This window comes from Sphaerodactylus townsendi, linkage group LG07 (genome assembly GCF_021028975.2).
Source record: "Sphaerodactylus townsendi isolate TG3544 linkage group LG07, MPM_Stown_v2.3, whole genome shotgun sequence".
Taxonomy (NCBI): Eukaryota; Metazoa; Chordata; class Lepidosauria; order Squamata; family Sphaerodactylidae; genus Sphaerodactylus; species Sphaerodactylus townsendi.
Genome location: NC_059431.1, coordinates 76474082 through 76618260, shown reverse-complemented (window position 1 = coordinate 76618260; position 144179 = coordinate 76474082). Strand labels below are relative to the sequence as shown.

The following is a 144179-nucleotide window of genomic DNA, read 5'->3' as shown; positions in this document are numbered from 1 at the left end:
GCACATCTTCCATTACCACCTTCAACATGGTGAGAGGTCCATTCGGGGATTTACCCTAGGGATTTATTTTGACACTTTAACTTTTATAAACTTCTGCTTTGTGCCTTATTTTTTTTTCAAGCCAATGAAGTTTATATTGATAGAGGTGTCGCATCACATTCTCACATCTTTACTGAATAGTAGTTGATGAGAAAGAAATTTATACTTGTGAAAATGAAATACAATTAAAGTACTCAGATCCAGGATAATAGAACCAGATTATCTGATTCTTTCTCATCACTAATTTTTCATGCCATATCTGTTTTAACATGTATTTATTTCCAGAGCCAGAGGCCTTAGCCTTTCTTTTTCCTTTCCTCCACTTACCATTTGGGGAAGGACTGCCACACACCTTTCTGGAGCTAGTGCAGCCATGTACCAGTGTCTATCTCATGCCGCCAGTGAAACAGGCAAAAGCAGCAGAATACAGGTGAGCAGCTGGGTGCTGTGTAGCTTCACAGCACCCGACCTGGAAGATGCCACTTGTCTTTAGGCCTGCTGGTGCAAAAAGCTGAGCTGGTATGACTGGGGATATTATGGGTTTGAGTTGGGCAGTTGGCTTCCACTGCCCACCAAGCCTCTATGAGCAGCCGGAGCTGCTGGCAGAAATATGCTTTTTTGGGTGGGGGACAGTAATTTCTGTATTCCCCTATGGGGGATTACTGGCAGTAGTTTGGGTTTTTTTCTTTTTGGGCTTCCAGAAAAGCAGGGAAGCTTTTTGGAGGGGGCAGGATGGCACCAAAGTGGCACCGTCCCTGCCCACCGTCCCTGCCACCGTCCCTGCCCACCCATCCTGCCCACCAGGATTGGGCTGTTAGCCTCTCCCTCAATCATCACAGGTAGGATGGACACACTGCTTATTATTCTTAGCCATAGAAATGTTGTGTCCAGATATGCCAGTTAGGACAACCAAGTCCAGTGGAAACATCAGCAAACACTTCTTATTGGCCAACATTCTTGTCAAGCAGATATTTTATTAGTTAATATGTACATACATATTTGTAGTGTATAATTGGAATTTTAGAACTTGAGCTGAACAATTCGTAGAGTTCTTCATGCTGCAATTCTAAAACCTGTTTCCAGGCTGAGTTTTCTATCATCATGTCAGGTAAAGCACATTGCAGAGGGGACTGTATGGTGTGTGCGTGCGTGCGTGCGTGCATCAGGAGTGTTCCTGTGATAGAGTACTTTAGCAATAGTGATTCAGTACTTTAGCAAGTATAGCAATATACTTGTTTCTTGTGCTGCTCTGTTAAATGTCCCAGGCCATATGACAGAAAAGCAAGACATGTTTTCTTTCCTTTCAAGCATTCTTCCATTTCTCAGGGAAGCCAATGCTGGTGTGGGCAGCAGGGGTGGACTAGAAAGTTCAAATGGCCCAAGAAGAGTAAGCCAGACTGAGTTGCCCATGCAGTTTGGCAAGCCCGTGCAGTATGGCAATCCTAGCATTGATAAACAGCATGGATTATTACAGTGTACTTGGATAAGAAGTAATCACTGAGACGACAAGGGTCAGCTTAGTCACTTCTTCATCCTACACCATGACCCATAGGAGGAAGCAACAGAAGTGTCAACATCCATTCCTGATGCTGGTGACCAGGTCTGAATTGATCAGCCCCAACCGTGCTGGCAAAAGTCTTAGGCTTGGCCCTGTTTGCTGCTGCTTGCCAGCAGAATACAAAGAGCAACTCTGGATTGAATCTGCTTAGTGAGGTTCTTTCTCTAGCAAAAAGATTCTTCCTGTGTTGGAAGTAGACTCCTTGCTTAGCAAAAAGGACTTATTGGCTTCAAGTCAATGAAAAGTAGTTCTGAAATAAGAGATTCAAGGAACATGGTCCATAAAGTATTGTAGACAGAAAAAGTCTTACTATTTAATTAGAGACTTTGTAAGTACATTAATAATAAGAGAATCTGTGATAATCTGGACGCCTCAGGTAAATGCCTACAATTAATTTTCTAGATATGTTGAAAGAGCTGCATATAAATTACCTGCAAGAAACAAAGAAGTCTCAAAAATAAATACATTTATAACTAACACATTTATAATAAATACATATTTTTCTTTCCTACTATATATTAATTTAGGCCATCCTTATTTGCCAATGACTAGACAAGTTTTATACCATTTTATGATTTAAAACAGTTTAATTTCATTTTTTCTCCACTTGGGTGGACCTGGGAATAAAAAATCTATCAAATATTTCGTAGAGCTAATGTTTATGTTTGTTTTTATTTCATCTCTGGCCTGCATCATCCTGAAAAGCTTGCATACCCTTGGTGTTTTTATTCTTTGCTTCATAAAGAGTAGCACATTTGTTCTTTAGAAAATAATTTAAAATCTTGACAGCAAAATAACAACTACTCTTATTATGCAACATTCCTGCTTGGTAATTACAATGCTTCTGTGTATATTCTTAGTACTACACAGTTCTTCTGTGTATACTTTTAGGTAATTACATGCATTATGTATTCTTTTTAAACTTGCACTTTATTACAGACTTGCCATGTTCGCATCTTATTTTACTTTATTTTATTTTTCAGCATACTATTTCAACAGTTTATAAAAAGCTACAATCTGATTCCTTTGAGGGCTTAGAAATGTAAATATATGCCAAGAATATGAAGTCGGCACCTAGTTTATATAGCTATAAGAGAGATCACTATTTAATCTTATGAATAATTTACTAAATTAAGCAGTTGTAATTATCATCTTTTGTAGCTTTCCTTGTCCCAGTCAAGCATGTTATAAGTACTGAGATCTAATTAAAGTTTTTTTTTAATCTCACCAGTTATTTTGTTTCAGCTTTAAGAGATGCTTCAAGGGGAATAGATCAGTGAGAATAAAACATAGATTCTGGGAATTCCTTATGATGATCCCTCATTATTTTATAAATAAGACCTCAGTATCTATAGCTGTGAGCCACAGTACTATTTTATCTTCTTTTCAATATTTATTCACAGGAATTTGTTTCTTAATTTGGATTGTAGTTTCAAGAACTGATTTAATCATATGGTTAAGGGCAGACCTCTCTGAAGTATCATAAGAACAACTATGTGACTTTGGGCTGTGCAGATTCTAGGTTCATTCCTTGGTAAAAGGTACTCAGAGACTAACTTCATTGGTGCACATTCTTTTCCTTACCTCAGTCTGTAATTTCCCATATGCGGATTTTTGTTCCCAATTCTATATCAAAATATAGCCTGTAAGCTCTCAGGATAATGATTTACCTGTTTCCTTATCTCTCTGTCATGAATCAAGCATTACACAAAAATACAGAAACAGAAAAATAACAGAAAATAGACAAGATTTCTACAATCTGAGATGTAGTCCTGGACCAGACTCAAGGCTGAAAACTGGTGATTCAAGGATGATACATTCCCTTGTATTGGTGGCAAAGGATGGCAGACATCTCTCATTTCACAAGGGCACAGAAACTCAGTACTGGTTAGCTAAGGGGGCGCTTTTCCTTGGCCCTGTAACTATTCCCAGAAGGTGAAGGATGCCCGTTATCTTCACTTTTTTTTGGCAAACCTACTGAGGAAGATTTTAAACTTAAGCAGAATAAAAGGTTTATTTAAAGAGAGGAGATGGGAAAGGGCTGCTGGATTGTTCTGGCTACTGGATTGTACACACTGGGTCCTATCAGGCTTCGTACAATACTCAGTACCTTTACACAGCCCTCACAGTTAGAAAACCTCAAAACTAAAATCACTGTCTTGAGAAAAATAAAGCAAAAACCAATACCCCAGTCTAATCGGTCTTAGGGATTATCCTTCTCTGGAAGAGCTATCCTTCTTTGATTATATCTATGGACACTCAGGGCCCCTCAATAACCCCACCACCAGTACATTCAGTCTGTGCATTGTTTGCTTTCCACACACAGCATACAGGACTGTCACTGGTAGAGTAGTAAAGATATTCACACTCTCCTCAGAGATGTTGTGTTTATGTAGCAAAGGCAGATAAGCTGTACACACAGGGAACCTCAACATCCCAAAAGCCCCTCAGATTGCTTTTCACAGGGAGATATCCTCCTTCTCTTGACATCAAATACTTCACCCAATTAGAGGAGAGGGTAACCATAGCCAATCAAGTGGCACCACTGTTCCTAGACTTCTATGCCTCACTCTGAAAGTAAACAATGCTTCCTGTAACAGACCCACACTTTTAAATTACCCTTTCCTCTGCAGTCTGAGTCTTAGTTCTGGACCAGCCTCAAGGAAAGACTGGTGATGCAAGGAGGGTGTACTCCTTTGTATTGGTGGCAAAGGATGGCAGACATTTCATTTCAAAGGGACACAGAAGCACAGCACTGGTTATGCTAACCACCAAGAGTGGTTGAGGTTGGGTAGAATAATAGGGAATTATCTGGGAGCAATGGTATTTGGCTGCAGGGAGTACAGAAACAAAGGAGAGAGTGTGCTGACACCACAGAATTATTTGTTCAGTGGACCAAGTTCATAATTTCCCAATTTTGCCCTTTTACTACTTCATGCAGCACTGACCTCACAACACCTCTAGGGGACCCACCCCTTGCCAGTATTGTCTCTGCCAACTGGTGGTCATGCTAAAGAACAGTGGCATACTGCTAATGTAGTAGGGCGCACACAGTTTCATCACGTGATGAAATGGAGTATGCCGTAGCTGCACTCCACCAAGCCCCGCCCCCTCCCAGCCTTTTTGCAGGCCGGCTTCTGCCCTCCCCAGGCTCTGGGGAGGGTAGAGGCCGGCCTGCAGAGAGACCAGGAGAGGGGCACAGTGGCGCACTCCAGCCCAGGAGCCGGCCTGCCACCGTGGCACCCATCCGAGTCGCCCCCAAGCTCCCCTCCCCCATCCTCTCTGCTGGCTTCTGTAAGTGAGGCACGGAGGGGGGTGCGGGTCCATGTGTGTCAGTACAGAAGCAAAACAGTTGTTTCAGATCACAGGAGAAAGTGCAGGGATAAAGCGTACAATTTCAATTCAGCACAGCAATTCTAAGTATTGCCTCCAGTCTCTTGCTCCCATAGCAATATAACTGGAAGTCTTCCAGAAAGGCCAAAAGAGAAGGCAGCTGATATCACTTTTACAGTGGGCAAATTTTCTTCTCTTAATTTTTTTCCCTACCCAGTCTGGCAACTAGTGGTGATTAGGGACATGCCAGCAAGTGAGAAGGGAGTGCCAGCAAGTGATAGCATGATGTCACTTCCACAGAAAGCAGCACAATGAAAATATATTTCCTGACCAGGAGCTGCTGCAGCTACCTCACCAGCCAGAGCTGGTGAAAAGCTCTTCTGTCCATCTCTGTCACAGGACCTGCATCAGTAACACAAGAGGAGTATGCCATACTCCATTTCATCACTTCCTCTCCACCTGGTACTATCCTGTACCAGGTGATACCTCCTGTACCCATGGACTCATAAAACAAACTCATTCTAGACAACTTTCAGTGTTAAAACTGGGAGGTAATATTTTGTGGTGGTTTTGGATGTAACCTTGAATGCTTCATAGTGTTGTCCTGGGAACTGCAGCTCAGCCCCTTAGCCTTTGACCTCTAGTGTCCTACAAGGTTTTATGCTTTCTGACATCCCTGTGAAGCTGTAGGGAGAGGGCATCCAGAAATCTGGGCTGAGTTGCTGTCAATATGTGAATGATACTCAGCTCAATTGTATGCTTCCAGCAGATCCCAGGGATCCCAGTGGAAACTGAACAGCTGTCTGGTGGAGGTTTTGGGATGGATGAGGGGTGACAAGCTGAAACTTACATGGAGGTGCTACTGGTGGGCAAATGTTCTGTTCTGGGAATGGGGGTATCTGCTCTGGAAGAGATTGCACTCACCCTAATAAAGCAGGCTCAGAGCTTGTGGATGCTTCTTAACCCTGGACTTACTGATGCAGGTTCTTGTAGGTCAGTGATGGTGAACCTATGGCACAGGTGCCAGAGGTGGCACTCAGAGCCCTTTCTGTGGGCACACACAGAGTTCATCATGTGCGGGGGGAAATCGCCCCCCCCCCCACACACACACATCTAGGCTGGCCTGGGCCTCTGGGCTCGATTATTAGCATTAAACCTAAGACCTAGTTTTGGGGAAGAAGTATAGGTAACCCTGTTAAGTGCTGTTAAACCCCACTGATTTTCATGCAAAGAACTAAAGCGTGATCCTTTACCTGGGAGTAAGCTCAGTGGCTGGCAATGTAGCTTGCTTCTGAGTAAACCCTCCTAGAGTCGTGATTCACCCATTCGAAGAGTTGCATGGTTGCTTCAAAGCAAAGCCAACAACTACCACCAAGCTTGCTCCTGAGTAACACACGCCTCAGAGCCAACCATTTTTTCTAAACTAAAACCTCAGTATTCAGGTTAAATTGCTGTGTTGGCACTTTGTGATAAATAAGTGGGTTTTGGGTTGCAGTTTGGGCACTAGGTCTCAAAAAGGTTCGCCATCACTGTTGTAGGTGATGCCCGGCTTGCTAGGGACTTTGGCATGCTGGTAGAGAACTGCTTGTTGCTTTCCCCCTCTGCAGAATGTCAGTAGGATACTGGTCAGCAGTACATATGTGAATTATAAACTAGATGTATTAAAGTTAAATTATATGTACAGCAAGATTCTTAAGATAGTCTAAAGTAGAGCAGCTTCTAAAGTCCCTTCTGCACATGCAAAATAATGCACTTTCAATGCACTTTGCAGCTGTGCTGAACAGCAAAATCCACTTGCAAGAAATTGTGAAAGTGGATTGACAGTGCATTATTCTGCATGTGCGGAAGGGGCCTAAGCTTAGTCTTGGTAGCCAAGACTAAACTAATTAGTTCTTCTTCTCAGGAAACCATAGAGAAGCACATTCTATTTAGACAGCTACAAAGGACGTAAAAGGAATGCAAGTGGAATATGCTAGAAATGTCATACTGCTTTACCTATCTCCCATTAATAATGATGGGTGAAAAGTTTCCCACCGGTCTAGAGGGTTTTTTTTTTTAAAGTCCTCTGGGCAGTGCTTCCATATCACCTGCAGTTTGAAAAAAGCATGTTTTGTTCATGATAAAATACCTCCTTGAATTTCCAAGTGTAAGTTTTCATGGCCTGTAAAAGGCTAAGCATTTTCTGATAAATTCCAGCATTTCTATTCGAAGTAATCAATCCAAGAAATCCTTGTATTCAGAAGGGCATCCAGAGATCTGGGCTGCCTCAAGGCAAATAGCACGCCTTGTGCTAATATTATTTTATCATCTGATATATTATGGATGGAATATGTATGAATTAGAAATAGTATTTCATTTAGTTCTCATGAAAGAGTGTCAATTTGAGCTGATGATTATGTAGCATTCATTATTTATAGCAACTATGGATAGGGTTACCTTGGAGTGCAACAATAAATGGAATTTTCACATCAAAAACTGAAATACTTGTGGATTTGGTAAAACTTTAAATAACTGCATAAATAATACAGTGCAATTTTATTTTATTTCTCACTTATTTCATAAGGTTGATGTTATACCAGCTGCTACATTGAGAGTGGTGAAGTGGTTAAGAGCAGAGGCGTAGCTAGGCCAAACTGCGCCCAATGCGCAGTCTATATTTTCCACCCCCATGGCCTCCCGTGGCGCCCCCGCTTTCCCCCTTCTCACACTTAGTTCCTTTCCTTTTCCTAGAATTTTTTCAGGTTGAAAAAAAAAAGGCCTATTCACAGTTCAGGCTTTAAAATGCCCTGATGGGAACTATACTTCCCAGGAGACCTTGTGAGCCCTAAGGTCTTCTGGGAACTGTAGTTCCTCAGGGCATTTTTTGCCTGTACTGTGAACAGGCCTTTTTTTCAGCCTGAAAAAGTTCTAGGAAAAGGAAATGAACTAAGGTAAGTGTGGGAAGGGGGTGGGGGTGGGGGCGCCACAAGGGGGCACCACGGGGGGTGATTTTTTGCCCCCCCAGGCATGCGCCTGGTGTATGGTGCACCCCTGACCCCTTGTAGCTACGCCACTGGTTAAGACCAGGTGGACTCTAAACTGGAGAACTGGGTTTAATTTCCCATTCCTCCACATGAGAAGCAGACTCTTATCTGGTGAACCACATTTGTTTCCCCTCTCCTACGTTCCTGCTGGATGACCTTGGGCTAGTCACAGTTCTTTCAGAACGCTCTCAGCCCCACCTACCTTACCAGGTGTCTGTTTTGGGGAGAGAAAGGGAAAGGAGTTTGTAAGCCACCTTGAATCTCCTTACAGGAGAGACAGGCAGGGTATGAATTCAAACTCTTCTTCTTCTACATGCAAAAAGATTTATTTATTTATTTATTTGTATTTTTAGCCCACCCTATAGCTGAGATAAAAATTATAAAATACTGATAACCTAAAAACAAATGCAATATATAACAATATACCAATAAAACCTATTTAAAAACCATAAAACCTATTAAAACCTATTAAAACATATAAACTCTCTGCCTTTCCCAACCATTTCTGGGCCTTTTATTTCAAGTCTATTCTGTTCCCGGAACATTCCCATTCTAAAGTCAAGTCTCCTCATATCAACTCAAAATTATTCTCTTCTTCCTACATCTATCTCCTCTCCAGTAACAATAGATCTACCATCAGGCCCTTTCCATTCTATATAATGGAAAATTACTAGTCTCCAGAGTCAAGAAGAGTTCCTGGTTCTCTAAGCTACTATATAGGCTGTGGTTTCCCAGTCATCTCTGCTGATATTAAAATTGAACCTGACAATTGGGCATTGGGGTTACAGAAGAGAAAAGGAGGCAGAATTCTACCACTTCCGCATTCTATGTATGACCACGCTGCTACCTATTCCTTGTTTATTACACAGTGTTCAAAACAACTCCAGGGCTGGCTCCTTACTATAGCTTCTTCTATAGCCTCCATCCTACAAGTCTTCTGCCCATGCAGGTCTTCTGCCCATGCGGGTCCCATGACTCTAAGCATAACTATTTTGATGGTCACCAGTAGAAAGGCTGGTAAGATCCAAATCCATTCCTTGATCCTGGCTAGTATTTCAGACTCTTTCAGACTGCCCTCCTGTTAATCCACTACAGAGTTTATACTGGTTTAAAAAATCAAAAAGGAAGTTCTGGAAATTGGTCAAGTTTATTAATCCTATAATACTATACACTCTGCTTTCTCTTCAGATCAATTAATAACATTTGCATTTATTTAAAACTGCTGGCTCCTGGTTTTTATGCAGTCTTCTTGATACAACCCACTAGTTTTCATACAACCTCCTTTTCTGCCATATTTTTGTTCTTTTATACATCTAAAGTAGTGCCAGGTTTTTGCTTTTAGAAAAAATAGCGAACTTCTAGATACAGTAAGGGGAAAAGGGGAAAGAATAATGGGGAAAATGGAAGTACTGTGGATGAAAACAGATAAGAAGCAAGGGAAGACATTGGGCCACTCCCCACTTACCTCGTCTGAGTGCAACCCCACAGCAACCCCTTGTAGAAAAGCCTCCGTGGCTTTTGACCATGGAGACATTTGTTCCCCACTCATTTTCCATTCAGGAAATAGCGCGGGGTTCCACATCAAGAGTCAAAGAGGCAATCGAGCGTTCTGATTGGCTGGCACGCGTGTGCGTCATTTACACGTGGGAGTTGCAGCCAGCTGAAGGCGGGGCTCCATTTTGATTGGCTGACCCAAAAAGTTGGTTTGGATAAGCTGAACGCATTGTTTTGAGACGTCTGCACATGCTGACGTCACTACCCATTGCAAATTGCTTGGGCAGAAAAACGAAAGTAAAAATCGGTTTCGGTTTACACCGCCGACAACCCTGTGCTCAGCGGCACTTTGCCAAGCTGCAAAACCGTGGAGCTCAAGCAAAAAAGAGCAAAAAAGAGCAATGTTGGCACTCTTGTTGTGCACACGTCTCAATTTCTGAGCACTTTCTGACGGGGACACCCTCCCTAAACAAAATGGCGGTTCCTGTTTCCTGATTGGCTGGAAGCTGCACGTCAGAGCGAATCAGCCTCGCATAAACAGCCAAGGTTCCCCACCCCCCACCCCCCCGCGGCACCCACGGGGTTTTTGAAAATGTTGCTCTTTGCAGAGGACCTAATTTGCCACGCGACAAGGAGGTGGGAGAGCGGCAAATTAAGGGCAGCTGCGCAGTGGGCGCTGGTGATGTGGGGAACGTCCATCCTCCTCGTGTCTTTTACAGAGGTGACCCCGCGGTTTATGGTGAGTGGGGAGTGGCCCATTTAATCCTCACCTCCACAACGAAAGCTCTACTGACTTATTTGTATGCAAATATATGCAGTTCCCTTTTCATTTAACAACTCTAGCTCATTTCTGATTCAGTGTACCTTGTTAACATCTGTCTTTGAAATTTTCTTGGAGAGTATAAACATTTTGAGCAATTTCTGACCTATTTCTTCCATAAATTTTAATGATAAGATTGGAGGAAAAGTAAAGCAGAAAATGTATGATCAGTTTGCACATTGTTTTCAGTCCAGTTGCTGTACAAATGAGAGGATCATTTAAGTAAGCATGACAGCTAAAAAGAAAGCAACCAGAAGTTCAAGGAAGGAATGCATCCTGAACGATGCTCTGTGGTCAAGACATTTTAAAAGCAACTAATATTGCCTGCAACATGTGCCTAGACTAGACTAACAGGCAACAAAAAAAAGTCAGCTCCAAATACCTTTTACAAAACCACTGCTAAGCACATTCAAGAAAGTTGCTCCAATCCTACTGACAGCGTAAAAAAGGGTTTCAGTATATGGGTCTGTGCCATATTACATTGGTTGACAATTCTAGCTTGGGAAATTCCTGGAGATTTAGGGGAGGTGCTTGGGGAGAGTGATATTTAGGAAAGGGAGGAAGCTTAAGTGCCATGAGAGAGCTTTCAACTAACTCACAGCAAGCCAACCTGAAAGCCCAGATCTCGAAATGAACCCTGCAAACCACTCATAATGCAATGATCCTCATCAACCAGGCTAGGCGGAGCCAGAGGTGGAATAATACTTGCATCAAGGCACAAAAGTCCATGATTTGCCTTTTCCTGTTCATCTCCAAAAATGACTCCCATGGTTAGTGGCCCACAAACCTCCATTGTGAGTGTGGGATGCTTCCATGACCTTGTCCTTATGGCACAACTTGGGCTATCAGTGACTGGTGTTGCTGACAGAGACAGTGCACTTTTCATGGATACAGATCAATGGGGGAATTTGGGGCATCAAAACAAAAGCTGTTCCCAAGTGTCTGGCAAAAATACCTTTGATATGGGTAATTCCCCAAGATGTTTGGGAGATGATTCCAGCAGAAGCTGAGTTGCTGAGTTCCAGCAGAAGCTGAGTCCAGCAGAAGCTGCTTCAAACAACAGAAAAGTCTCAATGGTACTGAGAACCTATGGGTTGCCTGGCTGAAGGAACTTTCCCAGCTTAGGAGCCAGAGGTTAGTTGCCCCAGAGGGAGACACTTGTCAGGTAGGGATTGCCTGACTTACTGACTCCACAGGATATCATCTGGGTTCCCAAAGCAACCAATGATTGATCAGAGGTGTAGCAGCAGAAAATGGTGCCTGGAGCAAGACCAGAGTTTTCTGCACCCCTTCCTCCCATGTAGCCCAGGGCAAGACTTGATTTTTCTGCCCCTCTGCCCCTTCCATGCCCCCCTGGCTGGCCTCCCTGTCAACTGTGGGGCCATAAAGCATTCATCACCTTCCAGCCACCGCTCCAGCAGCTGCCACCAGCTTCCCTGGCAGCTCGCCTCACCTTCTCTCCTGGTGCGTGTGATTGCGTGCTCCAGGCCGGGAAAACTTCCTTTGGCAAAATCTGACAAGGGCTATGGAGCAGAGCCCAAGCAAGCAAGCTCAAAGGCAGCCAGGAGCCCTGCCTACCGGCACACGTTACAGCTCAGCCCAGCCTGATGCAGTCAGTTGGAGGGGAGGCTGGATGCTGGCTCCGGCCACAGGACTGCTGCACCTCATCTTCCCAATGAGCAAGAGAGGCCCCACCAACAGAGGCACCAGGCCCATCACCACAATTGGGGGGAAGTTTGCGCGAGACTCCATCGCATCTCTATGCTCTCCGCCTAGGAAGGATTTGTGCCCATTTGCTCACGGTGGCCAGAAGCAGGATGGGGAGATGAAGAGGCCTCAGAGGCAGGACCAGCCAGGGCAGCATGAGTGTCCCAGGTGCGGATGATGCTTCTTTTCTCTACATCGAGCCTGTTGTGATTGCACATGAGGAGAGGGGCTGTAGAACTCCCTGGAACTGCTCATGCCACTCCTGCTTGGCACTCCAAACCCTGCGGTTGCATCTGAGGGGTGTGGCTATGTGGGGGAAAATTTTCTGCCTCCTTATGACCAAATGGCCTACACCTGGGGATGTGTGACCCCACATGTCCCTGTGGCTGGTACGCCACTGTGCTTGATCCATTTGAAGGTGGGGGTGCAACTCTGATTTCAAATGGAATCTTTGGCCCTTTCCACGCAATCAAAATAAAATGTTTTGAGACAGGAAATATAACATTTCCTCTGAAGAGTTCTGCATAGTTTTTCGTCCAAAATGTTTTTTCCCAGCCTCAAAACATTTTATATGCATCCTCTATTTTAGTGATTTTTTTGTGAAAATGTTTTCAAAACATTTTCACTGTTGTGCATTTTCACTTGTTGCGTGTTCACTTTAAAATGTTTCCTACAACTATCAGCAGTCCCTGGATTTCTTTTGGTGCGTTTTTTAGCTCAATCAGTCATCTTGCCTGTTAACTTTTGCCATTTAAAATTTTTTTGGAAGATGATATTTTCAAAGCTATGAAGGATCGCAGCATGAGGCTTTGAAGCACTGAAGCTACAAATCGACAGACATTAAAATAAGATGGGAGAATCACAAAATAGCAGCCAGAAGCATTTTCGAGGGGGTGACTGCTGACAAACAGGGAGGATTGAAAACATTTTGCTAACATTTTAAGTGACTTGTGCTGAAATGGCCATAGTCTCATACTTTGGTGGCTCCCAAAAGAGAAAAAAAAGGCCATGCATTTAATTGGTCATTAATCTCAGGAAATAGGTTTGACTGAGTTCAAGAAACACAGAGGTAAATAATGACCACTTACGCAAAGGGGCAAAGCTAAAATCCTTCTGAGGCCCATCCACATGACCTGTATGTGATCCTCAACTCACAATGTAGTCCCCCACCCAGAGAAAGCTGCATGGTTCCCAATCCAGTAGATGATGCTGTGCCCAGAGACCCACACTGTGTTGCATTGCTCTACATGAGATGTTATAGACCTATCCAGATTGGGGGTGGATGTAGCTCCTGTAAGCAGAGAACCTCCAGTATCAAACGGCCTGTATCTATCTATCTATCTATCTATCTATCTATCTATCTATCTATCTATCTATCTATCTATCTATCTATCTATCTATCTATCTATCTATCTATCTATCTATCTATCTATCTATCTATCTATCTATCTATCTATCTATCTATCTATCTATCTATCTATCTATCTATCTATCTATCTATCTATCTATCTATCTATCTATCTATCTATCTATCTATCTATCTATCTATCTATCTATCTATCTATCTTCAAATTTATATACCGCCCCTTCCCCTAAGGCAGGGGTAGGGAACCTGCGGCTCTCCAGATGTTCAGGAACTACAATTCCCATCAGCCCCTACCAGCATGGCCAATTGGCCATGCTGACAGAGGCTGATGGGAATTGTAGTTCCTGAACATCTGGAGAGCCGCAGGTTCCCTATCCCTGCCCTAAGGGCTCTGGGCAGTGAACATCAGAATAAATAACAATATGTGAAACAATTATAAACAATAAATAAATAACATGGGCTCCTTAAGCCATAACATTAAAACCATAAAATACAGCATTAATATAAACTTCTCAGCGTCCGACAGTAAAACTTCCAATAAAACCCTCCCAACGAGGGGGGAAATGGTGGGTCACGTTGTAACTATGGTCCCAGAATGTAAGAGGACCAAGACAAAGAGGGGCGCACTCAGCAACCAGCCTCCCCAAAAGCCCGGTGGAACAACTTAGTCTTGCAGGCCCTGCGGAACTCACCAAGATCCCACAAGGCCCGGACAAATGGAGGAAGAGTGTTCCACCAGGCAGGGGCCAGGGCCGTAAAGGCCCTGGCCCGAGTGGAGGCCCGCTGCATCATTGAGGGGCCAGGGACCACCAGCAAGTTGACCAAAGAAAGTCCTGTCTCAGTTGTCATCATGGCAATCTTGATATTAAAAGAATGCAAAACTTCGTTCTTTTGGCAGATACTCAGAGCAATGATGCCAACCTGCATGATACTGGCAAATTAGGACTTTGTAAGGAAGGCCCCATCTGCATGGATGAACAAAGGATCAGGACCAGAGGACCTAATGACCAGGGACTTGGCAGTGCAGCAGACAGGGCAAGGCTGTCCTGCTGGGGCAGCCTGAAGTATAACCTAGGACCCTGCTGGTCTGTCTTAAAGCTATGCAATATCAAGTAACACTCAGAACCCTCTATATAGATATCTTGCTGCCTGGAGTAGTCATTTCAGGAAGCCAAGAGAAATGCATGTAGCAGAAGCTTCTGAAAAAGCCCAATATGAAGGCCACACAAAATAGGGAGACCCCATAGGTAGAGGAAAGCTACTGTAGGAGCCCCTTGAGCACCCTATGGTGATGGGCTTCCAGGCATCTGTAACTGGGGGAGTGACCTTCTTCAAGCCCTTAATCGTCCTCCATGCAACAAAAGAATTGTAAGAGTTGGCAAACTGGAAGGCCCTGTAGTAAAACACGATTGCTGACAGGTGGATGGGCCCCAGCAGCAGCCCAAATAATGAGGGGAGGGGCAGATCAGAAATAAACCTCCACACTCTAGGTACGCCTGGAGCTTTGCTTCTCCCAGGCTGGTGAGGAGAGCAGATATGCTTCCACTAAACACTTAGAATTGACAATTGTTCTGTGTAGCCAAAAAAAATCAAATTTTTTACTGAATTTGTTTTTTACTGCAAGCAGAAAGGTGAGTCATGACCAACCACATTGTAAGTTTTTTAAAAAGTAACACACCTGAATAGCCTCTTTGTATCAAAATTAAAATAATTATCTCTGAATATATTTCTTCATAAAAATAGATGGTTTGAAAGCTGTTTATGAATTTGACAAAGAATGGTGCTTTTTCCAGCCACTGTTGGTCACAGAACTGTGGTGTAACCAGATACAGTGCAGTACAAAAATTGCATAAAACAGGGATGCTAATATCCTATTTTCTAGTCAGCTATTACAGTTACAAAATTCTTGCTTTTTTGATTTCAGAACTACCCTGTAATACAAAACTATTTCCACTGGCTTGCTGTTTTGAATATATTCTTTTGAACACACACAGTAGAAGAAGACTAAAGTATGCTATTTCTTTATTTAAAAAAATCTGCTGCATCTAAGCCATCATAGGTGCTGTGCTTTAGATCTAGAAAGATATCATTTCCCTAGGTTGTAATGCCACTCTGTGGTCATTTAGTCCTATAATTCAGCAAATGTTTACTATTAATTACCACCAAACCATACTGCTGCAAGCAGTAGATTAAAATGTCAGGATCATTCAGTTTAAGAGCCATGCCTTAGGGCCAAAGTAGACTTGATGGAAGAAGGAGGGTATTCAGGTGTTTGCCCATTCTTGTGCAAAATGTCTGAGGCAAGCAGGGGTCTTTTGTTCTGCCTTGCTCTTCTCCTTTGCTGAAATATTTTCCCAATCCAATTCTAATCAGAGTTTAGCTAAGCAGGAAGAAAACCACTTAAAGCAACACAGACAGGTGAGGTAAGGAGAGACATGGGACAGTCTTTCTCTCTCCACACCTGGGTACTGCATTTTCTCCTTGGGAAAAAATTAAATCCCATTTACGTATGGATGGGTAAGCAGGTGAATTGGGTCCTCATGTCAGGCTTAACTTGTCCTTTAGCTGAAAGTAGATTAAGGTTGGGTTATTAAAAATTCTACCACTTTTTGAAATACTGACGATGATCCAACCCTGGAAAACGTGTTCAGAATTATGCTGCCTTAGTTGCATTTAATTAGCTCACAAAAATACAAAATAAAATCTTTAGAGAGGGAAAAAACCTTTCCACAGTTCTTTGGAATAGAATGAACCATTGTGGAAATATGCAATGTATTCGACAGCCCCAGACAGTGACATAGGTATAGATTTTTATGGGGGTGGGGCCACACCCCCACCCACCCCTGGGGTGTGGCCACACCTCCCCAAGCCCCACCCCCGGCCTCAGTGCTTATAAAAGCAGCTCTCCAAGGCCAGGGATGGCAGACTCCCCCGTCTTGCCCCGCCCCGCCCCGCCCTCCCACTAGCTGGACTCGTAGCCAGTAGTCCCTTCTGCCCTCCCCTCTGTGCAGAGGCATAGCTAGGGAAAATGGAGCCTGGTGCAAAATTTGAGTTTTGCGCTTGCCCCCCCTCCATGGGCAGCCAATGTGATGCTGGAATCCACCCCCAAACAGCATCACTTTCAATGGTGTTTAGACTAGGGAGCCCAGATCCTCCTTTTAAATCCACCTTAAAGGGAGAATCTGGGGTCCCCAGTTAAAATAACATTGACAGTGATAATGTTTTGGGGTGGATTATCCCCCACCCTGAAACAACATCACTTTCAACATTTAAACTGGGGACATCAGATTCTCCCCTTTAAATCCGTGCTGAAGGGGGTGGATTTAAAAGGAGAATCTGGGGAAATTTGAGGAGTGTCTGCTGTCAGGGGTGCAATTGTTAAGCTAGCAGCACCAAACTTTCAGGGTATCTTTAGGAGACTCCCCTGATGATACCACCCAGGTTTTGTGAAGTTTGGTTCAGGGAGTCCAAAGTTATGGACCCTCAAATGTGTAGCCTACATCTTCTATTAGCTTCCATTGGAAACAATGCGGGATGGGGCACCCTCTTTGGGAGTCCGTAACTTTGGACCCTCTGAACCAAATCTCACCAAACATGGGTGATATTATCAGGAGAATCTCCCAACAAATCCCTGAAATTTTAGTGCTGCTAGCCTAAAAACTGCACCCCCTGCAGGCCAAAAACCAAAAACCCACTAAAAATAGAAAAAACCCACAAACGGGGGGTGGAGCTTCGCACGTGCAATGGGGGGTTTGAACCTGAGAACTCCCCCCTTACCTGCATCCTTAGCCCCAGAGCAGAAGACAGTATTCATGAGGTTATATGGGACAAGTCCGGGTGGATCATTGTCTGAGACTGTGAGACCCAGACAAGAATTGGCACATTTTTCTTTCCAAGGCTGTTTTCTGCACACTATGTTTTTTTCTTCCATATCTCAGCCCCAATAATCTTTTAGTCAAGATTTCTCTACCAACTAAAGCACATAAGATGGAGAGGGTATGAAACAAGAACTTTTCCTGTTCTAAAATAACTCTGATTAACTTACTGTGCCCAGCTGCTGAATCCCCTGATGTCCATGAAAAAGCCTTTATGTTTTTAGTTATCAGTGCTTGCCTTTCCCAATTCCAATTTGAGACTGTTTCATAAATGGGAAGCTATTTTTCTGATGACATATAAAGAATTACTTTAACCTCTAAGAAGCACTGTTTTTGCTAGGCTGTAATATAAAGTTAGTGATATAAACAAAATAAATTAGTGAATTGTTAATATGACTCATAGCACTCACAGACTTCAAATAATTATTTATCATAGATAGTAGTGATCAGGGACTCAAGCAAAAGCCAAGGAGAAATTGTTTCTATACTGCTTCTGAGTAACACTGGAGAGCTAGATGATACAAACTTTATATCATCTTTGTTGAAGAAATCTACCATTTACATTCATTCATTCTGAACTCAATAAGGGATTTTTCAAATCTAATTTATGCTAGAATCTCTAACGGATATATGACATAATTGTTAAAAAAAATCATTCAAAATAATTCAAAATATTTTTAAGTCCACCAATAATTCATCAAGAAAGAAAGCCAATGATGATATGACTAAGAAAAACCTCTCTAGAGATAGTTTATTCTAACATTTGTTATTCTTATTGTTTTCAATTTATGAAAACATCCTGGAACAATTCAGTGTTCCTTGCCTTAACAAGCTATTCTCTTACTGGCTACATCTTATTTGACGTTTAAATACTATGAATTGCTGAAGAGGTGATCAAAGAACTAGAAAGAATAGTAGCAAAAGAGTACCTAAATATTCTACAGTTGTCTGTATTAATAAATTTAAATAGAGGGTGTAAATACCAATATAGATTCCAAAGTTTATTGGAGGAAATGTTAACAGTAGAGGTTTTTTAAAAATCTGTTATATTGAAGCCAACAGCACTTTCCATTTTCTACATGAAATTTCAACATAAAACATATTTGTACTGACAAAGTAAGATTATCACAAACTTTTACCCAAAAGCACAAGGACAAGAAGTTTCCACACTATAAGACTATATTATACTATATATGGAAATGGAAAAGAAATGGAAAAGAAAAAGAGCATCAAACCTTGAAGACAAATTCCAGAGGACTTAATTGCCCTGAATATGTAGCAAATTATACTCCCAGATTTATAACTGAACTAAACTAAATGTCAAAAAGGCATACAATATCTTCCAGTTGCATTAAATCCAATAATCTGAACAATCAAACGAGTGTGATTTCTTTTATCACTGTTTAAAAGTTTCCCAAGCAAATAGTTTCTAAAATTCTTTTGCAATCCTTCCGTGAGAGAACTCCCACCAATAATGAAGTCTCTTATTGGTTCATAACTATATAACTAAATATATATCACGCTAACTAACTTTCACAGTGGTTGGTAAATTTGAAACACTGGAATAACGGCTAACAAATAAGAACATTCTAACTGCAACAAACTGACTCCAGAATTGTACTGTTATGTCAGGTTTTAAACTTACCTCTTTCCTCTAATGTTCAGAAAACCTACCTTTTCCTAAAATTGTTAATGTAAAATGAAATAAAGTGGCAGGGTCAAGCTAGGCAAAAAGGTAACTTCAGTATAACTTTTTGGTATTTGTCTGGTTATTGTAATCAATGAATGTTTTTCCTACTGAAAAAAGTTTATATTAGTTAACAACATTCCCAGAAGCAGCTTTACTTATGCAACCTGAATATTTCAAAATAAAGCCTTTATAGTGCAATCTTAAACTGAGCTGTAGCCTTCTAAGCCCATTATCGCCAATAAACATAGAAAGGTGCAGTTCTGCAGTATGATCCTACCAAAACTATTTTTTTTAAAAAAATCCAATTAATTTCAAGTTTAAACTTTTAAAGTACATGCTAAACTTTAAATGTCTTTAAAATCATTAGATGCAAAAATTGATCATCTTTGACTTGATCATGGCATTGCCTTTTATAACAGACCTATGCAATAAATATAGACTTTCATCATAAATTTAAATAATTCTGGGGAAAAGTTCCCATAAATCAAGACTTCGCTTACTATTATCCAACAAGTCATGTTTTGTTTCAAGAGGAGTTGGATTATATTGTTTCAAAAATAATACACTATGTAACTGAAATGCAGTTGCACAGTGATACCATATACACAGTGTAATTCTATGCAGACTTAGTCCAGGGTAAATCCATTCATTTCAACTGATAAGACTGGAGTAACCCAGAAAGGATTGCACTGTTACAGTGAAATTTTAAGAAGACTTACTCCAGTCTCAGCACTTTGAAATGAATGGGCTTAGACTGGAGTAAATCCAATCTAAATCCATTCATTTCAATGTGCTTAGGCTGGAGTAACTCTCCTTAGGATTCCAGTATTGGTCTCTAAGCAGCTAAATTTACATTTCCTGATAATATTTATTTGCTGGAAGATTGTTCAGAAATTGATCAATTACTAACTTTTGGTGGTGAATATAAGGTGATCAAGTTTTTGTTAGTAAACAAATTACCAGAAAATACACTTAGCAAAGCACCTTAAAATATATTTTGTCTATTATTTTAAAATAATAATTTTAAACTATTTTAAGCATATTATTGCATGGCTTTTTAAAAGTATATCATATTCCATGATGGTGTAACAACGATAGCATCAAAACTGAAAAGAATCCTTGTTAAATATTCAAGCTCCTTCCATTTCAATTGACTTATTTTCCCAATCTAAATTACTTAATCCAAGCACTAATTGTGCTTCATTATTATGACCTACAGACATGTCATGGCACCAGCATCTTTGCAAACTCACAAACATGTTACATCAGCTTTGCAAACAGTATTTTAATTCACATTTTAGGTGTAACAATGTGCAAATGTTCAAATTTTCTCTATCAGATGTAGATTCTCTATCCAATGAACAGCTCCTGTGGAAGTGTTGAAAAGCTGTATACAGAACTGATTAAGGGCCCAGAAACCCTGGATCTGACAATTCTCTCTCTTTCTAAAAAAAAAGTAAATTCAAGACTCACCAAATTGGCTGGTTTGTTCTTCATTGGGACTAACAAGTTTTATTCAGCAGTTCAACCAGTATGGGTCCACTTGTCTGTTCTTCATTGTGTGAAGTCTACAGACAGGAAAAGTACAGGCTAAGACAGCAGATCTTGCTGCAGTGGTGCAGATGACAGGACTGGGGAATGCTTTCAGACTTCTGGTGTGTTGCTTCTGCCACAGGTTGAAATGATTGGCTTTGGCTGATCCTCTCTCTTGTGACATTGCAGCCTATGGAGCTTCAGGTGTGGAAATGAAGACTAATCACCCTGTGCCTTAAGCTGACTCCGACAGTAAAACCCCAGTGTTTTGTCAACTGTGGAGATAATCAGTTCATGGGGAGGAGGAAAATAGTACCATCTGTCACCTGAAGTAAAAAGATCAATTTCCTTTATTTGGGTGCTTATATTATCTTTCAGTCTAGGTGATAATTATCCTGGCTGACTTTTTAAGTGTTCTGTGAACTACACCAATGATTAATAATGGCATGAAATGCTTTCTGACACAAGAATTCATTGGGTCTGAGTCTATTTATAGATAAAGCAGCTGTTGATTGAACTTTGTTGGATTCATCAGGCAATTCCCCCAGTGCATTGCTGTGCAGTTTTCCCCTCCCAATAGAACAAGTAATTACTTGAAATTAAAGTGAAATATTTTGGCACTTGGAAAAAATGTCAACATATAATAAAACAGTATGCTTCACCTATTTCTGTTACAGGTGATTAATACAGAAAAGGACCAGCTCTGTTAATTTTAGTCCAGACCCGTGGAGGCAATGCTTTCTGACATCAAAGCAAGACTCTTGGGATATCTCTGAGTAAACCCAGCAGTCTTTTTTTTACTATTTCTACTAGGATATAAATCAACCAGTTAAATTCATCCCTTTTCTCATGAAAGACAAACTTTTCACTTGGAAGGAAGAAACAAAATTTCTCTCTAAATGGTTGAAGAGGGGAGACCGAAGATATAATCTAATAGACTTTTATTTCTATCAAGTATAAAGTGGCTCATTTAAAGTGATCAGATGAAAGGACCCTTTGGCCCTGGACAAAGTCACGTGTTTACTATCCATTAAGGGTATTTCGCAGTAGAATTAGTAGCCATTTATGCACTTGAGGTTGCTTTTTCACTGAGTGTGCACTCCCTTTGGGTTGAATTCTTGATTACACACATGTTTTCCCCTCTTTGGAACTCAACCCACTCTCAGATCAGACAGTCTCCACAGTTTTCAACTGCTCACAAAGTGCAACTTTTCCTGCCCCTTTTTGGAGAAAGGGAAGGGAATTAACGTGTGTTTTGCTTTCTTTGCTTTGTTTTGCTCCTCCCCATCTTCTCCTGCCTGCACAACAGCAGTTTCTCCTACTCTTTCCATCACCACTTCAAAAGGATCGAAAGGGCTGTTTATATAATTTCCATGCTGAAGGTCTATTACAGGAGCAATAGACCCTTGACATTGACTTCATATTTACATTGCCTAGTAGTGGCTTAATGCTAGATCAAAGATGCCACACACAAAAAAGGTGGCCAGCAACCGGTCCAGATGGTTGTTGGACAGAAAGAACAAGAAGGGGAGAGGAGAAAAATTGCAGCTGAGTTAGGGATACTTCACAGCAAAAAAATCTCTATCTAAACAAAAAAATGGGGAAAATTCACTGTAAATCAAACAATCATAAGGGAAGTAAGTACATACATAAATGGCCAATTTGTTACACAGAATGCAGAAATATCTCTTCTCTTTGAATGCTATTTTGTACAAACAATAAAACAATGAACCCTTTACTCATGCTTCTAGTGCTCCTGCATACTGTACACTCTCACACAACTTGTTTGTGCTTTCTTTGTTCTACAGGGAGATGTGCAGCCTCCTTCTGAAAATGCTAGTGAAAGATGTGCAAAATGAGGAATCATGATTCATGTATGATTCATGTTTTGCTGTTCCCTGTTGAATTTTGAAGCTTTTCCCTGCCTTAGTATGAGAAGGCAGAGAATCCCCATTTCTGTGATGAATGTGCAGCACAGGCTACAGGGCTATTAAGCTCCATGCATAAATGTGTACATTAATGGGAAGGGCAGTTCCAGTGCAATCCTAATGAAGCCAATGGGCTTAAAAGGACGTAACTCTGCTTAGGAGTGCATTGTTAGGGTATAACAAAAGGCCTGAAAGCTACTAAGGATCAATGGGCATGTAGCCGATGTGGCAATAGCCAGGTGGAAGGTACTGCAAGAGGGAATGCTTGTGGCAAATATCAGACTAATTGTAGGACTGTTTGGGTGCCTCTATGGCCATTTCCCCACTGAGAAATTAAAACCGGATACAACCAGAAACACCATCTTTTAATCGCTGTTTCTCCCTCCCTACTGCAGCATTTGTCTAGTGAAGACCTCGATATCTATCGTGGTTTCAAGCAATGCAGCACTCCCCACGAACGCATGATCTGCTAAGCGGCTTTGTTCTTCCTTGTCCTGTTTGGCTGTTGTGTTGTGTTGGGATTTTTTTAACCTTTTTTTTTTGCCCAGCTATGTCACTATGTAGATGGAATTCCCCACCTATGCGGGGACCAGCTTTCTTCTGAATGGCTATTGTGTTGGAGCAGGAACTATAGATGTTTTTCGTACACAGCTATGTTTATGCGCGGCTCCGACATTTTCTAAACTCTTTACCCACGCAGCTTCATTGGCACAAAAGTCTAATTTCTGTTTACAATTTGCAGTTGGCACACAAGTCAAAACACGTTTCAACATAGCTGCCACCAGCGCGAAACCAAAAGAAGGGCTGCACGCACTTCATGCACAGCCCACTGCGCTCTGATTGGCTGGAAGGCTCCACGACACTTGCTACAGCAGGAAAATAAATCTAGATTCTGTCCCCTGAACCTCCCCACTGATCCGGCTTCAGCATGTGTTTTTTTTTAAGTGCACTTTCATGCAGGTTTTTTAAAAAAACATGTGATAAGGGGGACAGGGAGTGCCAGAACCGGGATGAATCCATGTTTGGCAGTTAAGTAGTGGGGAGTTCTTGTTGAAACCTTGATACTTTGCATGAGTATTATGCAATTATTTGTCCGTGGGGAATCAACCTATATTTCAGTCATCTCTGCATAGTTTGATACCTGTGGATCCACTTGAGGTTCCTTAAGGTTCCTTAACTAGAATACAGGACTGGGGCAGTGCTACATCTAATTTCTTCTCTTAGGCTGGCAGCAGCATGCACACATTTTGCTGTATTAACTTATAGCATCACTAATGGTAAGTGGTAAATAGTATTGTAATCCCCAGTGTCTTCCATCAGTATTATGAACTGTCTTGGGAAATTTTTATTGAAAGGGCAGGTTGATTTTTTTCCAAACAAATGTTCCTAAAATTAATAGCAGTTAACACACCATCTGCTGCTGCTTTATCTGAGGTTCTCTCCCAGTCAACAGATTTATATTTCCTGCATTTGAGTATAACTTTTCATGTATTGTGGGCATCTTTTGCTATTTTTCCCCCAAACCTTGCTTTTACTGATAGTGAATCACTCTATGGACTAAAAGAAAAATTAGAAACATGAATTTATTTACTTTGTAGATACATAGTGCTCTGCTAAACGGGCCTTTTCACAATCCTATTCAGATCTAATCAATGGGGTTGAGTTCAATGAAAGTGTTTTTAGGATTACAGTGATAGCCTTTTCCAAGCTCTTTGCAGATCAAATAGTGATAGACAACAAGGAAGATTCAGGGAAAGAGTGCAGTGCATGCTGCATGGTTCAGACACAATAACATCGAAAAGGGACTTGTATTTTCATTGATTAAGAAGGGTGTTGGAGGGAAATGCTGCTAAAGACTTTGATTCATTACCTCTTGCTTTTATGACCCAGTGCTTGCAGCAGCTTGCAGTTCAGAGGAACTCAAAATGTAGCTAGTGTTCTTGGCTTTGTGGCTTTTACTTTTGAACTGACACTGTTTCAAACAACTTAACTTATTGAATCAGAGCCTTCTGAATCCCTGCCCCCCACCCCCCATTCCTTCTCTTCTTGAGCTCAGTGACATAATTATTTACTTCCATTTTTGCGGCAAACAGTATTTGGTGATTTTATCCAAACTGCCAGGCTATAGTTCATGTTTTTCCCTCAATCCAGTATTTCAGAAACTGGTTTAATTCCGATTTAGAATCCTGGGTTGCAGCAACAGGACAAACCAGCTTGGTTGTTGTGAGAAACAATAACTTGTTGTAAAAGAAGCTGATATAATTAATTATCTCATCCTGTACAAGGTAAGCCAAATTTGGTAAGCAGAAGCTTTCAAAGGCTTGTTCATTGTAGCAGCAAACCAGTCTTCACACATTTCCTCAACTCCTATTTATTTTATTTATTTAAAACATTAATTAGCAGGAACTTATTTATTTAAAACATTAATTAGCAGGAACTTATAATATAAATGACAACAAAAAAGAACAAAAGTCCCTGCTTTTATACTAATCCAGAGCACCTGAGAGCCTGCGTGGTGTAGTGATTAAGAATAGCAGACGCTAATCTGGAAAATTCTCCCAGAAAGCTCTTAGACCTAACCATGGCTCATTCCGCACATGCAAAATAATGCACTTTCAAGCTGCTTTCACAACTGTTTTTGCCATTCCGCACAGCTTCAAAGAGCCCTGAAAGCAGCTTGAAAGTGCGTTATTCTGCGTGTGCGGAATGAGCCCATGTGACTATTGTTGGGGAGGGGGGAAGCAATTGTAAGTTGCTTTGAGACTCCTTGATGTAAAGAAAAGCAGGATATTAAAACTCTTCTTCTGCCTTGTCAGGATTAAGTTTCGGTTTATTCACCCTCATTTAGTCAATTACTAACTTCAAGCACTAGTCCAGAACATCAATAGTATTCATGGAATTAAGGAGAAAAGAAAGACAGAGCTTAGTATCCCCATCATGTTAGTAATACCACAGCCCAAAACTCCTAATGATCTCTCCCAGTGGCTTAATGTAGATATTAAATAGCATAGGGGATAAGATCAAACTCTGCGGAACATCACAGGCCAAAGGAATCCTCTAACACTGATTCCCTATACTAATATGGTTCTTTTTAGAACAGGTGTGTACTGTCGCTGACATGGAATTGGCTCTAATAGGAGCTCTGCTCCGTATTTGGTCAGCCTCGCTTCAAGTTTTCAGCCAGCAACACTTTAGTCATTGTTCATCCTGTTTGACTTAAGGGCAGCCCAGGCCATTTCCCTATTCCAGAGAACAGTCAGGACCACAACAGAATTGCCAGCAGCTGAGGTGGGGAAATTCTCAAGTGCAGACATGTGACAGATTGTGACTATACTGCATCATTCTTCAGAAGAACTTACACCAGAGTTATCAGCCTTTTGAGCCTGTAGGCACCTTTGGAATTCCAACCCAGGATAGTGAGCACTGCTAAAAAATGGTTGCCACAGCAGAAGGAGGTAAACACAAAATGACAGTCATAAGAGGTAGAGCCACACACAGAGAGGAAGTCCATGTGCAGGATAAGATGGGAAATTTTAAAAAACTGAGGAGGGGCAAGAGAAAACAAAACAAACACTGATGTAGCAGCTGCCATTGAAACTTATTTTAATCTACATAGCAATCAAATCTTCAGTGGCAAAACAGAAGCCCTGCTTGGCAAGACACCCACCCATTTTCTAAGAATACTCTGTGGGCATCAAGAAAAGTGTTGACAGCCACTATGGCACTCATAGGGACCATGTTGGAGACCCCCTGCCCTATGTCTGTGATAAACTATCATGTTTTAAATCAGTATTGCATCCATATAATTTCAGTTAACCAATGTAAGCAGTCCAAATGTGTGGGGTTTTTTTAGTGTGGATTTCCAGATGAAGACTGTGGGTGAACTCTAACCAGGTATATCTAAAAGTATACATTGATTAGCATGATCAGAAGTACATGCAGACTTCTTCTTTCTGTTGCCCCAAGAGGAACTTGACTGCAGTATTTTTTCATTGCTTTTAGAGCTAAATTAAACATGTGTTGGTTGGTTTGCCTGCACAAGCCAGATAATTTTTTTCGTACTCTAATTGATCATTGGCTCTAACAGACTAGGTTGCAGACAGAGAGGAGGCAAAAGAAAATGCATCAGGAATATCAGCTAACAAATAAATTGGCTCATATAATTATTCTAATGTTGATTAATTCTATTCACACAGTTCATCATGGAAGCAATAATAAGAAAATATGTAAATGGACACACCATTTTCAGCATCAAAAAGATGCAGTAGCCTATAATGTTCATTGCAGAAAACAAATGGTACAAGCACAGATTTTGGCACTTTTGTTTGAAATGAAGGGTCAGAGTAAGCCTGTTTTCTTGGTTCCTAAATTGTTTGGGCTTTTTATTGTCATAATTATTTTCAATCGTAATCCTTTTGAGTTTGAAACATATGTGACAAATGATTATCTTGTTTGAAAAGAAGTGCTGTGGCAATGATAATCATGGCTGCATCTGTGCTGGCTGATCAAGTGTCTGTGTGTGATGGGCTGGTAACCTCCCAGTTAGACTATTGGAATGAGCTCTATGTGGGGCTGCATGTGAAGATGGTCTGGAAGCTAGATCTGGTACAGAATGTGGCAGCTTGACTGCTAGCAGACATCTCAGGATTCTGTACTGAAGGAACTGTACTGTACTGTACTGGCTCCCTATTTACTACTGTGTCCAAAGCAAACTGCTGCGGCTGACATACAAAGCCCAACATGGTCTGGGCCATAAATATCTGAAGGTACGCCTCCTCCCATATAGACCTGCCTGGGTACTAAGGTGGGGGGGGGGGGCTTGCTGGCAGTTCCATCACCTTCCAAGATTTGGGGGTGGGGGCTTCCCAGAGGGCATTCTCTGTGGTGACCCCGGTGCTTCAGAACACTCTCCCCCTGCCCAAGAACTCTGCAAGAGTTTAGGCACCTGGCCAAGGCCACCTTCTGTAATGGGACATATGGGCGATCTCTCCTGGGTGGTGCTTCCCCCCTCCTTCCATTTGGTGTCTGCTGTCACCATGCCCCAGCCCCATTTTTGAAATGTGTTGCTCATGAATGTTTAGGAGGGTTAGGATGGGTGATGGGAACTGTTTTTGAAGTAGTTTTATGATGGTTTTAAGGTGTTTTTATGTGTTTTATTGTACCGTGGCCAGAGACTTTGTTGATGGGCAGGAAATAAGTATACAGAAAAAAGTAAGTAAGTAAGTAAATACTCCTGCGCAAATAGAAATGCTGGTGGCACAGGAAGTGAATTATGCTGTTACTAAAGAAAAGCACATGTGAACACAAGAATAGAATCCAAGTCGCTATTTCAGTCAAAGACTACCACAGAAAAAATGCAACAAAAAGAAAATCAGTTCTAATTTACCATATACACAATCACAATAAAAAATTTAAAAGACAAGTTTAAAAATCCCTGCCCAGAGCAGAAATTCTAATTCCATCTGTAAAATAAAAATAGTCATCGTCCCGATCACAAGCTCAGTGAATGGAGGAGATAATGTTTCAACATCACTGGCTGAATCCAGAGGTCACAATAATCTGTGTTTTGTTTAATAATTCCTGTTAGTCTCCTGGATGAAAGTAACAAATCCTAAATTTATGCATAACCCCTGGTTTGTCTGCTTCTTGCTTCATTACAGCTTTCCCACAGGATTGACATCCTCTCTATTTTTATGGACTTTTTAACAAAGTGGTTTGCGAATTCAGATGTCTCAACAAACCACAATTAGTATAAACTGTTATTAAGAAACCTAGTTAATTGGACAGTCTGCATACAGCTATCCTATCTAAATGGTATTTTGTCAAACTAGAAGAGAAACACCACAATTTCTCACAATGTCTGTACCATTTGAGTGATACAACATTTCCAATACCACTGCGGCACTGAGGGTCTTGTACTTCTTTATGAATAAAAAGATCAAAACATGCTTGCCATCACATGCAAAAAAAAAACCCCAAATAAAAATAATAATAATTTGCAAAAATAAAACAAACCATAATATTGCATAATATTGTAAGAACACATAGTTTGGATATTTTCCATCTGACATCAAAATAATTTAGTTATTCATGAAGTTTTGAGAGCTTTTAAAATTTTCAAGAAAGCTCTATGAAACAAATTTTAATGAAATCTCAAATAACATCTATGCTATCACCAAGACAATTAAAATATATGGAAGTAGAAGTACAGTTGCTATAGTAATGTAGATCTAGAGGACTGTGTTTTGATAGCACACATATGGGATTGCAGTATAGGAAGGAAATTACGTAGAATTGTTTTCCATGGACAGCAGGGCCAGCTCACACAACTATCTCAAATGAGCAAGAATATCACAGATTGGTAACCAGTTGGACGTGGGTGGTGGAGCAAGAGGTGGTAGAAATAGAGTAGACAGGACAAAGAAAAACAGGAAAACATGGGAACAGTTAGGCTATACAACTACTTCACTGACTATCTGAATATTTTTGAAAACATAAAAAGACTGTGAATTGTATTGGATAGTTTAAGTTCTTTGGAGATGGTATTGCTACCCAATCTTGCCATCATTAGCCACTATTTCTTATTTATAAAGTCACTGTTCCTCACGAATGTTCTGCCATGCTTTACTTCTTGTGACTCACTTAAAGAATCATCTGTTAGGTGAAGAATGTGTTGGAAACAGATGCCACATCATGGCTAATTGAAAACTGAAGGGAAACAGCCACCAGTAACTCAACCTCACAGTTAAACCAGGAATATCAGGAAATCTAGAGAGTGAAAGAGTGCTACCCATCTTTTTCTACTATACTTTTCACCCATGTGATAAAGTGTGGTTGAATATACAAGCATATATCCATACATATAGGGATTTTGGGTTCCTACTGCACAGGAGAACACAAGAGTTGTCTGTCAAAATGGATCTTTTTTTCCACCTGCTGCATGGAGCTCTTGTCGGTTTCACAGTGCCACCCCCATTTGTGCTGTAGGAGATTCTCCATGGGGATTCTCCACAGAGGTTTCCTCTACTTACGGCATATCTATTTGCTATTTATCTGTCAGAAGTAGAAGGATACAGTTTGTTTAGCTTACTGATTCTGTGCATGTGTTGTGTTCCCTTTTTGTTTGTTTCGAAGGGGCAGTCTGCGAAGCTATGGCAAAACAAGTATGCACATATTATAACTTCTCTAGTTGCAAGCAAAGGAGAATCTCCTGCAGCACATAGTATGGCAGGCACGAGTGGCAGAAATGAAAGGGAGAGGTTTGGGTGGGAGAAAAAAAGTGTTTCCTGCCTGCTGGCAGAGGCGTAGCTGGGCCAAACTGTGCCCAGTGTGCAGTCTATTTTTCCGACCCCCCCCCATGGCCCCCATGCAGCACCCTGCCCACCCACGGTGCCCCCCCCTTTCCCCCTTCCGACACTTACCTTAGTTCCCTTCCTTTTCCTAGAACTTTTTCAGGCTGAAAAAAAGGCCTATTCACAGTTCAGGCTAAAAAACGGCCTGAGGGAACTATACTTCCCAGGAGACCTTGTGAGCCCCAAGGTCTCCTGGGAACTCTAGTTTCTCAGGCCATTTTTAGCCTGTACTCTGAACAGGCCTTTTTTTTCAGCCTGTAAAAGTTCTAGGAAAAGGAAAGGAACTAAGGTAAGTGTGGGAAGGGGGGAAGGGGGCGCCACAAGGGGGCGCCATCGGGGTGCCACAGGGGGGAGGGGGAGAGGGAGGGGCCTGGGAAGGGAGAGGAATTGGGGGGGTTGCGCCTCCCACGTGACCCAGAACCATGCACCCGGTGTGTGGCGCACCCCCCGTTCCCTGTTAGCCCCGCCTCTGCCTGCTGGCATTTGTTCAGTATGCCAAGGTGTAATATTTGTTATAGTGACATTTGTTCAGTAAGCAGGAATCATTCTCAACCCAGGTTGGAGGGGGAAAGATCACTGTAGTGATTTTTAAAAAGGGGGGGGGGGTTAAAGGAACATAACAGGCTTGGGGAACATAACAGTTTTGGGGAAGAGAGCTGGTCAAAGTTCTTCCCCAAGCATTTTTTATAAAGTCCGAAAGAAGTTAAAGTTGTGATGTGCGGAATCCACCTCCATGTTAACTATATAGTATTCTCCAGGCCTTATGGAATAATGGGAAGGTGAAGAAAAACTCATTCATACATTCACATTCATCACTTGACTCTAGCATTGATATGATTTGCAAGGGGAAATCAGCTTTCCCAGGTTAAATAGCATAACTACTTTCTGATCATTTCACATCACCTCCAGAACAATGTTTTTCAAAAGAGCTTTCTCTCACATCCCTCTACAAATCACAACATGATCATAAACCAAATGATATCTGAACTCACAAATTCTGTGTATGTTTTTATAACATCAGACACAACCTCACTGTAATCTAAAGAGCTCAGAATTGATCAGAAAATAACTACATTGTGGCTGCAATCCTTAACACACTTCCTACTAAGTTGTAAATCTCATCTATCACATTGAGATTTACTTCTGAGTATACATGCTTAGGATTGAACTGTAACAGCTCTGTCTAGTCTAAAGCCAGGCTGTTTAGTTAAAAAAGAGGAAGCAGCAGCAAAGCTACCCACATAAGTGTGGTTCCAAATTGTCAAGACTGGGCATCATGCAAATGTGACTCTTGACATTAAGCAGTCACCCTACAAGATACATTAACATGCTGTGAATATTCCCAGCAGTGGGTCAAATCCTCCATGGTAACGCTCTTCAGGGAGCTTTGGAAACTATTTAATTATTAAAATGAATAATTCCTACCAACACATTTAATTGGGAAATATTACATGTTTAAATGAGCTCTAATGGAACAGCTCAGAGAATCTAACAATGTAATAGAGTATGCTGTTTGAAGTGGATTTTCACAATTTCTTGGCCAATAACATCATGCATTATTTATCTTTTCCCTTTTTCACTTTATCCAAGAGATTGTATGAAGATGGAATCTGTGGAACCTAAGGGATGCAAATGCAAATCGGAGAATAACCCCCTGGGAGCCTGAACCAAAACGCCTCCTTAGTTCACATCTCTCCCTTCCTGTCCCCTCCCACCAATCTTTCAAGGAAATGATTCACTGAATTTATTTCTGCAATAAAAAGTAAACTCACACTTTCTTCTCAACTGGTGGGAGAGCTGTTCCGAAAGACCAATGGAAGTGGCCTATGAACTCATGAAAGCTGCTGAGTGTAATGCTTAGCAGAGAGCAATAAATACTGCAAATATACAGGATATTGTTAGCCAGGCAAAATGAATAATAACTGGGAGGAGTGAATATAATAGACAGAGTAACAATGTAGGGATAGAAATGTGACCTTTATATAGAATGGGGGAAACATTACTTTTATTTACTGTACCCTTTATGCAAACATGAGTTTCCATAGAATCGTACAATAACTACACATTTGCAAGATGATCCTGTATTTGGAATTCATACCAAAATATGCCTGCCTACAGGAAACAACCCAGCAAAATCTTATATATTTGCACTTGAAACCTTCAGTTGATATTAACAGAGCCCCTATCCAAGTAGTACCTGGAACGAGGCATCTTTCCACTTTAGTCGGCTAAATGGTAATGACTGTCAGTATAATTGCATGTATCTTTGGAAAAGACAATATAAACAAATAAATGCATTTCCACAAGTATCTTGATTATACATTGGCAAGTTTAAAAGTTTATGTGTGTTATTTTTCAATCTATTAAAACCGCCAGACAACCATTTCAGGCAGTGATCCCTGATTTTGCTGCCTGGCATCTGGCATATACAGGACTGACTGACTGCCTTGGTTCATTCAAAAGGCATGCACACCTGTTCTAAAAAGAACCATATTGGTATGAGCTGGACTGGCCTAAGATAAGGCAACTTGCTTTTATACCATCTCTTGTGCCAGTTCTAAAAAGTTATGTTTGTTGCTCTCAAATCACTGCATCATCTTTGTTTGGACATGATTTTGGATATGTGACTGTAAGAGTAGGGCCCACAGGCATATTCTTTATCCCTTTCTGATCTATTAAGCAAAGGGGGGTGTTCTCAAAGAGATCTCAGACTGAGAGGAAAGAGCCTTGTTTTCACCAGAAGCTAGGAGGCCTGGGCCCTTTCCCCACTTACCGTTTGCTGCTCGCTACTCTCCCCAAATAGCGCGTGGTCCAGCGGCGCTCCCCACGAGTCTGGGAGGTGACAACGCAGCCGCCCCGACTCTGCGCTCTCACGTCCCCTCGGCACGCGTCATTTCTGACGCTGAAGAAACGGCACCTTCTGATGGGGCAGTGGGGAACATGACCCCGTGGCGGAAATTGCTCACGCTGAGAGTAGCGTGCTGCAAACCGTAAGTGGAAAAAGCCCCCTGGTGTGGGTGGAAAACAAGAGGGAAGCTGATCTCACAGGGACACTCCTAAGACCACTGTGCTACACTAATACAATAATTCCAACCCTATCAAGTCTTTTTTTAATATCTGAGACCCACCTCCAGGAGGTTGGCAGGGGTGGAGCCCCGCCCCCAGGCAGGGTGGGCACCCGGAGACAATTTGTATCCAGGCACCATTTACCCCTGGTATGCCTCTGCCCTGCACTATGGAATGCTTTCCTACTAAAGGCCTGCTAAGTGCCAACTCTCTTGGAGTTTGGGCTCCTGGCAAAGACCTCTTCAACTGGGCTTTTTGCTGCTCCCCCCTACTGGGAGGGGGGACTCAAGGTTTCCTGTACATGCCTCCCTTTTTTGGAGTGATTGGGGTGGGAGTTTTAGAGTTTAGATTGTTTGATGGTTTTAGGATTGGTTTTTATTGTATGAGATTTTATTATGACTTTTATTGTAACTGCTCTGAGATTGTGGTAAAGGGCTGGGAATAAATATAATAATAAAGAAATAGTCTAACAATGTTTATTTGTTTGTTTGTTTGTTCGTTCATTTGGCGAACTTATACCGCACCTTATACAGAGCTCTCAGGGCAGCTTACAGAATTGAAAGTTACAGTTAAAACAACATCACATATCATAAAACAATCATTAAAACACCATGAAACATTTCCAAAATATTACCCATCATCTCCCATACCTTCCTACACCCCTGACTGTCAGACTCCAGAGGGGGTCAAAGGCCAAAAGTTTGGGTGAAGAGGAAAGTCTTTGCCAGATGCTGAAACATATAAAGATCTGGCAAATTTCCACAGGGAGACTGCTCTACAGTCTAGGCCAGCCATGGAGAAAGCCCTCCCGCATACTCTCTCCCACCACACCTCAGTGGGGGAAGGGACCACCAGTGCTTAGGCAGGTTCCTATGGGCACAGGAGCATTTTCAGATAGATGGGACCGAAGCTATTTAGGCTTTAAACATCACAATCAAGATCTTGAATGGGGCCCAGTAGCAAATAGGGAGCCAGTGCAGCTCTTTCAAGACTGGTGCTGTGTGCTTGGCAAGGTTGTCATTAAGCTTTGCCTGTAATTAAAGAACCATCTTTAGGATGTTACCCTTAAGAATGGTCTTGATGATGTATTTATGAACACGACCACACTACTGGATTCTGTTGCATTGCAGTGTCAATGTTTACTTGCTGCAATTTCGAGATTTCCAGTTAAATGCCATCATGGGAAATCAAATGCTCAACTAAATGGCCCTTTGGCCTGCATTCAGGAAGGTTGCTTTTGAATACCGAGGAGCACAAAAGGAGGGAGTGAGCAGAGGTGGTTCAAAAAAGGAACTGGCCAGCAGCGGGCAATTCACAAATGGAAAGAAGAGCACTCCTTTTAAAGGGTAGTGGCTGAGGCTCAGTGGAAGAGCCTGTGCTTTGCATGAAGAAACTCACGTTTAGCCTCCAACATGTGCAGTTGTGGATATCAGGCAGTAGGTGATGTGAAATACTTCTACCCAAGACCATGGAAAACTGTTGACAGTCTGACTAGACAACACTGATCTTGATGGAACAATGGGCTGATTCTGTATAAGGCAGTTTCTGTGTTCATGTGTGTAAGCATATTATTTAACAACCATATATATTTAATAGCAGCCACTAGGCAGCAGTACAATAACATCTGAACTCAGTAGGTTTCCTATGACATCATTTAACCAATAGGAAAATTAGAAAGAAGCTCTCCTTTCTTTGCTATTCTTTGCTATACTGATTTTTAACAGTTTTGTGATTATCTGCTACCTCAAGATCATGACCGAAATCTAATAATTTCAGAGAAACAGAGTTTCTGGACCAAAGTTGTCAGTAGGGTTGCAATATGGTTTCAGCAAAAATATGGACATACTTGGTAAAAACATTTTGACCAAATGTGTGTGTGCATTTGTGGTTTTGTGTATACACACACTGTATACTTGTTAACAAAGAAAAATACTGTGTTTCTTTGATAGAGGCTTATATGTGGGAATGAGACATTGAAGCTTTTAATGGAGGTAAATGATCCTACTATGCCTCTGCTAAACAGACATTTTACCCAGGCAGTTAGCAACTCTAACTAGGATATCTAAGCAAAACTCTTATATATATTTCTCCTACCTATTTCTTTTCCTTCCATCCCAGTTTCTCCCATTCCTATCTCTCTGTTAATAAACTTAAATTCTGTTTGTTTGAACATACTTCTATATTATTTTGAACATACTTTTATATTATTTTGTGCATTGAGAAGGGATTTGCAAAAACAGTTAAAATAACAGGCCTCTTCTACCTTCTGAGAGTAATATAATTTTTGCGCACACTTAATGTCATACTATATGTTGCCTTTTCATGTGTGTCTTGGCTAGTAGTCAGAGACCTGGCTCTTTATTTTTTAACTATCTGTTCTACATGCATTTTAGTTCATGCTTTGTGTTTAGGATAGTATTTCATTTTAAAATTTGTTTGGTCAGTCTGTATTGACACAGTGTCATGATCAGATGATGTTGCTTGATGGGAAATGTACGCAACAATAATATTGTAATGAGTTCACTGCCCCAAGACACCACTCGTAAAAGCGGCCTAGGTGCAGAGCAAGCGGGCACACACCTAAAGCTCTTTGGGAGATCCTAACAAGCTTATTCTAACTGCCACATCTAATGGAATGTTGATAGCTCTGTGAGGTGATTTTACTTTTCCCTCCAAAAACTGATTGCTGTCATCAGGCTGGATTGGGCACTCTCAAATAAAGATGGAAAGTTTATTTACAGATTTACAAGAACATAAGTTACAGAGATAGTTAAGCTTTTCATTTTCTTTGGCAGGAATACTTTGATAAACCTTTTAGTTGTTTCAGACCGTTCTTTGACTCAGTATTAAGAAAACTTTCTTCAACTAAACTTCTTTCTTAGACCTAGACAAATACTTAAATCTCTAACTTCTTACACTAAAGGAAAGGCAGACTGGGCTTCACAGAGCAGGCTCTGGGTTATCACACTTGGAACCTGGAACCTACTCCTGACTCTGTTTATTAAATAACACACAACCTCAGAGACTTCATTGTCCTGTATCTAAAGATAGAAGGTTCATTTCTGACTGTCATAGCTACTATAGACCTATCATCTATTCATTTATCTAGTCCCCTTTGAAAAACATTACTTGAACCTTTTTGTACCAGTTTGTGCTGTAGCTATTCATGGGCTGTCACACTGCATTTTGTCAATTATGTTAATGAGGAAATACTTTTCTTTCTTGGTCTTGCCTGAATTTACTGTCAAACTGTTTCATTAGATCAGGGGTGGCCAACTTATGGTGCTTCAGATGTTCATGGACTACAATTCCCATCAGCCCCTGCCAGCATGACCAATTGGCCATGCTGGCAGGGGCTAATGGGAATTTTAGTCCATGAACATCTGGAGCACTATTGGTTGGCCACCCCGACATTAGATGAACCACTTGGGCTTTCGAAGTCTACGATTGTTGCTATTAAATGCAACATCATTCCCCTTGCCCCCTCCCAAATTAATCAGCAAATGGTTCTCGTGGGTTTTCCGGGCTGTGTGGCCGTGGTCTGGTGGATTTTGTTCCTAACGTTTCACCTGAATCTGTGGCTAGCATCTTCAGAGGTGTATCACAGAGAAAAGACTTTTCTCTGTGATACACCTCTGAAGATGCCAGCCACAGATGCAGGCGAAATGTTAGGAACAAAATCCACCAGACCACGACCACACAGCCCAGAAAACCACCAGAACCAGTTGAATCCAGCCATGAAAGCCTTCAACAATACATTAATCAGCAAATGTTTAACTAAGGCTGAATCATCTGATATATTTTCCCCAGAATCCATAAATGCGTTTAATAGGAGACAAACGTTCCAATATATTTGGTAAAGGCAGGCCAAAAACACACAAGCAATTCTATGTAGTCATAATAAAGGTGCTACAACCCACGATAACACACTCCATTTCATTGCCACACACTGAATTGGTGCACAGCCTCAAAATCTGTTTAGGTTATCTCCAGGTTATCACAGGCTGAACAGCCAAATTTATATTGACAGCTTTGTATTTGGCATTAAACCTTTCCTTTTCTTGAAAACAGCTGGCATGTACCATCTCCAAACATTTCACAGAGTACCAGGAGGTTGTTTCTCCCAAGGCTGGTTTACTTTACTGACATGTTATTGGCCCAGAGCCCTTTCCAGAGCAAAATAATGTGCCAAGGAAATGCCTCAAATTAGTTGCAAAATGTTTGAGAACAGTTTTTTTCTTGTTAAAGTAAATTAATTAGTGTGATAAATAAAAAGAAGACAGACAGGGCATTATTAGTTTACTGTTTACTGTATTTTGAGATTAAATCCCACCCTACCCAGCCAAAGAACCAGAATATTAGCACTACTAAGGAAAATAAAGATTTCCCCCCTCTTCTTTTTAAAGATGCAGGGCATATGGGGACAACTGAACTCTACAAATAACCATAAATTAAAATGGAAAATGGCTACTAAATAGCTATTCATAATCTATGTGCTGAATCAGGATGGCAGCTTCCCATGCTACCATTTGCAAGATGTCACACTACTGCAAAAGCACAAGAGACAGCAGCCACAAGAAAAAAGATCTTGCACTGTACAGGGTTTGCACAATCACTCCTCAGACTTCTTTTGCTCTGGACTTACAACGATGATGTTGCAAATCTCTTTCATTTATTTGGACTTGCAGGGATCAGCCAGAAAATTAAAGAACATCCCTTCATGGATCTGAAAGGGTTGTGAATACTTTTCCCCCTCTTGTATAACAAATTGACTCATTCAGTTAAGCTACAGGCTTCAGTTTGCAAGACCTGAGTAAGGGTTTTAGTGATAAGACATTAATTCATAGGGTCACCATAAATCCAACTTGATGACACTTAACACACATAACAAATTGACATCCACATGAGCACACAAAGTACTCCCAAGCAATTAGGAAGTCAAGGAAGGAGCAATGTAATTGGCAGCTCCAAGGTGATGGATGGAAGTTGAATAGTTGCTGAATGAAAGATGCTTCTGTTGTTTTTTCTTATCAATGGGATCCTTTCAAGGTAACTGGGACAATTTGGAACCATATGTCTGTCTCAGGCTAAAGGTTTTCCCTGTGCTGTGTGTCACCTGTCTCCTGAATGTTTGCAGCAGCTTTTGGTATAGATGTGTTTTAGATCAATAAATTTCTTCCCATTCCATTCTTTCAAATTATCCATTCCTCCTCATCAGTTTCCTTGTTTTTTCTCTTTAATGTGTTCCCAGGGCAGACTCATTCTCTCACAGTATAGTTCAGCCTGGTCATTCCTCAGTCTCTAAAATGCCCAATGTAGTGTAGTGTCCATTGGATTTATTTCTTGGTGTTCTCTTGTTTCTTGAGTCTTGGGGGTAAAATTCAAAGCAGCTTGGATATTAATAAAAACCTGGGAGTTTCAGGGGGCTTCCTGCTACCAAAGCACCCAGGCAGGCACATCATAACTGTGTTCCCTTGGCACAGTCATAAATGCCAGACTTTCTTATGCCTCTAAGCCCAGCAGGTTCTCCAGGCTGAGCCAAGAATGTCCTCCTTTTCTTTGGAAACTGAAACCGTCATGCCCCCACAGAGCCTTTGGTTATTTCCCCTTTAAGATTTAGTTTCCCACAGTCAGTATGGTTTTGCCTTGTTGTTAAGTCTTCCATGGAAGGGTATTTTAGGTAGTCCCTGCCCCTTTAAGACATTTCCCAGTAGGCAATTTCCTTTCCTTACCCAGCAACTCTCTGTTTTAGTTTTGTCAGTCAGTCTCAATGAGGTGCTAAGGGAAGCTGGAGTCTGTTAATATTCCTGACGTCCATATATCTATATGGTGGTTTAAAGAGAAGTCCATATGTTTATATGGTGGTCCAAAAGAGAACAAGGTAAGTTTATTAGCAGTTAGAGCAAAGACCAAGACTTCAGAGCTGTAAGGAAGCAAGAGACAGTGAACTATCTGAAAGCAGCCAGAAAAAAACAGTGTCTGCAGCTTCCAACATCCTGAAGACAAGCAAGTACACTAGTAGTTAGACCCAAGGGAGGAGTTAGAGTCTTGTTTCTCTCTATTAATAAAGCCATTATAAGAACTGTTGAAACTGGCTTGAGTCTCCCCCTTTCTGTCGCAGCTGAGAACAGGGCATCTCCAACAGAGTCACGGGTGGGGGAGGGCCTATCAGAAACTAAATAACATCTCATCTCCAAACTAAAGTGCCACCCTCCAGGTGGGATCTGGAGTTCTTCTGGAATTAAAACTGTGATCTCCAAACTAGAGAAAATGGCTGCTGTGGAGGCACTGTATGCCATTACACATGCTCAGGGATCCTCCCTCTCCAAACTCCCTCCCCTCCCTTGCATGCCACCCTCCCCCTCCCTTTGTTAGGGTGGGTAGGCCATGTCCAGATGCCGGGACCTCTCCCCCTCCCTCCTCTCCCTTGCATGCCACCCCTCCCTCCCCCTCCCTTGCTAGGGCCTATCAGATCTCCAAACTAGAGAAAATGGCTGCTGTGGAGGCACTGTATGCCATTACACATGCTCAGGGATCCTCCCTCTCCAAACTCCCTCCTCTCCCTTGCATGCCACCCCTCCCTCCCCCTCCCTTGCTAGGGTGGGTGGGCCATGTCCAGATGCTGGGCTCCCTCCCCTCCCTTGTATGTCACCCGTCCCTCCCTCTCCTCCCTCCCTTACATGGCGCCCATTCCCCTCCCTCTGCTAGGGTGGTTGGGCCATGTCAAACTCCCCAGGTTCCACCCCAAATTTCCAAACATGGATTTGACAACACTAGTTTCCTCATTGCTGGTGCATTGCAGATAAAACTCAGCAGGAATGGGGTTTCCACAAGACAAGCTTCATTACAGTTTCCCTGCCCCAGTATCACATAAGTGGCCATTTGCCCCCTGAACCACCAAAGTTTTTGCATTTTTAAAAATGGCCCCTGAATATAATTATATCAATATATCATTGTAAGTTATGCCTTTTCTCTTATATCTCTGCAAGGGAAGGTGCTAGAGACTTACTGCTTTAAAATACATACTGAGAATTTAGAAAAACTACTACACTTATAGTTACAATGCTACAGCAATAAAACAATATTCTAGTACTGATCCAAAAATAATAATAAGTCCATATAATAATAATAATAAAAGCCCCCCATAGCCAGGCGAGGAAATGACTGCCATGGGGACAAGGTCAAGGAAAATGGCTGCTATGTGAGTCAGAAAATCTGAATTTTCCCACCAATATCATAGCCATCTAGCTTTACTGCATTCTTTCCCAAAACGTCAGAGTCAACCACAAATGTACCACAATGTTGTGGGGAAGTGGGGAAAAACTTCACTTCCCCAAAGCATTGAACTAGGGGTGGGTAACTTCTGTAGAAAGAGTAAATCAGTTGATCTACTTTCTTGATGCAGTCTAAAAAGCTTCTGGGAGGCTGCTTTCCCTAGGACTGTAAGCATTTTAAGACTATAGAGTTGTAAGCAGTGAGACATCATTGTTTGTGAAGACTCTGAGATTCAGAAAACTAATGGCTGAGTCATCCTCATGCAGCTTCACAGCCTCTAGGGGGAAAGGTTTCTATATTCCTCAGGCTAAGTTTTGGTGTTCTGCCACTATAATGAACTTCTGGTAAATGACTATGCACTCTTGATTAAAAGATACCCAAGGTAACAGGCAGAGATTGTCACACCAGCTGTGCTCAAAAAACTCTTTTTCCCGTTGAAGGACTTGAGATGCTGACACATCAAATGAAGACTGCAGATGAAGAGAGGCAACGTTTGGATAGGGTTTAATATGAGGACAGCCATTCCTGTTCGGCTGACAAGTGTGTCACTAGTACTGTTTCATTTTAAAAAGTTGTCACTGGAAGTAATGGGCAATGGAAGGGATATTTTTAAGTATAAGGTATGTGAATGGACTCAATCTATATTATTATTTTTTAACTGAACTGAGAAAATTTCCCTCATACAGTGAATGTGTCAAGCATCTATGATGAACTTGTCAAGTATTTTTTACTGTTGTTTTATATTGTTATGGAATCCTGAGATATTTGGGAGACAGGCAGATATATAAATATAAATAAATATTATTTTTACAATTGGATTGTAGTTGTATAAACAGAAGCTTTTCATGATGAAATTAAGTCTCCTCCAATTCATGAAAGAAGTGCTGGAAGTTTTTAAAAATTCAAATTTATTAAACTTCAACAACAAAAAAGTGAAAAAGAACAAAAAAAATACCAAGTAAGTAAATTGTCAGAAAAATTCTCCATTTATATAATATTGCCATAAGCATAAAAGCAGAAGTGCCAGCACTATGTGATTCTACTTCCAGTTATTCTGTTGGTTAATCCATCTTCTTTACAATTCCTGACCACAATAAGTCCAAACCGGATGGACCCTTGGTGGGGGGTATGTTAAACTGTTAATTTTACCAAGACTTGGACCTTGTTTACTTCCAATAATCAATCCAGAATATTGGACTTTTTTTTTGCTTTAGTTTCCTGGCAAACACAAATCTGGCAGCAATAATAATATGTGTGACTACCTTTTGAAGATCTCTAGGAGTATTAGGTACTTAATATACCCTATTATGCATGAAGCGCTTTCCCTCTGCAGCTCCTCCACAGTGGGGTCTCCTGTTAAACACAAGGAGCTGCCCCACTTGTTCCACATGGCTTGCAACTTCTTGCCCCCGTGTTACTCAAAGGGAATGACTGTAAAATTCAAATGGAAAGACTGATATTACCCTTTGAAGATAATATCAATATTGCTGATATTGATATTGCAGAGACTGCTTATGTGGTTATTGCATTTTAATGAAAAAGCCAGCCATTGCTCCCTGAAAGGGGGGAAAGGTCTCCCCCCACTCCTCCCCTAAAATGCAAACGCCAAGAAAGCAGCCTGCATAATATTGATATAAGCAACATCGATACTACCTCAAAAGGACTTTTAAAAAGCAAACCAACCGTCTCTCTTGCCTTTGCTCTTTGCTCTTGCTCCAAAGGAGCCACTTTGAAGGAGGGAAGCCCTACAGTGAGAGGGAAATCTGTTCCATCAAGATCATGGTTGAGGACTGCAACCATTCCCACCAGATGGCCCCCTTTCCCTTTTCTTCTTTCCCTTTTCCCCTTCCTTTCCCCTCCCCTTTCCCTGTTTTTCTTTCACTTTATTTTCCTTTCATTTTATTTCTCATTTGAATTATAGGAATGTCTGGTTTGTGGGGGTTGAGATGCTCCAACCACTTGAGTGAATTTGAATGGCACTGAGATGCTGTTGGAATTTATTCTTGCTAGTTTTAATGTTTTGTATGGATTGTTGTAAGCAATGCTGTAAGGGAAGGGCAGCCTAGAGGTCAAAATGGATGGATGGATGGATGGATGGATGGATGGATGGATGGATGGATGGATGGATGGATGGATGGATGGATGGATGGATGGATGGATGGATGGATGGATGGATGGATGGATGGATGGATGGATGGATGGATGGATGGATGGATGGATGGATGGATGGATGGATGGATGGATGGATGACGATAAAAGCCACTTCAAGTATGGAAAAGATGGAATGGAATGTGGATGGAATGTGTCAGGCACAGACCTTGTATGGTGACCAGTGACCAGACTTTTCAAAAGACATGGTAGAATAGGGACTGCAGGTCAGTCTGGAGTTGTTCTGCCACAGTGTTCATCTCTGCCAGAGCTGGAGGGATGCCAAGCCAGCCTTCCCATGGTGACGCGCCCAGGTAGGCTTCTCCCTGACCAATGGTGCCTGTTTGTGGTGTGTGACCTGTGGTGGAAGCCAGGGCTTTTCTGTGATGCTGGGTATAGTGATAGCGTCATGCTGTGGCAAGGGTGACCCTTTTCCTAGGTGGTGGGTGGCCAGGGCTCTCCCCCATTTTTGGGTCTGGGGAGTGATGTGTCTTCCCATCAAGCTGTAGCTCTGGTCCAAGGTACTGTTGTGCCACATCCAGGTGGCAAGAGGCCAAGGCCATCCCCTGTTGCCAGGTTTTTAAAATAGGGGGTGGAACTCAAAAGCTGCTTGACCAACTTGTTATGAAGGCTGCAGTGTTCTGGAAACAGGGAGCCCATGGAGATGCATGCCACAGGTGACTAGGAGAACACCATGAGGAAGACCTGCTATTGGAGGTAGCTCCAGAGACAGATGCAAATTAACCAGCTAATTAAAAACTTATGATAGTATTAAAATATATATATTTTATTTTTAATTGAATTTTATATTACTAATTTTGAATATCAAGTAAATAAAAGGTAAAAGTGAGCTCTACATTTGGGCTAGTTCCCACTCCGAATGAAATCCTTACTTTATGCCACTTATATTAACTGGCTGATCTTTGAATCAGACCGTAGTACAGTATTCTTGGGCAAGATGCCTAAGCATATCTAGGTCCATTTCAGTCTGGAGATCATCCTGGTTTACTGCTAAAATAGCTTTGGTCACAGTTTCTGCACTTTCTGGAAAATTAATTGAGCTTTACCAACTCATGCAGATGAATTGTTATCATTTTTCTTGATTCCTCCAGCTTAAAGACTTCAAAAACAGCTTAAAGCTTTCCTGCTGTAGAGGGGAGACCTGACTTGCGCTAGGGAAGTTGTGTTGAATTACAATAAACTAACTGCTTAAAATTGATGCAATTCACACAAAGACTTGTTCTGCTTTCTGTTTGTCTGACCAGTGATTGAGGAATGCAGGAAACTGTTATGCCGCCACCTTTTTCTTTCCTTTCTTACGAGAGAGAGAGAGAGAGAAAGAAAGAGGAAGTGTTTTTTTAAAAATCACAATAACCAACTTAAGCAAGTCATAATTTATGAACTAGCTTTGGGGAAATCCTAATAAAAGCTATCTGCTGAACTTTTCCATTGACAAAGCCAAAATGACACAGGGAGAGCACGGAAAGGTTAAATACAGCACACATATTTTCTAGCTGTTTTGTATCTGCCATCCCTTCTGACTTTTTGAAGCAGGTCTTCCTAAATAAAGCTTTCAAATCAAGGTGCCAGGAAGGATGGGTTGGATCACATTTTCTATTTTGCATCACAAAGCTCCTTAAGTGCCAATAGAGTCAACCATGTGCAATGATGGGGGCCGCAATTTGATTCTCTGGTGTGTAATTTAGCTGTGAAAAGCAGCTACAGAGGAGAGAAGCAATATTGATTACCCCTGTCGTATTTGAGAAAGGAGAGATAATTTTATTATGCTGGAGAGAAAAAAATACAGGCATAATATGGGTCCCTTTTCAGTCAGGAAACCAACATAAACAGGAGAGTTTACCCATCCTTCCTTCCCCAGTACCACTGGTGCTCTCCCAAAGCTGCTTTGTTTGGTTTTGCATGGGGCTCTGTCTGTGAGCTCCCTGCCATGAAAAGTTAGAGTGAACAGCGAGGCTCGTTGGTGGCATGAGAGGCACATATTGATCCTGTGCTCCACCAGCTGCACTGGTTCTGGGAGGAGTACCAGATCAGATTGGACTGGGTGGGGTACCAGTTCAGATCAGACCTATAAAGCCCTAAATGGTCTGGGATTAATGTACCTATGGGGCATGTGTGTGTGGTTATTGATATTCCAGAACTGTTTGAGGGGGACCACATAATTCTGCACACTTTAAAATACTTGACAGTTCTTTGGAGGTGCAAATATGGGCTTCTGAAATAGTCAGAAATTTCAGATTCTATCAGGCACCCTTGGAAGCCAATGTTTAAAAGTTCCCTGGAATGGCTACTCCCATTTCTCCTTCCCCTGTCTTGCCCAGTTTCCTGAATCAGAGGCTGACACATGCTCCTGCACTTGCTAGCAGCTGCATATGTCAGTTTCAAATTTGCTGCCCCCTTCCCCAATAGTTCAATGCCTTCAGGCTGGCCAAGAAGTTGCCTAGCTGATGTATGATTCATGAGGGAAGAGTTCATAAAGGAGCCTTCCCAGGGGCCTGGATCTCTGACTCATTTCTGTGCTTACTGCCAAGAGTCCTCAGTCAAAGCCAATGGAACAATAAGGCAACATAACAACCAAAGAGGGACATTTCTTTTGAGAAAGAAAATGCCTTGTAAACAGGTGAGTGAAGCACCTGTTGATGAGTGAAAGTCACCCAGGATTTCGCAGACTTTCCTCAGCGTCTTCTTATGTCACTTTCAAGGAATAGGAAGCTTGGGCCAACAGCCTTCTTTGGGTCCTTAAGGGGGTTTCCTGGACCCGCTGTCTACTTTGTCAGCTGCCCAGTGACTAATGGAAGGAATTGGTCCCTTTCAGGGAGAGAGTGATGTGCTACAAACATAGTGTCTCCCTCAATCCCTGGCCTTACCCTTTCCCACTCCTTGACTATGATTGGTTCTGCTTTCCCTGCTCATTATAGTCCAGCCATTACAATGAAATACCTGCATAGGACAATGCAGTGAAGTTGCTGAGGATGCTGACTGAGTAATGGTCTCAGGAACCCAGCAACACACTGTTTTCCAGCCACTCTGTAACGAATGAAATCCTTCAGGGATCAGATTAGCAGTGTCACAGGAATTCTGGTGACCAGCTTCAATGGCGCAAGCAGCCCTCAGGATTGCACTGCCAATTTCAAGAGCCAAAGTAGTTGCTGCCTTTGTTTCATCAACTGTATTGCTGAGTGTAGCTACTGCTTCTTTTAAGAAATTAAGCTTAATGTAACCAGGGACTTATACCTTTTACAGATATCTGTCTCTCTCTTTGTCATCCCTGCTTCATTTATCTTAAATTTGTGCAGTATGCCTTCTATTGTTTCCTTCTTTTGTGTTTCACAAAACGGGGATGGGAGCAACCAGGTCTACCATTTTATAAACCAGATATGTTTTTATAAACCAGATAAGGATATACTGATAAATGTTTGGGCCCTGGTAAGTGTCAGATGAGCACAGTAGTCCCCTATTTACAGCTTCACACCTATTGAGAGCTACATGTGAGCCATACAACATTCATTTTTGTGTGATTATGATCAAGGCACCTTTTATGCCTTTATATTGCTCTAGCAGGAATATCACTCTGTGTCCTTCTCTTCCAAGGTGACTGCTGGCAGGAGGCTTGCTCTGAGGAGAACAGAGCCAGGGAATTGGAGGTTGGCTTTGTTATACTGCAAGTCACTGTGAAGAAGTAGAAGCTGTGATGTTTTTGCAACTTAAGAAAGGAACCGAAAGCCTGTCATTCAGGTCTGGCTGTCACCAAAACTCCATGTTCTCATCATGTCACTATCCTCCTCAACAGAGAAAGGAAAAAGAAATGAAAATGTCAAGGAACCCTTAGGCTATTGGCAGTGGGCTAATTTCTCTGTAAATGTATAAAAGCTGGTTCTAAGGAAGAAGTCATAGGCAATGGAACTTGGGGCTGGCTCCCATTCAGTAGTATGGATCTAAGTAAAATCATTTAGTCAAGAGAAAGTCTAACCATAATTTTCACAGTTTGTCTAAATATACACTTGCTATTTGCCCATAGTACCTGTCCTGTGACCCACCCCTACCCTCACCACCTCCAGAGGGCCAGCCAATATATTGCTGTCCCAGTGAATGGGATTTTGGTTATGGATAATCCTGCCCAGGCAGTTTGGAATAGGATTTCCAAGTCTTGTTGGGAAGTATCTGGATATTTTGGGGATGAAGCCTGGGGAGTGTGGGGTTTGGGGAGTGAAGATATCTCAGTGGGTATAACACCATGAAATCCACCCTCCAAATCAGCTATTTTCTCCAGGGGAACTTATCTTGGTCATCTGAAGATCAATTATAATAGCAGGAGATCTCCAAGTGCCACTTGGAAGTTGGCAACCCTACTATTAAGGCAAGCAGCTGGAAGGAAAGAAACAAAGTTGGGGCCCTGGAAATGTGCCAGCAGCAACTTCAGAGTCCAGCAGGTATGGAACAGGCCTTAGAGCAGTGGTGGCGAACCTATGGCACGCGTGCCAGAGGTGGCACTCAGAGCCCTCGTCATGTAGGGGGAGCGGAAAATCACACCCCCACACACACATCTAGGCTGGCCTTGATGCTGAGTAAACCCTCCTAGGGTTGTGATTCACCCATTCAAAGCGTTGCACGGTTGCTTCACCAAGCTTACTCCCGAGTAATGCATGCCTTGGAGCAAACCTTTCTAAACTAAAACTTCAGTATTCAGGTTAAATTGCCATGTTGGCACTTTGCGATAAATAAGTGGGTTTTGGGTTGCAATTTTGGCACTTGGTCTCGAAAAGGTTCGCCATCACTGCCTTAGAGGGGAGGAGGGCAAAGTCAGCAGGTGAGACCCAGAAGTAGACAGGATGAGACTGGAGTGGCTTGGGTCTCCTGGAGCCTGACAAGGCCAGTAGAATCTCTTAATGGGAGGGTATTGGACAAAAGAAGGAAGGGCCCGTTTTGGAAAGTCACTGGCCCATATTCCCTTCAATTACTATGGGCCTCCCCATGAAGAAAGGGCATTTGGATAGCCTGGGTTCAATCCAGCCCAGACAGTCCTTTATTAGGCCAGTCCAGACAGACTCCCATGTTTTCCAATATTACCAAGGTAGGGAAATTACTTTCTGACCCAGTTTGTTAGATTTTCCCCATCTTTTCCCCTTCAGGAACTGAGTGCTTCAGAAATGGTAGTGTTTGGTGACAAGAAACACTTTCCCTCAGCCCTGTTATACTCTGAGAAGGTGAAGGATAGCACATTATTTAAAAACCTTTCATGGCAAACCCCCTAAAAAGCACAAAAATAATAATATTAAGAGAAAGATAACAAACAGAATAAAAGATTTATTTAAACAATACAGGAGATGGAGATGGTATATGGATAACTTGGAGCAAGGAATTGGTAAGGCAAGATAATATATATTTACAAAATTTGTTTTAAGGCACAGGTTCAAATAAGTTTGGTCAGTTTCAGTAAGCGTAGATGGTAACTAAGATGTTCCCTAAATGGTACAGGTCGTTTTACTGCAGTTGTTTTGGCCGTTGAATTACACACATACTTTGCGTTACATCAGATTTGGTACATTTACTTCAGTAGCCTCACTCACTCCTCACAGATAGAAACCCCCAAAACTAAGACATAAAACACTCTATTTAAAGGAAATTCAAAGGAAAACCCAATACAACAAACTAACTGGTCTTTGGATTATTCTCACCTTCCAGGAAGATCTATCCCTCCTTGTATGCAAAGTATATTTAGATTGGTTCTGGTGGGTTTTCCAGGCTGTGTGGCCATGGTCTGGTGGATTGGTTCTCCACCTGGGGACATGACAATTTATACCCCACTAAAACATTCCCTTCTCACTGGACACAGTGTGTAACAGACTTCCCTCTGTGATATGCCTCTGAAGATGCCAGCCACAGATGCAGGCGAAACATTAGGAACAAGAGCCACCAGACCACGGCCACACAGCCCGGGAAACCTACCAGAAGCAGTTGAATCTGGCTGTGAAAGCCTTCGACAATATATTTTGATTCATTACACAACATAGTTCAGATGGCACTGGAAATATTAAGATCCTCTTTCTGCATACCTCTCATTGTTATTATGACAAACATTTAGTTTCATTTTGTTACAGAGTTCGTTTACATTCACTGTCTTCTGACTGAGAAGCAACTGTTTTCACTTTTGTTTACTGTTCTCTGAACCTCCCACCATAGAGTAATTGCTCTGCTCTACTAGCAATTGTTTAAAGAGGAACTTAAATCAGTCACATTATCATATAATTTAGTCATAAATAAACAGTGTTTAATAAAATCATATCCTTAGTTTGGTGTTGTTATAAGTAGTTCCTAAAAATGGTTAAGACTGCTGGTCAGTTGGAATTGGCAGTGTCTTTGCATATATTCAGATTGGCAAAAATTTAAAGCAAATCTGTCAGCAGGTTTCATGTGTGACAAGCACAAACTAAGCAGACCAGGGTAGAATCCCCATTGCCAATTAATTGTGTGATACTCAGGCAAAATATCCAGGTTTCACGATGAACTCCCAACAGCTGAACCACCAAACACGGATTCATCCCTGTTCTGGCACTCCCTCTCCCGTTTATTACGTGTTTTTTAAGAACTTGCATGGAAGTACACCTTTTTAAAAAACAAGTGTCCAATCCAGATCAGTGCGGAGGTTCTGGGGTCTAATGTGGATTCAAATTTCCCACCATACAAATTTCCCGCCATACAAATTTCCCATCCAATCAGAGTGTGGTGGGCTGTGCGCGATGCACGTGCAGCCTTTTTTTGTTTTGCGCCAGATGAGGCTAACGTCAAACCGTGGGCACGAGAGAACGAGGGAGCTAGAGGCTGCAAAACTGCATTCTGTGTGTTCTGTGCCAATGTGCCAAAGCGGCCAAACATTTTTTTTTAATTCTGAAACTAAGCAATAATGAAACGGAGCAGTACGGTTCCCACCACAACACGATAGCCAATCAGAAGAAAGCTGCATAGGCGGGGATATTGTGCGTACGCGCTTACCACATATTTTCATGACAAAAAAAGTTCCCACCCCAACACAACTCAACAGCCAATCAGAACAGACCCACAGAACCAATTGCATGTGCATGGGGATTGTCACATTGTTTGAATCAGTGATAGACATAAATATCTTCACTAGAAACATGCTGCAGTGGGAAGGGAGAAACCTCAATGAAAAGGTTCTGTTTCTTTTGAATCCTGGTTGTATCCGTCTTTAATTCTCAGTGGGGATTCGGCCCAGGTAAATTAAACAAGTTCACATTTAATCAGTGCCTTTGAAATTGGTGACTGTTGAACATCTGCCACAGCAAAATTTGCAGCAGCCCGACTAACATGTAGTACTAATTTAAAACTGCTGGAACTCCTTTTTACATCCAGCCTTTATGCTGGCACTCCTGGAGACAGGACTCTTGGTGCTAAGTCTATAGACTGTTCCTGAACTTGGCACTGCTCCATATACCAAAAGCCATTTTCTAGATGAAGGCAGCACACAGATCCATTAGGCTGAGAACAGGATCAGAGATTTTTACCCCAAGGCTCTGGGTGTGGCTTATTGCTCCACTTATCCAGCTCTCTACAAAACTATGCACAGATACAGCCTTGATTTCTATTATAATTTACCAAAATAAGACATATTGCTATATTGTTTTCCAGATATCAGACAGAACACTGATGCCACAAAACAATAAGAAGTCCTATACAAACCTATTTATGTACTTGATTAAACCCATTTAATTTAGTTTGGCACTTATAGGATGAGACTGTGTTTAGTACATGACAATTTATCAAATTCTACTCTATTTGAGCTTGTATCTGCTCAATTTGGCAAACAAAACTGAGTTACTGTATTCATTATGCATGGATTTTAATGGGGGGGCACTGATTCCTCAGAAGTAAAGCAGCTGAAACGGAGAGAAAATTCCTTCCCACTTGTAAAGAAAAGTCAGTGAAACATATACTGTTATTTTGTGTGTTTTTCCTGTCTCCAGAGGCACATACATACACATTTTCATTTCATGAAATACTTATCCTGCTGCGAATATTGACTGAAACCCCAAAAGTTTCACATGGCAACAGGTAACTTCTCCCCTGATTTGGTATTTTCCTCCTTTCATTTGCACCAGCTGTATAATTAGTGCATTTCATTATAAGGACACAATAATTAAATCTATTCAGCAAGACAGCCTTTGTTCCCAGGGCACTGCAGAAGTCATTAATCTTGCACACCGGGCTAGCAACAGTAAGCAAGCTGTGTTAATACACTGCAGCCTGGCATGGCTGTGACAGACACCGAATTATTATGTTTCTAGCAAAAGCTCTGACAATGAATAGTCCTGCCTCCATTTGTGCTCTTCAGGATAAAAAATTCCTACCAATTCCCTTGGAAGAAGTATGATTATGTCTGCTTTTTATGTTTTGCTTATTAAAATCCGTTTACTTTCACCTAGTACTGCACACCAAGGCTGAGCTGCTTCTGCCATCTTGTGGAGCAGCTGTTTCTCTTTTCTCTCCCTCCAGTCGTTTTAAAAATTGAAAGTGCAGACTTCAAAGCTTCATGAAACACCTTGACCTTGGCTGGGAAAGGGTGAAATAAAAACTAAAAAACCAAGGCCGCATTCTCAAATGATGTAAAGAGCAGCTTTAGAGTCAAGAGGCCACACTGACTTGCTTGTTTGATCACTGGTGTGTGTGTGTGTGTGTGCGCGCGTGCGTGTGTGCATGTGTGCGTGTGTGCAAGTCCTCAAAACTGACAGGAACCAAAGGAAGAACTTAATAAGATTTCAAGGCCCTTAAAAATCTTCTATGTGGTGAAACATCAAAGCCTCATGTTGTAAGAGAGAACCATGCACGTTCATTACAGAGAGTTTACTGAGATTATTGCATGACCTGACAGCACATCTCCCTATGGCCCTTGCTAATGATAGCCTTTAGCAATTAGTAAAACCTCACTTGCTCTGCAGACAGACACCACCACTTTAATTAAGATATAAAGTCTTTGCTGTGAAGAACACTTGTGAAATAGGCAGGGGTGTATTCTTTTCTTGGCTAAATGAAAACTAAGACCGAGTAGTATTTAATGCAAAAAAGGGTGGGAAAGGTTGGTTTGTTTGTTTTTAAAAAAGGATTTTCCATTAAAAAAGAAAAAGAAAAATAAGAACATTGTATTTCGCAGACCAATCCAGATTGGGGTGGGGGAGCTTAGCAGTGACTGGGGACAGCATGGTGAAAGTGGCACTATGCTGCCTCCGGTGGAGCTCTGGGAGGGGACAAACAACCTAGTACTGTCCAGACAACTTCACTGGGGAAACAGACTTATGCCATGGGTTATTGTGACATAAGTCTGAGGGCTACTATGAGGGCATTCCTGGACTGAAAGCCCGATAGCAGCTGAGTAAAATCAGCCCCACCCCCGGAAATGCTGCTAGCCAGCCCCTAGCCATGCCAGTATCCACCTTTAGGTTGGCACAACTCTGCAGGTGGCAGGCTCTTCCGGGTCAGGTGCTGCCAAGCTGTGTGGTGGCCACCTGTCATCCTGTTTGCCCTCCCCAGCAGCGTAGGTGTCACATTGGCGGGGTGGACAAACATGCCAGTGCAGCTTCACAGCAGTTCCAGGAGCTGCTTTCCCCACAACCCCCGCCACCAGGTCATGATGGGGCTAATGATTTTGGTGGAAGCTTATAACTGAAATAACAGTGAATACAATTACATCTATTTATACCATGCTAGCAACTCAATGCAGCTTATAACATAAAATACACATAAACACAGCCGTACAAACAAAAAAAGATGTATGAACACGCAGTCAACCCTGGTGATGAGCCCCAAAGGCATCATGGAGTAATGCTGGTTTTACATGCATAGCTTACACAAAGCCACAGGGTTCAAGCTGAGGGCTCATGCCTCTGGCCATGCTCAGGCTTTAAGTAACCTGACATAAGGGAATGGCAGATGCTCATGTAACCTCTATCTGTGGGTTCTGTGGGGCAGAACTTGGAATGAGTTTGCAACAACAATTTTTAAAAACAAAATGGTTTACTTTCTTAACATATAACATCAACATTTAACATCACACTTCAAGATCCTGTTCAGGTTGCATTTTCAAGTCCTTATATTTACAGTCTATTGATACTGCGAAGTCCAATTCTTCTTTGCAAGTGGGTTGGCTCCTGAAGAGTCCAAGGGCTTGATGAACAGGATTCAACATGATGAAGGTTTCCAGGAGAACTCTCACCCATTACAACCACAAAAAGAAACCCTGAAACAATAAACTCCAACATTTACAACATAGCAAAAATAAACAACTACCTTCCCAGTAGTTCCCAACAACACTGCAGTTACCTTAACAAGGTGTTAAGGGCTTATACAAATCAAGGTCCAAGTGAAAAGTTTTCTGTATTTTATATCTGACTTAGCAGTGTGTTAAAGTTTGAAGTTTCAGAAACTGAAAGTTAAAAAAATAATACTATTGGATTCACTGGCAAGGTACAGCAGTCCTTCTATCAATAGAATCCCACCATTGTTTAAGTCAGGGGTCTGCAACCTGCGGCTCTCCAGATGTTCATGGACTACAATTCCCATCAGCCCCTGCCAGCATGGCCAATTGGAAAGCCGCAGATTGCAGACCCCTGGTTTATGATACTAAACCTAGTGAAATTCTGAGAAAATAAAGTTGAATTCATAAACTTCACCATAGCTAATAAATATTTCCTGCTGAGATTGCCTACAGTGATGTAGATCACCTGTCCTCCAGCCTGGTTCTCAATCAACCTTTTGATTTGGTTGGCAAGAACAAAATGAGTTAACAGTTTCTCTGCTGATAATCAGGAAATAAGAGAGATCCTGCCATAGTGGTCCAATGATGGAATGTGGGAGAAATCCAAAGTCCTGAAATTATTCCAGGGTCTAAAATTACATTTTCATTGACCACTGTAACTACCTTTTTAAAAATTATTTTTATTAAGATTTTTAAAAAGACAGACAAATGCAATGAACAAGAACACAAGGAAATGCTACATTAAAAAAGAAGAGGGCTTCTGATTTCCCCTGCACGAAATATAATCAGTTAAATAATTTAGCATTTGCTCTTTAGTTACAGTTAAAGAGTTACTTACTAATAAAAACCACACCTTTCTCTATTACATCTATTTTCTTGTTCTTCTTTTCCTTAGAACCACAAATCATCAGTTCATTTTTTCCTGTTTTACGCAAAAAATCTATCTTCTAACTGCATTTAGATAAGTTCTTTCCTCTAATCAGAGGGCTAAGTTTGGCCATCTCTGCCAATTCTGGTAATTCAACAAACAATTCTTCAAGGTACATCTGCAGATTTCCATTTTTGTGCATACAGTAATCTATTTTAATGGACAATGCGTCAATTAAAAGAACTGTAATTATTATACACATTTATATAAGGGACAAAACATTCCTTGGATTAAAAAAAGAATATTTTAGAAAACAAAACTAAGATTACAGAAGAGGAGAGATGCATTATGAATGGTAGCACAGCAGTAAGAGAAGTGATGGAGTCTATTTAAAAAATCAAGCCAGGAAAGGTCCCAAGGCAGATGGGTTATTAAGTTTGTATTATAAGTGTTTTGAAGATCAAATTTAACAACCTTGACAAAATACAAATAACTCCCTTGCAAGGAGGAAAGATGCCAGAGTCATGGAAAGAGAGCAATATGGCATTAATACCGAAAGAAGAGTAGGACTTAACTTTGACAAAAAATTATAGACCAATATCATTACTGAGTAATGACTATAAAGTTATAAAACTTTTAGCTGAGACTGAAAATAGTGTTACAAGAGGTTATTCATGAAGATCAATATGGATTTTTACCTAAAAGGCAGTTAAAGGACAACCACTATAACTATGTTGTAAGGAAAGGACTTCGTCAACTTCTAACACATAAGCTCCATCAGGTCACGACTGATTTATAGCGCCCACCACAGCTAGAGGCTTTCAAGGCGAGTGAAAAGCATTTGCCATTACCTTCCTCTGCAGAACCTTCCTCAGTAATCTCCTGTTCAAGCACTGATCCTGCTCAGCTTCTGAAAGCTGAATACATCCAGCCATACCTTGCCACCTTCAATAGGAAAAGTAACCCTGTTTAAAAATTTTTTTTTTAAAAAAAAGACTGTTGATAGTTGCTTTATATGATACAATAGCTTTTGAGGAGCTGGTGTGAGCCACCTGGAGTTTCTGCATGGATGAAAAGGCAAGAAATCATTTTCATAAAAACAGAGTCAACTCAGGGCTAACAGGAGCCTCCATTATCTGGCTAAACAAAATCTAATCTATTAAAAAAACTTTTCATCCTGCCCTTCCTGCAGTTTGAGATCACCTACCAACAATTAAAATAAAATATTATAAAACTTGCAAAAATGTTCCCATCTGTGCGGTAGATAAGAAACAGCAACCATAAATCAAAGTGTGAAAATTACAAACTAGAAAACAGCAGGCTAAAATCTCAAAACAGCAACAACTGAATCAGTTGCCAAAGGCTTGTTTTCAAAAGGATGCTTTTACAGAGGTCCCAAATCTCACCAAATGGGTATACTGATGGACCTCCTCTAGAAGCTCATTCCAGAGGGCCCAATCTTTCCCAAAGCTGATCTGATAATAGTGCTACTCTAAACAGGTGCTACATGCTATCTTAACTGCTGAAGGTATTCCTGTTGAGAGGCACTTTGGCTCATTCTGCACAGCATATTTATAACAAGTTGCAATAGTTATAAATGAATTTGTAAAAAGGGAAAAGAGCCCTCCGGGGATGAGGCGGTCTATGAAGTCCAATGAAACAAACAAACGAACAAACAAACAAAACAAGTTCATTTATAATGATTGCTATTCGTTATAAATATGCTGTTCAGAATGAGCCTTGGAGATTATTTTCAGTTTGTACTACATGAACACAGGAAATTGCCATATCCTGAATCAGACTAATGGTCCATAAAGGTTAGTATTGTTTGCTCAGAGAGGCAGTGACTCATCATGCAGGGCCTCATGCAGAGTTCTCACAGTCTTTAGACTAAACTGCTGGATTTGATACCTATAATGCAAATGTAAAAATTATGATCCCTCCTTATTTACTAAATTATTTACAAACAATCTTTTTTTGCTTACACCTGAACAATAACCACAGTTTGCCCTCCAGGGAATCTCTCCTTATAAACTAACTGCTAAATGACCACCTGAAAAAAATTATTTACAAAATGTATATGTAACCCCCATGCCCAGAATGGGTTGGCCCAGAATGGGTTGACCCAGTAAGGGGGTGGAGACTCGGGGCAGCAGAGAGGCTGCAAGAGCTCTTTTGCAGAAGAAGCAAGGCTACCAGACTTGGACCTTGATTTCTATAAGCCCTTAACACCTTGTTAAGGTAATTTCAATATTGTTGGGAACTACTGGGAAGGTAGTTGTTGTTTTGCTATGTTGTAAATGTTGGAGTTTATTGTTTCAGGGTTTTCTTTTGTGGTTGTAATGGGTGAGAGTTCTCCTGGAGACCTTCATCATGTTGCAACCTGTTCATCAAGCTCTTGGAGTCTTCAGGAGCCAGCCAACTTGCAAAGAAGATTTGGACTTGGCAATATCAGTAGACTGTAAATAGAAGGACTTGAAATGCAACCTGAACAGGACCTTGAATTGTAACGTTAAATGTTGATGTTTTAAAAGTGTTAATTGTAAAGAAAAGTAAACCATTTTGTTGTTTAAAAATTGTTGTTGCAACTCATTCCAAGTACTGCCCCACAGAACCCACAAGCTGAGGTTACATATACCCTGCTTTTCTGTCCTCATTGTAGCAGCTAACAGATTTAAAACATGCATGAAACATTAAATTCAAACAGAAGCACATTACTAAAGCAAAACCAAGCTAAAACACATACAAAAACATTTTAAAAAACCAATTGGAGAAGAAGAAGGGAATCACGGAGGGAAGGCCAGTCAAGTCTTTACCCTGTGGTAGAAAATGGCAACAGAAGAGAACAACTGACAGAGTTTTGGTTGTATGACCCCAAAGGCCCTCTCCTAGGTGGCCACCCATCTAATCTCAGAAAGTGGAGGAACCCAAAACAGGGCCTCAGAAGATGGCTACAGTGGTTATCTCATAAGGGAGCAGGCCATCTTTCAGTTATGCTGGACCTAAGCCATATAAGGCTGTAAAGGTCAACACTAGCACCGTGAATTGTGCCCAAAAACAAACTGAGAGCCAGTGTAGATGGTCAAGACTGTAGTGACGTGGTCCCTACAACCCACTCCAGTCAGCATCTTGGCTGCCTCATTCTGCACCAATTGAAGTTAACAAGAATGGCCATCCAATGCCTGCAGAAAGGGGACAGCTTAAGAGTCCTCCACAACTCCTCAAGGAGGGCATTACTTCATGCACTCTTAATTCTCCAGCTGTTTATTTTCCCTTATGTTCAGTTAGGTTCAAAGATTTACATCATGTCAAACTACTGTTCAGATCAGTAACAATATCAACTCACCAATTCTGTATTTCCAAGCTAAACTCACACGTCATCAGATTTCACCTGTAATTTGTGCCATAGCACAGGAATCTTATCTCTATTTACAAAATATGAGGGGCAACTGGTTTAGAAAATGACATCCTCTACTCATTATGCAGCGATGGATAATCCTAACCATTTATTAAATTTCAAATGCACAGGTTCTCTTTGAAGTAGTACATCTGCTGAAGATTTCTGGTAATGAACATCTGGAAATTCATTCTCCAGAGTAAATGATATAGAAATGGAAAATCTTCCTCTTATGCAAAGTCATTTGTGGTGCCAATTTTAATCCAACCTCCAACCAAGACATCTTTACACTGGTATCCATAGTAACCACTCTTTGTATTTCTTTACACAGAACCTGGGCAAATAGGGTTAATTCAATTGAACCAGAGGTTGCTTAGGGAACCTCCTTCATTATAGTTTCAAATTAGGGGCATACATTACCTTTAATAATTAAAATGACCTTTGATAAGAATGACTTCACTTTAATCAGTGAAAACACTGGGCAGCTTACTCTTTGCCTGAGTCTCTTTATCCTCTGGAGATTTTCTGTTCAGACAACAGCCATGACTGGCCAAGTGCCCAAACTGAATCTTGCTGGAAGTGCCACACAGTGATCTGTCGCTATGACCAGTCTTTCTGTATCTGAATCCCAGAAAGTTTCGGGGGAACAGTTATCATCATCAGTTATCATCAATCATCAGTGCTGCATTGTCCAGTTGCAAGAGGAGAAAATGACTCCTACCACTGGTCAGCTGATACCAGTCAATAGGCTGCTTGTCTTGTTCAAGGAGTCCTAAGATAAGCTATACAAATAATAAACAATCGTAAATGCATGGATGAGACAATGGACAGAAGAGGTGGATCTGTGTAGGAATGAAAATAGTTCTGTGACTGTGGTTTGCTAGTGGTACCCTGTTTCCCCTAATATAAGACATCCCCGAAAAATAAGACATAGTAGAGGTTTTGCTGAAGTGTGAAATATAAGGCATCCCCCGAAAGTAAGACGTAGCAAAGTTTTTGTTTGGAAGCATGCCTGACGAACAGAACACAGAAATATAAGACATCCCCTGAAAATAAGACATAGCGCATCTTTGGGAGCAAAAATTAATATAAGACACTGTCTTATATTCGGGGAAACACGGTATGTAGCATTATGAACAATGAAGTATCATGAGCAGTTTAGAACAGTCTATGAAAACTGCTATAATATTATTGTGTAATAAGAAAAGCAAAATATCCTGAGATGCTTATCTGCTTTGGGAGAACAATGTACTTTGCTTCAAAGTCTCTTTTTAAGGATCCAGGACAAAACCTTCTATTTGTACTATAAAAATTAGACAGACTGGCTTCTGCTTGTCCTCGTCCACACTTGTGTTTCCATGAATGTTTAGTGCAGCATGTAAGTCCTGTTTGAAAGCAGTACATATACAAATGGAAACCAAATACTACAAATACTGTAGCAACTCCGCTGTCATCCAATGATGCTATAATGAACTTTTCTGCTTGAAATAATTACTTCTAAAAACAGTTATATTAAACATGATTAGAAGAGAGAAAATGATTCTACATTTACATGCCAAGGATTCCGTTTTGCATTTGTCTTTCCATTTTGCATTCACTGGCAACAGAGTTTCCACAAGGAAGACCTTCCACATCAGCCACCATTTTTTCTGCATTTTTCCCCACCAGAGGGCTTTTTAAAACACTGGTAAATCGCGCCCCAGGCTTCAGCCTGGAGGCGCCATTGCAAGGGGGGAGGAACGAGTGGAAGCCTCCTTCCCCGCCGGCCGACTGAGGCTGTCACGTGGCCGGGTGCCGGCACGTGACAGGGGCCTTGAGCAGCCTATAAAGGGCTGCGTCGGCGGGGACCGGCCTCTTCGAGGCCGGCTGCTTTCAAAGGGAAGATGTTTGACAGGTCTCCCTGGCGGCCTCGTTGAGAGCGGGGTGAATCGGCTTTAGCGTAGGCGAACCCTCTCTGCCTTTCTTGCTCCCTCCCGCCCCGTTCTGGCCTTGAGAGAGACGTCGGCTGATCAGAGGATCATTCGGCCGTCCTTTGGACTTCGCGCTCTTTTGTGCAAGCCTGAAGTGCTGATTTCTCAGCAGAGCGGGCGGTTGGGGAGCCGTCCTTCCGACCGTCTCTTCCCTGCAGTTTTGCGGCGGAGTGGGTGGTCGGAGGGTCGTTCTTCACCCTCTTTTTTCCTTGAGAGAGCAGCTGTTCTTTGGGCTTCGTGTCTTTGATGCAGGGGCACACAGCGCAGGCGGCTGCTTTAAAAAGGGGAGGAAACCTTTGCAGCTCTCCCTGGCGGCCTCGGCAGAGCGGGTTGACTTCGGCCTTCCCTGAGACACTCCAAGGGCTCCTCAGGAACTGTCAGCCGATGAGCCTCCCACCCCTTCCTGCCCTGTTCTCCACAGAGCCGAGGAGAGCGTGTCCGTTTGGCGTGGCCGAAAGTGGACACTTGGTGAGCCGTCCGTTGGGCGACACGTCTTTGACGGGATGGCCCAACCTGACGGTCTCGTCCACTGCCTGAGTGGCGGCGAGCAAGCCCGAAGAGACGGGCTCTCATCCAGGAGCCGGGAGGCTGTTGCCGACGGATTGCTCACATTGGGGCGATCGTCCCAGCGGCAGTTGGGCGATCATGGGGGTGTTCAGGTAGGCATTTGCTTGCTGCCGAAGTTTCCAGCAGGGGCCTGCCAGTGTCTGGCGCGACGCTGGAGAGGCCTTGCTCCAGCAATTTAAAGATGCTCGGGCAGCGATCCCCCGCCCCCCGTTAGCGGGGATCGTTCTAGGAAGCAGGGTTGTTTCCCAAAGCCGGGGTCAGGCAGGGGGGTGGCCGAAGGTCGGAATGGCGGCCACTCTCAAAAAAAGGCCTGTGAGGCTCTTCAGGCAGGCTTATTTCCCACAGGGCCCAAAGCCCCTGGTGGGCAGCCATTTTAGGTCCTCTTAGGCTACCCCTTAAGGGGCCATCTTATTTCCTTAGTGCCTGCCACTTCGTTTAGATAACAGATGGAGAGATCCAGCATGGTGTAGTGGTTAAGAGCAGGTGCACTGTAATTTTCTGGATGACCCAGATTCAAAATAGCGGATGGAGAGATCCAGCGTGGTGTAGTGGTTAAGAGCAGGTGCCCTGTAATTTTCTCCGCATGGGTAGTGGTTAAGAGCAGGTGCACTTTAATTTTCTGGTTGACCCAGATTCAAAAATAACGGATGGAGAGATCCAGCGTGGGTGTAGTGGTTAAGAGCAGGTATTCAAAATAAGAGATGGAGAGATCCAGCATGGTGTAGTGGTTAAGAGCAGGTGCACTGTAATTTTCTGGATGACACAGATTCAAATTACAGATGGAGAGATCCAGCGTGGTGTAGTGTAAAAGTGCACTGTAATCGGGAGAACCAGGTTTGATTCCTTGCTCTGCTTGAGCTGGGGAGGCTTAAATAATGCTTTCATGCTAGAAATCAGGCCTCCACTCTCCCCACAAGAAGCCATTTTCAAGCTATGGCCTGGAGCTTTTCTGGAATTACAGCTGATCTCTAAACTATAGAGTAAGCAGCTGCTTTGGAGGTTGGATGCTGTGTGCATTAGAACCTATTTCATTCCTACCTTTCCCCAACTCAATTTACAGGAATTCTCCAACCTAGAGATGGCAAACCTATCACCCCAACACTTGGAAGGAAGTCAGTAATGTAAACGAGCAGGACTTGTAGGGGTTTAGTCATTTATGTTTTGAAATGCATATTGGGCAGCCATGCATCATGACTATGCCTTTGAAAAATAGTTATCAAAACCTTTCTAAGCATCCTGATGATAAAAGGATTTCAGCAGTTGATTGCCCTTTGCCCACTTCTTTTCTACCTGTCACAAGGTAGGTACGTTCTCTTCCTTTGAACATAGGCAAAAGAGCAAACTGCCACTATGCCAAGCAAGAGAAGTTGATAAACAAAGGGACTGTAATTCAGCAGTTTTTATAACTGGTGGTGAGCAAAAGGACTTGACATGTGCCTTTGAGGTGGTAGTGGGAGATTCAAATTTATTAAAAATAGACCATTCTTTAAGCCAAAGCTGGCTTGTCAGAGTTCGGAGGTTAACTGGGGCTGACTCTGGTTGGGCAGATTCCTTGCTGATTAAGCCAATTATATATGGTTCAATGCAGACAATTATACCATGCAGAAATCCATCGAAAGTGATCATCTCTCTGTGCCTACTAAGCGACACTCTAGGTTTTTTATAACAAGTTGTTGGGAAAGTGTCTTCACTGGATTTTACACAGGTCTTGGATTTATAGGACAAGTGTTGTTTATGGGCTTGAATTCAAGCGGTCATGGATGCGCTTTCCCGTTAGAGCACCCAAACTTGTCAGCAGAGTTGTAGCACTTTAAAGGGCCTTTAGGCCCAGTTTGCAAAATCCAAGGGTGTCCATACGACTTTCGGCCATCAGTGTTCACTATGGCACCACAATATAATACCGTCAGAGCCTAGCTTGGCATGGACGTTTGTCAGACAATCCAGCCACTTTGGTAAGGGTTGGGCGCTTAGCCCAGGAGTGGTGTTGTTATGTGAACTAATTGGCATTTCTTTTTAAGGCTGGTTTTTTCCAGGTATCAACATGGATATTGCCAACAGTTTAATTCGTCACCAGATGGATTGTTCCCGCTCCCTGGCTCCCAAGGCAGCAGTAGCCAGAGGCATTTCCAAATCAGCCACGTATTGGTGGGCGATTTAATTTTATTTATTTATTTATTTTCAACTTGATATATCACCCCATCCCCGGGGGGCTCTTGATCTTGCTTGGCCAGGAGGCCTTTTTGTGGCAGTAGGGGACTCCTTCAGGTCTCCTCCCCCTTTAGTACTTGATTACTGGATGTAGTGGGTTCAGTCTTCCTCTCCCTGTTCCATCATAATGGGAGGTAGCACCTTTAAAAAAAAAGGGGGGGGAAGTGCCACAGGCCATGTGTTTTGCCGATATGTGATTGGTGACAACAATCTGGTGATCTGGCTGGCTGGTTCCAAACTGCCCAGCATGGTTCAGGGGTTCAGGTATGGGGCTAAGACCTGGGATTACCACATGGAAACCCCCACTGGCACCAGGGAAGCTTGCTGGGTGACCCTGGGCCAGTCACACACTATGACTCTGCTTAAGAGGACCAGGGTGACACGATGGCTGGCAGGGGCAAACCACATCAGCAAAGAGAGGTGGACGCGAATCTGGTGACATGGGTTAAACCACACCACAGGGTCTTCATGCCCAGTCAATGAGGCAGCTGTGGTCCCAGCTCAGTGGCCAGCTATTTCAGGCAATTTCACCAGGGATGGGTCTCCCCTATTTAGATGGTAGATTTTGTTTTATTTTATTGCATTGCACGTCTTATTCAAATGAGAAAGTGCTAGAACACCAATCTTTCTGACCTCTTCACTTCAACAGCACCTGCTGTTTAAAGTAGACTCCAGGATAAGTATTGATCCTGCTTATACTGAAGTTCGATCCTGGTCATGGTTCTGTGCTTTTACTCTTAGTGTTGGCTTGGAATTTTATCACCGGGGCCTTTTTTCGACTGGGTTCCTCCTGCATAAGGGCTCCTGGGGCAGTGGCAGAGGACAGTCACCCCAGAGCAGGGTATAGTTAGTTGACAAGGTGAATGGTCAGCCTCAATTCTCTCTATTTTCTTTACCTAGTCTTATCAAGCCAGCCAACTGGAGTGTGGATCGGCTCAGGCTGGTTGGTTTGCCTCATCGATCCAGAGGAAGTGGAACCTCGGTGGGGATTCCATCATTAAGCCAGCTGATTCGGGCAGTATGGTTGGTGACGGGATGTGCTGCCACTGCTGCTCAATGTGGTCCACCGCTGGCCAGGGCTCCGCAGCTAATGGGATCATCATCCTGCTCAGTAGTTTTCAGTCAATAGCTGAAAACTGGGCCATTCCCACTCCCGAAGCCCGAAGGGCCATGGTCAGTTGGCAGCAATATTTCCCTAGGCCACAAGACCATAGGCAGCCCATTACAAAAGGGGCTCCTGAGAACGCTGCTTTGGCCTTTTTATGGCTTTTTCCGGGCAGTGAACTTGTTGCCCCGCTCACCAAATCATCAGCCCCTTTAGCCTTTCAAAAGGGTCGACATGGGCATGGTTGATGGGGAGTCATTGACATGCTTGGCAAGAACAAAGAGTAGATTACCTTTCTCCAAGCCTTTGGAAATATTTAAATGGTTGCTTTATTAAATTTTAATTTGTTGGGCAGAGCAGGAAGAAGATCTATTATTCACTAAAGCCCTTGCCACACTACAAATGTATAGTGGGTTGCAGTCCTGCTTTCCTGTTTTTGCATTTGCATTCATCCATGCAGGCAGCATTTGGAGCCAACCCGGTGGCTCACATGACTGCATTAGCAGTGTCCAGATATCAATTCACAGCTGTTCTGCGGCGTTGCTTGTGATTTCTGGGTCTTCTTTCTGAACAGTTTGGTTCCCACTCCCTCCAGATGGGAGCGGCACCCTCGGCCTCTCAAGAGGGCCACCACACGGACTAGACTCCGGCTACAGACCACTCAGGCTGGAGGCCGCTGGAAGTCTTTGGCCTTCCATGTGTACGTCTGGCCTCACCTTTTGTGTAACTCTGTTCTCTTTATAGTTCCAGCGGTGCGTCGTTACCGAGTTTGGCTGGTGGGCCACAGTGTGCTGTCCTGGGCTGGTCGTTACGCAGCGAAGTCCATGAGGTGGTGTTCCCTACTCCCCTGGTTGCGGGATTCCGTCCTTCAATTTGGCTTCCCTGATGGAGTTGTGCTACAAGTGGGAGAGAATGGCATTTCTGGCCTTGCAGATCCTCATGGAGACTGACTTGAGCTTGCTGCGTTGTACGATGCCAAAAACCAAGCTGTTTGGTCGTGCTTACTAGAACGGAGGACTTGGAGGGATCCTCATGGAGCCTGACTGGAGCTTGCTGCATTGTAAGACGTCAAAGACCGCGCTGTCGGGTCGTGCTTATCAGAACAGAGGAATTGGAGGGATGTAGTTGCTCCCACCAGGGAAAAAGCCAAGGTTAAGGCTTGTCGGCCGCAGCCCGGGTTGTACAGGATATAGGGGGGATGTTATTCCCCATAGTGATATATCCTATGCGCTCGGTGCGCTGTCTTTGCCCGATAGAGTACACTTATCAGATTGACGTCAGGACATCTGGTGAAATGATGTCGGTTATGCTCTGATATGCTTTGTTGCAGTGGCTTCATGGCATGCACTGAGCTGCTCTGTTGCAATGGCTTTGCGGCATGCACTGAGGGAAACTGAGCTGCTCTGTTGCAGTGACTTCACGGCACGCACTGAGCAAAATGACGTCTGATGTGCTCTGTTGCAGTGGCTTTGCGGCACGCACTGAGCTGTGTGACTCTGGGCTGCTGAAGCTGGGGCGGGAGCTGTTGGTTTAACAGCTCGGTGGCGGTTTGGGCATAAGAGCACATCCTATTTTGGGAAGGCAGTAGCTTGCATGCCGGACCTTCCCATGGGGGCCTCCATATGAGGTCCGTGGTGGCGTCAGAGCTCTTGAAGACAAGCCTTGGGGCCGTGCCAAGAGCTCGCTGCCCGGCAGGGAGGGGTGTCACAAATTGGGTTTGCGCCCATGTGGCATCTAGTAACTTCCTGTTCCGGTTCCCTCGGGGGATGTGCCGGACAGGGGTTCTGTCCGAAGGGCCTAAGGGGTCAGCTGGGGCTGCCCTATAACCAGGTCAGCGGTTTGCTGCCTGGGGGCCAGGATGTGCTCTGTTATGCTCGCCCAGCTTCAAAGTTTTGTTATATGTTAATAAATTTGGGCTGCGGCCGATTTCTTTTCCAACAAGTATGTGTCAGTGTCTTTGTTGGAACGAGTCTCCACACATCCCCATGCAATTGCAATAGCATCATAGTGCTAAAGCAGTTATTAAGCCCTCTGGTGGTGCAGTGCGGAAAAGGTGGCTGTAAGCAAAAGACAACAGGAAAATAGCACTGAGGCAGGAAGAACCATAGAAAATGTGCACCTTCCCATGCAGGTGGCATGATGATCAGCAGGTCTGGGGGAGAGCTTGTGGAGGAGTGTGAAACGAACAGTAGATCACAACATTGTGGAGATGTTAAAAAAAAACAACACACTCCACTTAGAAGCCTAGGTGGAGAAAACCCTCACTGTGGAAACATACAGATATAAACATTTGGATTAGCTGCATCTGGCACTGTGTAGGAAGGGACTTGTGCTGATGGTGAACTAATATTTAGGTGCCCTGGTGGTAACATCTCATAAGCTAACATTATGACATCAGCAATTTTTTTAAAAAAGAATTTTGATACTAGGTAAAATTAATATGAGAAAATTGACTGCGGTGTTAGAGGGGAGGGGAAGACAACCTAATTTAGACAGCAACAGTGATATATTTAGCTAGCACTTAATACAAACACGGCAATGAACTGTTACTGTATATTTTTCTTGTCTATTTTTTTATCCTATAATCAGTGTTGCACATTACAAAGCCTAGAATTTGGCTTCTTTCATTTTGAACAACATATGAAAAAGTCCAATCTCATAGCATTTTATGTGGACAACCCAGTCCAGGGGAAGGTGTGTGTGTGTGTCAAATCAGCTCTTGGAACCAGCGTGGGGCCATACTGGGGCAATTGCCCATCTTGCCAGGGAGGCAGGCTGTGGTCCCAGAGCTGCTCCAGCTTAAACCTGGCTACTAAACTTGGTCCTGCACAACTAGGGGCAGGCTTCAACTTTGCCTTTGGCCCAAGAATTCCTCCAGTGCAGGAACTGGACTTTCACCATCCAGAAGGCTATGGAGGAATCTTAAGCAGCCAGTGATTTTCTTCCTTACGCTGCCTCCCTGTGCCGCTTGGATTTCCTCTGGAGGTGACAAGGTGGCCCGGCAATGGCGTCATCCCCAGCCTCCATAGCCCTCTGGATTGGGTTGTAAAGTTATGAAACATTGCACAGACCCACAAAGAGAGAGACAGGAATTATGCAAGGTGCCCCTGCATCCTTCTGCATTAAGCATCCTAAATCATTAGCATTCTGCTAGTATCTTAATGAGTTTAAGTCAACACCAATTAACTGTCAGGATTTTGTGAATAATTTTAATATGGTAAGACACTGGGAGTTCATATTTTGGCGACATTTTCAGTCTCTAAGGAGCATACTGATCACAACAAAATTACAGCAGCTTGATGACAATCAAGACTTCCAAAGAATGCCAGAGAAACAAGAATTATTCACTGGTCAATCATTTATGTTACTTTTACTTCCATAATCATATTTAGAAGTCTTTTTAAAAGGTACAAATGCAGGTTCAGGAGCTACTTTTTCAAAAAGGAGAAGTGTGGTTTTCTTTAACCACTTCTTTATCTGCCATTTACCTCCAAGTGGCTTTTACCCTCCAAGGAAAAGCATCTTTGCCTGCTCTACCTCACCCTTGAAAACATTCTCAGCAGCTGCACTGTAAAATAGAGGGGTTTTGACACAGAAAGAAATGTAACATTTAGTTTGAGCCTGAGAGCAGAGAAGCCTAGTGCTTGGCCCTTTCTTTGTACTCATTTTCCCTATTCTAAACTGGTTCTCCTGGGTCACTCCCCCCCCCCCCCAGATTTGTTTCCAGCTGTGTTGACCAAAAGCAAAATCCAAAAACAAGAACAAAAACATAACTAGTTGTGGTGGGTTTTCTGGGCTGTGTGGCCGTGGTCTGGTAAATCTTGTTCCTAACATTTCGCCTGCATCTGTGCCTGGCATCTTCAGAGGTGTATCACAGCCACAGATGCCAGCCACAGATGTAGGTGAAATGTTAGGAACAAGATCTACCAGACCACAGGCACACAGCCCGGAAAACTCACCACAACCAATTGAATCCGGCTGTGAAAGCCTTCGACAAAGAAAGAACGTAACTGTTTTTATTGTTTCTATCAGGAACAACCAAAATGACACAGAACAATATGCAAGCTCTAGAGCTCACTAGGTCCCTATTAGGCTGCATGTTACAAACAATAAAAGTGGTGTGGGAGAAGGAGCTGCTTCAGGCAACAATTTTTAGACCTATTCAAGCCACCATTCCTATGTTATATACTGAGTAGCCATGTAGTTTTGAAATGGTACTGGTGTCAGGCTGCATCCTTGTTTCTGTAATAGAGAACTAATAAGGGGTGACTTCCCATTCTTATAAAGGCAGCTGAGTAGAAGAAGTTCTTTCTTCATGAAGGGAAGCACTAAAGTGAGGTTTGAAGAATGCTGCTGTGGCTGCAAAAAAGGAAGTTGCAAATGTGTACCCAACATCTGTTACACAAACTGGTAGGACAGGAAATGCTAACTGTTAGACCCAAACGGAAATTTCAATACTCTCTTTGTGTACCTTTTCATGGTTTCTCCAGACTTCCAAACTAGTCCTTGATTTACCTTTAAGACAATTGTTTGTGCATAGGAAGAATAGTGTTATCAATTACAAAACGATGGCCTAGTGTGTCTACCTTATATAACCAATCTTATTTTTGCCAAGTTCAATAGATGATAGCAGCAGGGAATTTATCACTATTATCTATAGGTAGTGGTTACAATTTTCCCTCCCAAACAGCTCTGCATTGTAATAGGTTTTATTGTGTTTCATAAATGGCATCTGTTAGCACATTCTTATTAGTTTGTTTAACTTACTAACCTCACTTTTGAAGTACACATGTGCAGCTTTTAACAACTGTATAAAAATTTGTTGTGCTTTTCTTTAAATGGCTGCCATTAATTACTAAGCTCTGTCAAACTGTATGAGTAGCTCACCAGAAGACCTCTGAAACAAGAGACCATGGAATCAATGTTTTCTTACATCAACACTACTATTTATTCTTACTGCCTGTAGCCCCATAAAATCAGCCCAAATCAGACACTTAACAAACTCTCTATTCAAGAATCAAAACCCAAACAGGTCTTGTGGCTATGACAGGAAGCCTGCAGTCTGCAACATTTGATTGCTTTAAAAACTTAATTGGCTCTGGAATCTTGCATAACATTTTCTCATCTAATATTCACACTTTTCACTAGATCCACAGGGATACAGACTGAAATCCTAAAGCTGTGGTGGTACACAATTGTGTGTGTGTGTGTGTGTGTGTGTGTGTGTGTGTGTGTGTATGTATGTACCTATATTTATCAAAATACTAGTTGCACATTCAGCCAGAGTTTGATCAGTGAGCTCACAGCAAATATTCTCCCTACTCAAGATGAAACAAGATTTTAAGGTGAATAATGATTTTTAAATCTTACATTGATTTTACATTTTTGGCTCAGTACTTTTTATAAAGTACATTTAAATATTTTAAAAGATCACATTATGGGAATATGATTTAAAGGCCATTATGGGATTATGATTTAAAGATCATTTAGAAATAGGCCATGTATTGTTTTCTTTCCAGTGGCAAATTAGCAATATTGACAACGATCGAGCAAATAGCATTTACTATATATTTCACAGATAGACACTTCCTGCATAGTAATAATCAGACCTGGGAGAGTTATGCAGATCTAGTCCATAGCATGCTTAGTAAGTAAATAAAATACCTTGTTCAGTGTCCTTGGATGAGTACAGGATGATTCAAACATAAGAGATATAAATTGCATTGATTTATCAGTCCTCCTTATAAGTTTTTAAACTGAACAAGGAATTCTTTCTCTAGCAGTGTGGGACACTTGTGACAACTGTGTCAAAGTCAACACAAGAAGCTCTAACAAACTGTGTTTCCTAAAAGGAAATGTAACTGTATCAGTAGGAGAAGCCCAAAGACTAAAAAAACAAAACAGAAACACTGTTTAGTATTGCAGAAGAGTAGCTCCTTCTAGCATGTGTATTCTTGGTCTTTTTTTAACTCCAAAAAATACAAAACTGAACAATATTATGGTTAAACTTCCAGACAAATGGAGGAAGAACATGTAGCATGAGCAGCAAGTATTATGGGATTTTATACCCCACTTTTCTCCCTCAAAAGAAGTCTCAAAGGGTTTGCAACCACTTTCCCCTCCCTGCAACAGACACCTTGTAAGATATGTGGGGCTGAGAGAGTTATGAGAGAACTGTGACTGGCCCAAGGTCACCCAGCAGGCTGCATGTGGAGGAGTGGGGAATCAAACTTGGTCCATCAGATTAGTTTGCCACTTTTAACCACTAGACCATGCTTGTGTGATGTCTGTGCCACCTTTACAGAGTCCTGCTACCAGAATAGGTGAACCAGTTTATCTGTGCAATCTCAGAAATTAATATGTTTTAATGATTCAGGATCAGAGGGGAACATACGTGGATCCTGCAAAAATTTCTATGAGCAGAAGAAAGATTCCTGCTCATACAATAAGACTCTTTTCTCTCCCCACTGCAGAATGAAATGACCCATCAAAAGGTGCTCCTGAGGGACAGGAATCCAAGTCATAATCTCTGAAAATAGATAGGGTAACAAACAGCACTGGGTTCACTTCAGATAGATTTTCTGTTGTACCTTAAACTGTTCTTTGGTTTCAACTAAGTTTCATCTGTATACAAAAAAAAAGATTAAAAGGCCAAGCAACTGCTTGATTAGAAGTGCTGTTACAAATATGTATGCTATAAACATACAAAACATACAGAGAGTAAGCAATGAGGGGTCTTAGAATTGATCTCCTGCACAGCTTTTTAAGTTAAACGCTCGTGAAGGCCAAAGATGATGTCCAACTTTTTTTTTCAGATAAGGACTTTGGGAGAGGGGCTAACTATGTATTTCCATACTTCTAAATGAAGACTAGAGAATGTTCTGCTTTGGGAAATGGGGACAACACAATTTTTGTTAACATTTTTGTAAATATTTCTTGTATATACAGGTTAGTATCAGGGGTGTCTGCAACCTCACATTCTCAGACATGCAGCCTTAAGGCAACAGGATGTTAAACGGGAAGCCCCCTGAGGGAAATCGCTGCTTTTGTGCATCACAGATATACCTCTCAATTCATGAGTTAAAAGAAGAGCAAAGGAAAAACAGCTCATGTATTAGAATGTGAATAGAGAGAACACCACTGCATCAACTTTCATGACCTGGATTGCTTTAAAAATGTATTTCCTTGAGCAAGAAGTTTCTGCTGTTAATCCATAGCTCATACATACACTATTAATGTAAATAGACCACATATGAAAGCTGGCAAATAAAGGAAACTATTAGACAATATTTTTAAAATATTTGCATATACATGTGTTCTTAGTGGAAGACTGCTTTTATATTTCACAACCCAAATATGTACTTCTGATCAGCTCAGGAGATGGCAGATGAATCTTCCACAGTTCTCTCAGGAATACAAAAAACAAACAAATATCATAAACACTTCCCTCAAAAACACTTTTTTAACAAATACTTTTAATTTTTTAATATTTTTTACATCCAAAGGTGCACAGACTGGCATTCAAGCATCCAAGTAGGCATATATCAGACCAAACAGAAAAGTCATGTACATGGGAAAATAGTACATTTCCAAATCCCATAAAATAAATAAGTTAGTTCACATTGTCATCAGTGCTCACGTGCACCTTAATTTTTACTGTGTTCTTATAGCCTGTTTTAAAAATTCCAAATCTTTCCGTCGGACAGTGTTTCCTCCGGTGCAACCATACTCTTCCATTTGTAAAGGGATATACTTTTCTATCTGACCTAGGCCCTGCCCTGCAGGACTAATAAAGAGCTTTATCCAAGATGGTTTAAAGTTTCCTTTGAAGCCGAGAAAGCCGATGCTCTCTGGAACAGGAAAAGAAAAAAGCTTCAGAACAGGGAAATAATATTCATATTTTAAAAATAAGTTCTTAAAATTCTACTGTCAACCAAATTTGTCTTGGTAATGGTCAAAACTCATTAAACATTAACATAATGACAACAAAAAAGAAAACTTAAACCCAAAATCACTAGAAATGATTGTAGGGCTTTATTTGTAAAATGGAACAAACCTGTGTTATGAAGATATGCTGGTTTTGCAGCTCCCAACGTCATTAAGGCTTGGGAAATGTTAAAATATGTTATATTCCCTCTGGAGCTTAATACAACTATTGATCTGAAAGCAAGAAAGCAGAGGAAAGGTTGGTGACTGTCTGAAGACACACACTAATAAGATACTTTTTACAAAGAGGCATGTTCTTTATTGAATTACAAAAGGTAGCATACAGTAGAGTCAGAACATTGTGAGAATATTCTTGGTTGTGACATATGACCTTTTTCTAGCATAGGCTCTTTCTTACTATTAAATGGCCATGCTGCAGTTTATACAGTCACACTGCAGCATCAATGCTCCTACGGTTTAGTTGTCCAATTCTTTATGCAAGCTGAGGAACCACTCAGAAAACTAATTATAAAAATATATTTTTTGGAACAAGATTTAGGTGACAGGCATTTATATTATGACTTTTCATGAACTTTCAAAATGTTTTTATTCACAAAACGAACAAGCGGCTATGAAATAGACAACATAGTTGTTATCTGTTATGGTAGTAGTGGAAAATGCCATCAAATCACAGCCAATTTACAATGACCCCATCGGGAATGCAAGGCCTGCCTTTGCATAGTGATCTTGGACTTCTTCGGAGATCTCAAATGCAAAAACAACCAGGACTAACCCTGCTTAGCTTTCCAAGATCTGATGAGATTGAGCTATCCTGGGCCACCCAGGAAAAGCCATCTTTTGTTACACTCAGTCATATACAAACCACACAATATAAACTGAAACCAATTTCTGTTAAGGGAAAAACCTTTTGCTACTTGAACCCTTTGTGACACAGCACAAACTTTGGACGTTTTTTTTGCCAAGGAAGTAGAGAAGACTTTTGATTAAAAATCCAGAAAAAGCTACTGTTTGTCATGGATTTCTAAGGTCACCTTGGACAAGTATTCAGCTTAAAGAAATAAAAATCAAATCTTTATGACTACAAGTCATTGTCCTCCTTGGCCTTGTTAGATAACAAATATGACACATTTACAGAGACCCTGTCCACCTCGGCCCTGCCCATGTCGTCGAAGAGGACAATGTGGATGGGGTCGAGGAGGATAATGTCAGACGAAGCAGCTCGTCTGACTTCGTCCTCTCTCAGTCCCGCCCACATCATCCTCTTTGACGACACGAGCGGGGCCGAGGGAATGACAAAGTCAGGAGGCAGCTCGTCCGACTTTGTCTTCCCTCGGCACCCAAGGACAAGGTGGGCGGGGCAGAGGGAGGCCACAGACAAGGGGGAAGGCATCTGGTCATGTGGGGGGCTGATTTTCTGCCCCCCACATGACAAGATTAGTTGTGTCTGGGGACATGGGTGACCACCCCTGCTGAAAACCTAATCTTCAAAACAGATAGGTTGGTGAATTCCCAGAAATCACCAAGCAGATTCAGAAGACAGGAATTCAGTATGCCAGTAATTTTCTTTCTCCTTTTACATAGTTGAATGAATCAAAATTAGGCAAAATGAACAAACATATGTAAGTATGATTTGGTATTTTGCCTAATTTTGTCTTATTCATGTTGCAAAATGCAACTGTTGTTGGCCCAGAATTTAGATCTCTAATATCCAAGGACATGTACAACCCAAGAAAGAAACTCACATTGGTCAGCTATATCTTCTGTAATTTCAAATATAAAGGGAAATGCTATGAACAGGTTACAGAAAAAATTCATGTCCCTTAAATACAGATTTATACACTAACTATTATGGCAACACTCCTCTGCGCATTTTAGCTATAGCGTTGAGCTGTATATGCAAGGCTCACTGAAAATGCTATTAGCAAGGCAAGAAGTCTACATTGTATCACGTACCTTTGGGGAATTCCAGTTTTTATATATTCTTCTAGTTTCTTGATGTCTCGTTCAGGGGAAAGTGTTTTTTTTGTTACTTGTCCAGAACAGCCATCAATGACTATGGTGAATATACCCACATCTTTGAATGGAAACTTGACGCCATTGACCTGAAATGAGAGACCTCATAAATCATGCTTCCCTTTTTCTCTACAACAGTAATTTGTGAATACAGTAACTCTGATGTAACTAGCAGTTATATCACATTTATCATCATTGGCTTACAGATGGCTACAGAGTGTTTCCAGCAATCAACAATTCACTGTCTTGTTCTTCAAAAGCTCTGAACGGCCTCCAATGAACCTTGGTGAGGCCTTTTCTTGTTCACATTGCTTTACAGAAAGCACCATCAGGTGTACCATGCCATGTAAACAACCATCTTCTAAGTCATATCACAGTGAGCTAATCATATTTTTTTACTTAGCCTTACTAAAAGACTTACAAAAAAGGAGACCACCACTAACTCCAGTGTCTGCTGTCTTTAATTGGGTTAATTAAGAAGAACAGGTATCAAAAAGTAAACCAAATTGAATTTCCTGGGTTAATTCCCATCATACTATGCATATTAGTTATAGTGTATGGCTTTATACTTAGAATGCCTAAGATTCCAATAGACCAGGGGTAGGGAACCTGCGGCTCTCCAGATGTTCAGGAACTACAATTCCCATCAGCCTCTGTCAGCATGGCCAATTGTAGTTCCTGAACATCTGGAGAGCCGCAGGTTCCCTACCCCTGAAATAGACCTTGACAACCCATGCGTTAAGCTACAGGAAGAAAAATACTAATTAAAATTCAGACTCCCAAGGATGGCTGCAGGCTTCACTTTTGCTACCCAAATGGAAAAGTGGCAGCAGAAAAAGTACTACATTTAAACATCTGCTGCAGAACTTCAACATAATAATATTGCTTTACTTCTATAGCTTGGAAGGATGGTACCTCACATTGTACAGAGTAGAAAAGCCATACCATGTTAAATTAAGGCCCACAAAACTATTACAAAAATACTCACCAAGACAGAAGATTCTTTGTTCCTTTGCAACTCTTCTTTGTTTAAGGTCTGAATTTGCACAAGGAGGTAGGTTTTATGAGGATAACTGGTAAATACCATCTGAGCAACATAAATACAAGGAACAGTAGTAAAAAATTACTAGAATTAGTCTGAGACAAGAGTGTAATTTAAACTAATATCCTGAAGAAAATTAATTGTCAACTGGAAAATGGGCATGTATTAACAACATTAAAAAAAGAGAGAACAAGAATTACTGTCTGGTCAAAGTACACACAATTTTTTCCCTGTGAAAAGATATATGGGTCTATTTGAGGTTCACTAAACTGCCTCTTTTCCTTTAAAACTTAACAACTTTTTACTTTCTGCAACAGTGTTGAATTAATGATGAAGCAAACTTAATTGGTTGAATTCCAGGATCTAACTTTGACTGGTTCTACTGAACATCAACTGCAATCCAAAAAATAGTTAATTCCAATAATATCAGAGAGATTAAAATGAACAATTATGTCCTTCAAACTCATGGATTCCAATAAAACTGAAATAGACTTCATTTTCTAGTATTATACCTGTTATTTGCTACTTATGTTTGTATCTGTGTCTCTTCACAGAAAGCAGTGATCCATCTATAAGTTCTTCAAATGCCGCATACTGTCATGCGTTGCTAAATATTTTAACTATAAATTGTTTTATACAACAATCTGAAAATAAAACTATGCGCCAAATAACTGGATAGAAAATTTTTTATATTATACAATAAAGGGGGACAACTAATGGCTATTTTTTCAATGTTTGCTAGGAAAGTGATACATATATGTTTTGTGTTCATTTTGGGAAGCTAGAATTTTGACCACATGTGAACAATTAATACAATCAAACTAACTCTCATCTTGAAACCAGTAAAGATTGAAACCAGTAGACAGGGAGGGGCTGTGGCCCAGTTGCAGAGTATCTGCTTGGCATACAAAAGATTGCAGGTTCAATCCCCAGGATCTCCAGTTAAAAGAACTGGGCAGTAGGTGAGGTGAAAGATCATTGCCTGGGACCTTGGAGTGCAGCTGCTAGTCTGAGTAACAATACTGACATTGATGGGGTGAAGATCTTGTTCAGCACAATGCAGCTTTATGTGTCCAAGCAACCAAAACGAGGCACGTTTATTCACATAAAGGTTTTCTCAAAGTCAAGATCAGGATGGCATACACAGAGATGTGAAGTACAAATGAGTGGTACTAGCTATCAGAAATGGGTTTTTTTAATAGAACAGCTTTCCACCAAATTATATGTAGCTGTGTGGCACTAGACAGATTCCTTGCACCATTATTAGCACATAATGCTCAGACCAGAAGCTATATGAAACATCCTTTCTGATGAAATTAGTCATAATTATGGTGCAAACAGTTTCAAGCAATTTCAGATATTGGAAATTTTAAGCACAACACTGGCCAGTGCAATAGTCTTCTTGGAATTCTTCTCCCACTTTCGCCTCTGAATTTTCTATCCCACCCTTCTTTCAAGGAACTCAGGTTGCATAAAAGTTCTCCTGTGCCCTTTGTCATTTACTTGTGAAATAAGGTTGATACAGTGTGATGGCCCAAATTCACCTTTATTGCTTAGTAGGGATTTGATCCCAGGTCTTCCTAATCCTAATATGACGCTATCAACACTGTATCACACTGGCTTTCCATGAACTGTTGCCTCCATCCATTAGACAATAAGGCCATGTCATTATTCTTCCTGTCCCATTCAACTGTTTCTGCAGTATTCCATCATCATGTTGGAAAATTCTGGATGTAACTGCAAGAGGCTAAACATTAATAATCCATAACACTCTCAGTTCGGTCTTATTTTCTCACCTGAGCTGCACCACATTTTTGACAGGAAGCTGTAGTTTTTGTGGGCATTCTCTTTACAACGGTTGGCTGCTGGGCATACTTTGGATAAGTGTTTGGCAAGCAGTTACTGACAGCTGTTGACCGGAAGTTAGCTTGAACCTTGACTCTTTCACATCCCTGAGATGAACAGTAACTGTGGCCATCTCTGTGATATTTGGCACGAAGAAACAGAAACAGCAGTCTACAGATGAATGTACATGTGAGGGAGTAAAAAAAGAGTACGTATTATTGAAAATTCATCACTAAATCTTTGTTTTCTATAATGCTGTTTAAGATCTGCATCACTTCCTAAATATTCCATATTTAATAAACTAAAAAAGCACTCTGAATTATTTAAAGTGGCATGCCAATAAGACTGCAGCCAAACCAGATGCTTTGGCATGACTGGCTGAATGACTTGAATACTGAACTGCAAGCACAGACCTCAGTAGCCAGAGCCACACCAGCCGCAAAGTACAAAATGCATGGAAGTTTGCCCAATAATGCCTGGACTTTTCCCTGTTAGGATCATACCAATAACAATTACTTTGGTTTACCCCCACTCAATAAGGTTTGTAGAAGTCATCAGATAGTTACAAGTTCCAATGCAGTTTAAATGTGCCTTGCGAATCTGCTGAACATAAAAAGACCCTTTGATGTGGAAGCATTTTCTGGAGTTAACATCAAACTCTAATACTGGTAGGGGTGAGTAAGCCACCTTCTCCTCTCTTCCACTAAACCAGTGATGGCGAACCTAAGGGACAGGTGCCAGAGGTGGCACTCGGAGCTCTCTCTGTGGGAACGCGCATGAGAGTTCGCCAAACACACACACACATCTAGGCTGGCCTGGGCCACTGAGCATGATGTGCGCGCACCACGGTGAGCAGGGAGGACTCAGCTGGCAGGCCTGATGCCTGTGCTCTAGGTGGCTGCTGCCTGAGGGGGGGGGGAGGAGAGGAGGCAGAGATGCTAGAGAGACACAGAGCAGTGCGCACGGGACTTACTGGAGGCTAGAGCAGGCTGGCCCCTCCTCGAGTGGGTGGGACAGAGGAAGAGGGAATCCAACTGGTTTTTTCTAAACTAAAAACTCAGCATTCAGGTTAAATCGCCGAGTTGGCACTTTGCAATAAATAAGTGGGGTTTGGGTTGCAATTTGGGCACTCAAAAAGCTTCGGCATCACTGCACTAAACAGTCAGATGACTTCAAGGCATACTTATTCACTCTGCAGATGCCTGTCTACACTGTCATTTGTCTTATCCACTACTGTTTTTAGCAAGCAAAATGCTTAATCCTTACTTCAGTCTTCTTCTGAACAACTCTGAAAAAAGTCTGCGTAGAACATCATACTTTAAGATGGGTAATAAATTACATGAATGGAACTCAGAACAGTCTACATTAAGGTAACTGTTGGCAAAATGACAACTCAATAAACCACTCCATTCATAAAGGGAAATCATCCAGGACCTCTATTACACTCCAGGCTTCCTATTACACTCAAGTTACAACTCCTGACTTGAAGAGCTGGACCAGTTACAAATGCTAGAAGGGTTTAATTTTAAAAAATTATGTTGACTCTCCACAGGTGGCTCACAAAATAAAATAAATATATAAAATGTGATGCTGAATTCAAAAAGTTAAATATTATTCTTTGGATATAATGAGTATCTACCCAGTGCTGTTATCGAAGTAGAAAGTTTTCTCAGTTTGCCTCTTCTGCAACTCTGCCATTGAAGAAACAGATACATAGTCTTCGACACTATAGTAAGCAGATGCCTGCCTTTGGAATACATCAAAGGTAACTTGAAATGAAGTCTCTGGTGGGTAACAGAGGCCTACCTGAATCCAATCACCCCTAGGAACAAAACAAGAAAAATAAGGTTTTTTTACCTGTCTACTACTATGAATTGCTGTTACTCAACATTATCATGAAATGCATTATCATGAAATTACTGCAGCCATTCTTGGATCCCTGCAACAAAATGGTTACTTTGTTGCATTCCCTGTTCAGAATGGGGCTGCACTTTCCTTAAAGGTGCATGTTCATAGCTTTGGGGTGTTCCTGGTCCCAGGCCTTCAGTTGAATAAACAAGTAGCAGGGGTAGCCAGGGGTGCCTTTCTGCTGGTGAGCAAGATGTGACCCTTCCTGGACAGAAAAATTCTTGCAACTGAGGTGCATGTTCTGGTTTAGATTACTGAAATACATTCTATATGGGGCTGGCCCAGAGGATTGTCTGGAAGCTACAGTTGGTGATGAATGCTCCAACAAGAGTTTTGACTGGAGTGGGTTGTAGGGACCATATCATTCCAGTATTGTGCCACCCTCTCTGGCTTCCAATTTGCCTCCAGATCAATTCATGGTACTGATATTGATCTTTAAAGACCTGTACAACATACCTTAAAAATCATATTCTTCCATTTGTATGTTCCCACCCATGTGTTTCATCCTTAGAGGCTTTGCTTCATTTGCCCTGACATCTGAGGCTAGATGGGTAGCAACATGAGTCACAACCTTCTTGGTCAAGGCACCAAAACTCTGGAACTCCTCTCTAGGGGAATTCATCTGTGGTCATCTGTCAGTGTCTTTTGCCAGCTGGTGAAAACGTTTTTGTCTCATCTGGCATACCCCAATAATGGTTTTTGGGCCTCCTTCTAGTGTTATTTATGGGAATAGTTGGATTTTATATTTTTAACTACATAGAAAATTGTTTGAATGTTTCAGTGCTTTTAGGGCTGCTACCTTGTGGACCCTTATTGGGTGGAAAGGCAGTATAAAATGTTATAAATATATAATAAAAAATAATTAAAAACTGAACAGCACTTGCTATAAGTGAACAGAACTGGCCTTATGACAAGTTTTCCTAAACCAAGGCCTTATAATATTCCATCCAGGAGATCACACTTATCTCTTTAAATACTGCACATCTTGGTCACAGAAGATAGTTGGCAAACAAGGCAGAATACATTTTATCCTGTGTGGAACTTGGTAGATAAAGGTTGCATTTGAGTCCTTGAGGTACACTAAATTTTATTATTATTATTATTATTATTATTATTATTATTATTATTATTATTATTATTATTATTATTAATAATAATAATAATAATAATAATAATAATAATAATAATAACTGATGTTGTTTTGTTGTTGTTGTTGTTGTTGTTGTCGTTATTGTTATTATTATTATTGTAGATTTCACAGCTGCCAGATCTTTAGCTGGTTGTTGGCCTTCATTATAATTCGAGCTTCACCCAGAGGCCTAGGAAGTTGTAATGTATTGGCGTAGTATTCGTGCGGATCCCAGCACATTTTTTCTGTATTCTTGTTTGGTTTTCTGGGTCTTCAACAAATGTCTGTTCTTCACTTCAATCAATGCCTGTTCTTGACTTTCCTTCACATAATCGGCTACTACATGCTTCTCCTCTTCCACTGTTTGCTGTACTTGCAGTAAACCTCTGCCACCAGATCTCCGGGGAAGGTATAATCTATCAGTATCACTGCGTGGGTGTAAAGCATGGTGCAGTGTCATAAGCTTCCGAGTTTTTCTATCCAATGCTTCCAACTCAGCCTATGTCCAGTTGATGATTCCCGCAGTGTACCTGATGACAGGTATGGCCCAAGTGTTGATGGCCTTGATGGTATTCCCGCTGTTTAATTTAGATTTCAAAATTTTCCTGACCCTCTGCTAACAACAGTCTTTACTTGCCCGTGCTTGATATTATCCAGCTGCAAAATGCCCAGGTATTTATAAGCTTCCTCTTGGTTGCACTTGATGAGTTGGCCATCAGGCATATTTATTATTATTATTATTATTATTATTATTATTATTATTATTATTATTATTATTATTATTATTATTATTATTATTATTATTATTATTATATTATTATTATTATTGTTGTTGTTGTTGTTGTTGTTGTTGTTGTTATTATTATTATTATTATTATTATTATTATTATTATTATTATTATTCGTTCGTTCGTTCAATTTGATAGACCACTATTCCCGAAGGGCTCATATGGCTTGTGATGGATAACTTCAGATGGATTGTGGCTCCAAACATGACTCTGGGGAAAAATTATCTTCACACTCACTTACTTTTCCTATTTAGACTAATAATAGGTTAAAGAAAATCAGTGCATTAAACCTCATCGACAAGAAGTGTAAAATTAAACCAATTAAGTTTGCACTGGTGGTTGCTGAAGGAGCAAGAATTATTTTTCATTAAACTGTAGATCCTTCTTTTTTGCTTTGTTCTTGGAGTAGAGTCTGAAGTAAATTCTACCATTTCACTGCAAAAACTAAAAACAAAATTTTAAAATTATATTTCCCTTAGCTTTGTTACATCGATGAAAACTGATTTTTGAGGACTACAGAACACTTTTCTTCTGAACCCAAAACAAAGTATATAAAGAAACATACTTGTTGAAGTTGATGAGGTAAAAAAAAGTTGTTTGTGGGGCTTGTCCATTCCAATGCACTGTATAGCTCTTTTGAAGCATCACAACAGGTTGGTATTGCTGGAAAGCAGCTCTCTGATTAATACCTCGCAGTATCATAGGGTGGTTTGGGTATTCATCCCGTATCATACTCATGTTTAGACTTTGTGGGTTCCATGTCTGAACATATACCTAAAAAGAAAGCACGTATTAGTAAGGGAAAGTGTTTTTTAAATGATGACAATTACATCAACTGGAAACAGTACAAATGAAAAGGAAGGAAATACGGCCTACACCCTTACATGTTTGCATAATCTGGTTCAGATAAAAATCCTGTTTACACTGAAATACATGAAGAATAAAAACATATAAGCAAAGGCTCAGTTCAGATAAGAGATCCATGACACAATATGATAAGCTGCAGTACTGTAGTCAAAGCTTTGCTCACAGTTCGAGTTCAGTCCCAATGGAAGTTTGTTCAGGTAGCCAGCTCAAGGTTGACTCAGTCTTTCACCCTTCCAAGGTCAGAAATAGAGTATAAACCACCATGTAAACCCTATCTGCCTAATAAACATCATGATGTGATATCATGCCATGCATCAGTAATGGCTCACTGCTTGCATAGGAGACTACATTTACCTGTACTGGTTTAGATGAATGCAAAGGAACTACAAATTTACGAACAGCACTCGTCCCTCTTATCCATGTCACTTCCTTTATCATTTCCTGTTTACAATTAACCAAGTTTGAATCTCTGGACTATGGCTGCTGGTTGCCCACCAAACTTAAGTAAAAACCAAGGAGTTCTGATTCTGGTTTTGAGACCAAATACTAACAACAGTTTGTCAACTCAGATACCAGAACACACTATGGTTAATGTAAACAGGAAACAAAGCAGAAAGGCAGCACAGGAGTGGAATAATAAATACTCAAGCCCGTAGCCTCAAAGGCAGTATAAACAGAACGCCTTCTTCAAATACCCCATTCTTTATTTATTGCTTGCCTTCCTTACTGGGAACATTACAGAATATAATGCAATCACACACAGTAAGACCATACATGAGCAACCCAATAAGACTAGCATTAAACAATAAGAAAATAATCTGAACAGAAAACTGTCTTCCGGGGTAACTAAGATCTTTCTAAGATTTTACACAAACAGGGAAGACTAAAAAAAAAAAGTTAGCAAGCTGGATAATTTTTGCACAGACCAAGACAAAATCCAAGATGAAAAACGCAACCTGTCTAAATATTTTCGGAAAGCTGGTGTGAAATCAGAAGTTGGAAAATGCCAGGCCCTCCTCTCTGCTGTCCTGAAAGGCCAATACAGTAAGACTCCTCATGAGATGAAAAAATATCCTTGTGGATCTGGGTACATAGAAACAGTAGAACATGTCCTTCTCCGCTGTCAGTTTCACAAAAATACACATATTAGTTTTACCTCACCACTGTTGTATAGATTCCCAGGTCATATAGAACAATTTTGTATCTCCATGTTGCTTACAGATACCAATCCTGACATAAATTATAGTGTGGCCAGGTTCTGCGTAACTGCACTCAAAATACATTGCAGGATGGTCTATGCAACACAGTAGGCTTAGTGACTTGGTAGCTATAGCCTTTAATTTAACTATGTTAGTGTCTTTTTATTCCTATCCTCTTTTTACATTTTTTATCCCTTTAAAATACTTATGTTTACTGTTTTACTGTTTTATCTTTTATTTCATTTACCTTATACTCATCTATGACTGTAATAGAGATTTAATTGATTGATTGAAATTGGAAAAGATTTAAGTACTTCCAGTTATACGAATGGAAAGATCGCATGGAATGCTATCATTACAATGCAGGAATATGTCATTGTGACCTTCAATACCCAATCCTACATTTATGGAAAATCTCTTTCCCCTAAACTCTCTGCTCTGAGACCATTGAATAGACTAAATAATATATACGCACCTTTAAGTTTACTGAATAGATGACATTATATATGTGTGTGTGTGTGTATAAAAGTTTGAGAAAATGAAAGACAAAACTGTTGCTTTTCATGTTTTACATATATTAACCACAAAAATATGCAATAACATCTTTAACCTGAGCATAGTTCCCACTGCAGATAACTCCATTCCACTTGGTCTCATTAACACAGTCTGGATGCTGAATCAAGTAGTTATCCATTCTACCAACGTAAGTGTCCTTGTATCCAGTTACTGATCCATCTACATCATGGAATATAGAATTCTTGTCACCATCGAGATCACTCTCTTCAAACCAAGGACCAGGCTTTCCAAAAAAGACTTTTAAAAAAACCTTAGAAGACAAGAAGAACATCAGTCTCTTCCCTTAAAGCAAATTTAGTAGCAGTACAATTTTGTTGTTGAATTTGGTATGGAGCTGCTTTGTTCTGGAAGTAGGGGATGATGTGCACCAAATATTATCTTATACATCATAATGTGGAGTACCTTGGGGGTGGAGGGTAGAGTCAAACACTCTCCAACCTCACCTAGTAGGAATTAGAAATGCTAATAGACTTCATGGCTGAAAACTATTCAATGGTCAACTAACACCTCCAGCTAGAAGCTGACATCCAGAAGGAGATCTGAGAAATAGAATATGCTAAAATGGAGATCTTGAGTTGAACAACAGGGGTGGGCAAACAGAGATAGTAAATCCCTTGTAACGGAGGGGGAAGAGAGGTCTCTTTGGCTGTAGGGGGAAGGAGTTATCATACCTGAGTTCCAGCTGAACGCCGCCATTGCCATGTGGGGAAATCACACATGGGCTGCCTGGACACAGGCACCAAGGTAATAAGTAGCTTTTAGAATGCTGTAACATCTATGTTATAGAACCTGCCTGAGGCCGTTTCCGCGCGGGCCAAAAAAGCCAGTAAAAGGATGGTAAAAACAGCGTTATAGGCAGGAAGTTTGCACAGTCATTGCCGCAGAAATGACGCTGCAGTGATGCAGCAATGCTCCAGCGGGCCCACAACAGTTTATTTGAAAGTCGCTCACTGAGCATGTCTTTTCAACAACAACGCTCCACAGTCGGCGTCGTGCAAAGTGCCCACCAGGAATTGGTGCCACAGAGCCGACCCCCCACAATGGCAGCCCACACTGGCCAATCTTGGCGCCGAACGCCCGTGACATCTATCCTGGGGGGAAAAGAACAGTTTGCAAAGCACCTTTCCAAGGGTTAGGAAAGATGGAAGAGTGGTACGTTGCCAGGCAGAGACTTGGGCAGTTACTACAGGTCATGATGGTGCAGGGTCCACAGGGTCAGTGGGGCTTTTCCACCACAAGATCTTAGTCAACAATTTAACCTCAAGAGCATAAAAAACAAAAATGTTTATGAGAAAAGTGGTGATACACTTTTGGCATTTGGGATGCAGCTATCTCAACATAGAGCAGCCATATATGCACCATCAGACTTTGAATAAACAGAGAACATATAGGTGCTAAAAAAGATGCTGTACCAAAAGTTTCACCATTGCCCTTAAAGTTTGTAACAACCTTTCTTGCAAACTTAACTATAAAGAGAGGTCTCAGGGGTTCATTTCCTGATAGCTGACCTAAAGAGGTTGAAAGAGAAATGTATCTGGGCATCTCACTATAAAACTGTCTAGAAAAACAGTTTTTAATTGAAGTAACTAGAAAGATAGCTTCAACTCTGTAGGTTTTTTGTAGTGCAAAGTTACAAAATAGCAAAAAGGACAACATTCAAGGCATTTCTCAGTCAAAGTTCTACATCTATCAATCATCAGATATAATTATGATTATGATCAGAGCTCAGTAGCCTAGTGGAGGAGGCATTGATTAACAAATTTTGATATTGAAAATCAATTAAGGATGAAACAGAAAGAGGGGGGGTGTTATCCTGCTGTTCCACACAATGAGGACTTTCAAGACAGTGAATAGGTAAAAACACACGCATTAAAAATCAACTTTACAAAACAATACATTTATATATAAATGTGTATGTATATATATAGCAGAAATTAACATTAACAGGGATAAGGACCAATACAGGAACACAAACAAAAAAATCTTTACCATCTGGAGGATGACAATGATTCAGGGCTCACGCTTATGCACAAATAACACCCGGAAAATAAAAATTAACCCACCCTAACCTTCAATAGTAATCCCACCCTTATTTTAGTATTTCAACCACAAAACTTACATTTTTATCAAATTTCACTAGGGAAATGTTGTTTTTTGGTGTTATTTGCCAGGTATTTTTCAACGGAAATCCAACAGCACTGGTGAATCTATCTGACGTTGGTACAAAATTGTTAAATGTGCATCTGGTGAGATGAATAGGTCCATCATAAATCTGAAAGCCTCTGATTGGGAACGTCCTGTTAAAGCACACATATTTAACAAACACCTTTTTAACCATAAGCACACATCTTCACGACAAAAGCAGCAATCCTATGCAGTTACCAAATAACAAGTTGATTGGATCTTGGGCTCATTCCGCACATGCAGAATAATGCACTTTCAAACTGCTTTCAGTGCTCTTTGAAGCTGTGCGGAATGGCAAAATCCACTTGCAAACAGTTGTGAAAGTGGTTTGAAAACGCATTATTTTGCGTGTGCGGAAGGGGCCTTAGTGAGGTTTGGTTCTGAATAAACAAGCCGAAAATTGAATTGTAAAAGTTCAATATTCGTGAACTAAGGTCAGTGAGATATATTTTAAACTTTGGCCAGCTGTGCATTAAGAACAGTGCTCACACATGGGACTGGTCATATTCACATCGTATTTAATGAACTTTCTATTCCTGTTTTACCCCAAGAGACCGAGCCCATTCCAGCATGTTCAAACTAGCTGCACAAAATCGTTTGAAGTGAGTGTACACTTCAGCCAAGGAACCACAATCAAGTTTATACATGAACTCAACACTTAATTTCCATTGTCCTTTGGAAGCCCTTTATTTAAGGACATTTACAGACAACAGCATCTATTGTAGCTGATTAAATCAAAATAGGAGAAGGCAACTACAAGAAAATGCCACCAAATAGTGGCCAAACTGTAGGCAATTATCCCTCTTTTTGTAACGTACTTTCCACTCGAATCCTGCTAATTCTTTGTGCACCCTACAGACTAACACAAATTGCATAAATTGCCACAGTGGTATATTAATGTGCCAACTAGGGTTCCATCTGAAAGCAACCTTGATGAAACTGTACACATTATGATTGTTAAAGGTGATGACTACTGTGTTTTTTTTTCAATGGGACTTACTGCCAAATAAATGGGCCTACAAGTGAATGGCTCTCACATGGTATAAACAATTGTATGGGACAGAGCAAAAGTTTCCAAAAGTTAAGTTTTTGGTTTAAAGTTTGTTTATCTCATAGCAATCAAAGGCTGCTAATTTGGGCTTGCACTATGTTCTCACCACCATGGCAATACTTCAAAGATAATCATTCACATTACAATTTAAGTCGCAGAGAAATAAATGGGAAATCTGGAGAAGGGGAAAGACTTATTCTGCAATACCGTTTGCACCAACTCCTTGCTGATTTCCACAGAAACATCAGAAGCAAAGCAGTTAATCATGGAAGAAGGGCTCAAAAAGCTTATGTTCAAGAATCAGACTGACTGCATTTTTTAAAATCAAAGAAAAAGTTCCATTTCTGGAAAGACCATCCTGTTCTCTTACCGATTTCTAGGCAGGGTGCGATTTTTACTGTCAGTTCCTCCAGTCCCCCAGTATTTGTTCTGGCCACCCAAAAAACCATAATTCTTGCTTTCACCAACAAACAGAGAGTTTCTAACTTCCTGGCTGGAGCCTTCATCTTTTGGGAAGCTTCCATCACTACAAAAACACAGTCAAGGGAGCATGTTCAGCAAAAGGATAATTTTATGACTTCCAGGAGGCAATATTATCTTCTCAACAACAAAGCAAAAGTCATTGGGCTCCTTTTTGGAAATTCTAAATACAAATATTTTTATGGTAAATCAAAACCTAGATCATAGGAAACCTGTGGTGAGCTGGCTTGGAACCCAGGTCTCATCACTTGGAGTCACTGACACAAGAAACCCTTCCATAGCTATTACTGTTTTCTTTCAATTCATTACAACAGCACAATCTATATGTGCAGTAATTAAGAGTGGCTGAGATTTACCTTGGCTGCCGTTGCTGCCCGGGGATGGGGCAGGGAGAGGGGCAAGCTCAGCGCTGGCATCCAGCCCAGCAAGGAGCTGGGCCACAGAGCTGCCGGCACAAGCAAGTGATGTGCCTGGAGGAGGCAGGGTCATGGCCTTATATGGGCAGGCCGAGCCATCCTGCGCCTCTTCTTGCCTGAGCATCGACAACTTCTCCTGCCCTTCCTACCCTGTGGGTCTGAGTTTTTTGTTGTTGGCATTCTGATTATAGTGATTGTTGTTGTTATTTGCATTTCATCTGTCACAGCCTGGCGGGTTGCGCGTGGGGACTGATCCATTCAGGGGAGGAGGAACCTGTGTGCTGGCCTCCCCATTTGGTGGGGGCCTCCATAACAGGCCTGGTGGGGGAGCGAGCCTGTGAACCACATATCCAGAGACCAGCGCCCAGATGGCTCCCACTATCTTGCTGCTCCAGGTTTTTCCCCATACATCAGGCTGGGGAAAAGTAATTACTGGGGGACAGTAGACGTGCTGCCCAGTGCCAAATCCGTCCCCTATGCTGCGCCTCTGCTTCTTTCTGCTAGCAAAATTTTACCCACAAAATGGGTTTTTGTGTCTCCTTCTGCACCCTCAGACCACTTCCTCCTCTCCTCGGGTGACAAAGGAAGACAGGTAAGAAAGTGCAGAAATTAACGGCAATAGCACTAACCTGGCAAAGGTCAGGCCTATTCCATTGTCAGCAAATCTGGAAGAGAAAAACCATTGTTATAGAATGATCAAACACTATGATATAACTTCACACAATACACAATATGAAACAAATAAGTTGATTGGAAGGAGCTTGAAAGTGACTGTACTAATGTACACTGTGACATTAGGGCAGCACAAACATTTACGATCAATGTAAATTACTGTATAAAAAGATTTCTGAAAGATTTGTTTTGTAAAAGGAGAGACAGAATAATGCTTTTTTTAAAAAAAAATAAGGAAAATTAACAGCCTGGTCTTAGGCATATTTATGCAGAAGCAAATCCAACTGAGTTCAATTTGACTTCTTTTTCCAGGGAAGGATGTGTAAGATCACAGACGGGTAAATCTCTCAGAAAAAAATGAAAAACTACAATGCATTAAAAACTAAAAGCTATATGAAATGTTTCAGAAGTATAGAAATGACTGGCTTGTGTTTAGTTCTTAAAAACTGCTGTGATGCAACATTCGGAAAAACACATTGCTTAACTTTTAATGAACCTCCTTTAAATACATTCTTGACATTACTCCAAATTCTAATGAAATTTCCATCTAGATCTGCAAACTCAGCCTCATTCAAAGTCAAGGCAATAACCCTTAATAGGTAAACTTGGATATTTGTTAAGCTTTATATTATCAGACATTAACAGTACAAGTTTTGCTAACACAGCTCTTGCTGCTCAAGAGATCGATTTACTTATAGCAACACACAGATTGTAGCACTTGAGAATTTACCCAGAATTCTGGATGATGATGTCCCCCCCTCTGACCCAAGCCCCATGATCATTGTTTTTGTAAGCTATCAGCCCATCTATCACAGCAGCAACACGGGGCTTCTCAGGATCTGCATCTTGATGGGGCCGGAACCTGGTAGAAGAAAAAAAACATCAGAAATAGCTGTTTAGATACTTGTACATCCAAAACTACAGTTCAGCAAGCAAACAAGATTAGTTTTTGCACTGGGAATGAGGCAAAATATCTGCATCAAGAGGAGGTTGTTCACTTCACATCTGGCCTGATCTCTATTTTACAAATGGCTCTTTGGATGATTCAAATTTTATGGGCCTATGGGCAACAATGTGTTGAATGTAGGCAATTCAGGGGGTTCAATCCTTTGGATTATTTTTTGATCACTTGCCACTTCTGGAGCTTTTCTGTTTCTTAGGAAGGCAAGAAAAATGGCAGTGATATGGAAGAGATGAATAAATGTATTAAGTTATTTCTGAACGCATCGATGGTTGAAGTGCTTCTATATAGTTTCCACAGATGAAGTTTGAGTCCCCAATACTGATAATGGGACACTAAGACACTAAGTTCTCACTATACAACAATAGCTTCACTTAACAGCAATTGTGATTAAATCCAGCAATTCAACAGACAGGAACACAAAAGAGTTTATTGATCAAGGTTATTAACAAGACCGAAACGGAATTTTTAATGTAGCCTTGGAGCAAGATCTTCCCAAAACTGAATTAAGAGATCAAACAAACATGCTTAAATGCTCACTCCAAATTAGCAGTAAATTTATTTGAAGTTTAATATTATGTGTTTGTGATACTGAAGTATTTGCTTTTAATTCTAAATAAAAGTTTATATTTTTAAAAAGAGATCAAACAAACAATGAAAGTGTCCTGTATTTAATACTGTAATTATTTTCAGGGAATATATTCTACCTTGCATTGTTGTCCAAACAGAGATACTCTCTTGGGTCTTCAGCACTTGCATGGGTGGTTTTGACACCTTTATCAATCAATAAACCAGCCTACAATAAATAAAATAAGTTAGGCCTCCAGTTATAAATTCATCTCCAGGTACTATTTATTTACTTCATTTATATCCCACTTTTTCCTCCAGTGGAGGTACAAAGCACCTTACATCTTTTTTTTCATTTTATCCTCACAACAGCCTTGTGAGGTAGGTTAGACTGAGGGTGTGTGACTGGCCAACAAGCTTCCATAGTCAAATGGGGACCTGAACCTGGGTCTCCCAGATCCTAGTCTGACAATCTAAACAACTACAAAATTCTGGCTCTCAATTATGATGTAAGAAACAACTCTGACCAATGATTGTAATACAATATTATGTATAATATGTTACAGCTCTTAATTACACTTTTCTAATATGAAAAAGACATAGGATTATATTCTTGAATAGAGCCTGGATCTTTCACAGACTTAAAGAAACCAGGAAATTGCAATATTACTTAAAAGTAAAAATGTCTGAATACACGACCTTCAGGAGATCAAAGGGAGATGCACTGATATTCTCTTTGTGAACTAGCTACAAAACTAGCTTTCAAATTTCTACATTAGGTCATCACTGAACAAAGAGACTATTTGACAACTCTTCAAATAGATTTTGAGGGATTAATTCTCTCTGAGACATGACATCATTATTAATAAGATAGCTTACACTCAATCAACTAACAGGATACTTTTTAGTTAAGAAATAAACAGGAAAAAGTACCACAAACTGTAACACTGCTTAATTTGATATTAAATGCATTTCATGGTGAATTTCACAGAAAGACCCAGAATCAGTTAAAAGCCCAGAATCAGTTAAAAGCAATTTAAAGAAATTTAAATTGCTCTTTCTCAGGATTTCTAAGAGTTTTATAATATCAAAGCATGACAGACATAAAAATGTGATTGTATTTAATAACATAATTGGAACCTCTCCTGATACACAATCAAAAAGTACTGATACATAATCAAAAAGTACTGATACACAATCAAAAAGTACCCTTTTACACTGTTTTAAACCCTTTTACACCATTTTCACACTGTTTTCACACTGTTGTTTTTGGCCCATGCAGAATCAGCCTCTGAAAATCTGTACTGGAAGAATGGAAGAAAGAATGTGCTTCATGCCTTTATTCCATGATGCAGCAGTGACAGACAAGAAAGAAGAAATGTTCTTGCATAGTTTTCAGTGGTAAGGAGAGAAATGGCTGAAAGGAAAAGGCAGGAAATGAGAATAGGATGTAGATGTTGTGAAGGGTCTGCCTTTTCCCCAAGTGTTAAAGGGCAGGTTTGTAGAGTTTCGGTCATTTAGATGCAGAGGCAACTATAGGAGAGAATTTGTAAGCATGAAGGAGGGGTGCTCATCAGAAAAGAGGTATATAAATACTTCTCTTATGCATGAAGATTTATCTTATGCATGCAGATTCTTTCCTGCAAACAACCCACTAGCTGTTTTCTCTCAGCTAGGGTTGGTTCGGGCTTTGGAGCCCAGCTGAGGGGAAAACGTGTGTGTGAGTGTATGTGTTTGGGGTGGGGGGCATCTGGAGGACAGAAATTTGTATGTGTGGATTCTTCCCTGAACATTTTCCTGATTATACACTTATCATAAGGGGAAAAATACAGGTTGGGTACCCTGCATTTTCCTCCTAATGTGTAGATGTATCCACAACTGCATATCAGATAAGGAAGGAGGCTTATTAAGATTCCATGCCTTTGGCTCTGTGATAATAGGTTGCAGGGATTTCTATACACTTCTTATATAATATTCTTAGTCTCAGAAGATGGATCTCCAGCAAGTGGGTGTAATTTCAAATGCTGAACTCTTGGGGGAGTGAAGACCTATTAACAAGTTGTGCACAAGATTTTCTAGTCCATATGAAGGTTACTGCAGAGCAACAATATTGTTTCAATTGACTTTGTAATCACTCAAGGAGCTTTTTTAGACTCTCATCTACAGCAGTGTTTTGTAACTGTACACAGCTATGCATAGAAATAGATACATGCTTTGTTCACGGTGTTTTGTGCAGGGATTGAGCAGAAGCATGGTTATTTCCCAGGATTGTCCATTAATTGCAATATCAGTGTAGGAAGAAGAGGCAGAGGAGTTGGTTTTTATAACCAGCTTTTCTCTACCTTAAGGAGTCTCAAAATTGCTTACAATCACCTTCCCTGCCTCTCCCCACAACTCGGACCTTGTGAGGTAGGTGTGGCTGAGAAAGTTCTGAGAGAACTGTGACTGGCCCTAGATCACCTATTATGCATCTTGTGGAGGAGTGGGGAATCAAACTGGTTCTCCAGATTAGTCAGCAGCTGATGTGCTTTCAATTACAAATTAAACATATTTGCTGCAACATAAATATATATTCCAACAGGAAGAGATTGATAATGATTTGCATTTAACGCCTCTTCAAAAAGTTCCTCAGTTCTCAGAAACATTTAAAGCATATCATGTAACAACTGGTTTAAATTAGAATTTACTTAGTAACTACCTACAAGTTTGATTTATATTTAAGCTGCAAACCATACATAACTCTGCAGTTCATAAGACTGATTGCTTACCTTAAAATTGGAGTGAACTTTATTGTTATAGAAAATTCCTAGTGGGGTGAGTTCAGCTTTGGTTTCAGGAAACAACCCATGAGATTCTCCTGTAGGAATCTTGTGAAATAAATACCATATTCCAGCATCCTTAAAATAAGAAGGAATAAATAAGGATAGTCACAGTGATATTTTCATCAATACATCACTGAGTCTCTTTGCTTAATTTTGTATTTTGTCCTCATTAACCAAGGAAATTGTAGTAACTTTCTGGTTATTATACAGTTATTAATATGTACCCTGCCCCCACTTTTTAAAGAGAAGAGTAGGCTTAAAAATGACTTCCTTCTCTGGTCTGAGGCAGAAAGTAACTGATCCAGAGGAGAAACATTCTAACTAAATCTAGGCCCAGCTGTCTCTCTATTCAGTGGGTGGGCATATCACAGGCAAGTAGAAAAAGAAAGGATTCAGCTATTCATGTTTTCCTTTATTTTCTTGTGAAAAGTCTTTAATGCATTTATTGCTCTGTTTCACATTTTTCCTGGATTGTTTACATATTCTTGTATGTCAAAAAAGGAATCAGTTCCAAGTATCTCATGTATCAAAATGTTTGCCCAGAATACATTGCATATTTATACAGTTCCAAATGGTATATTACTTTTCGCAGTGTCATCACATTGCTCCTGCCTAGCTTGCAAACTCCCTGGTTTTCAAATTCTCCATGCTCCTCTGTACAGATTTTTACATCTGTCTTCATAAACAATAAAATTAAACTAAATAAGCTAAAACTTCAGTCCATTAGGAATATTATTACATGAACCTGTTAAGAATATGAATAGAAATCCAAACTTCAAAAAAGTAGTTATAATTTAAAGTACGCATTCTGTTTTTCACTTAAATTCCACAGCAAGGATAACAGCACTGATATACTGCTAGTTTTATACCAACTCATTTTTATACTAGCACATTTTTTCTGTTTTAGAAGTGTGCCCAGTGTCACACCCATATTTTTATTTATTGGACCTTTCAAGTTCTAAGGCAAAAACATTCTCCAGACAAAGTGTTATGTTTTCATGTTCTATTACATTTAGGTCCCAAACAACAGTCTCATTAAAATATACTTTAGAATGATACAGCATAGAAGTATTTTCTTCTGAAGATGACATTCACAATACAACCCTATGCCCATTCTGCAAATATGGAGCCTTAGCTTGAGCAGAGGAATAAAGATACGTTCATTAAAAAGTGACCTTCACACAGTAGAAGATATGCTTTTGTTTTGGAAAGTATGTCTAGTCAGTCACAATGCCCAGAAATCTCACCTGTGAGCCTGCAGCTACATTATTTATCAGGTGATTGTTGGGATGAGAAATCCAAAAGGTTGAAACAGCCCTGCAACATATGAGTGAAGCACAATGAACAATATGAATAGCTCATCTCATAGAAAGTTCCTACCTCCAGTATCAAGTAATAGTTTTTTATATGCAATATTCTTTGCCTTTTCAAAGTTTTCCATGCATTGAGTTTTAGGGTTAAAATGGTGCATATGTCAGCATTTCAATTTCTGGCAACAAACTGGGATACTTTTAATCTGTTTTTTTATTTTTAAAAACTGGCTTTCCCGCACTGAGGATTAAAGAAGTAAAATTACACACAGTTTGAATTTTCTCTGGAAGGTGGAACATGTTCACGTTGATCCATGAGGATCAAAAACATTCTTGACACATTAACAATATTTGCTAAAAATGAGGTTCAAAATGCTTAACATTTTACTCCAAAGAACGGTAACGTTGTATTCGTTATTTTTCTAAAGAGCTATATTGTAGCACATAGTTATGTACCAAGTTTAATCTTATTTAAAAGCCTTTTAGGCTAAGCTGTTTTTAAAGTCATGCAATATGTCTCATGATCACGAGAGATCTTATTCTGGGTCTTCTATAAACAAACTAAAAATACTACCCACTGTACCAAGCTGCCTCTTTAAAATCTTCAGCGTTTAAGTCCTTAGCAGATAGATTGACCTTGAAAAGGAATTTCTCCTGAATAGATGGGCAAGACAATATGCACAACCATTATAACTTTTTTGTGCCTCATGCAGCCAGCTACTCACATGCAGTCTGTAGCTGGCACTGGCACGTACTTTCCATATACTCGATCCCTCATAGCCAGGCACATTGTACTATTCCTGTCTGTGGGAAGCAGCATGCCTGGTTTAGTGACCAGCCCCAGATTATGAAACAGTGTATTCCTCTGTTCGATGCCATCTTCCAAGAAAAAACAATGACCAAGTGTATCATACCCAATGGTGTCTTTTATCTGCAGAAATAAACATTCGTGATGTCATTCCCAACTGCTTTTACAGACTTGAAAAATGTATGACATTTTTACTATCATGAGTGTCAGCAATGAAATAGTTAAACTGAATGCATCCCCCACTCTATGAAAATAACCTCTATGCAACTGCAGAACTTTAGTTGAAACTTCAAATTCCAGCCATCGATGCAAGAAGAGTAGTCAGTATATCTTGTGCATTGCTATTTCTCCAGACCTGTCTATAGTCAGCAAGAATCCTGTCCATTGGATGTCAATTACAACAAAAATATACTTAAAACATCTAAGTAAATGCTAATGAAAAGTCTGAAACCTACTATGGGTACTATGTTGTCTCATGTTATCCTGCAGACAAAGCTGCCACTGAAGACTCAAACTGCAGGGTTAGTCATTTCAACCGAGGTCCATTTTTGAGTTGACTGAATTATGCTTTCCCTTAAAAGGAGCTTTTACTGAACAGAATTAATAACTGTGTGAACCTATATAATAGGTATTCCCACATGAACCTACCCAACCTCTCTAGTCATCTTCAGAAAGCTGGCTTCAGCTGCCCCCACCTTCTGAGGTTAGAAGGGTAGCATCTCAAAAAGAGAAAAAGAAGAAAAGATTGTTTCAGTTGTGGCGCCAAAACTCCAGAACTGGGAGATTCATTTGCCTCCTTAATTGTTGTTTTCCATCAGCAGCTGTAGACCTTTTCATTTTGATTGGCATGTCTTCACTCACTCTTATTAGTGTTGCTCCCTGGTTTTGTGTTTGTGCGTTTTAATTATTTTATATATATTTGTACTATAAATGTTGTTTTAGTATATAACATGTTGTAATGTTTGCCACCTTGTGGCCTTGAGTTGGGTTGAAAAATAGAACAGAAATGCTTTCAATAAAATATACAAACAGTGAAATCCCTGTACAGCAGTGTGCTGGAAAAATCATACTACCAAGGTAACAAAAGAATGTCCTAATGTTATTCACAAAATGCCAACCCAAATACACTAATTTATGATGGTTCCTGAAGGCATCAAGCTTTGGGAAAATGAAGATCAGATTGCCATTATCTTGCTGAGGAAAGGCAGATCCATTAGAATCAGCCATGTGAATGCCTAAGTCCTAAAGTTATACATGACAGTTACACTTCACAGTAATAAGTATCAAAGATGACACATGGATCAGGTTTAGATCAATTAGCTTTTCTGTTGGTGAAAAAGGAAGGGCAGGGTCCCCGCTGACCACCAAAAAAAGTAATCCGATCAGGATGAGCACTATAGTTAAGAAGGAGAACTTGATGAGATTGAGTGGAAGAGATGGCTAGATCCAAACTCAAGTCAGTTCCTCTAATCCTCCTCTAAATAAGATGCAGGTGTAATGCCACTGGATTCCCTAATCATTCTAGGAAAATCTAGAACCATTTATTCCGCGCCCCACTGCAGCCTCACAGGTCTGTTTCAGAGTGGATGCAGCCGAAATACTGCTCCCATGTTGGGAAGAGGGGTTTTCCATCTCTTTTAAATGGGGCACAACTGCAAACAACAGTTCTATTTAGCACAGTTTCATTAGTTACACACTTAAAATATAAATTAAAGCATAACATTTTGGCTCTCCACAACTCTCTTTACAAGTTATTGTTTATTCATTGCTCTTACCAACAAGCCATTTGTTGCATGAATGGCCACACATCTGGAGAAGCAGTGATGAATTGAAAGACCATCTAGATAAGTCTTATAGCTGTACCCTCCTTTCTCATCCACATCTCCACAGCGGTGAAAGTGAACTGAGTAAGATCCTTGCACCTGTTGACCCATTTGTTTTAGTTCCACATAGGAAAGATGTACAGATGTAAAATTTTCCACAATCTGAAAGAGAATAATTCAACTACGTATTCATTGATTACTTTTATTTATTTTTTTAATTAACAGTTTGTCAGTTATACTGTTATGGCACCCATTTTATCCATTGCAAACATAACAATATTAAGGACCATGCAAACATAACAATAGTTATGACCATGCAGAACAGCCACAGTTGAAATTCAATTGCAGTTACAAAAGTAATGGCTGTTGTCAGAGTCCATATTTAGCATGAATAAAATACCAACTTCAATTACTAGCAAAATGCTGGGATCCTCTTAACTAACCTGATCAGTAAAACAAGACTATATGGCTGCTCCAGTGCTCCCTCGTCACACAATCCTACTGTTTCTTATAACTTTTATGAGCTACAAAACCCTTGTCCAAATCAGTCAAGAATAATTGGAAAATAAAATCTCTAAATATGCCAGCTTTCATAATCTTAAAGAAGCCCATAAAAATGCTACATAGATATGTTCACATTCTCATATTAGGATCCTTCCTTTAATCCTGACTTTTAAAAATCTGCTCTTTAGACAATTAATTTAAACTTTTGAGAAATACTGTAGGCAGTTCAACTTGTTAACTGGCAAGTCCAATGCTCTCCCAAATAAAAATTAATATTTTGGGACCTTTTCAATCAGATGCCGAGCTGACAGGATGCAAATCAATTCCCCCAATCCCATACCTTGATATGTCCGCCAAAAGTATCAAAACTGAAGAACTTGCAGTCCTTGCCAGTGTAGCAGGAATCTTCTGTTTCTCCCTTAATTAAGATGTTCCTGGTGAGAACCCCAACCTCTGCTCTCATGTCCACTCCATCAACAATTTCTCCTATGTGAAGGAACTGAGGAGTTTCTGTTTCACAAATGAGTTAAAGTTAAGGAGAAAGAAAGTAAGCGAAAGAAAACAAGACTTGCTTATCTAACATGCATATGTTCAACCAACTAAATAACAAAGAACAAAGAAATTACTTGTGGGAGCAGGTTCAGGAATTAGAATCTTAACATTAAAATGATCTACTCATGGGCAATCCTCAAAAAAGAAAAATGCAGGTGAAGGGATTATTGACATGGCATTCAAAATATACTCATTCAGAGCCCATCTCATGATGAGTTGCTGAAATTATAAACCACACATTGGAACAGGATGCTGACAATAGAGAGCTAAATTAATAGCTTCAGAAGTGTAAGTGACAATATTGGCTTCTGGTTCTCTTCAGATTGTATAAATCTTTCACCTTTTAAAAATTGGCTTCTGGAGCTTTATACATCTCATGATTGTATAGAAATAATTTTAGAGCTATTTGCAAATTTAAGAAGCGTACAAAATGGTAGTGGTGATTAACTGTTCTGGGTAATGCTTTTAATATCTTTTGCACTTTTGTTCAATGTAATGTAAATTGCATGGAGTTCCTAGAAAGTCAGTATATGAAGATGTTAGAATATACTGAAAATATCTCCCACAAATTTTCCTACTTTTATTCCTGTTTGAAAAAATGTTTCAAAAATAATGCAAAAATTGTTTTTAAATGTTTCAAAAATAATGCAAACTATGCAATATAAAGGAGGCTGCACCTCACATTAAAAACTGGAGCTGATTTTCTTGCACCCAAACCCAGGAAAATTGCAAATAGTCAAGAGAAGAAATTTGAAAGGGATGAGGATCTTGACACATTTTTGGAACACTGAAGAAAATTAGATATTAAATGAAAGATGGCTGAAGAACAACTTCCATGTGGGAATAATTTGTTTGCTTTTGCTTGTTCACATGCGAAAGTTGGCACAAGTTTTCTGCAGATGCTTAAGTCTGAGGACTAAAAGAAGCACAGAAAAAAATAAATAGAAGATGAAGAATTCGTATTTGAAGCAGAAGGGGCAACACTTTACAGACCAAAAATCACCCAACAGAATACTCAGGATTAAAATAAAACTAAATGCATGGTATGCAAAAGGAAATAACATTTCTAAGCAGAAGCCAAGTACTCTCACACTTTATCTGAAGTCCAATTTGTACTCATACCACTGTTACATCAATGACTTCAACTCTCTTTGGCCACACTGTTTTCCCGGTCGATTCCAGTTTTCAGAATTCTCAGAGAACAATCCGGGGGGAGGGGGGAGATACAACCTTGGGAGCAGCAAGGGGTTGCACTGATATGGCTTCCCACTCAGTGTAAGGGGAGAATACGCCAACAGAGGGACTATTATGCTGGCGGCAAACAAGGTAATGGCAACCCTCTGCTGCAGGAACCCATGCCAGCGGGGGGGGGGGGGGGGTGATGGCGAACCTTTTTGAGACCGAGTGCCCAAACTGCAACCCAAACCCCACTTATTTATTGCAAAGTGCCAACCCGGCAATTTAACCTGAATGCTGAGGTTTTAGTTTAGAAAAAACCAGTTGGCTCTCTCTTCCTCTGCCCCACCCGCTTGAGCAGGGGCCAGCCTGCTGTAGGATCCAGCAAGTCCTACGCGCACCACTCTGTGCCTCTCTAGCCTCTCTGCCCCCTCTGCACACACCCCCGGCAGCAGCTACCCGGAGCACAGGCACCAGGCCCGCCAGTCCTCCCTGCTCACCGTGGTGCGCACACGTCGTGCTCAGTGGCCCAGGCCAGCCTAGATGGGTGTGTGTGTGGGAGGGGGGTGATTTTCCACCCCTACATGATGAACTCTATATGTGCGTGTCCACAGAGAGGGCTCCGAGTGCCACCTTTGGCACCTGTGCCATAGGTTCGCCATCACTGTACTAGATTCTGAAGTACTCAGATGATACACATTTGAGTACTTCTGCAGATGGGTTATTTGTTCACAAAAAAGGACAGATTTTGTTAAATTCAGTGCTACTTAATCATTTTTAATGAAGTATTTCCTGTGGGAACAGGTGAGATAGAAATTTGATAAATAAATAAATAAAATACTCACTTAAAATGTGAAATACAGAAAAGTCATTAAAAGCAAGGAGCAAATAAAAAAGGAGAAAGGTTCTAGAATAGTTGAATACCTCCTCAGCTATGTGGAAGGCACCAATCGTCTGCATTTTCAGCACCAGGTGAAAACAGATTTATTTTCTGTTTATCTGTTTTTTTCTTTCCTTCCTGATACATTGGCTGGACTACTTATATGAGAGCAGATTACTGGATATAATCTGCAGTTTTGCAATTTCTATGGCAATGCTGTTTTACAAACTAATTCAAAGGAGTTTTATACAGCTTTGCTAGTTTGCATTTTATGAGTATTTTCATTCTTCATTATCTGTGTGTGTGTGTGTGTGTGTGTGTGTGGTTTTATTTTTTTTAGTCCTTTTGAGCTTCCCCAAGAACCTATAATGTTGAAGGGCAAGACAGAAAATATTTTACATAATTTGAGAAAATACACACTTTGGAATAGCATGCCAGATATAGTACGGAAAGTTCCTACACTGTTTTCCTTCCATAAACAGTAAAAAGTGGGATTATTTTGACACATGTTTAATGGAAATAATTAACCAATATCTCTGGCAGCTGCTGCAGTTTTAATAATATATTTCAATATATTTTGTAAGCTGCCTTGGGCACATAGAAATGATATATTTTGAACAAATTATTACAGTTGCTGACGAAGACTGACTAGCATCTGAAGAGTTATAGGTTTTGCAGATTGAGGACCATGGCTTAAGAGGCAATCCATCTCAGACTAGCATATCTTTTTGTGACTCTAGGTTTGTGTGAACTGCAGCCCACTTCCACAGCCATCCCTACCCAGCAAGTGTGACAGAAAAAGATGGAAATAAGGCCATAGAATTATTATAAGAAAGTTATTTAAGAACTGGAGCAGGGCTGCTACATAACCACACAGCGATCAAATGTATACCAGGAAAAGTCATAATATACATAACATATGGGCAGACAGGTATTTAATTTAAAAACAATTACACTTATAACCAGTGGCTATTAGTAAGATTTTGGATGGTCAATGAGGCAGCAAGGAATCAACCAGAACGTTATGAACTACTGAAGAGGCAGGAGATTTAAGAGATTATAAAACACTGATTTCCCAACAAGTCATTCTTTGCACCAAAGGCATCTATCTCCCTGGCAGTTAACAGCATCAGCATACCACATGACATAGGAAATGAGTATTCGGACATTAACAGCACAATCCTAAACCAAGTGGCGAAACTGCTCAGGACAACAACTAAGCAACACAGCAGTATAACTCAGACATATTGTAGCCTAGCATTCCACAGACCCTATGTCAGCAAAAGAGCAGAAAGGTGTGTGCCAGGGAGGAGGAGTGTTTGGTCAGCATAATAATCAACCCATGCCAACTAACACTGGTGAAAATGCTGACAAAATTAAAAGCACTCCTACTGATCTCAATGGAGGTGAAAGACAAAGTCCTCCTCCATCTCCCAACCTTGCTACACATACACAACAACGCTGCAACTTATGGTACAGAGCACATTTGCAGACTGGCACAGCTCTCCTAAGAAATATACATTCTACATATACACCTGCCAGTCAGGATGCCCATAGCTAAGATGAGAAAAAGCATGGCATCTCTCTGGGCTCATATCAGGCATACTTAGAATACACTGGCAGGACAGATGAAATCTTCTGTGATAGAAACAATAGAGAAAGGACACTTTGCGTGAACACCCAAGAAGAATAAACATTGTTACAAGTACTGCTAACACTATGGTTCTCAGAACCCTTACAGGTACTTACTGTCAGAATACAAAGACCAACTTGGTCTGATACAAGGACAATGTACACCTCACAGGTAAACAAGGAAATGGAATCATTTGCCTCAAATTTTGACTGCAGCAAACATCTTTTTTCTTCTGATCCAGTGACATGCACATACTTTGTACGGGCTCACTTACTGTTGCATTTTATGAGTCTTGGCTCACTCATCAGTGGTTAGCAGTCTCCCATGCAGGAGGCACATGGAAAACATGTCAAGTTCAGGGTGGTGGTGGAATCTGCCCTTTATGATATGGTGCAGAATAAGCCTGAAATACTAACAAGATCCATGTTGCATTATACCAGCAAGACAAGTTGGGGAAACAAGGATTACTGGTGAACACCAGCCTTCTCAACTTTTGCTACTGTTGGTCAAACACTCATTATCCCTTTTGACCTGCAGGATCAGAGCTCCATGGAGCAGGTCAAATATTACAGAATTCCAGTGCCTTTCCCTACAAAGGATGGGTAACTATTGGCTCAATGAGTTCAACAAATCAATCCAATCCCAATATGTGGGAACTCCCAAGAATGAGGAAAGGAAGGTATAGGAGCTGGAAGAGTTTCTCAGTTGGGCTGTCTTCTCAAATCCATGGCTCACACTATGTATAGAACAGAATGAGCTCACTTGCGGTCTGCTACTATACAGGACATTAAACACTTGCATCTCCGTTGGCTCTTTTCAGGCAGCGATACAACAGGGATAGATGCCAAGTGGACCCCATCCACATTGAAGTTCTGAATCCATTGCATGACACACAGTTTTGGTTGTCTGTGTATATTTAGCTTCTCTGCTGTGGGTTGCTAATTCTTTGTTCTAGCCTGTGCTGGTGTCATGATGGTGCCATGGGGAGTGGGGAATCGCTTTTGCAGGTGCTATGTTATCACTTCTAGCTGTGGCCTTGCAGCTCTGCAGCTGGGAAGAGATTCCAGGCCAGACAATGAGAACTGTCTGCTTCTCATGTGGGGGCGGGGATTTTACACTCATATTATCAAGAGTTTGGCATGGTTTTCTCCAGAACTCTCTTTCTATGTTCTTGACATGTCTTCAATAAAAGCCTTGAACCAATCAAGTGATTTCTTGTCTGAAGGGGGAATCTGACAGCTGGCATCATTGGAAGCTGCTTCAAGAGCAGCAGTATGACCAGCATAGTTGTTTTTATTTTGGAGTCACAGAGAGAGGTCTACATATGATTTTGCAGTCTGTTGGCAGCTTTTAAATACACAAGAGTTTCCTAAGCCAAGAGACCTAGTAATCCCATTCTGAATACAGATCAAATGAATTCTATTCCTGATGCTGTTCAATAAATGTTTGGATGGTTCCACAGCTGTATCTGTTTTAATAGGCTTTGGTGGATACAGATCTATAACCATAACTTGTTAGTTACTAACCTCAACTATCTTCAGCATGGAAGTCACTGGGAGAGGGCCAATAGGGTCCCTCCAATGTTGTGGCCTAGCAAAAAAGACAAAGAATCATACTCGTTCACCATTCCTGCTCCTGATTTATGAAACTATGGAGGATATATGATGGGAAGGAAGCACTGAGAACAAAAGTTTTTGCAAAGAAGAACAGCAGGCAGAGAAAACCATGAATCCAGTAAGGAGTAGCTATATGAGAAATAACTGGCTGCCACTACAAGATTTGTCTCTTAACTAGGATCTGAAAACGTCTTTTTAACCCAATTAAGAGAATTCCAGTTAGCCTCAGCTGCAGATAGTTTTGGTGCCAACAACAACTTAACCACAGTGAAGGATGGTAGGACAAGAGAAAATGTACTCCTGAGAGCAGAAAAAGGGAATATGAGCTCCTAAATATTAACTTCACTAATTAGATAAAGATCACGTCTGCCATACTTTCATGTCTTGCCTCATGCTCACACACATACCCTCCAAAACTTTGCATGAAGAAGCAATAGTGACATTAAGAATGACAAATGCCTAAGAATGACAAACCCAAAACCACTGAGTGAAAGGAAAGCACACAGAAAATTCAGTGAAAAAACAGAGACTTATTTACAAAGAGTAAACTTTATTTTAATGATGCCCCAGAGCACAGCAGAGACTTAAGCCAATCACCAAAGGACACACATGAGATCTGAAACTTTCTTTTCGGAAATGTGCTGTGGACAAAAATGGTGTGTGCATTTCAGGGTCCAATGGGGCTTTAGACAAAAGCAGATGTTAAGCAGAAAATCATGTAAGTATATTAATTTAAGGCAGCAGTGCTACAGATAAAAAGAATATGCAAATCTTCAAATATGTGGTCCTCCCCCACCTCCCTTCAGCTCATACCTTTAACTTTGACTTGAAATCGGCTGCATTCTGGACAGGGGAGGAGAGTGAATTCTTCTGCTTGATGCATTGAATAATCAGTGCTTGCAACAACAATCTGATCTTCAGCTTTCCAAGTACTAACATCTTCCACCAGATCCAGTATGACTCCATGGACTACTTCAATCTGGAAACCTGACTTCTGTACACCTTAGACCAATGAAGGAAACAGCTAAGTAACAAGATTCCACAAAATGCCATTTTATTACTAAGAATTTTAAACAAAGAACACCAAGAACTCAATAACCATTCTGCAACATATTTTCCCTTTACTGTTCCTATTTAACCTCCTATATAAATAAGGGTGCTTAAAATCAGCAGTGAAGATCCCAGCTGCGACTGCCTATCTTTATGAGCAAGCACAAAAAGTTAGAAAGATGTTTGTATGGATCCAAACTTTCAGAAGTGGAATAGAGTTAAAGGAAGGAATATTAGCTGCCTTTCCCCTCTTTCACCAGCATCCTTCGCCATCTCACTGAAAAGCCTATGGTTAAGGTGGAGGACCTTCAGAAGAATTTAGAATGTGGCACATGGTCTGCAGTTTGAAAAGAGATATCTGCAGAAAAATTCCACCCACACTCTTCCAGAAACTTTTCTAGAGCTCACATGTTGACTCCTACATCTCAATGGAACCCACCCATAACGTATGCCACACTTCCTCATAGTCACCTAGTTTTGAGGAAGATGTTTCAATGAAATCTATACTATGGCTAGCTATGAGACATGACAGATGTGCACTTCTAATTTAACTCTGCAATAGAACAGCCTCCTTTCTCTTCCAAATTGGACAGACCTCAAGCATACTTGCCTCTTCTTTAGAAAGTAATGTGTGCACACTCTTATGTAAAAATGCTATGAATCCATCTCCTTCAGTTGCTGTAAGAAGAACACTTTAGATCAAGGGGAAAAAAATTTCCCCCATCAGAGTTGCCAGTTATGGACATATGCCAAATATTGCCAGGAATGTATTTTTAAAGAATTTTAAAGAAAAGAAATTTTACTTCAAATCAAAAACAGCAAATGATGGAAAAACAAAACACATGTGAGGAACTGAGGTCTTTCACCTGTAGCAGACTGGTAGGGGTAGGGTTGCAGTGGGGCAAAAATAACAGCATAGGAGCCGAACGATATATGCAGTCCAATTCAATCTGGATTTTTTTTAAAAAACCCAACACAATTTCAGGCTTCTGGCCAGATCACTTGCAGAGAGCACAGGTGTACCACAGAAAGGTGCTTTCAGAGCTAACTGGTTCCAGCTGTACAAGATTTCAACTATTTCATTACCTGTTTGGGTTTTTCAAAAAGACAATATTTACCATCAATCCATTCACTGAAAGCTCGCACAGCAAACTTTTGACCATCCATTGTAAAGAACTCTCTTTGTGCAAGAGCTCTCCCTCTTGTATTGTGGTTTTCATAGTCTCTCACAGATTCATTACAATCTCCATCCCCGATTATGCCAACTATAGCCCAGGCTTGCCTGCAAAGGACAACACACATATTTTAAATGGAAAGGCCCCCTAAACATAGTACTCATAAGTGCAAAACAAAGCCAGAATCCTTGAAACCCTTGTATTAAAGTTTCTTCCACAACTGCAAATAAAGCCAAATCAATAAACCTCAGAGATAAATGGTGACACAAACTATTAGATTTCAATTAAACCTTCTAACCGTTTGGAAATCAGTGTTTTTCAGAATGGAGCCATACATATAGGTTCGTATGTCATAAGACAATAATGGAAAACGATAAACCAGAGGTTCTTTTTAATGGTATCTACAGCTGAATTAATTTAGTAGCATTTTCTGTTGAATTTCAAGGAGGAGGATTTCTGTTTCAGGAGCTTCTATCATTTTGGAAAGTGGAGAAGAGGGCTATGTGTAAAGTATTGTAACATATCACAGGATGCAATACCAATATACTGAAGGTGAAAGTATGTTCATTGTATTAGTCACTGGATTTCACTCAAACTTTATTTTTAGGCAATACAGTTATTTTAATTAGCACACAGCAAATGGGAGAGGAGAGCAAAATCTCAGAAACAAGGGAAGCTGAAAATACTCCTCCCAAATAGAACCAAGAATGTGTCTTGGCAAGCTTTAAGCAAACTTAGTTTCCCGCAGCTGAATCTCAAGGCCGTAACAGGATACTTTATCAGGCTAGTATAAAACCCTCACCCTGACTTGGATGGCCCAGCCAAGCCTGGTCCTCTCAGATCTCAGAAACTAAGCAGGGTTGACACAAGTTAGTACCTGGATGGAAAACCACCAAGGAATACTAAGGCTGCAAAGCAGAAGAAGGCAACCTCTGTCTCTTGCCTTCAAAACTTTACTGGGACACCATAAGTCAGCGACTTGACAGCCCCGTGCACACACACAAAAACCCTCACTGTAGAAACACTATAAATTACTTGCCTAAGGACATAAAGCAAATCCAGATCCTCCTCTATATCCTCCTTTCCAATTCTAACTCTGAAAAACTACACTGTTCGAGACAACATTTATGCCTTTATGGTTACACCTGATTTTCCTCCTATTAGCTGAGATCTGAGGAGATAAAATTCCACTGATCCAAGATGCTAGCTCAGATGCTTTGGTATAATCTCTGTTTTATGTTTCTTGATGTTTCTTTGAGCTTGTTAGTGTAATTTATGAGCTTAGGTAAATGTGAGATTCTTAAGCATGATGTGCTCAAGTTTGCTTAGCAACTTTGACTGCACCTTCATAGAACTGGGACTTGTTAGCTTAACTGACCAGAGAATAGATCAGACTCACCCCTGCTGAGAGTGCGGGAAATATGGAAACTGAGAAACATCAGGAATAAGAACTACAGTTATAATGGAGGTGGCTTAATGGAGCATGCTGATGGACCTGACCAAAGGTTCATGGCAGCCAGAGGAAGAAGAGGAAGAAGAGGAAGAGGAGTTTGGATTTATAGCCCCCCTTTCTCTCCTGCAGGAGACTCAAAGGGGCTTACAATCGCCTTTCCCTTCCCCCCTCACAACAAACACCTTGGGAGGTGGGTGGGGCTGAGAGAGCTCCAAAAAGCTGTGACTAGCCCAAGGTCACCCAGCTGGCGTGTGTGGGAGTGCACAGGCTAATCTGAATTCCCCAGATAAGCCTCCACAGCTCAAGTGGCAGAGCGGGAAATCAAACCCGGTTCCCCCAGAGTTTGGATTTATAACTCCCCTTTCTTTCCTGTAAGGATACTCAAAGGGGCTTACAATCTCCTTTCCCTTCCCCCCACCCCACAACAAACACTAGTCAATCATCCAGATGCTGCCCCAGCAGCTTTAGCCAACTGTCTGGAGGCTGTGATGGAATGGATGAAAGAGAGCCAGCTGAAATTAAATCCAGCAAAGATGTAGTTCCTGCCAAAAGGGATGTCAATTGCTGTCTCTTGACAGGGTGCAGCATGTTCCTGCATTGTCCGTCAGGAGCTTAAGTGTACACCTGGATACTGCCTTATCAATGGAGGTCCAAGTGAATAATGCTACTTGCATGGCATTTTACCATCTTTGCCAAGTGAGACAGCTGGCACCCTATCTGTCCCAAACCGACCTAGCCACAGAGACCTATGCGACAATCACCTCCAGGCTGGATTACTGCAACTCGCTCTATGGACCTTGAGCTTGTTTGGAGGTTCTAGCAGGGGAGCGCAGTATACTCTTGACTGAAGAACGGTTAAAAAAAAAAACAATTTAATCCAGCTGATTTAACAATGGTGAAGCCAAGTCTCTCTACCATCCTTGTTTTCCTTCAAGTGGCTTGCCAACTGGCACCAACATTTCCAGCAATTATTTCATTTAAAATGTTTGTAGTTCGAGAGCTAAATTTAGGCAGAACAACTTTATTTCTTAAAACCTATCCCTGGCATTTTTAATACACATTCCACTCCATAAATACTTTCTCAAAAATATGTCTAATCACCAATTGCCTAGCGTAATTCAGACTACTCTGTATATGGTTTACAGACCAACTTTGTTCACTCTCAAGGAATGTTTAAGTCCAATAGGATACCAACTACGTATCCCTGTATCACTGCTACCATAAGGCATACTACCATAAGGCATACTCACTGGATTACAACATGGGTAGTAAGAATTACACAGCAGAAACAACATGAGTCGCCCTCCCTCCCAAAACGAGTCAGGTCAGATATAACAACAAACATTATGCACAACACAATACTAGTGCATGCACTCCACACTGTGCATCTCAGATCTGCAAATACATACTTGCATGGTTATCATCCTCTAAATCTGTGAATGACCCATTTATTATCCTGTTTGTGCAGGCTATCTCTGCTTCCCCAAATATGCATTTGATAACATTCCTCCATCTGTGCAGCTCTGATCTAAGGTAATCTATAGTTAATATGAAAGCACCAACATATGTCTACTTTCTGAACTTCTGAATCAAATATGACACATTCTGGGAAGAAATAAAGCTGATATAAAGAGGAAAATAATTAGTTTTGTCAGGCTTATTCAGTTGTGTGTGTGCGTGTGCGTGTATGCATTTAGCTTTAAAAGTATCACTGAGGCAGAAACCGGGGCAGGTTAAAAGGCAAGATCCAGCATGGTACAGTGGTTAAGAGCAAGTGGACACTAATTTGGAGAACTGGGTTTGATTTCACACTCCTCCACATGAGGGCAGAGTCTTATCTGGTAAATCAGATTTGCTTTCACACGTCTACATTCCTGCAGGGTGACCTTCTTCTCAACACTCTTTTAACCCTACCAGCCTCACAAGGTTGAGAGAGGAAGGGAAAGGAGTTTGTAAGCCCCTTTGAGTCTTCTTACAGGAGAAAAAAGCAAGGTCTCAATCCAAACTCCTCCTCCTCCTATACTACACAATTGTTTAAATTGTACACCGCCCAGAGCCCTTAGGGGATAGGGTGGTATAATAAATCCAACTAATAAATAAAAATACATAAATATAGTCTGGAAGACTTACAGTGCAATCTTAAGAAGAGTTATACCATTCTAGGTCCATTGAAATCAACAGGTTTAGTGGAGTATAATTCTGCTTAGGATCACATTATTAGAGTACAATGATGCAAACTATTTATAGCCTATACAACCTCTAGTGAAAGAAATCTACCCCAGAGTCTGTGGCTAGACCTTCTTTCCTCCAAAGGCCATCTTTATGAACTCTATGAACTTGAGGAAGAGGTAGATTGGTATGATTGTTGGACCCCCTGAAGGGAGGGGCTGGCACAGGAAATCAAGATGATTACCATCTGGAGTAGTCCTGGCTGTGTTAGGAAAAACAGCCTGGGACACTTTTCATGTCTCCTGAAAGGATATCTGTATAGACTGAAACTGGAACAGACTTTTCTTGAATGCTGTATAGGAAGAAGCTTTTGGTGAAAAGAACCATCTAAGAAAAAGGGTACGAGTGTCTAGTATATTCCCCCACCACTATGCATTGTTACAAGAAAGAAATTGTGTCCTTGCTGAAGAACTGCTCCAAGTGAACCCTTGGGGCAATTTAATTGGGGAAACACTGTGCCACAAAATCTCTGGAGGGCTTGCATGGCTACAACCAGAAATCAACCATTATAGCAATGTTGAACCTTCCCTATATTGGCAGGCTTTGTCTAGCCTAGAAATCTTACTGGCTTGTAATTTACTGTGGCTCCAAGGCCAAGGTGATTAGTTTACACCTACATAAGAAGGGAATCAGGAATCGTCCTGACTCATCTCTGCTCCTCTGGCCAAGACTTCTGAGGTGGCTTGGCGGAAGGAGGATGGAATACATGGACACATGATGATTTTTACTCCAGCACCAAACAAGGCTGGGCTCTGTCTCTTGAGGCTCTCCCAGTCTTTGCCCTCTCACCTGACATTATCACCTTACACTTTGCTCTCCCCCTTTACCAATTTGTGGGACAAGGAATGTCTTCCAAGTTCACATCAAAGAATTTCCCTTAGCAATAACTGCCATTCCTTCTGACCTGACTGAGATGGTGATGGTGAAAGCCTGGAATAAAAGAAAAAAACACACACTAGAATTGTCTAGAAAAGCACCTTCTCCCCAGGACACCTCCTTCATATTTTTCCTATAGAAAAGCTGGGTCATTACAAGAGATACAAAAAAATACAAAACCTCTGCTATGAATTTTTTTCTTCTTCTTGAAATAACTGAAGTGCTTTTAAAGTATTACTCAGTCAAAATGTACAGTGTGGAAGTCTGATTGCTCCCACCCCCGTGTTTCCTACAGATGAGCCTTGATTGATTTTTGTTCCACACTTTTTCCAATGAGCTCAGCAAACTTTGTTTTTTCTCTCTTCTTTTTCATCCTCACAAAAATTCTACGGTATTTGATAGCGACTGACCAACCCAAGGTCATCCACCAAATTTTAAGATAGAGTACGTATCTGAACCTGTATCTCACAGTTCCCAGTTCTATGCTCTAACCATTACACATACTGGCCCCATCTGCTTGCCTAACAAAAGCAGGAAGATAACTGGTAACTGGATGGAAAGTTCCAATACCCAGGCGAATACTTTTTGCCCTACCTTCTTGTCCCAGAACCCAATGTAGAATGATCTCTTATCCTTGAAGCTAGAAAGTCTAGAAACAAGTCACTTTTAATCATTCTTCCTTTCAGAGCAACAAAGCACCTTAAGAAATAATTATCACCAGAGGTAATGCTAATACAACTTTGGCTGGATAACAATATCGTGCACACTCATACATTTGTCTACAGTAGTAGTATGGATACCATGGCCCGCCAAAAGTTACCAACACCAAATAAGTGGATCCCAGATCAAATTAAGCCTGAACTGCCCCCAGAAGCTAAAATGACTGAACTGAGGCTATTCTATTTTGGTTGCATAATTAGAAGACACTGGAAAATACAACAATGCGAGGAAAGGCTGAAGGTGGTGGGAAAAGAAGAAGACCCAACATGAGATGAATTGACCACAGCCTAAACAAGGCTATTAAAGGTAGGAAAGTTTGGAGGGCATTGATTCAGAAGGTCACCTTGAGTCACAAGAAACTTGCCAGCACTTAACACACACCTAGGGTTGAATATACGTTTGCCTAGCATTCTTAAATACTGGGTTATCAGATATTAAAATAAATAATGAAAAGGTCCTACTCATCTTCTAAAAGCATGGGTAGTCAGTAAAATCAATAAAAAGGCTTAGCTAAAGGAACAACAAGGCTTTTGAATCAAACATTCCAATTTTTTCTTTCAACCGTTTCCAAGACTACAAAAGTCAGAACTAAGCCAACCACAGCATGTTACCACATTGTACTTGGATTCCAATTTTTTCTCTCTTTTTTCCTACTCGCTCTCACTGACATTCAGTAGTGAGCAAAAGCATGTCAAGGAATCCTAACAGGAAAGATACGCTTTCATGATTCAAGAGCAAAATTCACAATAGCACTGTTTTTCAGAAGACAAGGGGAAATTATCAAAGTGTTAGGGCAGTACGTTTGCCCAAAAGGAGGACAAAACTACAAACAGAAGTATTTACTTTAGACATGAATTTTCAAGTAACACATTTTGCTTTTGCAAGAGCAGCGAAACAATCTTTTCCATCTTTTACCTATAACTTAATCCTTTGACGAGCTTACTTCCCAGAAGATTTTGTATGGTTGTTCTAGTTTCATCCAGTAAGCTTTTAGCAGCTGAATCTCCTACAGCAACAGCAACAATGTGACCAAGATCCAGGCCCTTTAGAAAATCCTGAAGTCTTCTGCTTTCATTTTGAGATTCATGAGTATCAAATCTATCTATCCACAAAACTTGTGCAGTATCTTGGTCAATAACCCTCACATTTAGGCCTCTGGAAAACTCCTTCTCAAAGGTATATGAGCCAGAGGCAAGTCCTGAGGAGTGCAGAGTCTTTGACAGAGAAGTCCACGATAACTTCCGAGTGCCATGCAGTTCCAGTGTTCCACCAGGGCCCACACCCACAAACTTTTTGCCAAATGTTGGCACATAATCACCTTCATCCAATTTACCATACAAGATTATAGTTGCTTTGGATTTATATTGGCATTTCTCTGCTCCAATATGAAGCGCTCCACCATCCTTTATCAGGATAAAACGTGTTCGTAGTGTAATATTTCTGGATCCTTGTTTGTCATCACCAAAGACTAGCAATCCTGTAAGAAAAAATGTTTTTAGTAAGCAAGTTAGTACTATTCATTTTGAGGAAACAACTACTTGCTCCAAAACATGATTGTTCACTTTCCAACTACATTTAACACCTAGATTTTGCAAAAATCATGACTTTTGACTTGTCATAATTGAGAGTCAACCTATTTGCATGACAAAAGTCTGCACCGCAATTTAGTAGGCATTTCAAGCCTACTTAAGAAGATGTCAGAAGGACAGCATCATCAGCATAGAGCAGAGTGGAGACATGTAAGGAGCCCAATCGTGGGGGATGACCATCGATTTTACTTAAGGCTGCAGGGAAATAACAGAGAAATAGAAAAAATAGACTGGGTGCCAGTAGGCAGTCCTGCTTGACCCCTCTGTTGACCTTAACTGCTTCTGTTAGCGTGCCATCCCTTGGAGTTCTTACTTGACAAGTTGGAATACAACTGCATTGTGTTGAGTGTGTGTGTGTGTGTGTGTGTGTGTGTACACACACACATATACACATTAATCACTGCACTAACAATGGAATTTAAACATTAACAAACATTAACTCTAAGTACACAAATAAGTTTAACAGGAAAAGTGAATATTGTTCAGCATGTCAAGAAATATCAGAACAAAGACAAGAGAACAAAGACCTTATCTGAGAGACTGAACAAAACATCATGTACTGCTTGCTGTGTACGGTCATGTCCTTGCAAAGCTACCAACCAAATCCTGATAACTAAGCATCCCACACGGATGACAGAGAAGTGTTTTTTTAATCTGTTTATATTTTATGCACTTCACATAGCAACAGGAAATGTACCAGAATCAAGATTAAGAAATAGATCAGAAGAACAAAATCAAGGGACCTGATGTTCTACACTCATGCTAATCTTTTCATTAATACTAGCATTTTCACAAATGTTTACCAACTTTGAGAACAAACATTAGTTTTAGGAGGATGACTACATAGGATAACTATGGGAGGCAGATATACACTTTTTAAAAAAATTATGAGAGCTAGTGTGGCATAATGGTTGGAGAGTCTTAGGGTCTGGGAAAACCAAACTGAAGCTCCCCCTATAAAGCTTGACCTTGGACCACATATACATACAGACATAGTACAGGATTACTGCAGGAGTAAAGTGGAGAAGAGTAAAAACGATGCACAACACCTTTAGTTCCCGTAAGGGCGAGATAAAGGTGCATTAAGTTTCAGGAAGAAAGGAGTGTTAAAATGTGCTGTCTGTTTTAACACCAGTGCTCTGAATAATGTTTTGCAAACTCCAAGGATCAACAGATGTCATAAAAATAGCTACAGTACAAAAAGCTGCTAAGAATCTAACCCAGTGACAACAGGGTAAAAGTGGTAATAATTAGTTGTTGAATCGAGCTACAGTGTTGTCTGACTACTGGAAAAAGTGATGCTGAAAGGAATATCAGGGGGAGTCCTAACTGTACATGGAAAAGTTGCTAAGATTCCTAGATTATTCCTCCTCGGTTTTCGGAACTTGGATTTATTACCATTGCACAATGTTCTTTTGCTCTTATGACATCCTGCTTCCACTGCACAGGAAGTAAACTGGGAGGAAACTTCCTTTAGAAATAATCTTCTTTAATTGCTGTTCTGAACTTCTGTACTCTATTCTTAGAAATTACCAAAATGTACTGTAATCTTCCCAAATGCGAATTTCCTTAATTCTCAGGGTGAATGCCATCATTTCTTGAAATTCTGTTAATATCCACAACTGAAATGCTACAATTTAATTGTTAAGGATGCACTATTTTCCATAGTGCCAAGTAATGTTCAGAAACTGCTGGAACACACTACATTACACAATTATCGCTGAATTAACCCCACATTGTTTTTGTTAAATAGACACAGATTTGTTGCTCCCTCAGCATGCAATCATGCAGAACTTTAAAATACTGTAGAGTTCCAAAGCAAGGCTATTGTTACATATTTTTAAAAAGAATGTAACAGGCAAAAAAGCAGCCTATTTGGGCACACCATTTAAAATGCTTTGCAAGAAACCGTCTCAGTTTCAATAAGAATAAGAAGCAAAATTATGAAATATTATTTAAGTTTTTCCTGATGTTCCACACTCATGTCAATCTTTTCATTAATACTAGCATTTTCACAAATGTTTACCAACTTCGAGAACAAACACTAGTTTTAGGAGGGGGAAAACAGGCATTGGTACAACAATTGAACTTGTGTATGTTTATCTAAAACAGAAGGTGTCTGTAGGTGGGGGGAATGGAATCCTCCTTCTTTGGCTGTGCTCCACCACTGTGGACACATTTCCACTAGTTCATCACTAGTATTAAAACTAAACTAGCATAGAGATAAGACCTCAAGTTTCAAAGGCCCTTTCCGCACAGCAGAAAGGGCGCCTCTCCACCGGCAGAAATTATGCCGGTAGAGCGGAGGGGGCCGTTCGCACGGGAGCGTGCGAGCGGCCCCCGCAGAGGCTGACGCAGAAGAGGCAGCTCCACACAGAGCCGCCTCTTCTGCGTTCCCCCCTGCGTTCCAGACCGGCCGGAGGGCAGCGTGGGCGGGTCTCAGCAGCCCTCCAGACTGACGCTGGAGGACGAGGTGAGTGGGGGGGACGGGAAAGCGGCGTCTTCAGCGCCGATGGGAAGGGAGGTGGAAAGCGGCATCTTCGCGCCACTCAGGGCCACACAGGACGGTACTGCTGAGTTGCAGCAGCGCTGCCTGTGCAAACAGCTCCCCAGGAAACAGTGTTTTTCCGTCCCTGGGCTGCTGTTTTTGGTCCCATGCAGAAAGGGCCAAAGTGTAGAGACACAGATGATGTTATCTCACCGATATACACTTTCTGTTGTAAAAATCAGACCTTCTTCCTCACTTTATATGTAAATGCAACAGATACACAAACAAATTCCAGTGAAAGCATCTACTTTGCTTTCAAGACATACTGAACCCATGAAGTTGTCTGGCATACCTCCATCCTGTATTACTATAGAGTGCACTGTGGCATCAACATTTAGACGAAACAGATCTCCTTGCTTGATTATGAATTTCTTTTCTCTATCATGTCCAGGATTCCAGTTCTTAAGGCGAGGATTCTGATCTGGACAATTCTCTGCGATATAAAAGGAAACACAGTTATAGATAAAACCATCTTGATAGCTGGGAAACTCTTCAAAGTGGGGATAAAAAAACTTGTTTCCCCTACAAAAGGTTATTTTAATTCATTCACTTCCTGGGCTCAACTCTTATCACCCCAACATAAAACGTACCACAATTTGTTCAAAAAGCATAATACTATGATTCACAAATAAATCCTATTCTTTCAAAGGGATTTCCCCCCAGTTTAGAATTCCAGCCCAGAACAGATAGGAAGAAGAGCTATTTTAATTACTCTCCAACCATTAAACACATAATCCAATTAAAAGGGGCTATGTTTCTTTTACAGGAAGCCCATGCTTGCTCTTCAGTACTCTGAAGAAAAACAAAAGAGTTCCAAGGCTAGGGAATTGATGCCCAGAATGCCTCCCCACATGCATTTGTTCATACTTGGTAACACAGACACCCACTCGGAACAAAAGCAATCATAAGGAACCACTACTGTTGTAAGAAATGGATAGTTCAAAATAAATGTTTTGGATTATGATCGCAGGACAACAGGCAGACACTGAAAAACCCAAAAGCTTGGTGAAAAACTGCTTCCAGTGGCTTAGGCTGATTCCGCATGGGCCAAAAACAGCAGTGTGAAAACGGTGTGAAAACAGTATAAACCCTTTTACAACGTTTTAAACCCTTTTACACCATTTTCACACCGGTTTCACACTGCTTTTTTTGGCCCATGCGGAATCAGCCTTACTCTCGTTAGGATGCTGCCTACTACATTCTTTTCTGGCTGAAGCTCTGAAACAAGCTTCAAAGGCTTGTTCCCTATGTACAGCACACTGTAGAAGAAAAGTCTCAAGCATGAATGAGATTCTTTTATCCCTCCCACTATAACTGGAATGTTCCAATTTTCTATATGTTTGCATCTTTTTCTTTGTGTGCCCTCTTTGTGACATTACATTTATTTGAACTCAAGTCCAACAGTTTTAACCTGGGGTATGCAATGGGAAAACTGGATCCATAGCAGATATGAACTACCCCTTGAAGCCAAAAAGCCACTCACAACTTGCACCGGTTCCATGGGTGATTTATTATAAGTCTGTGTAATAAGGACTGCAGCAAAGAGTCAAAACAAAACAAAAGCATAGTAAATACCTCACTAGATCTTACAAAAATCATATATTTGTGATTTTAATTTCATTTGAAGTATAAATGAACAACTGGAACAGGAACACGAACACTTTGATCTTATGTGGCACCTTTTAAAGTAAAGTTCAAACATTTGTCTGAATGCATTTTACAAACAGTGATTGAAAATCACATATTAACCCCATAACCTAAAAAAATCTACTTAAAAGGCACTACATAGATTTAACATTTTTAAAGGCACTACATGGATTAAATAAAAATTAAAGGCATAACATGAATTCTGTTCTTGTTTTTTAATTTTGTTTGAATTGATATAATTGTTTCCAATTTTATTTGTTAAACTGTGCCGGAGACCTGGAAGTTATTCAGAAATGTACACCTTGATACAGTTTGCCTTGACATAAGCCATCTCTATACATCAGGCAAACTATGTAGCATGAACAAACAATGAGGTGGAGGGGTCTGGACAGGATATGCATAGGATGCAACAAATTAGGACACACATCTACAGAGAGCAACATGACTGGGATAACAACTCACCATCAGGAGCATATTTTGATGCTATTCCTAAAATAATTGCCAGTGCAACAAAAAATGAAAAGCTAGAGATGGCAAAGCAAATGAGGGTATTTTTGTGTCTTTTCTTTCTGTTTGCTTCTGCTTGATGTCGCTGCTCATCTGAGGAGGCTACTGTGGCACGAGCTTCCTGTCTTGCAGAAGTAAATTTGGCTGAAGCTTGGTTCTTTGGAGGGGGTGGAGGACGAAAAGGGACAACAATTCTTCCGGGGATATATCCTGAAGATTTATGGCTGCTTCCATTCTGAGATTGAAGAAAGGCAGGAGAACTCGTCTTGGGATCAATGGTTTGCATGTTACAGTCACTAGAACAAGAACAAAAGAGTCACAATTTAAAATTCAAGTTGTTAAGTAATTCACTTGAGTTACACACTTCATTAGTATGTATCCAGCCAGCTGGAGCTTCTTGACTAATGTGGAGGGGGAAATTTTGCAGATATTCAAATAATACACACATTTCAAACTCTATTGAATAAAAAATTGATCATCACCACTTACACAGCCAATTTTGCAATGTTTTGATGAACAAAAGCTATAGGAATAAGATGGTTTATGGTCAAGTATTCCAGTTTTTGCAGTTAGACAACAATTGATTATATAACACAAGTAGAAGAGAATTTCCAAGGCATGCCAACTATGTCCAAATTTTGGTTCATATGCCCCTACCTCCAAACAAGGTTTAGACTTGCTATATTAAAAATATTTATTTATTATTTATTTATTTATTAGATTTTTATACCGCCCTATCCCCGAAGGGCTCCGGGCGGTGTACAACAATAAACATAATATAACATAAAATGGCTAAATTTTTAAAAGCAGCGATAAAACAGTAAAAGCTAAATCTTATAAATACAACTATAAACCCTGAAGAAATAATTTAGAACATAATTTTATTTAGAAAGTATAAATACCCCACCTTCAAAGATATGGGTAATAAAGCAACTGAAAAGTCTAACAAAACTATCCCCACCAGCAAAATTAACAGAAAAAGGCCCAATAATGGCTCAGCAGCAATCCAAAGACTCAGGCAGAAAGCAGCAATCCAACTCAGGCAGAAAGACCGACAGAATTCCTATTCCATCCTCAGTCCTTTGCAATAGGTATGTTTATTCAAAACTGGGACTCTGGCTAACAAAGAACACCACAAAAGTCGAAAGCTCCACAGACACTCCCCCTCCCCATTCCAAGCTAGGCAGGTCCTGCCCTCAGAAAGAAGGAATGGCACAGTTGGAAGAGATCTACCCACCCTTCTCCATCCTGTTAAAAAAATTACACGAACAGGTTTTCTAAGAATTGGCAATCCAATCATTAAGTCAGTAGATAATTTCAGAAGTGGACTTCCTGCACCCTGTTCAGATAGTTCATAAGATGCTAGGTGTAACGTATACAAGCACTTAGGCTTATACAGTAAACTGAATATTCAGAGTCTGAAGGGCTTTCAGCCGCATCCACCAGCCGGGTGCCTGGCCGCAGCACCACAGCTGACCCAGCTGCCACCCCCAAAGAGGCTTCCTGGAGGCGTGGAGAGGATCAAAAAGTCCAAAAGTCTCCCCACCACCAAGAAGCTCCTGCAGACCCCAATGGACTTACACCACCTAAAAAGGCGGCTTAAGTCCAACATGTGCAAAAGCCTAACTACAGCAAAAAATGTAGCAAAGTCTGCTACGTGGGCCATCAGCAGAACACCACCAAAGGCTGGGATGGGGGAGCCACATTTCAGTGCTTGGGGAGTAGCAGCAGCTGCACAACCGGCGAAATCATAACTCCGCTGGGTAACTACCCTGGGAAGGTCAAATCTGCCATTGTGGTGGTGTACCGCTGCAGGGCAGATTTTCCCTCCTTCCTCTGGATGAGGCTCTTTGTTTATTACTTCCATGTTTATATTTTCCAACTTCTCCAAAGGCCAAAATGAAAAAGACATATATTATGGTAACAGAGAGTGCAGACGTTTGTAGATCTTTCTTAAATATACTTGCAATTTTTCTTATTGAAGATATGAAGATATTTAAACATTAAATTCCATATGCCAAAGGACACAATTCTTTATGCTGAGTAATGAATGATGCTTTTCATGTTGTTAAATTAATTAGTTTAAAATTACATAGCAAAAAAGTACTTAAACAGATTTTAACTTCCCCCCCCCCCAATTTCCATTTTTTCTCCTGGCATTGAAGTTTTCAGAAATTAAGCACCTCTAGAAATACATATCCATTACAACAGAACACATCTGAATTGACAGATGTGTCACAGATCTAAGATGTCACTTGCATCTTAATTTCAGAAGAATGGCCATGCTAATCTGTTGCAGCAACCTCCACATACCACCACAGAATCGTGGATATGATATCCACAGAACATCGGTCAAACCCTACAGCAAAATCCCACCAGTCTTTCAAATCTTTGCCTTACACATTTCTCATAAGCAACAATGGATTTGTGTAGCAAATTTATGCTCAACCAAGTTAAACTAAATTCTAGTGTAGTATGTTCATGCAGTGTACCAAGCAGAATTAAAGGTGAATCGATATTTCCCATGAAAATCAACTACAGTAAAAAAGTAGTAAAGTCTGCTATGTTTCAGGATGAAAGAAAACTTTATGCCTCAAAGAACACAATATGTTGCCAGACATGCATACAATGAAAGAAGAGAGGAGTAAAACATTAAAAGGAGTAAGAACAATGCAGGGCAGAAAGCGTGCCCAGGCTCTCTGTGTTCTTTGCACCTGTCCCTGTGTCAAGTCAAACTCCATGGGCAATGGACAGCCCACAGCACAGGAACAAAGTGTCTTTAAAGAATTTCCTTTGTTCGAAAGAGGAAACATAAAGCCGACATAACTGACTAAATATTCAGCAACAGTTTGAGCAGGATTATATTTTTAACATTTAAGCAAAAAAGCACAGCCTCTTATCCTCTGTAAGCACACTCCCCACTGCAATACATGCTGATCAGAAATTATTACTTTGTGAATGCTGGTGCTGCTTTAGAAACTTAACATGGCAAATAGTAAAGATCAATAGCAAAATAGTAATAGTAAAATAGTAAAGCCAAACCCCATCTCTTTAATATAAAATACATAGACACAGTAACCATTTGCTGACATCTATTGTACTTCAAAAAATTGCTTCAAGACAACCCTTAATGGCATAGTTAAAATTATTACATTAGATAATGCTTAGCCCACCAAAGTCTCTGTCAGACATTTATCACAGTCTTCACTTTGCATTATTAGGAAGACTAGATAACCACTGATCGTTAAAAAGTGGCTTATGATGTTATCACCCATAAAAGAATTACTTAGAAAATACTTTCACAAAAAATAATTGACATTTAAACAAAAATGCTAAATATGCCCAACATCAGACATCCATACAGACGTCTAAATACTTCTTGATTTTTTTTGTCCAGATGTCTGCCGGCTGATAGTTAAGAAGTGAACTCTGGTGCAATCCACAGCATACATTTAGGGCCAATAGGACATGGACTGCATGTTCTGCCTATTTTATCCCTGAAGACAGACATTGTTCTTCTGGCCTTCTGAAAGTATGCACTGATCCCACCGGAGGTGTTAAGCTATTCAGGTCCTGCTTATTGGATCAAGTTTCCAAATTCCACTTGGCAAGACAAATGCCAGGGCGGGCGGGGGGGGGGGGGACAGGGAAGGCTGTGAGCCATAACAAAGGGCCCTCTAGACTGCTTCCACTTAGGAAGGGAGAATTCCCTACTGGGATACTATCATTCTATGAACTTTAGATGCTTTAATAGAATTGATGCTAATTGTGGTGCATATATGTGCCTAATATGGCCATTACTAAAGAAGTTTCTGTAAGTTTTTATTCCTTCCCATCTTTCCATAGTTTTGAGGGTTTATGTTTTCATGTCAATTGGTACTGTATTTTGTTATATCAACAAAAAACCAAGTCAGCATCAGTGCTCAACGTCCTTGTGCAGCTGCTTTAACAGCATATTTATATTTGGGCTAAGAAACTAGAGAGGCATTTACTCAAAAACATTTTCCTGCCAGATCATTAACCTAAATTTCACCAAGCTTCTCTAAAATAAAAATTAATTTTGCAAGTCATTCAAAATAGTGAACATATTCTACTTCCATTTTTTTTTCCAAGGACATGGAACATCCAAAGCTAGAACAGTGAAAATATCAAATGTAACCTGGTCAGTTACAGGAATGCAGAAATTAAGGTAGAAGATGACTGTCCTAAGGCACATATAAACACCCAACCTAATATCACCCTTACTTCCGGGTGTTGAAATTCGTGGGTGGGAGGGGAGCATTAATTAGGACTGAATCATTTGTCTTCCAATAATAATGAATTCTCCCCACCTAACCCAGAGATTTTTTGTTCCACAACTTTTCAAAAACTGAAGACATCCCAGGGTGGTAGAAATCTTCCCCCACACATACTTGCGATTTTTCTACGACCACTGTCCTTTAGCTGACACTCAGCTTCCCCAAACACTCCCTGGGTTCTTAGAGTACAATGAACATGCTTTTGGGGCTGTTCTTCTTTTCTTTAATTTGCAAACTAACCATAGAAACAAGGATATTTATTCTGCTGCCTGACTAATAGGCATAGGAGCACCAGGTTTGCCATTCAACAACATGAAGGCAGAAGAGACAGAATGAGAAAACTAAAAAGTTTACCAGAGTTTAGTGATCCAAGGGCATCCAGACTGCAAGTCTATTAGGATAGTCTATTGATTCATTTCAGGAAAATAACGTTTTTCTTTTACAACTCACAAGATTGTACTTACTGTATAGATCAGCTGAAAGACAAGATTTTTACTAGGCCACAGAACTTAGAACTTACTAAGGATACGTTGATACAACAAACAATTTCTTTACCCTTTAGTATACAAGAGAAGGCACAGTTTTCTCCTAGGATACTAAAAAAATCCCAAGTAGGAGAAATGCTTTCATCAATCAACTCCTGTAAAACTGATATTACAACCTGTTATCCCTAGTCTACTTCACAACTGTTCCTAATAATCAGCAATTTCAAAAAAATAGCCCTTAAGGAACAACAGTCTTTTAAAATTGTTGTGTCCATGGAGATAGCCAGTACAATAAAAAGAAGAGCTGTTTTTAATACCACTCTTTTCTGTACTGATAGGAGTCACCAGAGAGCCCCATGGCACAAAGTGGTAAGCTGTAGTGTTCCAGTCAAGGTTTCCCCTTCTCCTGGTCCAGATTTGCTGGGTGTGCCGCCCCTCCTTCCCTTTTCCTGGGCCATCTATGGTCCTTCCTTGCTCCAGGTAGTTTGGGAGCAGATGTTCAACTGGCCTTTTCCACCCCAAGCCCTGGATCTAGCCCTGCTGATTACCTTGCTGTGTGGCCACTCAGGCTGGTATTGGGCCCCACCAACCCAGACTGCCTGACCTCCTTAAGTCTGGGTCTCTCTGGTCTTTCCTTTTCTCTCTCTCACTCTTACTCTGGCTCTCTAACTTGCTCTCCTCATCCCTCTCCCTGCTCCTTCTTCCTCCCCACTCCTACTTCACCCTGCTGCCTCTTATTTCCTCTTCCCTCCCACTTCTGCCCCCTGAAGCCCTAATCCCAACTCCCCATAGGGCCGAGGGGTGTCAATCTAGCTCAGCCAGGCCACCTTTTGCTGGGTGGCCTGCAGCCCTGCCTCACTGTCTTAGTCAGGGAAGGATGGAGACTGCCTCCTCCCCCCCCCTTGGAGTTGTCAGATGGGCCTGGGTGTTGGGCTGGGGCCAGAAAACCAGACTTTTGCAGCTCCATGCTGGCCCTCCAATTGCCTTCTTCTGCCTGCCATCAGTGCTAGAGCCCATGATTTATCCTCTGTCAAGACTGGCTGTTTGGGGGGGGGGCATTTTTGACCCAGCACTGTCTTCCCAATCTGCCCAGTGTGCTGGGTAAGTGCAGGAATGGCAGGAAAGTACCAGGTGACAGTCAGGGGGAGAGCTGGATGCCAACTGATGGGTCAGAGGAGTGCCAGGCATCAGCTGGGAGTGAGGAAGAACTGAGCATCAGCCACGATGGGGGAGGGGAAGCCTGGACTACAAGCAAAATCAAGAGCAGTGGCTGCCACCATCTCCAAACAGATGCCAACAGAAGTCAGTTTCAGGTAGATGGCTCATGGTTAACTCAGCCTTTCATCCTTCAGAGGTTGGTTAAATGAATACCCAGTTTGCCAGAAGTAAAGTGAAAATGACTAAAGAAGGCAATTGGAAGCCACCTCATAAATGTCATGATGTGACATCATGCCATGAGTCAGTAATGTCATGATGTGACATCACCTCATGAGTATGTAACGACCCATTACTTGCATAGCAGACTACTTCTATCTCTACTTCTAGGGATCTCCAAAAGGCTTACACCTGCTTCTCCCGTCCCCCAACAGGCACCCTGTAAGGCAAGTGGGGCAGAGGGAGTTCTGAGAGAATTGTGACTAAGGTCAATCAGCAGGCTTTTTGTGGAGGAATGGGGAATCCCCAGATTAGAGTCCATCACTCATGTGAGGGAATAAGGAATCAAACCAGAACAGTGTCTGTCACTCTTAAACATCTACACCCTTTGTTGACTCTCAATAAGTGTTATCAGTCCTCCTATTTAGTTTAGTTATAGTCATGTTTCATTTTCTTGCTTCTCAAACATTCTAGTATACCCAAACCCAACTAATCTTACATTATATGCATAGCACTGTACAAAAGCAGACATCATACCTACAGGGATGTTTTTGTGGTTGAATACTTAAATTTTCATGCATGAGCAGCTACTGTACTCCACAGCCTTGCTGAAGTTGAAATATTGAATTTCATATGATTTATGACTGTTACTCACTCTGGCCAAAAACTGTATGTATACTTGCACATACTTTCTTAGTTACAAGTAATAGGATATGTAACCTAGCTTTCATCTTTTTCTTTTCTTTGAACAAAATCCACTAGATTTAACTACTGCCCAAACAAACAGTGTATTCTACAAATCTGACATGGGGGGGGGGGAGATGTCTCACCAACTGCTAAGAAAAAAATCAACTTTTCATTAAGCATTTCTCTTTGGCAGTAAAGGAATAAACAACAGTGAAGTCATCAGGGAGAATGTAAGAAAATATATTTTCTCCACTGTTTCAGTATTTTCATTCAGTGCTATAAATGGGGAAAGGGGTAAATTGCTCTAACACTGTTAAATTATGCCTTATCAAAAAGTGCCAGTGGGGCCAGCATGAAAAGTTAAGGGCAACTAAACTCATTAACGAAGGAATATGCAGTTATAAAAGACTATATTTATTTTTTTCTGCATCTGGGTCAACTGACCTCATGTTAGTAACCACTGTATTTTCTAAAGCCTGTCTCACAAATATTCCTGCACTAACAAAATTTAATATACTCCAATAAACTCCATTTCAGAAGCTAAAAATTCAACCCCTTTGGAAATGGGTATTGCAGTCTGTTGATGGCTTGTAATATTCCCTGACCCCAAAGTTATTCTGTTGGGTTATATAAAAGGACATATTGCTCTATATACAGAACTGTTTCTGAGCCTGCTTGCCACTGCAAAACTGGCAATAGCAGACACACTTAAACACTCAAAGGGTGAATAATGGTTCTACCATCTGTGGTTTTATTAACTAAATTATCAAAGGGCCCAGGTAGGTTTGCCAACCCCCAGCCTCTAGCTATTGTTGACTGGGAGTCCCCATCCCAAGCTCAGAAAAATCCAACCCCTGTAAGGTATCCCAGACCAGTACCGTCCACGACCTTATAAACAAAGTCAGTAACAATTATGGTGGCTGATTTCCTACCCCCTCAAGTGCCATGGCCAATGGCCTTTGCCAGACATGAACCACCAGTGGACCAGCCCCGCACCCCACCCCAGCTGGAAAGTCTGGACCCAGCAATCCAGGAAAGGCCACCACACTCCATAAGAAAATGACCATGGCAGATGCGGGGAGCTTGTCAGGCAGAACTGGCAGGTAGGACCCCCTTATTGGGTCAGGCCTCCCGCCCCCACCCTACTGAGTTATTGTTTTGGTCCCATAGTAATTCCCATCCTACATCAAACAACCAGGAGTGGAGTGCCTGTGGGAATGCCTGAACTGAAAGGCCCCCATACCTGCTATTGGCAGTGAGCTTCCAATGTTATGTCCCCAATCCCTACATCCTCCTGGCTTTCATTCCCCCATTACAAAGATGCCGGCACAGTTGTTAACTGACACAAGTCTTATGGGGGGGGGGGGACCAGCTTGGATGATTCCACCCTTCGTGTTCACCTCCAGGTCCCCTGTTGAACTCACTGTACACCCACACTGGCTGGTGCTTCCACATCACTTTATCACCAACAAGTGGGGGGTATTTGCTTCCATAGCGCTTTCACCCTCCCCTCCCCCCACTTGCACTGTTCACCATACACAGTAAATTCTTTGTTACACTGGTAAAATTTTCTAGAAAAGCTCTTTTATAATGCTTTCCAACATAAATACACAGAGAACAGTTGTAGGCTAAATGGATGCAAAAAGTGAGCTGTGCTTTCAGCTCTGCTGACCAGTGACCTGGCTTCTTACTGGAGGTACTGGCTAATAATTCCAGTCTGGAATATAAACCTACTAATAGCAAAGGTATTTGCATGTATGAAACTGGTCACACAAAACTGCCACCACTAGCTTTAGTAAAGTAGTTCATGGAAGCACTTTATAAAATGCCAGATTTCTGCAAACTGCCATATACTTGAAAACACAGGTCTCTGAACAAATACAAACTATAATACTTTCCTATAAACCACGTAAAGTAAAAGGGTAAGAAAGGTAGAAATGTGAAAAAGTTAAAAATTAATATAAATAAATATTTTAAAAAATTTAAAGTATTTTTAAAACCCTCTAAAATGGTATTGCAACCCTGTGACAGACTTAGGGATGAGGTATTGCTCAGGCTGCCAATTACACAATAAGCAATTTTTTCTCTCTCAATGCAGGCATTGATAAAAGTTTATATTTCAACCACTATCTAAGTGGTTGAAAGTGGTATAAAAGCATAATTATACAGTTTGAAGCAAACTGCTGTTGAGTAGCCTCTATCCTCTCAAACATATGTAGTACTATTAATAAACATGTATGACTTCTACATTTAAGTGGAAATTAAGGTACTTCCACAGCTAACTCTCTTCAACTGAGATTCAACTTCAACTGCTAATTTTATGTGATTTTTATCAGAAACAGTATATGTTTTGGTTGTTGTGGGCTTTCTGGGCAGTGTGGTCATGGTCTGGTAAATCTCTAGTCCCTAACATTTCACCTGCATCTGTGGCTGGCATCTTCAGAGGTGTATCACAGAGAGAAGTGTGTTACACACTGTGTCCAGAAGTAATACACTTCTCTCTGTGATACACCTCTGAAGATGCCGGCCACAGATGCAGGCGAAACATTAGGAACAAGATCTACCAGACCACGGCCACACAGCCCAGAAAGCTCACAACAACCAGTTGAGTCCGGCCGTGAGAGCCTTCGACAGTATTTGTTTTGTTGACCAAAGAACATATGCTGTCTCGTGCAATGAATGCAACCAATGGTGCTATCTCAGCAAGCAAAACTTGACACTCTTCACAAACTGTAAGGTATATACCAGCACTAATTGGTATCAACATTTTGAGAAAGAAATAAGTTGTCTGAGTCTGAAACAAGAAAAGGTTTGAGGGTGTGTCAGGGAGACTGTAATCCTCTACTTGGAAAAAAGCTGGTTGTGTATGCTGCAGCAACATGCTCATGCTAGAGAAAGTGAACAAGGGGATGGGAGCTTCATTTTCTCTCAAGTTTAAATAAATGGTGGGATGTTTCTTTGAAGCTGCTTGGGCTGTGGAACAGAAAAAGGATGAGAGTCTTGCACTTGACCAAGAAGAAAACACAAGGATCAAATTCTTCACATCTCTAATTAGATTTAGGGTGAGCGGCAACAGATAAAGCTGCTGACATTAGTACCTGAGGTGAGAAATTGCTGAGGAACTGGACAGCTGCATTCCCTCAGGCCACTTCCTTGCAGCAAAGCATGCTATGAATCAGCTGTGAGGGAAAAGGAGGGCAGGCCACAGTTTGGGTTTCAGCTCAAAACCGAGAACAGGCATTGATAACCTGGAAACAAACACTACTAGGGGGTGTGATGAAGGAGGAGAAGTCAAAAGAACAGGGCAATTCAAGGTAAAGTAAGCAAATAAGAGAAAGACCAATGCAACCAGGAGAAGCAAGGCATTCAGGGTGGGATGCGAAACGCATAGGGACCAGCACAAGGATCATTTAGTTTTTCAACTCGCCCAAACCGGCAGGACAGGAGAGAGGTGGCACGCAGCCCCACCTGACAGCAATAAACCAGCTCAGGACTTGACTCTATTCCCCCCCCCCCCCGCCCCATATACTCACAGCTGGGGCGACTAATGGGAAACTGGGAAGGGGGTTTAACCCGCTCCGTTTAGGACTGCCAAGTCTGTTATCTCCTTCCGTGGTGAGGACGAAGGTGGCCAGTAGGTGCTGCAGCGCGTCGAGACGTCTCGAGTCACGCAACGAAGAGGAGAGCAACCAGAAAACAATGACTAGCGCAGGGGTGAGAGAGCAGAGAGAAAGGCTATTAGGGGGAGACGGGACAAGGCTGGAGATAAAGCGGCTGAGCCTGAGGCCGGGCAGGCAGGCAGGCAGGCGAAACTGGAAGTCTGGAAGAGGGAGGAGGCAGCAGCAGCAGCAGAGCGGAAAGCAGAGCGCGCGGCTCAGGAGCGCAGAGTCGGGGAGAGCTAGCGAGACGGGCGCGGCGCGGGGGCCCTTTGGAGTCCCGGAAAGGGGAGCCACAAACTGCGGGATCCGGATCCCAGTGCCCAGGGAGCCGAAGAGCCAGTAGGGCGGCACTCACCGTGGCCTTGAGGACAGGCGGCGGAGGCGGCAGCAGCAGCAGCGGGGAAGGAGGCGCGGTCAGGGCGGAGGGGGCTGAGCCATGCTGCCTTGCACTCTTCGCGCGCCCCACCAGCCGGCTCCGCAGACGGCGGCCCTGGCCCCCCCTCTCAGCTGCCTCGCTGGTGGGGAAAAAGCCGTGTCCGACGCGGTGCCACCCCACCCAGTCGGCCGCACACCCCTCCTCTCCCCAGCGGCGCTTGGCCGGCTTTCGCTGGCATCCCCCTCCTCTCCTTCCCTCGGCGACGCGGGGAGGCGGAGACCTCCAAGGCTCGCCCCCTTTTCCAGAACAGCTACTGGGGGAGGAACTGAAGGCAGCCGCCTTCAGTTCACGCCCGTCCTCTCCCTGCGGGGCCTGGACGGCAGCCACCGCTGGGCTTGGCTTGAGCTTTTTGCACGAACCTGCGCTGCAGAGTTCGCATCCGCGCAGTGAGGCTGATTCTCTTTGCCTAGTTTTGTTTTGTTTCGTTAGCCCGGTGTCACCGATGCGTCTGCAGCAAGCGGCACAAGACCGAAGCTGTAGGCCAAAGCCGGGCAATCCTTTTTTACACAGAGATGGAAGCCGTTTGCGAGAGGATTCACGAAGTCGTACACTACGCACAAGTCTTTTGTCCCATGATTCAAACCGATTCTGCTTTTGGCACAAAACAAAAAAACTTGCATTCGCTGTATATGTCGAAAAGAGCGGGTGAAATACATGTGCCCTGAAGTAGATCTGTGGTGTCGCCACCGAAAAACTAGTAATGGAGTAATAACCTGGAAACGTTTCGAGTATTTACGTGGCTCTTCTGAGAGAGGTGGGATTGGGTTGCAAGTTTTACTGGGAAGCAAATCTTACTGCCCTTTACCTTGAAAGCCTGAATTACATCTCCAGTCTTCCAGGTCTCACGACACGCTCGTCTTTGGAAAGAAAGCTGATTCCCAGGTCTAGGGCAGCGCAATAGTAGCATAGTTCAGTGTAAAGAAAAAACAACTCTAAACCTAACTTCTGTATTGCTACAGCAGAATGCCATAGTTTGCCTGGCACCGGCTGAACGTTTGAGTCAGTGGGGTAGCTAGGGAAAATGGAGCCCGGGACAAAATCTGAGTTTTGCGCCCCCCCCCCCCCAAATATGGGCAGCGTCCCTCCTCCACCACGACCAAACAACATTTTTTTGCACCAGGTCATCTCAAAGTCACCATCACATTATAGAACGTGCCCCAACACACAAATCTGAACACACCCAGGGCTCCCTAGTTTAAACAACATTGAAAGTGATCCTATTTTTTGAAGGGGGGATCCACCCTGAAACAGCATCACTTTTAATGTTGTTTAAACTAGAGGGCCCAGATTCTCCTTTTAAATCCACCTTAAAGGGATACTCTGGGCTCTCTAGTTTAAACAACATTGAAAGTGATGCTGTTTCAGGGTAGATTTCCCACCCATCCAGCCCAAACAGCATCATTAAATATCGTTATTGTTGTGGTTAGAAGCCCAGATCTTGTTCCTAATAAGCACCTGGCACGCATCTGTGACTGGTATCATCAGAGGTGTATCACAGAGAGAAGTCTGTTATACACTGTGTCCAGACTTCTCTCTGTGATACACCTCTGAAGATGCCAGCCACAGATGCAGGTGAAACGTTAGGAACAAGATCTACCAGACCACGGCCACACAGCCTGTAAAACCCACAACAACCAGTTGAATCCGGTTGTGAAAGCCTTCAACAATACTTTCAATGTTTTTTTTAATCAAGGGAGCTCAGATTCTCCCTTTAAATCCACTCCCCAGAGAACCAGGGAAAAATTTGAGGGTGCTTGTCAGGCGAGCAATGTTTAAGCTAACATTACCAAAATGAGGTATACATTCAGATTCTTCTGAAGCAACCTAGCCTGCACTCTTAGTCACACATTTGTACATTCAGCTATTGAGATGGCCCCTGTTGTGATGCATACATCATCTTAAAAGTGCTTTTCTTTAGAGCTACTGCTTTGCTCCTTTCAGAACTACTGTTTTACTAATGGAAATTATGTATTCGGTTAAAATGTATTTGTTAAAAACAAAGCTGACCTTAAGGTGCGCTTTAAAGATTAAGAACCTTTGTTCCAGGGTAAATGTTTGTGAGTCAAAACTCACTTCATTAGATGCATTAGAAAGGTATGCAGGTAAGTGTCCAGCAGTCCTCCATGTCTTATGTCTCCCTACCTGTACTTTTCGATCTGAAGGATGAAATTAGTCTGCTCTGCTAGTATTCTGTCACTCTTTGCTGCTCTTGTGAAGTTATCAGAATCCTGTTGTGGAGGAGCACCAAGGTCTGTAATATGGTTGTTTAATCCTCCTTTTTCATCACCTTACTCCAAATACTTATGTGAATGTGTGATCGAGGCAGCCCCATGTAGCACACAGTAGTAATGTGGATTTGACCATCACACTATTCAACGCCATCTTTCTAGTTATTTAAATATTTATAGCCAACCTTTCCTCAAGGTTTAAGTCAATTTAAAAATCATAATTAAACCCCCCCATGTGCATTTTCACACCCATAATCAGCTGGCTATTGTGGTTTTTCTGGGCTGTTTGGCCATTTGGCTGGTAGTTTCTGCTCCTAAAGTTTCACCTGCATCTATGACTGGCATTTTCAGAGGCATGTCACAGTAAGATGTGTTTCTCTCCACAGCACCTCTGTTTAAAACCAACAAATGTCCATCCGATTAACCTCACTTTCCTCTCAAGAGATACCTGCAGTTTATATACCATTCACATCCCTGACAAATAAAATTATTTTGCTGCACCTACTAAAAAAATTCATTTTTCCAGATTCCTCCTTAGAGATCCTGAGGAGTTTCTACTATGGAGAAGGCACAGGCCAAAAAGACTCCATTAACTGGAGACAGCCAGTAGGTGGCATCCTGAGGTCCACAGGGATATATGGGAGGAGAGACAGTCAGATATGTGGGCCCTAGGCCATAGTTTTTAAAGGTCATCTCCAGTGCCTTGATGTGCACTCATATGCAAACTGGCAGTCGATATAGCTGTTTTAAGATAGAAGAGATATCAGCCCATTTATTAGAATCAGGCTGACACTTCCTGAACTATCTGAAGTGTACAGATTGTCTTCAAGGACAGCCCAACTTATAGTGCATTACAGTAGTTTATCCACAAGCTTACAAAAAACATGGATCATCATAGCCTGATCAGCTGAGTCTTTTGTTAGCAAAGTGGAAAATGGGTGTCCCTGGTTAGAACTGAAACAGATCAGAGTTATGTTCTTGATCCCCCCCCCAAAAAAAAATTCTTCAAACACTATGTTCGTTCTAAGTGAATGTAAGAAGCTGCAAATTTGACCAGTTATAAGTTAGATAAGCTAGCAACGTTTGTGAAACAGCTACAGTTAATTAAAATGTGGAGACTTTTTCACAAGAAATATTTAAAGATACAAATTCAGTGTGAAATGGCTTCAGAATATGACTGCAAAGATGCCATTCTTTATTCCAGTTCTTGATAGATTACAGTTATCAAATGTATGTAGATAGAATCCGGATTTCCTGTATCAGTAAAAAATGCTATTTATTAGACTGATAATGTAGCAAATTTCAATAATCTTGAAATAGCCAGGCATTTGCAGCCAAAAGTGAAGTACTGGAGTGTAACATAATCAACTCTGAAACATAATGTAACAAAAATTAAAAACAAGTTAGAGTCAGACAAAATCACTTCTGATTAAAAGCAAGCATCTTACTTCAGTTACTTCAGGTACAAGCATCTTACTTCAGTTATCACATACCTGTATGTTCTAAAGTGATAGTTTGCAAAATATTTCTCAGCCAGAATATTTGACTTGGCTAGACTATGACTTCATAGTTATAGTTTAAAAGTAAATCTAGAATTAAAACAGTTTTGTACCTACCTGCTTTGTTATGAGCATTCAAAGTCCTTAATGAAAACAGAGTCTGCTGTCTCCTTGTTAACAATGTGGAAAGTTAGCAAACAGGCTGATAATCTTTCAGGGAAGAATTAATATAAAGGCACAGAGTGCTGCCACAGGAAGAGCACTGTCTGCCACATTCTCTGTTCAGGATGTCACACCAAGCTCTGTTTTTCTGACTTAGAAAAACAGGAATTGTCTCATGTGACACATTGTTGTGAGCCAAATATTACTTGGAAAGCCTAACAATTTGAAATAATAAGCTTTCCCACCATCATTAGTGACGTTTAAATGTCAGACCCAACTCTATTTCTGGGTTAATAAACTCAGAATCAGTGATCATGAATGGTGATCTTACTCTCTCAGTGGAGAACTACAGGTGCCCAGAGTACTGATTTGAACATCAACAGTGGTTTAAATACCTGGGTGACTGAACCATTCAGTATCTGTTTGTGTGAAACAAAGAAAGTAGTATTGTCGAAGGCTTTCACGGCCGCATTCAACTGGTTGTTATGGATTTTCCGGGCTGTGTGGCCGTGGTCTGGTCTGGTGTCAGACTACAGCCCCACAACAAAAAGAAAGGAGTGTTCTTTGTTACTGGATTAAGACAACGATACAGGTGGTAAAATTAATTCAAGCAGATAGCTGTGACTATGATATTTGGCTGTCTTGAGTACTTATTGTAAATTTTTGAATTTTAAAAGCTTGTCAATTGTACATTGTAAGGCAGTACTCAGACATTATACTATAACACTCTGTTTAAAGTACTTTTTAAAGTTCTTTTTCCAACCAACTCCACCATGAGGGGTGGCACTACTCAGCAAATCTGTGACAGCTACAAATCCTAGTTAGAAATCCTGGTTTCAAATTTAGCTCAGTACTGTTAGAATCCAGAAAGTCACAGTTTTATTATGATGTCTGAATGAAGATAGGCACACCATTTTGGAAGGTCCTTTTGGCACACTATGAAAATCCATGGCCTGGAGATTTTATAATCACCTGGATTTGTGTTATCTGAAAAGTCTATTTGTATTTATACTTTGTAATTAATTGAGAGAATCAGGTGGTAGTGAAAATAACAATGTACACTGCAGCAAACCCAGCCATTTCTTCCTTACTAATTAATACTATTAATAAATACTATTAATACTGCAAGAGAACATTATATGCTTTAAGCTGATACCAATATTTCAATGTAAACAACTTCCTTCATAAGGATTTAGATCTTCTACAGATTCTACAAATTAATAAGGATACATTCTGCAGCAAGATGGAAAAGGTCTGTTATGAAAAAAGAATTACTAGATTATTCTTAATAGCTTTTGTTTATTGCACTCCATTATAAAATTAAACATAACCATACCAACAACCACTGGAAAGTTTGAATTACCATGATGCAAAATTATGCAAGGATCTCTGGCAAGCACAGAGAGCTTACATGCCATGCCTGTTATTTATTTAGAAAAAATGTATGCCACTTCTCCAGGAAACCTGCCTAGGGCACCTTACAACATGAAATATAATAAAAATGTTAAATATTTGAAGTTATGAATTAAAAGCCAGTGCATCAAAACATAGAACTTAAAACAAATGTAACAGTTTACAGGCTAAAAGCACTATAAATGTGTTTTTAAAAAATCTACTCTTCAAAAATCGGGGTACAGAGAAATGTTTTGGCCTGTCATCTACACATAGAAGAAGTGTCAGGTGAGCCTCATGGGTAAGGCCATTCGAAAAGCGAGGTACTGCTAATGAAAAAGCCCTGCCTGAAGTTGTTATTGTGTGTGTGTGTGTGTGTTTGTGTGTGTGTGCAAAGCTAATAAGGTTTGTGAGGCAGATGTTAACTGGGGGGCTGGACAATGCAGTAAGATAAGAACCAGCCCTTTGAATTGTGCCTGAAAAAAAGGGGCAGCCAGTGCAGCTCTTTCAGCACAGGGTCACAGTCCCTAACAATCACCTGCTATTCAAGAAAGGGAAATAAATTAATATCCATATTTGGAATACACAATTATATTACGAGTTTTCAGTTCTAGAAGGAATAGTAAAAGCCAAAGCAAAAATAAAACACAGGAAAAAAATCCTATTTAAAAAATGGCATGAGATGAATTCAAACATGTTATAGGACACTGATATATATATTTCTTCCCATAATCCCTTATCTCATCAACTCTCATAAGTCAAGCAGGGTTGATCCATATATACTATATAGTGAAGCAGTCTTCAAAAATCAATCAACATTTATTACAATAAAAAAATCAGTCAACATCAGTTTAACATAATAATTTACAAATAAACATTACACACACAAGCCTTTATTGGCATATAAAACAGGACAAAATTTTAAAACAAAACAAGGTTAAGAAATACAGTTAAAATTACTAATTTCCAGTATAAAATTTGCAACAGTTTCACAAAAGAGCACATCAGAGCTGTTCAGGAGATTGGGTATCTTATAACACTCATGCCACTAAGAACATTGCAAGAAAATGGAATTTATGTATTTCATGCATATCTTATTGTATTTAGGGCATAGAAACAAAGAATGGTCAAGTGTTTCAACCGTAGTCATATCACATGAACAAACTCTTTTAGAACTTTCCATATTCTTAAATCTTCCCTCCAGCAGAGCTGATGGCAGCACATTACATCTTGCAGGAGCCAAGGCTCTCCTCCTGGGTGGGATTAATCAGAAGACTTAAGATATGCTGCCATAATTCCACGCCGCATGGGATTAATAATGTAGTCGGAGAACAGGTTGTCTTGGCAGCACGAAGTCAAATTATGAAAATCAAGATCCAAGAGCCTATTCTTTAACTAAGGTCTGAAGGCTTCCACCTTTGTGAGCATAAGGAGTGATTCCAAGGGGAAACCAATAGCTTCAACCCTTCTAAAGCATCAAAGTATACCATTCTGAAAATAAAGTGGGATCTGATAACAGAGAGGGAATATAAGCTATTGATCCCACTAGAAAATGTATATGCAGTTACCACTTTATGGCAGTCCTTATCCAATCCCAAGTTAGTTTCTAGAGTTGTTTGGCTCCATCTCAATGCACAACGAAAGCATAAGGCATACCATCTAGGGAGCCCCTATTAGTTTTTGAAGGAATTTGGAATGTAATAAATTAAATGGATTTATTTATTGCCGTCAAATCCAAATGGGGAACCATACAGTAGCAAGGAGCAAGCAATCCTACCCTCAAAACCTTCAAAAGCCAAGCGAGGAATGTATTGATTGCCTTTACTGTAAAAAAAAAAGCCATATATTGCTGTCATGTTGGTATAAAATGCCGAAAGGTAGTTACTGCTAGTTTCCGCTGTGAGGACCATGACAAATTATACCTATAGTAAATGCCATGGTATTGGAAATATTTTCTGACCAGCTCAATTTTGTGGCCCTTTTTAATTCGCCAGGACGGGCTTTCCCAACTCTTAGTAAAAAAATGAGAACTTTAGTTTTTAGCATAGTTAATTTCCAGTCTGTTCTTCTTCTTCAAGTAATAATTAGCAAAACTGTACATTAGGCACAATACTGACAAGGACAATAACACTGCATTAAGTTCTGCATACAAACATTAAAGGAACATGGGTAAGATGCAATTTAGGTACTATCGCCCATTCACAGACAATTCAAAGCATGAGGTAAATCATTGAGGAATAAATTGAATAAAAGTAGGTTTAGCCAGTATGCAACCTTTTGTTTAACCCTCACGTAGGAGTACTAATTCTGCTGGTTAACTGACTCCTCTCCCTCGGAGCATCTAAACTTGACAAACAGTGTTGGTGCATACAACTGTTTGATCAGGAATAGAAGTCTGGGGTCAACATTCAATGATCCTCATCTTGTCCCACAGGAGATTTCTTGTCACGGTATCAAAAGGTCTCCTTTGTAGGTCAATAAAAGCAGCAAAATAATTTAGAAGCCTTTGTAGTAGCATACTCTATTTACTCAGGATGGGAGAGTACTCAAACAGTGATCCAAGGTTGACTTATTTGTACAAAATCCTGCTTGCTCAGGTCCAATGATTTTAGTTTGATCCAGCCAAGTTTGCAATCTAATCAATAATAATGTTGAATAGAGCTTTCCAATTACCGATAGTAGACTAATTGGGTCACGGTAATTGGAAGCGATCAGTAGGGTCTCCCCTTTGTAGATTATACCTAATACTGCTAATCATTGCCAGCTGCTTTGGGATAACTGTAAGTTATTAATGATGGTAAACACTGCCGCCAGGAGAGGGGTCCACCACTCCAGATCTGATTTCAAAATCTCCGGGATAATTGAATCTAGACCACTTATCAGATCAGCAATTTCCTGTACTGAGACAGTGGGCCAGTCAGGCAATTCAAGAGGGTCTACCACTGGGCACGTGGTTTCCAACTCGTCAGCATAAAAAAGGTTAGAAAAGTAGCTATGCCAATTAAGTGGGGAAATTGATGAGGTTGGATGTGTCAGGGGCCCATATTACTAACGGTCCAATTAATTAGATACCAGAACCGCTTTGGAATTATTTTTATGTTGTGGCCCACTTGTAAAAGTTGGTTCCATTTAAGTTCCGCTTAGATATTGCTGCTTCCTGTTGTATGCAATGTTGGAGACAGCTTTAGGGTTCCTGAAGACTAGCAAAGATCCGGTATTGGAATTAGATCTTCTGAATCTCCTATATAGGGACCTTATTTGTTGGTTAATTTTAATACATTCCTTTGTCAAAACCAGGAAATTTTTTTGAACTTCTTGTATCTCCTCTGGGATGGTCTTTAAGCTTATCAAAGTTAATTTGTCAATTGCATTCTGTTGTCAAACAGTTCTCTATCCCCACTCCTGGACTGTTTTGTTTTGAATTATACCCTGATTTTAAATTGGAAACAAAAAGGCAATTTTATAAAAGCTTTAAAAGTGGCCTCAGTTTGTGGTGACTCACTTCAAATCGAAAAATGGTAGGATCATTGTTGATGGATTCAGGATTTGTGGTAGACTCAACAGAAAGAGAAAACACTAAAGGGAGATGGTCACCAAGGTATAATTCATCATCGAAGGCAACAAAACCTGGGAAATTGAACCTAAAAAAAGTTGAGGGGTAAACGCTAAGGACATAATCTATCACACTTCCAAATCCATTGGCTGACATAAAAGTAAAAGCCATCTGCATTTAGAAAAATCCTTTCTCAAACCATTCCTCCGCCAACCAAAGTTTGTTGAAACGCGATAGCAAATTTACTAAATTAAGACCTCGCAAAAATTACTTCGATTTGATCTTTTGATTGTCGAACTGCAGGAGTAAATAAAAATTGTATTACTTCGGAGTCACAGGTCACACTGTCCAATAAAGAGTACACACAGTTGCCCACTCTAACATTAAAATCACCAGTCAAAATTATTTCAATAGAGGGAAAGTTGTTTTCCAGATCTTCAACGTAAGTAATGAAATTTTCCCAAGTTCTCAACAGCATACCATGAGTTAAGCCTGTGGGGATATAAACATTTACTATGATCCAAGAAGACTTTCCTAGGTGAATTTTATTGGCTTGTGCTACAGGGAGACAGCTTGGTAAAACTGCGAAGTTGATATATTTGGAAACTAGAATAGTTAAACCACCAGAATGGCGTCCATATTTTTTTACTCTAGAAGCGCTAAGGCAAATAAACATTAGAATTAATAACCTTATCACACTTTAATTATGCATAAAACTATAAAAATGTTTGGAATATCTGCTTTCTGAACACAGAATTTGACCACTGTCTGCGAGGAAGAGATATGCGTAGTTGATTGTGGTGGGTTTTCCTGGGTGTGTGGCTGGTGTCTGGTGGATCTTGTTCCTAACGTTTCGCCTGCATCTGTGGCTGGCATCTTCAGAGGTGTATCACAGAGGGAAGTCTGTTACACTGTGTAACAGACTTTCCTCTGATACATCTCTGAAGATGCCAGCCACAAATGCAGGCGAAATGTTAGGAACAAGATCCACCAGACCACGGCAGTTCGGAAAACGCACCACAACCAGTTGAATCTGGCCATAAAAGCCTTCAACAATACATAGATATGTGTAGAATTTTCCAGATCTTAGATAGAGGTGAGATATGCAGAACAGATGCCCCTATAAAATGGACAATATAATAACATGTTCCACTGTTTTGACTATGTTCAGTTGGCAGGAACACAGACATTGAGATTAGAGGATACACAACTATCTCCCTTTCAGTAGCACTGCAGACAGGCAGCTATGACGGGCTAGGATGAAAGCTCTGTAATATTTGGGGATTTCCAAAGTGTAAAAATTGCTCTCAGGCTAAAATTCTGACCATGTTTCTCTGCCATCAGATAGATATGTGTCCAAGCTCTATCACCTTGATGAGCTTTGTCCCAGTTCCGTTGTTTAAGTATTTCTTTAACTTCCAGCAATTGAATATGGCATATTCCTATAGGAGAAGACAAGTTGTATAATATTCTCAGTCATATCTATACAACCTGAGCAGTAGCTATCTGGAAGAATTAACGGGGTTATTCCAGATGGGTTAAGGTTTAGCTTGCACCAAAAACATACAGCTTGATGAGCTTCAGGTGACATCTTATTGTATCCTGATTGTATTCTGAGAATTACAAGTTCCTTGGTACACAAGGAACTCATGCATGTGAAAGAAAATGCTTTTCATTCCGTGATAAATGGCTGTAATAAAGCCAAGTTAGTGATGAACATGAGAAGTTTGTATTTATAAGACCTCAGAAGCTTGGCACAAAAAGGAATGTACCAGTGGTGGCTACTGATAGTGAAGGATGAAGAACTGGTATCTTACTTTTGTTCTGCCAATCCCACTCTCTGTTTGCCATGAATATCCTGCTTTAGTGTGATTCTCCACCAAGATGTCTGGGTCAGTCTTGAGCCTTCAGGATGCAAGCATCTGATGGACACTTTTATTCCAAAATGTGGAAGAATGATTAATGGTTTGGCTCCTACCTGCTTTCTTAGGTCAAGCAACTGGCAAAGTGGACAAGAGAGACTGTTTGCTCTGGATGAAGGCATAGCTCACCAAACTTTATGTGGTCTGTCCAACCCATTTGTATTTCTGTTCCTTTTTATTGCTTGTTTACTTAGAACTCATGGAATAGAACAGAATAGTGGAGTCTCACAAATCACCACAAATAATAGTAGCCATGAGCAAACAAATACAAAATGTAGTGCCTTGTCCATGTGCTATTCCTATTGTGTTAGTTTTGAGCTATCATTTCTCACCCCTAGTTCTCTGCCTCCTTTGCTATTCATGCTAGTCTGTCTGGAATAGTGATGATCAAAATGTTGCTCATTCTTCCAAATGGGTGGCATGTGGCTAAGCACTCTGATTCAGAATGCCTATCACTCATTTGAGCAGATACTTCAGCTACTGCTGTCTAGGATATGCTGTACAAAACCATAGTTGACTCTAGAAGGCCAAGAACTGTAAATGCTTTCTGCACGCTCCACAACCCTTGCTGGTTTGTCACGGCTAACTAAAACTGGGACCCACAGTTAACTGCTTCATTTGAAAACCAACAAAAGTCTCACGGTCCCAAACCCTTTAAGATCCAATAGGGGAATACTGGAACACAGTACTGGAAGGATTTGACAGAAAATTTATTGTTGAATCTTAATTGGTTTTTCTTTTCTTTTTTGTCTTCCAATTTCCCCTTATCACTGTAGCTGCCAACCTATGTAAATGGCTTTAGTCCACCCAGGTCCCATGATCCCAACATAGTCTTTTCAGTGATTGAAGTGTTCCCCATTCTTCCCCCATTTGCCCATACAAATGTTGTGTATAGGCCAGTGGTTTTAAATCAGTACTGACATTCCATTTTGTCACATTGTTTTTGCTCTCAGGATGGCTTCAGAGAAGCAATAATATAACAAGCAAAGAATGTAAATTGTTTATGAGCTCAACATTTATAGTTTTTGAAAACTGTTTTGGAAATAAAAAACGGAATGGTAAAAACAGTGTTGTTTATATGAGAAACTGGGATCAAAGGGAGAAATTAATGCATTTTACTGGAATATTACTTCTGTCTGTTCTAAGTTCAGTTACCATTTTTCCTTCTAAAAGGGATCTTAACACTATAGTCCACATTATGGCCCACCTATTGGATTCAACCTACAGGGTTCAAGGTTATCCTTCTCTTTAAGCAATTTTCCCAGAAATCTAATCATGGGTCTGGTAATCCATTAGCTCCAGCTAACATCTAGGCTAAACTGCCTCAGGACACAGATATGTGTAGGAAAAGAAATATTTAATTGGAGTTTGTATGCTTGTTTCATGAACACCAGGGCAGTTGACCACCTCAAGCAAGTGGATTCCAAACCCAAGATATTCAGTAACACATCCTTTTGAATGAATGTGACTTGGATGTCTAAATGCAACTTACCTTTTACATATTTATCCTGTATTAACTAGAACTTTAAAAAATCACATGTACCTCAAGTGTACTTGGATATTATACAAACTTGCTAAGTGTGCTTGCATGGTGACACGCGGGCATGTGTGTGTGAGAGACAGAGTGAGAGTGAAGTGCTATCAAGTCACAGCTGACCTATGGCAACCCTTTATGGGATTTTCAAGGCAAGAGGTGATTTGCTATTGCCTTCCTCTGCATAGCAACTCTTGCATTCCATAACTAGGGCTGACCTGCTTAGCTTCCAAGATCTGATGAGATTGGGCTAGACTGGGCCGTCCAGGTCAGGGCCTTGCATTATGTCTACTATGCACAATTTACATCTTCCCATGATTCAAGAATTCTACAAAGCTGACATTAACACATTTTAGTAGAGGAAAGTTTCTTGGCCCATGGTGCAAGCTGAGAAACGGAAAATGATACCCCACTGTTTGTTTTTGAAAGTCAGCGTGATATAGCAGTTAACATGTCAAACTAGGACTGGAGACGCCCAAAAGCAAATTCCAATTAAATCACAAAGCTGACTCAGACCATGTTTGGGCTAGTCACTCACCAGGATAGTAGTCTACTTCACAGGGCTGTTGAAGTAGACTACTGAAGTAGACTACTACACCTTCTGAGCTCTTTATAGCTATGGTGAGTTTGGAATGGAATAAACCAGAACATTTTAAATCTTTTACACAGCTCTTTACAACTATTTAAGCACTGCTCCTACAGAAAGAACTCTGTGGTATGTGGCATAAACTCCCAAAACTCTAAAGATTTAGGAGCAATGGGGCTAAGAATAGTTACAGCTTACACTACTGTAGCAAGTAGCAAGCAGTATGGTATTCTGTTAAAAAGGTCTCATCTTAATATAAACTTCTATTTTAGTGGGTTTAAACCAAGTTTCCTTTTGTAATGGATTTAACAATCCCCCTTCCCTCCCAGTTAACCATAAATTGTCATCTGACTTTTTGTGTTCAGTTATTTTTGCGTTTTATAAAATGCTCTATGGTTCCTTATCAACATGTACAATAGTTAACTGTTATAGTCATTTTTGCAATACAAGCGATTTCCAGGAGAGGGCGTATATTCATTATAAAAGACTTGCTGAAAATTTTGGTTTCAAATCTTCAGAAAATGTATTTTAAAAGGTCTAGTCAGTGTGAGGGGAAAATGTTCTAACGTAGCTTTGCCTCACACCTTCTGAGGTGTAAAAAATGAAATATTCAGAGATGCACATCACTATCTTATTTTGAACTGATATAACCTAGAAACAAGGTTACCACTTTACCAGTAGCAAGGTCTGACAATGTACTGGAAGAAGAAACTTTATATCAAATGGAGCAATTTTGCCTTCAGATGTTCTTTGTGTAAAAACTGACAAACATATCCTCAGTCAGTTTTTACTCAGATACAAAAAAAGTCAGCACGATCACCCAATATTGGATTTAGTGAACCACAAAATGAATAGTAAATACAAGTACCAAAGGAGTTGAGACAGTACTAAAGGAATTTATGAGCATTCCATGCTCAGCAAGAGAGGCTGATGTGTTCAGCCCCACTTCAGTTGTTATAAAGTCTCACCGTTTTGTAGCTTCAGTGACCTGAGCCTGTAGATGGAGACACAGCTTATGGTCAACCTACAATCCTAAACTACTCCTTTGAGTACCTACTTCAGTTTAATAGCATCTGTTGTACAGCTATGCTATAGAGTACCAGAAGTGTATAGCCTTGCACTTCAGTATAGTGCTTGCAGGCACAGTAAATTCTCACATCATCAGAAAAACTTAAGTGGGTTGAGTTCAAGTACACTCATTTACATCTTATACCTCTTGCCATGCTCAAATTACTTATGTATCATATGTTCCTTACCTAGCCTACAAAGAAGATAGGGATTGCTCATGGACGAATCACCCTTCATTGAGAAAGACATAATGCAGAGACTCATGGAGTGAAAAAAGAAAAAAAGAACACCTTTGCTCTTTGTAGAATCATGGTTCCTTGGCTGGCTGCTATCACTCCGGTCAAGGCTGTGACTGGGTAGGGCACAGAGCACCTTACTTTCGCCCCCAGACAGCTCCCTCTTCAGCCAGATGAGTGTGAAGGACTCGGGTACATGGAAAAGGATGAGTTATTGTTGCAGTATATGATTAAATTGAGATGCAATGTAATGCCAATATTGTCAAGACTAGGATTTGAGAGATTCAGGTTCCACTATCCACACTGCCAAGGAAGTCTGCAGGGTAGATCTTTGGCCATTCACGCACCCACAGCCTAAGCTATTTTACAGGGTGGTTGTGAGAATAAAATGGAAAAGAGGACAGTGAGAAGAAGTTACTTTGGGTGTCAACTGCAGAGAAAGGCAGGGTATAAATAAAAACAAATATTAAATAAGAGAACAGTTGTGAAAATGAGCCATTAACGCAGGCTAAGTTATAAACATATAGGGAAATAATGAAGTAACCTAACATTTTAGTTCAGTCTTTACGTTCATTTAACGTTCAGTCTTTACTGAACGCCTATTTTCCATACCTGATCTTGGGGTTGCCAACCTCCAGGTGAGGGCTGGAGTTCTCCCAGAATTACAAGTAATATCAAGAGTTGAAACTAGAGAACAAATTATGTGGTAAATAAAAGGGTCATTTGGACAGAAAGAGTCTAATAGGGACACAAGTAGAATGCTAATGAATTAACGATTTGTCACTGTTTCTAGCACCAGCATATATTCCACTTGGGAGGCGGGTGTTGCCTGTAATAAAGACTGTGAAATCCTGGCCTGATGATGCCTCTAAACTACTTCAAGATTGTTTTGAGACAACAAATTGGGATGTTTTCTACCACCCAGATCTGGAAGAGTATACCACTGCTGTTCTGAGTTATATCACCTACTGCACAGACACTCTTACTGTGGGATAAGCCGCAGATCCGGGATTTCACGTCCAACCATAAACCCTGGATGACAAGGGAGGTTCAGCTGAATTTTGCATGACAGGAATATTGCTTTCAGATCTGGTGATGAGGCAAAATATAGTGCGGCGAGAGCCAGTCTCAAGAGAGGTATTCGACAAGCCAAGATGAGTTATAAGAGAAAAATTGAGGATTATTTCAATAATAACAACATGAGGCAGTGTGTGGCAGGGGATTCAACAAATTACCAATCATCATAAAACCAACCAATGACATTTCTGTAGGATGGGGATTCTTCTCTGGCAGAGGAGAGCTAAATCACATTTTTGCCCGGCTTTGAAACAGGTCTATCAGAAGGAGATGACACACAGCCACTAGGTGATTGCAGCTCACACCTCACTGTGGAGGAAACATGAGGTGAGGCAAGTTTTGAGGGCTGTGAATCCAAGGAAGGCTGCTGGACCGGGATGGTATTCCCGGTCGGTGTTAAAGCGAATGCGCTAACCAACTGGCTGGTGTTTTACTGGGATCTTTAATCGATCTTTTATCCCAGTCCACCATCCCATCTCCTGTTTGAAAGCTTCCACCATTGTTCCACTACCAAAGAGATTTTCTTGCTGACAATCTTCAGGATTATAGACCAGTGGCACTCACCCCCATCATCAATGAAGTAAGTTTTGAAAAACTGGTCCATAGGCATATTAAGGTTCTTGCCTTCCAGATACATTTGATAAAACATCATCAGTTCCGCGATATCGACTAATAGATTCACCGGAGGACGCCATTTACTGCCATTAGCCTACCTACACTCGCTTCTTCGACGCATCTGGAAAAAAATCAGGGAATTATGTGCGAATCGCTCTTGGCGGACTTTTAGTTCCTCAAGATTTAATACAATCTCGCCACAAAGACTGGTGATCTAAACTTGTGGATCTTGGACTCCTCACATCTCAATCTGTTTGTGGATTAGGGACTTCTTGTCTGGACGTTCCCAGAGGGTTAGACTGGGAAATTGGGTTTCCTCAGTTCTTACTCTAAATATGGGAACGCCACAGGGCTGTGTGTTGAGTCCTCTACTGTTCACCCTTTATACATATGACTGTACTCCTGTCTATCATCATAGTAAACACCATTATCAAATTTTGCTGATGACAACAACGGTGGTGGGGCTCATCTCTGGAGGGGATGAGTCTGCCTATCGGAATGAAGTGGACCGACTGCTCTCATGGTGCAGGGAAAATAACCTGGTTCTTAACACTGACAAGACAAAGGAGCTCATAGTGGACTATAGAAGGAATAGCTCAGAAATTCAACCCTTGAACTATAAAATGGAGATCAAGTGGAGCTGGTGGCTAGTTTTAAATTCCCCTGGGCTGCTTATGATTAAAGAGGACTCTCGACCTGGGGCGCATAGACTGTCACAGGTGGTTAAGAAAGCCCAGCAAAGACTGTAATTTCTGGAGACTTTTAAGGAAGCAACAACTAGATGGAAAAACTTCTGGTGTCCTTTTTACCGCCTGTGCTATAGAGAGTGTCCTAACCTACTGCATATGGGTATGGTTCTCCAGTTGCACAGCCTGCCAATAGAAGGCTCCAAAGGGTGATCACTACTGCACAACAGTGATTATCGGGCTGCCCTCTTCCCTCCTTGGAAGAAATCTATAATTCCCCGAAGTTTCCAAATAAAAGCCCAAAATATTCTGAGGGACCCGTCTCATCCAGCACACTCTCTTTTTGAACTGTTACCATCTGGCAGACGATACAGGGCCCTCAGAACTAGGACAAAGAGGCTTAGAGACAGCTTCTACTCTAGAGTTGTGGCTATGCTAAACTCCGCTGCTTCATATTGATGTATTTGGGGCTGTTTAGGGATGGGTGGAGGAAGGGGAAAGTGAGGACGATGTATGAGTCTGAAATTGTGTGCATCGAGGAATGCTGCTGTAAATTTCGTTGTGCGTGCACAATGACAATAAAAAATGCTTATGCTTAACATCAAACAGACAGCATCCCCAAAATTTACAGGTGAACAATAAACCCATTTTAGAAATGTTATATGTAACTGCAGGATACATAGAAATTCTCAAATGCAATAGGTTGTTTTACATAAAATAATTCATGCTACACATTGAATGTATTAAAAAGCACCTCATCCGTTCCAAAATATATTTCATAGAAACGTTTCAATGTTTCTCCCGAAGGAACCAATTTGTCCAAAAATTGAAGAGTCTTTTGGGGGAGGGTGGACTTCCCAATTCCACCCCTCCCCCAACCAGGGTCTTCACTTCTCCATACCCTTTCTCACCAAAAGATATGAGTGCATCAGTAGTGGTTCAGTGGAAGGCTGTGCTTCAGCCATATAAAATATTCCAGAATGGCAAGTTGGGGGGGAGTGAGCAAGGGTGAAGGAAGGGGAGGCCGTAATCAGAGCTGGCTTGGTGTTTGGGCCAGGGGAAGGGTGGAAAACAGAATGGGGAAGCTGTTGCCAGGCCCAGCAGAAGAGTAACTTGCTGCAGCTGCCCCCAGCTTGGTGTTTGTGGTGACAAACAGCCTCCCTATCCCCCCCCCCCCCCGGTGTTTGAGGCTGTGGGGGGTGGGTGGAAAATGCGGAGGCTGATATTAACCATTAGGACCCTATAGGAGCATTCTAGAACAAAGGTGGTCCAGGAAGTAGCAGTGGATGAATTCAAAGTTTTACCTGGATCTTTCAGTGGAAAAGGATATTAGGAACAAAGTCTTGCTAGATTTGCCAATGTAATTTAGCACAGGAAGTGTGAGATTATTCCATTGCAGCTATTAAGTGAGACAGTAGTAAATTCCTAATAAATTCTAATTCAACAGTAACACTGAAATCTGCCTTTTTTAAAAGATTGGTGACTTTCATATTAGCAGCAGTGTCCTAGAAAAGT

At 41.0% G+C, this 144179-nt stretch overlaps 1 protein-coding gene across 4 annotated transcripts; it reads right to left on the bottom strand.

Annotated features, from left to right (window-relative positions):
* Window positions 1-70062: 70062 nt before the first annotated feature.
* Window positions 70063-130071, bottom strand: CEMIP2 (cell migration inducing hyaluronidase 2). 4 transcript variants are annotated; one of them, XM_048503460.1, is made up of 24 exons: window positions 129951-130071; window positions 115123-115463; window positions 113306-113446; window positions 109792-110353; window positions 103542-103705; window positions 102187-102375; window positions 95857-96026; window positions 94965-95174; window positions 93107-93312; window positions 92319-92388; window positions 91018-91146; window positions 88390-88478; window positions 87452-87583; window positions 86679-86714; window positions 85524-85679; window positions 84038-84215; window positions 81953-82168; window positions 79842-80050; window positions 77091-77273; window positions 75403-75622; window positions 73553-73651; window positions 72505-72653; window positions 70661-70764; window positions 70063-70454 (listed from the first exon to the last, which is right to left on the bottom strand). In XM_048503460.1, exons 2-24 carry the CDS (start codon window positions 115451-115453, stop codon window positions 70258-70260), a joined length of 4140 nt encoding a protein of 1379 aa, XP_048359417.1. In that variant the 5' UTR covers window positions 115454-115463; window positions 129951-130071; the 3' UTR covers window positions 70063-70257. The 4 variants fall into 4 exon arrangements, with proteins under 4 accessions (XP_048359417.1, XP_048359416.1, XP_048359415.1 ...); XM_048503459.1 differs by lacking the exon at window positions 129951-130071 and adding an exon at window positions 126026-126273; XM_048503458.1 differs by lacking the exon at window positions 129951-130071 and adding an exon at window positions 125110-125150.
* Between the last annotated feature and the right edge of the window lie 14108 nt (window positions 130072-144179).

Bases quoted from the DNA above. Each gene is read 5' to 3' on its own strand.
- CEMIP2 (XM_048503458.1), bottom strand. From the start codon at position 125,147: ATGCAGCTGTCCAGTTCCTCAGCAATTTCTCACCTCAG. The intron at 91,147-92,318 runs GTGAGATTTCTG...TCTTATTTTAAG, and splicing joins ATGTAGCTGCAGGCTCACAG to GATGCTGGAATATGGTATTT. The intron at 72,654-73,552 runs GTGAGTATTTTT...CTCTCATTTCAG, and splicing joins ACAAAGAATCTTCTGTCTTG to GTCAATGGCGTCAAGTTTCC.